Below are 109,780 nucleotides of genomic sequence, written 5' to 3'. Positions count from 1 at the left end.
TTGAGAGAGGGTTGCCAGCTGCCTGGGATAGTGATTGAAGGAGATTCGGAGTTAAGTTGAGGCAGCAATCGAGAATCCTAAGTTAGCTCGAGCCCAAGGAAAACTAAATGGGCCGCTTCAACCCAATGAGCTAGTAGCATTCCCAATTTCCCATCCATGTTTTTTTTTTTTGCCTCAACAAACTTGCCTTAAAAAAATGTCAAGCATCCGTCGGTCAGTTGGTCTGGTTTCAGAAACCCAAGTACAAGCCCAAATGGGTTGGAAACCTGCCTAATGGGCTGAATTCAGAAAGTTTAAGCCCAAAAAAGCATGTACCAAAATAATACCCAACCCAAGCCATGACATATGTTGGAATGTTGGATGGCATGGGGTATAAAAATCTTGAGACGGCAAGTCCATGTTATATGTGTGTAATGCGTGTTACGTACGTTCAACATGTATTGAATTAAAACTCTCTCTAAACTCTCTCTCTCTAAACTCTCTCAACTACTCCAGCAAAAGTGCAGCCGTGGAGGAGAGAGGCTCTCCTCCTCCTCCCCCACTCACCTCCACACCCACCCCCAACCACCCCCACTCCCTTTCTCTAACCACCTCCATACCCACCTTCACCTCCAAACCACTTTTCTCCGACCTCCAACTCTACTTTTTAAATTTTAGTCTGTTTTCCTTTGTTCTGTGTTTGTCTCTCTAGATCTGATGGATTTTCCTTCAGATCTAAGGGTTTCGTCCACCGATATGGTGGTTTGGCTCCTCTCTTGTCCAGATCTGATTTTCTTGGACAACGATGAGGCTTTATTTGGCGGCGACGACGACGTCCGTCTTTTGACTACTCTGCATCAGGCTGTAAAGAATTTGTCTCAAGACTACAGTACATGCTCCATTCTCTGGCGAGGTTTCAAGGCAATCCTTAATCGTGTTTTTGCTGCTTTCAGGCCCCTGCCTGCCTCTTCAAACGAGTTTGAACTCTATTTTAGCCTGTTTGTGGCATTTGTTGTTGTCCTGAGTCAATCCTTTACCCTTGATGTAGTAGGAGTGTTTTTATTTTTATCGTGTAATCGAGGAGTCTACTCCTCTATGTATGGTGCTACGATGTTTTAATAGAAGTTCGTATTTCTCTCAAAAAAAAAAAAAAACATGTATTGAATTGAAAAAATGATTGACCAAACCTACAGTAAACAATATACGCGTAAAAGCAAAAAGAAATTGAATGCTTTGGGATTATAAATCTATGCTAATAAAGTAATTAATCAGCGTAAAGAATATTGTAAAGGATATGCCTCTTTGTGGTGAGAAATAAAAAATTAAATTAAATTAAGAATTTTAGTTTTATCCATAAGTTCATAATAGTATAATAACACTTGATTATATGGGATTTTATTCCTTTTAAAGCTAATCTTCTTTATTCTATTCTCCACTGATGTAAAGAATATTAGAATCAATACTACAAATCAAGCCATTATAGTATTAATAATAGTAATGATACGGATCTCAATAGTAAATGTGATATCACAGTTATTCCAACATTCGGACCAAATCAATTGTCGAGATGACTGAGATACCGACTCTCAGGATATGTATTATTCTGAAAAAAAACAAAAATAAAACAAAAAGAGGTGAATCTTGTAACACTAATTATGACCAAATAAGACTTTAAGAAAAAGAATGTGTTGTAATTATTTGCTAAATATTTAATATGAGACCATTATTTCTATACCGTCAGATGTGTTGTGCGGCTAAGATTTCTTTCCAGGGCTTTTGGAGTTCTTTTTCAAAAAATAAGAAGAAAAAAAAAAGGTGTGGAGTTCAGGAGTTCCCAACACGGTTAAGGAAAAAAGTGGGTCAGCGTTGACAGGTCCCTCCTCCGTGTCCAATACCCCAACTTTCCAACGTCACGGAAAAATTTATTTTCTTTTTAATTGCTCGCCTTATATATGTTTTTCTAGTTTCGGGCGGGAGAGAGAGAAAAAAAACCCCCACTTCTCTCCTTCGCGAAAATTCTCTCTCGATCTCTGCAATTCAAACTGATCTCTGCCTGATTAGTAGATCCGTCTTATTGTGTATGCTCTTGAATGACTTCTTCATTTCTTGTCATTGTTGTTTCTATTTTCAATTCCAAATCGGGTGGATACGCAGATAAATCAATCAATCAATCTTAGTTTTGGATACTAATTTGTGTGGTCTTTGCTCAGTTGTAGATACTTGACAACTTGGAGAGAAGGATGGGGTATATTGGGTCGCATGGAATAGCTGCACTCCACAGGTACAAGTACAGTGGTGTGGATCACTCTTATGTTGCCAAGTATGTGTTGCAACCCTTTTGGCGTCGCTGTGTCAATTTCTTCCCACTATGGATGCCGTAAGTGTTCACATTTTTTTTTCAAGTAATAATTCCTACTTTTTTTACGGGTTTCATGGATCTAGTATTTCTCTGCTGATAAAGGATTTGTTGTTTGTATTTTCAGTCTTAGTTATTAGGCTAGACCGGTTTCTTTTTCTTTTTTTCTTTTGATAGATTTGGTTCTTGGATCTTTTGTTGATGAAGCTTATCGTTAAAACCAATGAATTGTCTCTATTCTGCAAATAAAAGAGAGGGAGCTTGTATATTAACTGTGGTAGTGGATTATTTAACTAAAAAATAAGAATTTATTTCCCCATGTTTGTTGAATGGGAGTACTGTTGGTTTTAGCTTTATTTCTGTGGTGTCACCATCTTCTTATTATGTTGAATTAGTCCAGGCTTCAATTGTACTATTGGAAACTAACAACTTTAAAGCTTTTCATTTTCTTTTTTTTTCCCCATAATTTTTTATATTTGATGTGTACCCGAAAATATGATTTGGTTTTCTATATACATATTATATTTCTGCGTATATTTCATATTTCAAATTTAGTTATCTTCTTATTGTTTACTGACCTTTTCCTGTGCATTTGCACGTGAATTATGTTTTTGCTTCTGGAACTTCTCCAGGCCAAATATGGTAAGACAATCCTTACTTTGCATTATTGAGCAGTAATTTTCAGGATGATGTATGCTTCCTTGTTAGAATACTGATCACCTTGGATTTTTAGATTACACTTACAGGATTCATGTTCTTACTCACATCGGCACTGCTTGGCTATGTAAGTAGGTTCTACAATTTTACATTCTTCTCTTTTTTAGCATTGGAAAAGTAGTCGTTGCATTTTTATTGTGAATTACTTGTTTGTTGTCAGTAGATGGAAACTTTTCATCTAGTTATTAACTATTATGTTTCCTCAGATATATTCACCTCGCCTGGATTCCCCTCCACCACGATGGGTTCATTTTGCACATGGTTTACTTCTATTTTTATATCAGGTTCGTTTATATACCTCACAGTCAAAGCAGCAAATTTATTTCCATGAATTCTGATGCAAAATAACACTTTCTTTTATGTCTTGCCAACTATGATACAGACCTTTGATGCTGTAGACGGGAAGCAAGCACGGCGAACAAATTCCTCAAGCCCATTGGGGGAGTTGTTTGATCATGGTGATTTCTTTGTTCTTTTTCTTCTTTCTAATTTACTACAAATCTTATTCTAAGATTGATTGAAATGGTGGTTTGCCAATATATTGCAGGATGTGATGCCCTTGCATGTGCGGTATGTGTTCTTTATCTCCTTTGCTTGCTGTTGACTATGGCTGGTAAGTGCATTTTCTTTGACATTTGTTTGTCATCCTTTCAGTTTGAAAGCTTGGCTTTTGCGAGCACCGCTCTATGCGGACAATATACTTTCTGGTTCTGGGTTATTTCAGCTGTTCCATTCTATGGTGCAACATGGGAACAGTAAGTGCATGGAAGACACTTGTTCTTTATTTAGTATGAACTGTAAAGATACAATAACATGGTTTATATGTTGTTATTCTCTTTAAAAAACAATAACATGCTTTATAATCCGTGACTGTTGACTTTACAAGCTAAACAATATGAGATTTTTGGCTTACTGTCTGCATCTGGCATCTGCATAGATGGTTCAAACTTCAAACTCCCAATTGGTTCTATTTATTTTATTCGCAATCAAAACTAATAAAATGGATTTCTTTTTCTCATTGAGTTATCGTGGCTCAGATTTTTTTCCTTCATTATCCTTGTTTGAATATCATAATGATTGTTGGATGTAATGCTTCTTGTGTTGATTTTGCTTTCTTTCATCCAGCTATTTTACCAATACACTTATTCTTCCTCCAATTAATGGACCTACAGAGGGTCTCATGCTGATTTATGTCGCCCATTTTTTCACAGCCATAGTTGGTATGTTCTTCATACTCCTGTTGGCCTATCATGTCCTGAAGAAAGTATTATAGTTTTTTTGTTCGTAAGCATATATTTTATCTTTCTAATTAACTTTTATTAATATTTAAGGTGCCGAGTGGTGGATCCATCGGTTTGGCGACTCTCTGCCATTGATGACTTGGGTTCCAATTATAAGTGGTAAGACCGTCATATGGTCAGTAGATGGCTAATTATTCAATATGTTCGTAGAAAACAAACAGTTATGTTCTTTCCCTAGCCTTTTTCAGTAGCCCTTCAAAGAAAAACTATCATTGTCCTGTTTTTGTCACCATCTGCTGTTTGTTATCTTTTCTGCATAAAGTTATCAATAAGTTAGTAGAATTCAATGTCTTATTTTGGACTCACAATTGGCTTTCCCAACTACTTATCAAATTGGAGCTTATATTCCCTTAATTAGTTTAGGTCTCCGTTTCCTCTTTTTTTGTATCTTTACCTTGTGGAGTGTCCTTGTTTTCAAGTTTATAGGAAAATCAACTCATTTTCTTGTTTCCCTCCCAAACTTCAGGAATCCCAACATACAAAGCTGTGTTATATTTGATGACAGCGTTTGCTGTCATACCAACTGTTGCATTCAAGTAAGTGACTATGCACTGGTTTAAAGATTATAATATGTTTTTCTTTTTCTTATTCTGTGTTAACCCAGTTAGGATAATCCAGTCTCTTATATTCCTGGACTAATTGATTGGATTCTACTAGGTCATATTTTCTCAGATACTTTGTATGAATGAATTTATGGTCATGTCTTGCTAAACAGAAATTCATATATGTCCTGCCCTTTGAAAGAGGTTGGTTTGACGTTCTTTCATAATCTTTTTGTGCAGTGTATTCAATGTCTATAAGATTGTTCAGGCAAGAAAGGGAAGCATGTTACTGGCCTTAGCAATGGTAACTTTGAAGCCCTTAAAAAATATGCATTTACTGATTCTACGTTCACCCATTAAATATTATGTTCTTATTTTTCAGCTTTACCCATTTGTTGTGCTCTTGGGAGGAGTACTCGTGTGGTAAGACTTCAACTGTGTTATTTGTTTCAAATCAATAGATTTGTTTCAAATCAATAGAGTTTTAATTATGTCTTAAATCTTAATGAGACCTTGTTCTTTATTCAGGGATTATCTTTCTCTATCTGATATAATGAGGAATTATCCACATTTAGTAGTAGCGGGCACAGGACTTGCATTTGGGTTCCTTGTGGTAAGAAACCAATTCTACTTGGATTTTCATTGAAACTCATTATGTCCTTAAGTTTCCACATTAGGCATTTAGGCTTGTTATGGGGATTGATTTACTCAAATGGACTAGTGTTCTATTGCATATTTTGTCATTTTGCTCCTTAGGACTCTATGGGTTACTGTGGTGTTTTGTGCTAATTTTGGATGAAGAGAAGTAATATAAGTTGGAATGAAATGACTGCTTTTCTTTTTTTTTTTTTTGGTTTCGCAACTGGCATATGTTATGATGATTTTGGTATGGTTTTTCCTTTTTTCCAGGTGTTGTCTTTGACTTGTTGCTTGCTGTGGGAACTCTCTCTCTCGCTCACTCTTGCTATTTTTACTTTATCATTGCGTAACTTATTTTTTCGTGATTTAGTTTTAATTTTTGGTGGTCATATTTTATTGTAGTCATGTTGGCTGGTGTCTATACTGGATCATTGATAGCTCTTATGGAGAATTTCACGCTTGTAGTTACTGTTGCAGTGCAAAATTTTTAAGTGTTTCCAACTTTCCATCGAGTAATACTGCTATTGGCCTTTTCTCTCTTTTTATTTTTTTGACAGGGAAGGATGATTCTAGCTCATTTGTGTGATGAACCCAAGGGATTGAAAACTAACATGTGCATGGTATGTAGCATTATATTGTTTCATGCTGTTTTCAAATTGTTAAGTTGGTGTTTTGGCTATGACCGTAGTAATATGATAAGCCATGCATTTTAGACTAGACATTGGATAAAGCGGGTTCCTTGTCCAGCCCATGTTCTTGATTCTTTTCTTTTGTCCTTTTCTGGGTTCTGTGCTTGGGTTGGGACTGGGGCAAGAGAGAATGATTTTTCCTCACTTAATGGCATGACGTCAAATGATTTAACTATTAGTTTTGTTGTTCATGGCTAAAGCAAGATTTAAATGCTAAATTCTGTATGTATGTTTTTTTTGTGCAGTCGCTTCTATATCTACCATTTGCCATTGCGAATGTGCTTACAGCCAAACTGAATGATGGGTATGTGGTTGAATGTTCATCATTTCTGTGTTGTTGGCAATCGTGTAGAAATGTCTTAGGCTTTGAAATTTGTTGCAGAGTACCAGTGGTTGATGAAGTCTGGGTACTTGTTGGTTATTGTGCATTCACAGGTTTGTACCTTTTGCCTCAGCTTTGATTATATATAATATATTGTGAATATGCAATGAATCTGCTTTCCATGTGAGGCTCTTTGTAACCAATACTTATGTTTACTTCTAGTTACCATTCTAATTGAACTTCTATGAAAGAGTTATCTGATTCACAATTACCCTTCGCTCTTCATACGACCAGTTGGCAACACTGAAGTTGAACTTCATTGTCTTCTTTTTTTTTTCCCTGGGTTTAGTGCCTATAATTCTTTTTGTTTAGACATGCATTGATTTTGTTTTTCTCAAAAAAAAAAAATCTGTCATAGACTTACATCTCCGGCTTTTCTTTTTGGCAGCGGCACTCTACTTGCACTTTGCCACATCGGTAATACATGAAATCACAGCTGCCTTGGGAATTTATTGTTTCAGGTGAGATTCCAGTTTCACCTTTCATAGTATGACAGCATTGGACTTGAATCTAAATCATGATTCAATGAATATTTTTTTTATCTGGAATATGGCTAGAGATTAACGACTGGCGCAGAATATGTGAAATCTGGTTAAATTGATTTTTTTTAATAATAGGAAAACTTTATATGTTGAGTTAGATAGTTTTGGATAAGATTAGCTGGGGTTAGGATTTCCAAATTTATAATCGTTTGTTTACATCTATTCGTGAATTATTTTTTGGTTGGTCCTGACTCACTCAGATGTCATAAGTATCTCCTTCCTTCAACTTTGTTTTTAATTTCTTGTCATTTCATAAGTTCTTTGTTTTGTTGATGTTGGAGATACAGTGAAGTAGTACTTTTATGGAAATAGATAAGATATACATTTGAGACTGGTGGCTTGATCACTTTCGGAACTGAGACTGTTTATTGTATGAGTTTAAATATTAGAAGAGAACTAAAGGTTCGGATTATGTTATGCAATAGTTTCTTTCACAACATAGAATATTGATCTCTTAACTCCAATTCTCGTACTGAATGGCAGGATAACTCGAAAAGAAGCTTGAATCAGCGAATGGGTATGTCGTTCATTGTTCATAACTCATGACTCGTGCTTGTTGATATTTTACATGCTCCTATACTTCAGACTTCAGAGTCGTTCGCCATGTTGTAGTTCTGACATGTGTTCTAATTTCACTAGCTTGCAGTGCTTTCGACGCATGGTTACTTCTGCACTCCCTTTGGATATTTCTTCTTCAGCTGGCAAGACAGGAATGATGCAGCAATACTGCAATACCAGGATTTGGGTCATCAGGTTTCATTTAGTAGTTGAGTATTTGAGCTGTAAGTGGATCCAGTAGACATGGTCCAGTTCTACTGCACCATTGCAGATTACTCATTGATTTGCACAAGAGATTAGGCGTTAGACATGTATAACCTTTTCCATGTTTTTTGTTTAATGTATTGAGTATTTATTACCTGCTGAATGGATAGGTTTTGTAGGGCGAGAGTTATGTTGAACCGTTGGTTAAAGATAGTTAGGCGGTGTGATAAAGATAGTTAGCCGACCCTAAACTTTTGGGATAAATACTCGGTTGATGATGATGGTCAGTTAGGCGGTGTGAACTGATCATGTATTCTTATTTTATTTCACACTACCATAAGAGAAAATTATATGAAAGTCGAACGAATATAACGAAGCATTTGGTTGGTGTTTTAGGGGGAATAAGGGTGAGATTAGTATATTCTCTTATTTGGTTAAGTTTTGAAATGTGGAATCTCAAACTCATTCCACCTCCTATTCTCCCTTTGTGGAGAATAGTCAAGCTCACCAAAATGATGGGATTGATTATTCTCTACAAGGGAAAGAGTTTTGATGTGTGAAAGACTCTTTTACACTTGTTATAAAATATTATTTTTTTTTTTAAAAAAAAAGGTAATATGGAAATTGTACTATTAATATTTTCATACTCATGTTCACTCAGTCACTCTTTATTTTATATCAAACATGACTATGCTCATCCCATACTCATCTTACACTTACCTTACACTCATCTCGTCATTATCTCGTTCTCTTCTTACACAATTATGAACCAAATGTCCCGTAAGGTTTTCTCGAACCAATTTGGCAAACTCAATAAACTCCTCATCCCAAGTCTTGTCAGGAACATTGAATACAAAAGTTGAAGTATGATTATTCTTGAAAAATACTTTGGAATTACCACTGTTTGATCTTTTTAAGTTTTAAGATGAAGAACATGCGTGATGAAATAAGTAGCGAATGAATTATATTCGCTTAGATTCAAAGAAATTAACAGTCATCTGATCATCTCAAATTCTAATAAATCAAGTAATCTAAACACTCATTTGATCATTGTTATGGTACTATGGTACTTTTTTAATAACCGATAACGGTCACTTTGTGAACTTTGGGTTTTAAACCCGAGCTTAATTACCACAGCTCGCACCACAACGATAGGCACTTTGAACTAGGTTGAAGCTCGTGTGGGTAAGGGGGCCAAAATCCCCGTAAGTGGGCTGCAAGGCCCACAGAACCAGGGAACTCTTGGAAAATATCTCAAACTAGTTTCAAACTCCTAACTTCATACACTTTTAATCTTTAAGTCCAGAAAGGTAATCAACCAAACTATTGCTCAGTTATTACAGTACTATGATACCTTGTTGGATTTCTAATAAAGCCACCTACTCCAACTCGAGTAACCAAACGATTAATCATTTCACAAAACCCTCTTGTGTTCATATATGGAAACTCCAAAACCCATCAAATGTCTTTAATCAAAAACTCTCTTACAGAGTCTGACTGTCATTTTGCATCTCCATTTTCTTTCTTTTTTAGGTTCACATTTTGCATCAAAAGAAAGGGAAATTATTATTTTATGTTACCCTATTTGTTACTGCATGAAGATTGATTTTGTGATTTGGAGAAGAAAATGCTCTAATAATTGAGTTAGTACACTAGCTATAGTAGTCTTGGCATTTGACCTAATTTGATGGCTCCCTTAGCTAGAAATTCAAGTTGGGGGCCAGCAAATTATGTTGACATATTTGCACAACTCAAATGATGAGAACCTCCAAAAGAGAACACACACCAAACAATATCCCTATTAATTGTTGCATATATTCAATTGTCCAACCAACAAACCCTTTAGAGAGACGTTTCTTTCTTTCTTTACTCATCAACCACAAAAAACAAGAAAATAATTAGTAGAAGAAACATCATGATTATCATAATTTTAAACTTGAACGAGACAATTAATACTATTCTTTTGGGAACAATTGGTTTGTGTGTGTGTGTGTGCTGTGCATGCCTCTCAATCATGCATTGGGATCCTGCATGCTTTGGGCGTGCCAGCCTAAACCCCATTATTGGACAAAACATGCATTGCTCCCAAGTCTCACCCAATTTAGAATGAGTACATTAAGTATTTATACAAAGTTTATTTTGCACTCTACGTTGAAAGAGTTTTGTAATGACACCTAAGTCACTAGTTAAAGTCGTAAGGATGATGTGTATAATTTTGGTGATCATGGTTCGAATTTCTCCTCTTCATTTTCTAAAAAAAAAGAATTCTATAATGTACGTAACAACCTCACCTTATTATATTTCTATAATTAATTAGATTTACTAGCTTTCTTCATTCGATCAAGGTCATTCAAGGCTTGGTTTGTCACGACTTAGATTTTATATCGGTTTGAATAATCCAATTGAGTGGTTTATAAGTAAAATTCAACTCTTTACACATCAACAAGTCTTCATAATAGGGGGCAAAGCTGTGAAGATAATCCGATGTATCCGTCGTAAACTAAAACAGAACCCCACAGTGAACAATATTGTTGTTTGAGAATGCCAAATTCTTTAATCTCCAAAAAAGATTTTTCTAGATTTAAGTTATGTTTAAGTGAAACAGGCCCGATGTATTCAATTTGAATTGATAAATCAAAAACGAATAATATTGTTAGTGGATTTGGGTCTAGCATTCCAACACGGTTAACAAAAAGATTAGTTGGGAAGAATTGAAGAAATTCATTACTATTATCGTAGAATTTTATTGATATGACTAATGATAATACAAGGTGTAAAATCAAGGATGTTGTAAAGTGGGCCCTACAATTCATGTACATACCACCAATAGGGTAAAGACGAGAGAATTTCTAGTTCTGCACGACACGTAAACACATACACATCAACCTATATTAGAGCACTTGTAATGTTGTCATTTTTACTAGGCCAAAAAAAAAAAAGATTTTATATTTTATTGATGTGATTGTATTAGAATATGTGTTTCGTTGATGTAGTTGTATTGAGATTTTATATTTTGGTATAGTTTTTGTTGTGGATAATATAGAGGTATGAGATATTATTGGTCGTTATGTTAGGTGGAAAGAAATAATATACTATATAAATTTGTGTTTTGTTAATGTGATTATATTGAAAGACATATTTGACATGAATTTTTATGTAATAAATATGTGATTCAATATTAATTTTTGTTCGGCCATTAAAAATACAACCATTCAAAGTGGTCTTAGCTTTGAAATCCCCGACTGACTGCTCTTCAATTTTTCACAATCATCTCTCATTCTCTCCCCCTGCAATGTTTGCCAATTACAGATCGACACCGTCAGTTTCCACAAAAAGTCAAAGAGCAAGAGTCAACTGATCCACGTGGGTTCATCCAATAGATTTGTCGGTTGTGACAAAGTGACCATGATCTGCAAGAAAACGACACAGCATGATCTGTGTGTCCCATGAACACATCATAATAAGAGCATGTGAAGGAAGGAAAGTGGACTAGTAAATGTGTTTTATGCTTATGGTAAATTAGTAACCTCTCTCGTTCAAGACAATCCACTAGTAGACGAAAACTTTATGTCATATTCATATACATTAAAAAATTTACCGACAAAATCGAATCACGGTTGATTTCGGTTAATTTTTTTTTTATATATTTTTAAAATATTGATTGAAAAAATCGATAATAACCGATCGGTTAAATTTATGTCAAAAATCGATCGAAACCGACGGTTGTCACCCCTAAGAATGAGAGATTGAGAGTTTTGGATGAAAATAGAACAGGGGGTGTGGGGGGGGGGGCGTGTTTGTGCACTGCTTTACTATACACACAATAATACCAGGAAGGCACTCGTGCTCTCTCTTGGTTGGCTTTTCTACTTATCACTGTTTAGAGAAAGAAACGTAAAGGTAAAGCTTTACTTTTCTTTCTTTCCATCAGTGTTGATGGTATCTGCCTATCACTAGTTCCTACTTGAAATCCTAAAGTCTGATCTTTTCACTGTCTTTTCTTTTGCTTCTTTATTATTCTTCAGAAACAAATCTTCCCTTTCATTGATACTCTCAGTCTCAGAGTCCTTTTGTCAAACACGTAGAGAGCAATTTAAGCTATTAGCCAAATTTCAAGTGGAGGAGCAATGAAAGAGAGAGGCAAAGCAGTGGAGATGCACAGCGGCGATTTGTTCTCGGAGTATAGTTCGTCGTCAGATCTTCAATGCAAGAAACACCCGCAATTGTCTTCAGCGGGTGTTTGCGCTTACTGTCTCGAGGATCGGTTGATGAAGTTGCTCTGCTCAAGTTGTGGGGAGCAGCGTCGGTCGTGCTGCTCTTGCTCTTCTGAGGTCTCGTCCAATCGCAATTCAAACGCTGTTGAGGTAGGCAGTGTTGGTCGCATGTCGTTTCTCATTGAAAATGAACAAAAAGATCAATTAATCTCGAAACCCAAAACTGGTACTGATAACAAAACAAATGAGGTTATCTTGCTCAAGAGGAGTAGTAGTAGCTGTGTTGAGATCAAGAGGAAAAGGGGGTTTTGGAGAATTGGGAGGCTGTTTGGGAAGAAAAGAGAGAAGAATTGTGAGAGGAATAGCGTAGGAGGAGGGATTGATGAGAAAAGTGACTTGTGGGTTGTCGATTACATGGGTGTTTCGAGGTCCAGGTCTCTGTGCAGTTTCAGGGGAGGTGGGTTTTTCGGATCAGAAGATGGAGGTGACATGATGTCAATCTCTGGTGCTCGAAGCTCCATTTCGGCTGCTCGGAGCTCCATTTCAGCAGCTAGAAGAAGCGGCTTCAGTGAAGGAGAACCAAGAAAGAGTGGATTCAGTGAAGTAGAGCCAAGAAGAAGTGGATATGATAGTGAAAGGAGAGACAGTACTTACATGGAGCATGAAAGTACTGGTCTTAATGGCGCAACCAGACGCATATTTTCACTCAAAGAAGGGAATTTCACTAGCATAGATGGTTCAGGCTTCATTGACTTGAAATTTGATTTCCCATCAGAAGGAAAAACAGAGTTCCCTGCTTTGAAACAGAGTGTTCAATTGGATCCAGACTCTGCTTTTGGTAGTAGCATGAGAGAAGATATCATCGGTAGGGAAGGTGATTTCGTAAGAGGAGGTTCATGTAGAATCACAGTGAGTGATAGAGGGATCAAGAAGAGCAGGAAAAATTTCAAGAGTTGGAGATGGATTTTCAGGCAACATCCAAGTGCAAGGAAGAAAGATGAAGATTTTGTGGTCAAACCAAGTAAAAACCCACAGAAATGCTAGCTTAGAGCTATGTTCATTAGTGATTGTCTATCTTCCTTTATGCATTTGTTCACATTTTACCTCAGTCTGGTGTCTATTTTTATCATAAGTTAATACTGGAAGGGAAGTATGAATTAGGGCAAAGATTTCAAAGACAAAAGGAAGATGGGCATGTTTGTATTTATCCTTATTTTGTAGTAAATAAACCCAAAAAAAAAAATGTATTATCAGGTAAGTGTCTTAAATCCAACGAACCAGATACACTTCCTTCTTCAGATTGAAGTGAGGCCTTCAAAGTTCGCTATTAAGAAAGGGAAAGATTAATTATTTTGGGAGTGAGTTTTGATCATTGACGTACTTGGAGCTCCTTTTTTTTTAAGTTTGAATTAGAATTACCGTTTTTGTATGATTGTATCACACATTGATTAGGTGCAAGTCATCGTCCATCGAGATCGTTTATACGTAAAATATAATCTCTCCCAACAAAGAATGTCATTTTAAGGATAAAATCGTAAGGGTCTTCAGGCTTAGAGCATATGCGGTGCTCTATTTATAAGCAACTCCGTGAACTATAACAAACTCCCTGAACTATAACAGGGGTGGTGGTAGTAAACTTGTAATGATATAAATGAATAGAACCGATCGTGGGCGGCATTATGAGGGCTAGGAACGAGCCGAACTCTGTTTACACTTTACACCCTAGGTGGTCGAGCACTTTGTGATAATGTGGGAGGTACTGTGGTAGAAGTGATGAATGCGCAGCGCAGCTGCCGTGCTCTGCCCCCTAGACATTGGTAGATGGGTTAGGCCTTGGTCCACTGTGGTAATCTGACCGTTTCTTTTGCTTCTAACCCAAGCAAATGTAGCAATTGAGCACAATCAAAATTTGGTCATTCTTCAAACTTAAGCCATAGTAGCAGAAAGAATGTACGTGACAAGGCCCCTGTCTATGTACAAAAAGCTTCCTGAGGCTCTGTCAGAACCTCCTCCTGAGGGTCCAATTTCTGGTATTCTAGTAATCCTAGATGAAGAAGCTCAGCCTAGCTGGTTTTTTGGATTGTTCAAGAGTGGACGAATCCGATACCTGCCTTTCCCACAAAACAAAAACCTTAAAATCCAATATACTCAAGGCAGTGGAAAGCAACAGCATGTTGATACTACCCGGGTCATCCTAATTCCTGCTCTAAATCAGCCATTATCTTCCAATCGCTACTACGCAATACAACCAAAGGGAAGCCATCAAGGGTATGTATAAACATTAAACTCGCTAATGAGTCCTTTCAGTTTTTGCTCAAGTCAAAATTGTTTGAAATTTTTAACTTTTGGAATCGAATTGGGTTTCAGGGAAGCATTCACAAACTCAAGAGAGGAGGACATGACTACCTGCTGTTTCAGCAAATGTATTCAAGATTTAAAACCACAGCCTTTCGACCATCACAATATGTATCAGCAAGTTGAGATTCGGCTTCGAGACTGGGGTTGTTATACGGCCAAATCTGTAGCTCCCGATGGTTTTCCTCCATTATTCTTGAGGAGAAAGGGTTGGAGAGTGCATTCCTCCACTCCAAAAGACTTCAATTTAGGAGAAGCTAGAGGCCTTGACACCACCCTCCATGCTTGCCTTCCCGATTTCAACAACTTCCCTTTATCAGATAGAAGTTCTCCATCTATAGTTGTGGGGAAGTGGTACTGTCCTTTTATGTTTGTCAAAGAAGGAACACTCAAGGATCAGATTAGCAGATCAAGGTACTATGAGATGACACTTGAACAGAGATGGGAGCAGATTTTCGCTTGCGGAAATAGTCCTAAACAAGGCAATGAAGTGCTTGTTGATGTTTTTGTGCAAAAAGAAGTAGTTGAATTTGGTGGTGGGAGGGAGGCTGTACAAGACGAGCATTGATGGGGTGATGTGGTTCCGCAGCAAGGTAGGGGACGCAAGTGTGGGGTTGAGTATGACAATTGTGGAGAGAATGAAGTGGGAACAAGAGAGATTTGGCTGGGGAAGTGATGGGAATCAAAGCGAAGCGAGTGTGAAGAGAGTTGAGGAGTTCAGAGGGATAGGAGAAAGGACCAAGTTTGGTTGCTATGTGTTGGTGGAGAGGTTTGTGTTGAAGAGAATGGATGGAAGTTTAGTGCTCACCTATGATTTTAATCACACTCACCAAATTACAGCCAAATGGGAATGAAAACTCTCACAAATATAGTTGTCCAAAGGGCATACAATATTGTATGGTGTCATTCCCGATCACCAGAAAAAAGAAGAAGATCAAAGCTCATAGAAGTTTTAATCCTTATATTTATAATTTGTGTTGTTTTCAATCAGTAGTTTCATGTCCTACTACTGGTTAATTGTATAAATGACTCTCTTTTTCACACTTTCCATGATCTTTCTATGCTGATTTTGTCGTATACCTCTTTAAGTCTTCCACTATGCCCATTTAGATTTTCAAGCAACAATCACATCTAGTGGAAATCAAGGCACTTGAATTAATTGACTTCTTTGACCAGCAAACTTATAAAAGACAAAATAGTACATTATTTTTCAAAGTCTTCATACTACTATATAAAGCAAACTATATTAAGTGGCATGGTGAAAGGATCAAAGCTCAAAGAAGAAGACATTTATAAAAGCAAATATGTTAAGAAAACCAATAAATCTACCATAAAATGATTGTGCTTGCATCAAGAGGAGATAATTTGAACCCTTAAAAGTTGCAACTTCAATATTTGCTAGAAAGATATTAAGAAGCTAACTTCGATGCGCTATATGTGTTGCTTGACGTTACACCATGCATACATTACGCAAAAGATTTTAAAGACCAATATAAAAGGGCATGTTTCTATATATGTATCCTTGGTATGCATTATATATCTGATCTAGCTGAAAAAATGAAACAGTCAAGCACAATCATACCAAAATTTCGTCATTCTTCAAACTTGAGCCATAGAAGCAGAAATTGATGCCACAGTTGAAAAAAGGCTAGTTCTGCGAAGTTTCCAGCAACTGTCCGCTTCATTTTTTAAATAATCACAACTGTTTTTAATGCTAATAGACAAACACAAACTAGTCAAGCCCTCTATACCTTATCAACACGAATCCATTTAAACGTAAGTAGGGATAAAAGACAAACTATACGTGTCCAGTTAGACTTGGTCTCGTTTCTTCACATTGTTAATGATAAGATAATCAATTCGAGGCTAGTACTTACAAGGAAACCCATGTCTAGCTTGTCCATGTTGCCAACGCATATCACTGGCTTCGATTATGCAAGTTTGAAAACAGATTAAGATATAAGAGTCTCAAGAAACCAGAAAGCAGCAGATATATTCTGAGAGGAGAAAGAATGTACGTGACAAGGCCTCTGTCTATGTACAAAAGGCTTCCTCATGCTCTGTCAGAAGGTCCTCCTGAGGGTCCAAATTCTGGTATTCTAGTGATCCTAGATGAAGAAGCTCAGCCTACCTGTTGTTTTGGATTGTGCGAGAGCGGACGACTCCGAGACCTGCCTTTCCCTCAAAACAAAAACCTTAAAATCAATTATACCCAAAACAGTGGAGAGCACCAGCACACTCATGTTAACCGTGTTATCTTAATTCCTGCTCTTAATCAACCATTATCATCTAATAGGTACTATGCAATACAACCGAAGGGAAGTCATCAAGGGTATGTATAAAATCAAAATTGTCTGCAACTGATTTCATTTTTTTTTTTGTTCAAGTCTTGAAATTAACTTTGTAATTGAATTGGGTTTCAGGGAAGCATTCACAAACTCAAGAGAGGAGGACATGAGTACCTGCTGTTTCTGCAACTGTATTCGAGATTTAAAACCACAACCTTTCGACCATCACGACATCTATCAGCAAGTTGAGATTCGACGTCGAAACTGGGGGGGTTATACTGCCAAATCTGTAGCTCCCGACGGTTTTCCTCCATTATTCTTGAGGAGAAAAGGTTGGAGACTGCATGCCTCCACTCCACATGACTTCAATTTAGGTGAAGCTAGAGGCCTTGACACAACTCTCCGTGCTCACCTTCCCGATTTCAACAACTTCCCTTTATCACATAAAAGTTCTCCATCTGTAGTTGTGGGGAAGTGGTACTGTCCTTTTATGTTTATCAAAGAAGGAACACTCAAGGATCAGATTAGCAGATCAAGGTACTATGAGATGACACTTGAACAAAGATGGGAGCAGATTTTCGCTTGCAGAAATAGTCCTGAACAGAGGAATAATGTGTTTGTTGATGTAACTGTGCAAAAACAAGTGGTTCAATTTGGTAGTGGGAGGGGAGGCTGTGCAAAACCAGTGCACTGATGGGGTAATGTGGTTCAGCAGCATGGCAGGAGATGCAAGTGTGGGGTTGAGTTTGGCAATTGTGGAGAGAATGAAATGGGAGCAAGAGAGATTTGGTTGGAGCAGTGATGGGAATCAAAGGGAAGTGAGTGTGACGAGAGTTGAGGAGTTCAGAGGGATGGGAGAGTGGACCAAGTTTGGTTGCTATGTGTTGGTGGAGAGGTTTGTGTTGAAGAGAATGGATGGAAGTTTAGTGCTCACCTATGACTTTAAGCATACTCACCTAATTAGACCCAAATGGGAATGAAAACTAGCAATTCTTGCATAATATACAAGTGTAGTTTGTCCTGACATCTCGAAGCACTTGCCTGGTAAAGAGAGAATGAAGAATGTTCACTGTAAATTTTCATGTTAGCCATATTGCCATGCAGAGGGTGTTCTTCCATGTATATATAGGATTACTTGGTGTTTCCTATCATTTGTTACATTACATACTATTGTTCATTGTATAAATTACGTATGTATAATACTTTCCATGATTGTTCCATGTTGATTTTATTTGCTTAACTCATGAAGTCCCTATTACTCATCTTCAAAAGCAAAGTCAAAACAGTTTTATGCTAAGCACAGAAAATTTGTTGCCCATTTAGCCACAATTGTCCATAGTTAGCATAACTTTTACCATTCTTAGCACAGAGTCAATTCAATGCAATGTATCTACCTCCGCTGAAGCATCTAACACATACAGAACAACTTTAAAACACCCATTGCCGTTCAAGAAACTTTCCCTCGGGACCATTATCAGGCGTCAAAAGCAATTCAGGGCAGGCAGCAATTCAATATTCATAATCAAAGCCAAAGTAGAAACAGATTATGTGTCAGGACAAAGAGTACATGAAGGTTCTAAATTGAATGTAAACTAGAAGTACTCCATGCAAAACTACCTAGCAAGGCTGTGATAGAACATAAAGTTTACCGTTCGGTAATAGCACCAACCAAATCTGGTTTCAAGCGGCGATCAACAAACTCCTCGAACTTCTGTACTTTCTCCTGACTGTTGCCCATTTCAACTCTTATCACAATATTGAGAAAATTCTTATTACTCGTTAGATACATCAGCAATGGTGAAATGAGAAGACGCGCATGCACCAGGAGGTATTGTCGACTCATAGAAACAATTGATCGAGCACCTTATGTGCTCCACGACCACAGTCAGTTCAACACATTAGCCTTTACGTAATCACTGATAAACAATTTGTTGCACAATACCCAACTGCGTTACCACAAAATATACAGATTAATTCCGAAATCAATATTAGTTTTAGGTAGGAGCAACTAAAAATTATTGTATGTGTGCAATTGTTTTGAATGCCATCAATTTTCAATGAGCACACCTTGTATTCTTTTACTATTGATATCTTAAATATTGCAATATTTTCGCAAACGGAATTTGATTGCGCGTGTATTACCCTAGATGATTGTTATAACTACGCGGTCTGCGTGGTGGTTTGTGTATTCGACAGCATCCTTAACAAATTCAAACATAATGAATCATAACATATAATTAGATAACGTAATAACGAAAGTAAATGTAATTGAATAACGTAATAACGAAGTCAATGTAATTAGACAATGTAATAACTTAATTTAATATAATTAGATAACATAATACTGTTACGGTTGGTTATAGAAGAAATTATTAGGGATACAAAGAGTTTTCCTTGTGTATTATTACGTAAATCCGATGGTTTACCTACTCACAACTACAAGGATAGTGACTATGGATTCCATTCTTAAATACAAATAAATTGTTATAACTACTTGGCATGGTATGGTTTACATCAAAATTTAATTGAATCATGAAGTGCAATATATAAGAGTTGGAGTAGTACCATATTTGGTACCACTTACGTCCGACTTGATTTTGACCAAGTAAGTTTTTTCTTAACTATATATACCATGCTTTCTTTTTTATACACACAAACTAATGGGTGGGTGGTGTAAAGCAGAGAGAGTATAAATATTCAGGTTCATACTGAAGATGGTATGTGTATATATCCATGTATGTATTTTGAGGGTAATATATATATCCCCAAAAGTTTTGCTGGATGCTGTGTCGTATACAAAGATATGTATTTGATGAGTTTGGCTATATTTGGTAGAAACTTATCTACAATCAAATTGAGTTAGTTTATGATAATGTGAAATAAATTGTCGAGTTTTTGGTGATACATATCGCCGTTGACGCTAATTTAAAAGCTGTGAAAAAAATATTTAAGTTTAATTTAAAATATAAAAAATGAGAACTCTATAATTCATTTTATAATTTTATCATGATATTTTATTTTTTTTTGTAAATTTTTTTTATCTTTATCATAAATATTTTTCACTAACTTAATTTTAAGTTAAAACTTATAAATTAAAATATATTATATATAATTAATATTTAAAATTCTTATAATAAAAGAAGAAAAAAACAGAAAAAAGAAAAGAAAAATATAAAATAAGTTTTAATTTGAAACTTATTTTTATAGAGTTTATACTAACTTATAAGTTAATTTATATGGGTTGTTTAATAGAGCGTCTCTAAACTGTAACGGACACATGATCTTGCATCTTCCTTTATTAATTACTCCAATGCTTAATTGTTGAATATTAATTTGTTTTGCAGAAAAAAACAATCAGACTTACAAGTTACAACAACTCAATGCCACCGCACTGAATCAATTTTTTTATGGATGTTATACTCCTCATCATCATTTGTATCACTGTTTTGCTTGTAGGTTCGATTCTTGCTTATTTCATGCACAAAATGTATGTAAACAGCATCAAAGTAACTCCAGTTCCATGAATAACAGCTTGGGAAATTGAATAAGATTATGTTTTAATGAATTAAAGCAATTATAAATTGAGACAACTCTTGTATGTTGTAGTAAGTGATATATATTGCACATGTTTGCTGGTATTTATATGATAAATTTATTAAATTAGCTTATGCAAAAAAAAGAAAGAAAGAATATATATAGTTCAGAGTGCAAAATAACAATAAAATTTTGTTTTGAAAGGGCATCATGACCCTGAAAAATGAAAACCTTCATTGAAAGGAATCGGGGTAATAGCATTTTTCGTCATTGAAAGTATTTGCCCCACTTCAACTCGGTCATCCATTTTCTAAACGTTTCAACTTGAGTATCACACTGCCCATGTGATGATTTTGAAACAAATGCAAAAATACGATAAGTTGAAACGTTTAGAAAATGAGTGACGGAGGTGGAGTGAGACAAATGATTTAGTGACAAAAAGTGTTACTACCGCGAAAGGAATCACCCATTTACTTTTAGCATAAATAACAGATGTCAAATAAAATATAATTAGTCTTTTATAATTTTCCTGTTCATGCAAACTAATTAAGAATTATAAAGCAGGTATCAATTTCCAGACAATATTGGACGTAATCTAAATTAAGAAAAATATTTTTAATTACAGCTTATCAATATGACTAATTGAATTTAAATCCATTATTACAAATAATTCCTAGTTAGAAATAAAATTCATTATTATCCAACTGGAATCCCTTACCACGTCAGCTATTCAAGGACACCGCCTCAACCTGGTTTTCCTAATTAACTGGTCTGGGGCTCGAGCACAGCTTGGCTGGCTTGTACCTAAACACGGTCCGGTCCCGTCTGATCGAAGTCGTGAAAATATCATTTTTGCCACTCTTCACTGTCTTCGGTTCAGAAACCGCAACCTGGGAAGAGAAACTAGAGTCTCTCTCCAGAGCGGGAAAAGTTAATCTCAATTATTTTTTTAAGATTTAGGGTTTTTTTCTTTTTGCGATTGAGATGGAGACGACGAACGTGGTGGTTGATCAAGATCAGCAATGGCTACTCAATTGCTTGTCTGCTACTCTTGACGCTAACCAAGAAGTGCGCTCCTTCGCCGAAGCATCCCTCCATCAAGCTTCTCTTCAACCAGGTTCCTTACTCAGGCGGACTCTCTCACTTTTCTTCTATTTATTTTCAATTTTTTTGTCACTATTGTTCAGTGTGTTGTTTGTTCAAGAATCTAGGTGTAGAAACTTGTTTTTACGTATTTGTGTTCTGTAATGTTTGTCTGCTTGGTGGTATTTGGGATGGATGTTGATATGCGCAAGTGTTGTTTGGACGGATTTGAGGGATGTATTGAATTTATGGCGAAATAATGTTGGAAAGAGCTTTTACCCAGTAGAATTCTTCGCAAAGTAAAATATAAGTGGGGAATCTTTCAGTTACTGTCGGTGTTAATTGTGTGGATGATTTGGAAGGGAGGAATGACAGGACTATCAATTTTAAGGAGTCTAGTTTGGATGGTTTTGTTGATAGCTGGTTTACTTCCTAATTTCCTATAACCTTTGGTGTAGCTTTCTCTCTAACAATTTTATTTCCGCTCTAAACTTAGCCTCTTTGCAGCTTCTGGTTTGTAACCTTATTTGGTGATGCAGAAAAAAGTCGTTTCTGTTAAAACTTCTAAGAAAAAAAGAGGAAGCAGAAAAATAGTGCCCCCCCCCCCCCCCAAGTTTAGTAGTTGAACTACTATGAAATTTATCTGGTGTTATCTTTCTGAGGCCACCGGAAATCACATTTACAAATCATGCTTGTGCTTGTAGGTTTTTGTTTTAATTTTTCTATAGATAACCATTCAAAAAAGAAGAAGAAAGATTTACCTATAAAATACTCTTCAAGCCAATGCTCTGGTGTGTAGAAAACTCTGTGCTGTCGGTGCTAATTGTTGTGGTTTATATCCTGACATGTTGTTTACTTTCCAGTTTTGACAAGTTAATGCATCTATATTAATTTTTAGACTCTTTTCTGCTTACCATCAACATGGATGCCTTTTTTTTCTATGCCAAATTTTCTGCACGTTAAGCGGGCTATGCATTCATATTACTTATCATGCTCCATATGCTACGCAAAACAAATAATCAAACATAATCGTTTTATTTATTTTATGTTTCTGGCCTTTTCATTTCTTGAAATTGGAATTGTAGTACATAAACCTGAGAGTGCATTATGGTAATTTTCTGTCTTGTAGGTTTTGGTGGGGCACTTTCCAAGGTTGCCGCAAACAGGGAGATTTCACTAGGATTGCGCCAGATATCCTTTGTTCTACTGATATCACTTTGATATTGGTTGCTTATTTTCTATTCAAAAAAAAGACATTGGTTGCTTATTTATTATGATAATATGATTATGTTGTCCTTTTATTTCATTTGAGAGAAAGAATCATGTCCAATTGGTCATTGCAGCTTTCATGACTTGGCATATGTAATGAAATTATAGCTGCCATTCATGATAGGAAGGGAAATTAAGGCACGCGTACTTTTTTAATCATTCTCGTATTTGATTTTATGTGATTTCACTTTAGTATTGAAACAATTGCTGGAGCTGATATGCTTCTTTTTTTTTTTTTTTGATAAATCATGGGGTTATTTTAATAATTTTTTGAGGGAGGGGGAATTGAAACTTGCACCTTGTGCAAGTGATGGTAGCAATATTTGTTAGTGGAAATTGTGAGTGATTTTGTTGGCTTTGTTAAATTTAACATTCTATTACCTAGCTGCTGTCCTTCTAAAGCATTTTATTAAGAAACATTGGCAGGAGGGCAGTGAGTCCTTTGAACATCCACCGGTTTCAAGTGAAGAAAAGGTATGAAATATCGCATTGTGGATTTCAAATCTGTATTACACTCAGCTATTTCCTCAACTTTTTTTCGTACCTTAGCACATTCCCCTGACCGTAAAATTGCTTATCTTGTAGAATGATGAATATGCCATTTTTCTTGCTGCCGGTTTGTCTAATCGCAGCTTTTATTGGATTTAACTTTACTACATGATTACATGATTAAACTACTGACGTGGTTTCATGGATATGCTTTTATCAGTGAAAAACCATCTTTAAGCTTAATGTGCAAACTGCAAAGTCATTCTGGAAGAAGGGATTTTATTGTGATTGCTTTTCTAAATGCTTGTGAGCACGCATTCCCTACTCACGTACTTTATTTTTTACTTCCTCTAGACTAAGATTAGGTCCATGCTATAGGTAATGGTTTGTTTTTGCTTGTTACTGTACAACAGACAATCTCATTTAGTCTAAGTTATATATGTTTCTACATCCAATATGCCAACTAGCACCGTTCAAACGGGTGAAATATCTAGTACATCAATTAGAATGCCAGAGTCTGTACTTTGAATTCTTTGAGTTAAGCATTTATTTGAGAGGAGATGGTTTATTCTCAGATTTATGGTCACTAGATTAAGCGATCACATTTTAGATAAGGAACAAATTTTATTTTCTGTGCGAATCAGACAAATCAGTTATCAGTTATACTTTAATCCATCCAGGATCTATCATTCCGAACAAAGGTTATTTCCTTTTGAAGTTCCTGATAGTAGGCATGTAATATGATGTTCATAGAGAACAATCTATCAATAAGTGTAACCACAGGCACTTTTTGATTAAGTCTATGAATCGAGAGATGTGTGAGTTCTCAATTCTTATGGCAGCTGAGTTGCTGATACTTGGTGTAAGTTGTTTCTTGAAGTTGGTGAATATTGGATTTTTTTCCTAATGGAACTCAATAGTAAACTGGGAAACATTGAAGCAAAGTAAAATAATTACTGAGAAGGCAAATGCTTGTTGAGTTTCTTATTTTATTGCTGCAATATCATTTTAAGTATGTACAAATGTGTTTGTGACTGTTATTAAATTATCAGCAAAGTACATCTGATCATTTGATAGGTATGCTTGTAACCCATCAATTTATGTGGGCTTCATATATAGTGCCATTGTTAAGTGCAGTTTGTATCATTAATAACTGTACGCCTCCCTTCTTAAGGCATTTTGGGAACTTCTCAATTCATTTGGGCTTTTTTGTACTATCAGGCAGTTATACGCAGAATTCTTCTATTATCGTTGGATGACTGTCACAGAAAAATCAGTACAGCAATTAGTATTGCTGTTGCATCCATAGCAGTCTATGAGTGGCGGGAGGAGTGGCCTGATTTGTTGCCTTTTCTATTGAAGTTGATAAATGATCAAACCAACTTAAATGGAGGTATGTTAGTGGTGGTGATATCTCTTCTTGCTTAATGCTTGTACTTTAGTTACATACTAACACTATAAGTGGCCAAATTAGTGCATCAAAATGTGTATGTGGCTGTTACATGTAGTAACACAGTAGGTTTTAGTATTCATTAGGCCCACTTTTTCCATTAGCAGGTTGAGGTGTTAGTGGTTTACGAGTTTTGCTTACTTGAGTTTAAAATTGGATATTGTTGCAGTGCATGGTGCATTAAGGTGCTTGGCTCTTCTCTCTGGGGAGTTGGATGATACAGTGGTGCCAAAACTAGTTCCTGTTTTGTTCCCATGCTTACATAATATCATATCTTCTTCTCAGGTTAGTTTTTAGCTTCATTCTTTAATTTTTTTTTTGTCATTTAAGAAAAAAATTTATAGTTAATGTTATCTTGTGGTTGTGGATATGAACATCTTTATGGGATAATTTTGTATTTCCATTCATTTGTGAATTGTGATCATGTGTCTCTGCGCATCCATATATATTTATGTGCAATATGCTACCTGATATACATCATAAAGCGAGACAACAGAAGCTTTTCAGTAGTAGCTTAGGTTGGAGCTTGTGCACCTATGAACATTATAAGTATACAAACATCATATATGTATATAAAAATATATATATGTGTGTGTGTGTGTGTGTGTGTGTGTGTATATATATATATATATATATATATTTATGTATAGTGACGCCTGCGTAAATCCATTTGTGCATGTGAGTAGTCCATTTGGCCCGGTGGCTAAGGTATCTCATCGCTATCACATAGGTAATGGGTTCAAGTCCTCCCTCCCACAAAGCTTCCCTATAAAAAAATCCATTAGTGTATTTATGCATCTTTTGTTTATTTCTCTATTCCTTTAAAGACCTTGATTCCTTCTTTTAATTACAGTAAATTAGTGAAGTCTTTTCTAGATTTCTGATACTGTCAAATTTTTCCTTTCTACTCGTGTAATGTTCTTCGAGGAATTTCTGTTCATTGCTGGATAAGTTGCGTGCATCCTTCAGCTTATACCTTGATCTTATTTTTATCTGGTACTTCATTTGAGCAGGCTTATGACAAATATTTGCGTGCAAAAGCCCTATCAATAGTTTATTCTTGCATTTCCATGCTTGGAACAATGAGTGGTGTATACAAGGTATCATCTTCTCACTTGTTTTAAATTGTGCATGGCTTTTGTGTGTGATTGATGCATTTCGTTTTCTATGATATTTGTGTTCAGGAAGAAACAATTGCATTGATCACACCAATTATTAAACCATGGATGGACCAGTTTTCTAATGTCCTAATAACTCCAGTGCAACCTGAAGATCCTGATGATTGGACCATGAGGATGGAGGTCTCTTTGATTGAATTTCTCAGAAAACTTCTTTCATCAATTTTATTTTTCTTATTCATGAAGTAAAGTAAATTTTGTCTCCCCATAACATCAGGTTTTAAAGTGCTTAAATCAGACTGTTCAAAATTTCCCTTCTGTTGCTGAAACCGAGGTTATGGGTAAGTAGGTCTGTCAATATGTCATCGTGTGGATTACATTTGACTCTCAACCTTCTGTTTTCTGTGTATTAATTCTCCGTCATTTGTCCCTTCAAAACCCAATTCATTTGCAGTTATTGTGGGACCATTGTGGCAAACGTTTGTGTCATCTCTAGGAGTTTATGTCCGATCATCAATTGAAGGTACTGAGGATTCATATGGGGGTACATATGATTCAGATGGTGCAGAGATAAGCCTTGATGCCTTTGTGATACAGGTAATATTCTCAGTGGCACTTAGATCACATTTTATTTCTTCTTAGGAAAAGACATTACCAAAATCATTATGAATTATATACGCAGAGATCAAGCTTTAAAAATTTTGTCAGATGAGTGACTTTCAAATTTCAAAGACTCATTCTCTTGAATTTGCATTTCTACTGTAATCTAACATCACATCTGTATTTATCAAGTTCTAGTATTGCTGTGATTTTAACCAATGCAATCATATCAATTCAGTTTTGGCTTTTAGTTAACTGGTTCTTACAATAAAAGATTTGGACATGCAGTTGTTTGAGTTTCTGTTGACTGTTCTGGGTACTCCAAAGCTAATCAAGGTGTGTTTTGAATCTTTTAAATCTATTTCTTTTCCTCTTAGCTTTCTGTGTGGAAAATAGATTTTTAATGAAATCTTATCGCTGTAGATTATTGGGAATAGTTTTAAGGAGTTGGTGTACTACACTATAGCCTTTATGCAAGTGACAGAACAACAGGTAATTTCATATCTTGTCTTACAAACTGGTTGTCTGATGGTAGATCGGTATCCCCTTCACTTCCATCATAATCATTTTATCAATGTTCTTAGCAATTCATAGTTGATTGCTGTAGGTCCATACTTGGTCAATGGATGCCAATCAGTTTGTTGCTGATGAGGATGATGTAACATATAGCTGTCGTGTTTCTGGTAAGCAGATTGAATCAACTCACTTTTAAATTAATCTGAAATTAGATTTTGGATAAGTAGTTACTTTTGCCATTTAGCTGGTCATTTTGGAAATGGATGAATGGTGAACAGGGAGTTTCTTTTGCAGCTGTTAAGATATATGAGTTATCACTATTAATGTTTCTAAAACTATTATGAACTGTTATGCATGGTTAAATTAATAAACAAGCTAGTCAGCAGATACATGCAGGCAACCATGTGATGGATTTTAGTTGTCAGATTGTAGGAAGACCATGAGGAGGTTTTTCTACTAGGTAATGTTGTAGAAAAGAGTAATTCTTACGTTGTCCTGGGAATTCATCTTGAAGGTAGTATTTGGACAATGGATTTTGTATGATTAATGGGAAGCAGAAAGCACAGGAAACTTCTTGGCAATTTTTAAACCGAAGTGTCTTAAAAAACCTAATAACTGAGAAGCTTGAACTGGAATCTCATCTTTTGTAAAGCACCCTTGAGCATTTGGTGAGTGGGGGATTTGAATCCTGCGCCTTCGGCATGAATGGTGAGGTCCCTACCACTCAATTCAGTGGATAGTCCTGATGTTCCTTGATCTTCTTATAAGAATCATTTTAACCTATGCCTACAACATTCCTAATGATACATATACTATCATATTTCCTTGTTACAAGACAACTCCAACTCCAGGTCCATGATTTGAGGTTGAATAGTTAGCACTCTATACTCTACTCTCATTTTTTTATTTTGAAACTCTTCCTGCATGGTCTGCGAAAAATGACGGCATCAGAGGGATATCAGTGTGAGTTCCTTTGGAAAAAAAGTTTGAGATCCTGTGATTGGATATGAAGATAATTATTAGCCTCCACTACCACTAGTAATTGTATGAGTCAATTTCACATATATTTAGCCTAGGTTTTTGTTGCAGCCTTCTACGCTCCATGTCAGCTGTACTGATGTGTGTTGGGCCATGGGTAGGATTAGGTTCCCCTTCCCCACTTATGCATAAAAAGTTTCACTTATCTTTCTATTCTCCCAAATCAAATGTGCAACTTTGGTGCAGCTAGTGGAATTACGAGCTGAAGAATCTCATCCATCAGAATCTCATAGGGATGAATATTTGTTTAATTAAAAATTTGACAATTGTTAAATCATTGAACTATAATCATTAATCACTGTTGTCTTGTTTACAAGGCAATTTTATTATATTACAGAATTAATTTTTTCATACAAAGTAGCATGGCAGTCTGGATGGCAGCTTGGAAAACCTCAAGCTTGGTTTTTCTGTTATCCTTTCCTGCAGTCCAAATTTCACCATCATAATGACTTGTGCAAATATCTGTGACGTTTATATATATATATATATATAAGTGCATATTGTAGCATCTTTGCATAAAGGCACCAGTTCCTTTTGATTCAATAGCAAGAAAGGAACCTATTTTAAAAGTTTTTAATGAACTCTAAGCCAAACAGTCTGTTTATACAGATTTCTGTAAATAAAAAATAAAAACTATCATAATTAAGATATGACAGAAACATCACTCTGCCTGTTGGATGCCCTTCATCTCAAAATCCGAATGATATCCATTACTTAAAGCAGCTCGTTGGGGTATTCATCGAAAAGAGGTAATTGCTTCGAATTTGAGCAATTGAGCTATCTGGAAAGAATATTTTGTTTCGTCATTCGAATTTTAAGTGTACTTTAATTAAATTTCTGTATGCTTTCTAAATTCTAAATTCTAAATTCTAAATTCATTGGCATCACCAAAAGATTTATACTTGTTTAAAGATGATAAACATTTGGAATCATTTGGATACTATTAGAAGCAAAATGATCTGAATTTTTCTTGTAATTCTTTTGTGTATTTATGCTATAAGTATCAATGCTTGCGTTAGAGAATTGTGCTAGAGTTTAAAATAACATATAACCATAAGATTTTATTACTTCATAGACAAAAATTGTGGAGTTACTAATTGAAAATTTCATTTCTTTGTTTCTGGCTGAATGAGCTTTAATAATAGTTTTTTGTTTGTTAAAATTGCTTCTGGCAGGTGCGCTTTTGCTAGAGGAGGTTGTGAGTTCTTCTGGTCATGAAGGAGTCATCGCTATTGTGGATGCTGCAAGAGAACGATTTGTTGAGTCTCAACAACAGAAAACTGCCGGTTCTACTGTTTGGTGGAGAGTAAGTGAACTTTATTTCTGCTCTTATTATTCGTTGAAGGTTTCATGTAGTACAAGGGAGTGGTGGGAACTCTCAATGAGTTTCTCAAAGCTTTTATCTGTATTATGAATCTTTCCTGGGAGATACCTGTGGAAATAATATTGGGTCTTTAGTTGTTTGTGCGTGCTGCAGTTTAGTTCTCATCAAATGCTTTTTTTTTTTATCCATCATAAATGCCCTAATTGTCTGTACTCAATAATCAAAGAATTACTGCTCTTGTTATATAACCTTTGATGAGATTCATTGGTATAGAATTCTGATCGTCTCCTATTCTGACCCTTTTACTCAGAAGATAAATATGTTGTCGAATCTATCCTCCATGAATACCCAGGCAGCTTATAATCATTAATGTAGTAGAAGTATTGTCACCAGAAATAGGAAAATATGGAAGAGAGCGAGTTAAGTTGAAGAAGACATGAGACTAATAGCCTCTAGGGCTGAGTCACTTCTTCATTTCTAGACTATCAAGTTTTTGCTCTCTAGGATCTGTGACAACTTTCTAGACACTAGCCTGGTGGGTACTTCATTTTTTTTTTCCCTTTTACCAGGCTTTGTAATTCTTATTTTATCTTTCTCCTTTGGGTTTCACCTCCTTAGTGGCCCTGAATACAAATTCTTTTGCATTCAAAAAAAAAAAAAAAAAGACTATTTAAACTAGCAACATAGTAGCTTTCTATTCTCAAACATTAAGATGTCACATGACCTCTTTAATAACTGTTAATCAAAGACTAAAACAAAGAAAGAAAAATAAAAAGAAAATATTAAAAGTAAGGTAACGGTAAACAACACCCATGCACAAGGCTCCTTCAGTGGGTGGGGTCGGGGGCAGGCAAGATAACATGTCGTCATGTCGAGAGATTATAATGATGTTGGACTATGGTGATGTGAGCAAATATGTTCCTGCCTTAATCTCCCCGACATCGAAAAGGACTAGGCTCAGATAAAAAGTTGACCTTTTTGGTATGTCTATGTCATTAGATGATTTGCCTCTCCTTGAGTTCGCTTCGGACATTATGACACATTATAGCATCTTGTTACTTCATTGGTAATTGTTGAATTTACTCTGAGACTATAGTCACTCCCCATCAAATTCATCATTTGAGTATAAGTCTGAAATGATGATGATGAACACTCTCGATATAGTGATTAGAACTTAAAGTCTGTATACTAATATTCTCATTTCTAATATAATTTGTGAAATCTCCACATCCATGACAAGAGTGTTTAGCATCAGTTATTTATCGATAATGCTTTGATTATGATTATATGAGACTTCGTTTATCATAACTCAACCTCAACAATGTATGATAAAATTGGCAGATGAGGGAGGCTACTTTGTTCGCTTTGGCTTCTGTGTCGGACCAGTTGCTTGAAGCAGAGGTTTTGTGCTGTTATCGTTAACTATCTTTTTGTTGGTTACTCGTGCTGGCCACTCTTTTCTTTGTTTACCTTTTTGAGATTTTTTATTGAGATTCGGCACCTTATCCTTTTGTCATAATAGGCTTCAGGTCAGACCAGAATTAACTTGGAAAAACTCATAGCACAAATGATTATAGAAGACATTGATACAGGTACTTTTCCACTTCCTTTTGGTGATACTGCTGGCGCATTCTTAAAAACAGTAACTGTTATGATTTTGTTCTTTGTTGTGCAGGGATGCAAGAATATTCCTTACTTTATGCTCGCATTTTCACAACTGTTGCTAAGTTCTCTGCTGTGGTAATTACTGCACTAGTGTCATATTTTCTTCGAGGTCATTTCATTTCTGAGAATTTTCTTATTGAACATGAAATAATCCACAGATCGGTGATCGAGTCATTGAGCACTTCCTCCATGTTGGTATCAAGGCAATTGGCATGGATGTGTAAGCGTCTTATTCGTTTGATTTATGTGCATGTCTTATAGGAGTGGCTTAAGTCTTATTGTTGGGTTTCTTAATAGGCTCCCGGCAGTAAAAGTAGGGGCTTGCAGGGCGCTTTCCCAGCTTCTACCTGAGGCAAAAAAATATAATATTCAGCCTGAATTGATGGGTTTATTTTCATCACTTATAGATCTCCTTCATCAGGTAATGGTGGCAAACATGTTCTTTATACTTTACTTCTGATGACTGGAAGTTATATGGACTGATTGATATTGGATTCTACTGCGTAGGCATCTGATGAAACGTTGCAGTTGGTACTTGAAACACTGCAAGCAGCAATTAAGGGAGGTGAGTATATTACTTCTCTTCAAGTGTGAGTAATTTAAGTAATTTGTGCAAGCTCGTGGTCTGTACTTGTAAAATGTAATTATTTATGGCTACTCATCTCCATGGTCTTTGTTGTCTACAGTAGATTTTGGAGCATCAGCTATGATAGAACCTATTATCTCCTCTGTAATTCTTCAAGTGTGGGCATCGCATGTTTCTGATCCTTTTATCAGTATTGATGCAATCGAGGTTCTCGAGGTAATGACTTCTAAGTATTGTTTATTGGTTATGCATGCTGAACTAGCTTCTTAACATATTGTTTACTCATCCAAGGCATTATGTATGAGTTATCCAAGCTTACGATTAAGTGATATGTGTGTTTATGTATCATCTGATATGGCTTTAATTGCTTTCGAGTACCCAATAGCTTGTTCCCTGGAGTTGATCTTTATTTTTATTGAATGCCATTGATTATAATTAAGACTCAGAAGCAAATGTGTACCGAGTGTGTGTGTATATAATAATGCGTATATGTTTCCATAGACGGGCTAAGATCATTTTTTCACGTAATTCATTGTAACTTGGATGTGATTTAGTATGTCATATGATCAGATCTGTGATCAACATAATTTTTCAAGGTGTGAGGCTTAAGTGTGTTTGTGATAGGTTTAATTAATGATTATGACAAAATAAAAAAGAATTTGTGGGAGGAATTTGAACTCCAATTTTATGTTTTTTTTTGTATCGTAATAATGTGTATACAGGCGAACATGTGACCCAATGGTAGAGTTGCAGGGGTGCAACCTAGATGTCACAAGTTCAATTCCTGGAAACAGCCTCTCCGTATATTATGTAGGGGTAAGGTTTGCGTACATCCTGCTTGTCCCCGACCCGCCTATTGTTGGAGCCTTGTGCAAGTGAGGAGTTTACTTTTTTTTTTTTAATTTTAATTATGTGTATGCAATATTTGTGCTTACAAGTGTTTAGTCGGCCTTTTCTTCTGACTGCATTTGAAAGTTTATTAATAATGTGAGTATTAACGTTCTATTCTCCATGTTTATTGATGCCATTTGACTTATGCTTTTCTTTTATATTTTGCCAGGCACTTAGAAATACTCCTGGTTGTATCCAGCCATTAATTTCTCGAACATTACCATTTGTTGGACCAATCTTGAACAAAGTATGGCTTTAGATATATTTTAAGAAAGTGCTTTTCAGCTGTATGAAAGTGGTTTAACGATTATGTTTCTGATGCTTCTTGATGGTGATTATCATCAGCCATATCAACAGCCTGATGGATTGGTAGCGGGGTCGTTGGATCTCGTGACAATGCTATTGAAGGCAAGCTATACTTTTCAAGAACTTGTCACAATTTTATCTCACCTGTGATTTTCATTCCAACCTTTAACATCATCATTGTATGTGATACATGGGTTGCTATTTGCTAACACAATTTATGATATCTCTTACAGAATGCTCCAAGTGATATTGTAAAAGCAGTGTATGATGTTTGTTTTGATGCTATTATCCGGATAGTCCTTCAAAGTGACGATCATAGTGAAATGCAGGTTTTGTTTAGATTCATATTCCCTTGTTTTTATTTTTTTAGTTGCATATATATAAAAGTGACTCATGTGTTGTGACAACATTGACCAGAACGCAACAGAATGTTTGGCTGCTATTGTGTCTGGAGGAAGGCAAGAGTTACTTGCTTGGGGAGCTGATTCTGGATTTACTATGAGAAGTTTGCTTGATGCAGCTTCGAGGTTGGTTCATTATTCATGCTGTCTCTCAAATGAGACTATGAAACTTTGATTTTCAAATTGTACAGTGTATTCATTAACTTAACTGACATCAACTATTGTAATGATCGGCTCTACTCACATCCCGTCATTGTGGTTTCTTATTTAGTAAGCAAATGTTGTGTATGCTTGTCATTCGGCTCATTCGCATCAATGACGACTTATCCAACAAGCAAACGAAATTTCGTCGGGATCATTCTTGTGTTTCTCGATTGTCCTTTCCTAATTTAAAGTGCAATCTTAGACAATCTCTGTTTCATAGGATGGTTTCTAGCGCTATTGGGCTATTGTTGATGTAAATTTGGCAGGATCAAGCGACTCATTGTTTTGTTGACAGCTTATAATATCTTATTCTACAATGGAGATTCTTTTGTGGGTCGCGGCACTGATGTGAATTTTTTTCTAATATACATCACCACAACCAGCTGTGCTAATCGTTATGACCTTTAGTTTCTGGGTTCTAAATTCAGTGATCTTATTGCAGGCTTCTTGACCCTGATCTGGATAGCTCTGGATCTCTTTTTGTTGGGAGTTACATTTTGCAACTTATTTTGCATCTGCCATCACAGATGGGGCAGCATATACGAGATCTTGCTGCTGCTCTTATTAGACGTATGCAGTCTGCTCAAATTGCTGGGCTGAGGAGCTCATTGCTACTTATTTTTGCTAGACTGGTATTACTCTTGCTTGTCAACTATTATCGACAAACTTTTATTGCATGGTATGTTTGTTGGATCAACATTCCACGAGGATGCCTCAACTTCGAGGATGCTTTTTGGCTGCATCTAACTTACTAATACATGTAAAATATCTTTTTTAAAATGAAACTCGTTTTGAAATAGATGACGTTTTTTAATAGACTACCTGTGTAATTGAGAATCTTATCATTTTCGTGCACCTGCCAGTTGCTTGTCCATTTGCTTGGTTTGTTGCACTTTTACTTTTTCCTTATTTATCACATTTTTTACAAATTTTGTCCGGAATTCTCTCCATTATTGGAAATGCAGGTCCATATGAGCATCCCTAATGTTGAGCAGTTTGTTGACCTGCTGATTAGTATCCCAGCTGAAGGCCATGCAAATTCTTTTGTTTTTGTAATGTCAGAATGGACTAAGCAACAAGGTAAATATTTTTCATGCATAGGCTTATTTTATTGGCAAACAATTGGCTCAGTGTTTAAGTTGGAGAGGTGCAAACTTGGAGGTCATAGGTTCAAATCCAGAAACAACCTTTCCGCATATTATGCTGGCGGAAGGTTGCTACATCTTGCTCGTCCTCGACCCTGCTCACTACGGGAGTCTTGTGCCCGGGAATTGTTTACCTTTAGGCTTTAGGCTTATTTTGAGTTGACAGTATGGTTGGCCTTAATTGTGTATATCTTCATCTGAAAACCCTGTGGAGCTTAGTATATTTTCCTTGGATGGTGTTCGGTTTTGTTCCTCCTATATAAACTGTTTTGCAACCGTCAATGGCCTTTGTCTGATCGCATTGAATTCTTTGCGATACAGCTATAAAACGGTGTTGTTTTGTGTGGATGGTGTTCTTGTGGTGCTCAATGTCATCTGTATTACCAATCCAATTTCAGTTGCATCAATTCTCTATAATGCTAACAACATTTGATCATGGTTGTTAGGCCTAATAATAGGCAAGTCTCTTGGTATTTGCATTTGTAAGTCCCATTTTCTACATTATAGCCTTACAAGTTGCTTGTTACGGGCAGTTCCATTGAGCATTTTCATGGTACATGGACAAAACATATTATATAGTACTCTGTTCAATGTTACTATGCTATGATTTGAAGAAGAGGTAAATATGTGAGGTGAAAATTAATATGTGTACCTTATCGGGTTCAATTGGTGATTGTTGGATGGATTAGCAATCACTGTAATGGCTTAAGTAAAGGAATCTGAATTTACGGAAAATATAAAACAAAGGGAAGCTGAGGCATATTTTAAAGGATAATTGGCATTTTTCACTCTGAATGCCTTTTGTTGACTGTCCTAGGACTTGTATGGACTTTCTTTCTCATGTATGGACTATATAAAGGCATTGACCAGTGACCACAACTATAAATTAGTGTCTATGCTTGCATGAGTGCTTGCTCATGCCCATGAGATGTTCTTTGTGCATAATTAGGCCGTAAATTTTAATGGTTCTGGTTGCCGTCTTTGGGCTTGTTTGTCATGTAGCTGTATTTACACATGCTTGAGCTCATGTGAGCATTATGTTGGTATGAACTTAGGGTATTTATGTGTTCTTATTCATTGACAGTAGTAATAAATTTGTAAAAAATATTGTTGGCACGTTACTTTTGGGGGTTTATTCACTGAAATTGTCATGCTATGTAATTAAATTGATAATTTTCCACCACACTATGATTGAGTGCAGGTGAAATTCAGGGAGCTTATCAAATTAAGGTCACAACTAGTGCTTTGGCCTTATTGCTGTCCAGTAGGCATGCAGAATTGGGAAAAATAAGTGTACACGGGCAGCTGATTAAGGTTTCCTAGCAACCTTACTTCTACAATTTCTTTTTCTATTGCTTTGATGGATTGATTTTTCTAGGACTTACTTTTTCCCCTCCTCTCTTCCCTCCACCTGTCTGACAAAAAAATGTGTAGTCTGCTGCAGGGATAACCACTCGCTCAAAAGCAAAATTAGCCCCAGATCAGTGGACTTTGGTGCCGCTTCCTGTAAAGGTACTTGATAGTTGTCAACATTAGATTTTGTATGAACAATATTGTGAGCATGAGATATATCCCATTGAATCAACTAATGAGCTAAGAAACTGACAAACGTGCTATGTTTCCCAGCTTGATAATTTTTCACGACGTATGTGCTAGCTGTTAACTGTAGCTAGTGCTTTGTTGCAACTATTATATCTTGCGAGAATCTGTGCTGTCATGCCCCTTAATATTCATTTCGGCATATATATTATCCAGATTTCATGGACTGACAAATTACAAATAACTTATAAGTTTCTGCCTGGGGCTGCAGATATTCTCTTTGCTGGCAGATGCTTTGATTGAAATCCAAGAACAAGTTGGGGTTGGTGCTGATGATGTGGTAATCCTTGTTGGTTTTTGACTGCCTTTTATTTTAAGCCTCTGGACTTCAATCTTTGAACAAAATTTTACCACAGGATAGTGACTGGGAAGAAGTTCAAGAAGGGGATGTGGATTCAGATAATGATTTGATGTATTCAGCCAATGGTGTGTCATTTGGCAAATCCTCATATGACCATCTTGAAGCAATGGCAAAGGCATTTAATGAGGTTTGGCTTATACAAACTAGAATTTCCTTCTTTCATCTTTTACACTCAGTTCTTTCGCTATCTTGAATTCCGATGACTCAGGAGGATGGTGATGACGATGATGACACATTCACTGCTACTGATTCACTAAATGAGGTGGTCATCTTTATCTGAAATTTTTTTACTGTCTTGACATGTTTAATCATAACAGGCTAACATAAGAAACAACCTCTCCACATATTATGCGTGGAGTAAGGTCTTTGTACATCTTGCATGTCCCCAACCCCGTCCCAATCCACTGTGGGAGCCTTGTGCACGGATGTTATTTACTTTTTTTTAAAAAATAGCTAATCATTATATGCGTCCTTGATTTCAATGAGCGTGGCAGATTAATTTGGGAAATTATCTCACGGAGTTCTTTGTGAAATTCTCATCTAGTGACAGACAACTGTTTGATCATCTTTGTCAGGTCTATTTCTGATCTCAGCCCAACATTTGAAAACTATCATCTAAGAAAATCTCATTTTAATTCTAACATACTTTAGGCTTATGCAAATGTGACTTACAACGCAAGCATTTTCCCCCCCCCTTAAAATTGCAGTCTCTGACGGAGGCTCAACAGAATGCTTTAAGAAAATCACTAAGTTGCTGAGGTCTTGATTTTGTATATGAAGTCTGAACTGCCGAGTTCTATGTGATCAATCAAAGAGGGAATTCCAATTTCTTAGCCAATGCCCGAGTTGTAATCTGTGTTCCTATTTTTTCTTCGCATCCAAAAATATGTTTTCTATTGTTGGTATATGTAGAAAGATCATCCTTTGTACATAAACTAAGTTGTTTTATTCTTTTGTATTCCTTTCGGTTGTCTTTTGCCCTTTTTTCTGGTTGGGGCATTGTGTCTGGAAAATGTTTGGTTAGTGCATACTGCATAGTGAATTATGTAATTTTGAGCCTTGTTTTTTCTTTCTTCTTCTTCTAGGTCATTTTCTTCTTGTTATTTTCTTCGTCTATGTTTAAACTACATTGATACAAATGCGTAAATGCCTGATTGGTTTATGTATATTATGTTGAGTTGGTTCAGCATCTCGGTGCCGGAAACATGGCAGAAGAGTTAATTGATTATAGTCTACTTTGTAAGGGCAGGATGAAAGGATTTTACTTAGTATAATCACTTTTTTAGTCATGGTAGAAAGGAAAAAAGAGAGGTTATTTTGTCAGAAAGGATGAGGTAGACAAGTTTTTAGACAATTTGTGACACACCACTCAATAGAAATACTTCCAAGAACATGGTTGTTAAATTGTGAATGGTTACGTAGTCAATTAGGTTACTACTAATGTTGTTGTTGTCTGTCTTCCGCATACCAACTCCATGAAAGAAGTCGGTCTCACGAGTCACGACTCTAGTTTGTACTAGCCACACAGTTGGGCGGTCGGTTGGTTGGTTCAGCATTGTTTGAGTAGTTGCAACAGTATTTGTAGCTCCTTAATAAACTTAAATGACAACCAATGAATGATTTTAGGAGTAGTAAAATTTTGTCTAGTCCGGATGATGAATTTGTCTGACTCGGATTAAATCAAGTTTGTATATAAGTTATATGTTTAAAATCTGGGTTCAAACAAAAATTATTTTTTTTTTTCAGTTTAAAATCGGGTTAGGATCCAAAAACAAAATTTTTGTCTAATTTATTTGTTCGGAAACTTAACCTGTATTAGGTTATTGTTAGGATTTATACCAATTCGAGTTTAGTCAATTAAGGACATCTGAAATTCAATCCGAGTTAAGGTCTAAACATGTAAATATTTCATAAACATGTGCACTTGTTCAACCTGGAATGGATTTTTTTGTCACCCCTAAGCGATTTGGTTGGTTGAATACTTGAATCCATGTGTGCCATATATTTTGTCATCCACGGCTTTAGATAGAGTACTAACAATTGTTGGGGAGAACAAAGCGATTTGGTTGGTTGAATACTTGAATCCATGTGTGCCATATATTTTGTCATCCACGGCTTTAGATAGAGTACTTACAATTGTTGGGGAGAACAAAATGTATTGTTAGATGTGGTTGGGTCAAAAAAAATATATTTGTACAATGATATAAATTTGTTAGATTTATTTTTGGTATAATAGAGGTGAGACTCAATATTAATTTCAATGTAGATGTGGGTATGTTTGATGTGGGGCCCGATAAGAAAGCCAACATGTCTTGGCCCAACAAAAAGAAACTAGCAAAATGGTATTGTTGTACCATCATTTTCTTTCATGACCCATTAAAATTCACATTTTTCTCATCCATGCCCCTAAATTAACACCGTTGCAGTTGCTCTAACCAGACAAAGGGAATCATATGTTGCTGTGCTAGAGAGACATTTGATTTGATCCTGAAATAACAATTTTTAACCTGTTGTGGCATTTTCATTTCAGTAGCTTTCATGACTTCACTAAAAACACCAACTAGCATTTGGTAAGATACTCTCCAGCAGCCCATGAAATAACTATTTTTAAACATTTTATGGTGTATATACTCATTATTTCAGTAGCTTTCATGACTTCAAGTCTTCAATAAAAACACCCCAATTAGATTTTGGTTCATTGAACCTCTCTTCTTTTTTATTTTTATTTTCCATAGAATTGTTATTTCTGAGCCTGTTCAAGAGACAGGCCCCACTGTAGAACCCCTCCTAGTTCTACTTGTTATGAGTGCAGTGATGTACACATGCTCCAAGTTATTTACAAGTCTCTCGGGTGAGTGAGATTCGAACTTGAGACCTTGCATTTTGTTAGTTAAAATTGTCTCATCATTTACTGCATTAGTATTTCATGCTGGCAATGTAAAGTAAATGTATACAAAGATGAGGTCATGATCAGTATCAGAAGCAAATAATCAATCTTTGGAACCAGTATAAACTGGAAAGTTCAGATTCAGAGGAATTATAGAACTTGCAAGAGCCTCCCAATGAAAATAAAAGCATTAATCTAAACACAAACACATACACACATCTATTACTTATACATTGTTGTTTCTGATAAGGTGTGTGTATACATTCACACCCCCATATAAACGTAGCATAAAAGAAAAAGGAAAAGGAAAAAAAAAAACTTCTACTGCTGGAAACTTGAAAAGTACTGATATATATATATATATATATATATACACGTATGTATATTGCTTGGCTTAGAACACAACACAGATCACCGCAGCCACCATGTGTCACGGTCATTACTGGTACTAATCGAGCAAAACTTGAACTCAAGAACCTCTGCTCCAAGCTCAGTAATTGTTCTAAGAGGAGCTAGAAAATCGCGACAAAGTGGACAACTGAATCGCTTGCAAGCAACCCATCTATCCAAACAAACTCCATGGAACACATGCTCACATCTCAATTTTCCTATCTCATCTCCTTCTTTAATATCACACAAACAAACAGCACACTCCATAGCCTCCCCCGACCCCTCCATATAGTGTTCCATTCTTAGCTCTCCGCGGCCAAACTCTGCACCCACAACATCTAACGATTCAGAAGACCAGAAGAAGGTACGAAAGAGTAGGAAATCCAAAGCCAATTTGAGTTGAGCAATGAAGGAAATCAAGTATCTCAACATGATTGATTGATCAAGTGGGAGAGGTTTTAGTGTTTTCTTTTTTATGGTTATGGAGCAGCTAAAGTAATGCAGGTATTGTATTTATAGGCAAGGTTATGTGGGAGATCGAGGTTTTTGAGTATGGTGTGGTAGTTCTTGTGTCACTTTCTGTTTGTGAGTCACACAATAATAGTGGCTCTCTCTAGTCTCCGCACATGAACGTGACCCTCCTGTACAAGAAAAATGAGTGCAGACGACCTTTCAATGTACTTCATGGCATGTTTCACGATTTCTATAAATGAGGAACAAGTTGTAACAATTTTGAATTTCACGATAATTTAAAACTTAAGTTAGATTCATGACATTGATGTCCAGCCACTTATAATCAAGATATTTGGAGATAAACCGGCCACTTGGGTCATAGTCTAGTGGTGAATCTCTGAGGGGTCAAACTATATAGACTTGGAAGGTTCTAAGTTTCGTTCTTACAGAGAGTAATACTTTTGTGGTCACGTGTTGGGATTTGTCCCGATTTACCCTGTCGTCAGGTGAGAAATTACTGTGTGCGCGGACGAGACGGCTCGAGTTTATATTCATATCGGATGTACAAAGAGCAAATTGTAGCTGATGTATCAGAAAAACAGAAATGGTAATTTTATTTTCATCTTAATAAAAAAATAAACGACATAAAATTTTTAGTCGATCTTCCACGTAATGATTTACTCTATAGAATTGGAATCAAAACACCGTTGGACTCGTCTGTCACGCGAATAAAAATAATTTTTTAAAGCACAAACTGTTTGTCTTTTTTTTTGGCCCCGTAAACCTCCAAGGATTTCTGACCTAATTTCTGACTTAATTTCTATCTTGTTAGATAGAAATTACGTTGTGATTTAGGTAGATGCAATTGTATGTATGGAAAGAAATTAAGTTGTGATTAAGGTAGATGTCACAACATGCCATCTCACTAATCGGTGGTGGTGTCACAGCTCATCCATATTTCTCTTTATTAATCATACCTTGCCAGAAAGAGAAATTTTTTTTTGTTGATTTTCTTGTAAAGTTGGAAATGTAGTATGGTGATTCATTAACCGTTGGGGTTTCTCCTCCTAATAACATTATAGCCGTATTTATTTGTTGATGCGGTAGGTGTTTGTCATGTAAGATCCTAAAGGTCTGTTTATAGGGTAGAGCAACTCGGTCACTGAATGTTGAAAATGTTTCAACCTGAAAACCCCAAGTGAAATGTTCTAACTTGAGAACCCAGAGATGGAAATTATTTCAATATGCATAATCGGATAGATTTTTGACTATTAGGGCAGTCAAATTGCTAATGTGGCATAAAAAAATCTATATAACGAATATGCATGAACAGTGAGAAATTTGTTCGTGTGTACATATTGGAACAATTTTCAACTTTGAGTTCGCAAGTTAAAACGTATGAACATTCGGTGATTGAGTTGGAAATTAAAAACTCTTTCCATGACCAAAAGTTGTATTACCCGGTCTTTTTATACTCCAATGTACCAAAAAAACCTGTACATCTATACATTACTCCTCAATTTGGGAAATATTAAAAAAAAAACCCTAAATCCCTAAAAACCTAAAAATATGTCATTCTATCTACCTTTGTTCTTAACTACAAATGTTCTTAACTACAAATAATACTTATCCATTTGAGAGAAGAGAGAGTAGAATACGCCTGTTGAATAACAGAAATGTTCTTAACTACAAATAATACTTATCCATTTGAGAATTGAATCATAATTATTGTTAATCTTAATAAAGACGGCTCACGACCATTATTTATAACTATTCAATCATATGCGAATGTTCAATGAAAATAGCAACTACCAAACAAACACAACCTTAAATCGTTTGGGCCCGATTCTTTGGAGTGTATGCTAACAATTATTATGTGTGTGTTTGGCAGAGCAGTTGTGTTGATTTTCAACGCTAGTTCTTAAGCTGTGAAAAAAAAACTGAGCTTAAAGCTCTGAAATAAACTGTGAGGTGTTTAGTAAAACTGTTAACTGTTGTTAACGATTACGTTGTGTAAAATATATTTTGTTTGTATTATTATTAATTTATAAATATAATTTACCATGTAAAAATTATAATTAATTTGATTTAATATTTAAATAGCCATTTAATAAGCATAATTATTAATTTATAAGTATAGTTACTAATTTATTATTAATGTATAAATGTAATTATTAATACCAAGTTTGGGACCCACAGAACATAAAAATTTTTAAAAAAAACTTTTAGGTGTGGGACCATGCCAAAATGGCATGGGTCCCAAGCCTACCGCCCTCAATTTTATGGTGTTTGGTGAGTTTGCGGGATCGTCAGCGGTATCACTCTGCGAACCGCCTCACCAAACACAGCCTATTTCAAACTATTTCAGCGTAACGTGTGCGAATACACCCTACATTATCTTTCCGTACTAGTTCTCATCTTAGGTCTTAACTAGTAGTCTAGTACATAAGAGTTGCGGGATATTCCATGTGACCCGATATTATTAGCTTGTTGTCTGGTGAACAGCCGGGCGAGTTTCACGTTACAAAAAATATAATAATAAAATAAGAAGAAATTAATATTTTAATATTATATAAATATTGTTAATTTTTATTTTTATATAAAAGTTAGGTAAAATTATTTGGGTTGTCTTGGATTTAGATTTGTTATCTAAAACTTGTTTTTGCTGGGCGGTACCGCCCAGATTTATTGGGCTGTTTGGTGGGGCGGGCCCGCCCCAACGGCCCCAACCAACGCCCCCACCAAACAGAGCCTAGGAATGTTGGCATGTTGGGTTATTAGTTTGTTTATATTATCTTTTATGGGTTGTTATTTGGCAATGTTGTCGTTTTCTTTTGCTTTGTGTGCTCGTCTACCTTTGAGTAGGGAATATATCCGTATATCGCGTCTTCTCAGTTTAATGCAATCAAGGTCTGACCTCGTTACACATTCGAGTCATTAGTTGATATGATAAAAATGGTGTGTATCACTTTTATAATTAGAATTCAAATTCTCCCTCTCTCTTTTTAAAAAAAAATCTAAGATCTCTGTTCTTAAAAAAAAATAATTCAAAGGCTTTGGCTAGAACGTCAAGATAACCCATTAAAATATAATGGCAAAATCTATTGTTATTTAATTTTTATTTATAATTAATATTAATGATTTTTTTCCTTAAAATAGTATATAAACCATACTATTTCATAAACAGTTTAATTTTTTACTTTGTAATAAAATAATATAAACAAATAATAATAAAATAAGAAGAAATTAATATTTTAATGCTATAGATATTTAGATTAGAGATTATGTTGTATTTGTTTTTGAATTGATAAAATTTTATCATTAGAGATTCTGTTGGAGTTGTTTATAATAGATAATTTGTAAAAAATATTATTTGAGTACGTAAATTGTTAGAAAGTGCTCTTATTACTTTTCTAATCTCCTCTCCTTCTCCTTCTCCTTCTCCAATCCTACACAAAAATACCCTAACCCTAACCCTAAATTAAAGTTAAAAAGGGTACGGAACCTCTGCACTGCTCTCCTTCTCACTTCAAAATTCACCAATCTCAAATTAGTAATCCCAGAAAACCGCGGCCTCTCGCTTAAAGCCTTGAAGTTGCGCGCCAATTGTTTGATAATTTGTCGCAGAGAGGGGTAAGAGGGAAACAGTCGATATCGAATTGTTTAGATGGCGAACAGCAAATATGAGTACGTCAAGTCATACGAGCTTGTCGACGAGGTTAGGCCGCCAGATATCATCGTTGTTCGCATTGACGGCTGCGATTTTCACAGGTAAGATTATTGAAGTTTGGGGATTTTCTATACTTCCTTGCTACTTCTACTACATTGTGGTATAAGGCACCGTTTGGGTGACTTACGTTTCACTTGCACAGATTTGATTTTTATTTTTAATTCGTCAATGTTTTTTGTATTGTAGATTTTCTGAGGTACACGAATTTGATAGACCAAATGATGAGAGAGCTTTGAACTTGATGAATGCTTGTGCAACTTCAGTGTTAGATGAGTACCCGGATGTGGTATTTGCTTATGGATTCAGTGATGAGTACAGGTGCTTCAATGTTTCAACTTGTTTTGAATTACAGACAAAATTTTCTTCGTACTTGTAAGTTTGTTAGCTTATTAATATGAAGCTCTCGTTTATTGCTTGCTGGTGCGGCTTGCAGTTTTGTTTTCAAGAAGACAACCAAGTTCTACCAACGACGAGCCAGGTTCTGTTATGAGTTTTTGGTGTTTATCATTGCTTTAGTCACATCAATCATTCATACATATTGATGTGTTGATATATGCCATTGCTAATTTGCTATAGTATCCACTATCTACATGAGATTCCAATTCTAAGCAGCTATAAAGAAATTTTTTCCCTCCACTTATTTCAATGCTTTTGTTGTATATATCATATTTAAAAAAGAATGCATTCATTTCATTCCTCTTTTTCGTCTTCCAAGTCTAAGCAAATTTTATTTATAGGACCACAAATTTCTAAATTTTGCATGTCTTAGTTTTGACTGTATCATAATTTATCATAGTTGATAGTTAGTCTACGTGACATTAGGTGGGCACCTAAAGTATAGTGAACATATAGTCTGATGGTCCATTATTCCTGTGATTAGCTTATTTGAAATTACTTTCAAGTATATAGGCATGCTTGGGAACCTTAAAAACATAATTTGGATTGTAAGTTTGGCATAGCTAGTAGCCTAGTACTACTAAATGGGTGCATATAGCTATATTTTTTCATCCCCATTATATGATGAAGTTCACCTTGATGAACTCTCTCTCTCTCTCTCTCAATATTTTTGGATGAAAGATATATTTTTAACTTGCCACTCAAACCGATAATTGCAGCAAAGTACTTTCCCTTGTTGTATCTTTCTTTGCCTCTGTGTATGCCACAAAATGGAAAGAATTCTTCCCGAAGGTGGAGTTGAGAAATCCTCCTTCATTTCATGCTCGAACCATATGCTTTGCAACAATAGAGTTTCTTCAAGCATATCTTGCATGGAGGCAAAGTGAATGTGAGTAGTAACTTCGTAGACTAAGCAAACATTTCTCTTGAAAAAAAATAATAATGAATTTGTGCTTGTAAGTTATCTAATTTTTTTTTCCTCATAAATGGAGTAGATTTTTACGCACATTACTAGCTTTGCAGGTCATATTAACAATCAGCACAACACTTGTCTTTGGATGCTGGTCAGATGTGGAAAGAGTGAAAAGGAAGCACAAGAATTCTTAAAGGTGCTACAGTTTATTGTTTAAGTGCTCTTCATATGCATGCTTATGTTTATTCCTTTCAGTAGCCTTGTTATATCATGGATATTTATCGATTCAATACCACTACTTTATCCTCTGTCTAGTTCTCGTGTTTGATCCTCAAATTAATTGTATTTTCTTGACTGCAGGGTACTCAAAAGCAAGAAAAAAATGAGCTTTTGTTTCAACAGTTTGGTATAAACTATAAAAACCTTCCCAAGATTTTTCGTCAGGGATCTTGTATTTTCAAGACAGAGGTTTACTTCGATTCTAAATAAATTATGTTTATCTTTTCAATTCTTGCTTTGAAGATTTAATTTTGGTTTCTAGTAAAGCAAACTTTTGTATTTCCATCTCACATTGTGTTAGGCAAAAGAGACAACTTTGAAGCTTTCTACATACATGTGATATGCATTTAAAATTATGTTATTGTTATAAAGAACAAAGGAAATGGCCACTGTTACCTCATATTTACTTCAGTGGTTCATGGCACAAACCTCCTGTAACATTTTGAAATCAAAATACAGAATCTTGCTAATGGCTTGGAGCCTTGGAACAGCTTTGTCACAAATTTTTTCTTCTCCTGCACTGGTTTGATTAAAGCTTCTGCCGGCATAAATCGACCATAGTATACCTGTTTTGGAAGTTAATATACCAGAGTAAACTATTGCAGTGGGGAGACCGAACTTGACTTTTGTAGCCATTACATATAAAGCTGCATTCTTCTCGTGCAGTATGCTTTGTTTTTGTGTCAAGTAAAGAAACATAGTTTCAATGCGTGATGCAATTGTGAAGACTTGACTTTGCTCTTTTTTTTATTGCATTTTAAAATTTGCATTTGAACAAGAAACTTTAGATTTTTCACTATCACACTGCTAAGGACTCCAAAAAGTCATGTGCCGGAGGAATGCTTCATTAGATATGGAAATTTTATGCTGATTGTCACACCACTGACTTACCAAATTCCTTGGTTGGCTGCAAAAGCATTAATCATGCTAGTATCTCCTGAAGTTGCATCAAAAACATCAAATTTCTTGAGAACATCGATTGAAAATTTTCTCTTCCTGCAGTAGGAAGAATGCGGTTCGTTTCTTTTAGATTTGTACATACGTCAAGCAAATGCATTTGTTTTGTCTATGATGATGCTCTCTTTTATAGCGGTCCGCATATACTTTCAACTTGTCAATATGAATGCTTCATGTGAACATTTCGAAGGTAGAAGATATTGTGAAATTCAAAGAAGATGGCACTCCTGTGAAAAGATTGAGGAGAAAGGCAAGAGTAGTCCATTCAGAGAATATAGCTGGTAAAAGCTTTTGGAATGAGCAACCGGGTCTCCTTAAAGAGCTGGGTGCTTTTGTGGGGAACATTGACAAAATTGAACCAGATTATTTCAGGCCCTTCCTATTTGAAAACGGATTGATGCCATCCACTTGGATCGTTATCCGACTAGATGGCTGCCACTTTCACAGGTAATGTTTTTAAATTTGTACTAGTAATGCATTATTTTTTATTGTTGTTATTGAGCTGAGATCCTTTCCTCTTTTCTCCCCTTGCTATCTATTTAACCAGTAAGATGACCTTTACTGCTAAGTTCAATTCTCTCCAAAAGTCAGAGAAATTTCGTGGCATGCTGATGGCAGTGTATGCAATTCGTGGCTTGGAAGATCAAAGCAATTTCTTGGTAATTGTGGGAGTGAATTGGGATTGGAAATGAGTGATTAAACAGTTGATAGATTTTTTCTGTTTATTTTTCTGTAGACATCCACATGTTGTATAAAATGGGAGATTAAAAACTCAAATAAGTCTTTGTGAACTTAATGCAGATTCAGTTCAACTATCCGTCCTGTGTTCTTTTTTACTTGGGCTTGGGGGTATCATTACCAGTTGCTATCGAGTCTGTGATGCTTGGTATTTTATTCTTTTATCATGGACTTGAAATTTGAAAGTTATACAATTCTATTTGCACAACAGATTTTGCAAAATTCATGAATTTGAGAAGCCCAATGATGAGAAAGCTTTGAACCTTATGAATTCATGTGCCGCGGCTTTGATGGAAGAGTTTCATGATATTATTTTCTCCTATGGTGTCAGTGATGAATTCAGGTATCAAATTTTCTTGTTGTCTTGATTTCATGCTTCTACCTTACATGTTAACTCTTTTTTCTTTTTGTGTCTAATTTCCAGCTTTGTCTTGAAAAAGGATTCCCAATTCTACCAGAGGCAAGCAAGGTATATCCGTTGTTTCTCTTAAGAGTTTCTATTGGCTATAACAGCGTTGGGAAAATTACACCAAGATATTAATCACACCACGATCTATTTTTTCTGCAAAATAAACAGCATAATGGATACTAGAATTTTTAACATGAAAAAACCTCAATTATCAAACTAATGGGTACAACAATACTTCAATGGCTATTAACATGGGATTACGAACATCAACAATTCAATTGTTGGATACCAGAGAATTGAACTTGTTTGATAACACTATCCAAACCTCAATGTACCCAGTGTTTATCTCTCTTTGTATATTTGCACACTCTTTGTGCTGTCTCTCTCCACAAACTGCCCTCTCAGTTCTTTGCTAACCACTCTGTGTATTGTCAATTGACCCGTTCCCCTTAATTTATAATAGTCTGAGTGCTGTAATGTTAATTGGGACGTTAGCTCCTTTCTGTGAACTTTCGTTTTTTTAGCCTAAGGCCAAAATCTCAGAATTTTGTCCATTAACGAATTTCACATTGCAATATGCCATAATTGCACATGCATTCCCAAGGAAAGTGTTTAACCATTATTAATTGGTTGCATGAAAGACCCCACCAACCTCCACCAAGCAAATTGTCTTTGGCTTCCACCAATGCTATCGTGTGGTCATGGTTACTTCAAAAGCCAATCACCTCATTTAGGTAGCGACTAATGCTATGCATTAATTTTTATTTATTATTATTTTTCTTTCCTTTCTGTTATTTCAGACTTTCACAACTTGATTCCCAACCAAGTCAAGTTTTCTAAACATGCACTTTTGTCAGTGATGTTGTAGAGCAAGATTTGTCCAACTCTGCATTATTTGAGAGTTGAGGCACCTTGATTTGCTGTTGGTTGATCTCTACTTCGGACTCATTCTTGTTGTCACCTGTGCAGCAAAATATTGTCCGTCGTTGTGTCTTTCTTCTCTTCAGTGTACGTAATGAAATGGAAAGATTTCTTACCCCATCGAGAGTTGAAATATCCACCTTGTTTTGATGGAAGGGCTGTTTGCTATCCATCTTCTGAAATTCTTAGAGATTACTTGGCTTGGAGACAAGTTGATTGTGAGTATTCTGGATCTTAATATTCAGAATTGGTTCTGAAACACTTGTTTTGAAGATGCAAGTAATGTTTTATCCCCTGTTCCCAAAAACAAGTGGTTTAAAGTTTGAGTTCCATCCTGGCAAGTGCAGGAAATTGGGACTTGATCATACTCAATGCCAGTGGTCATAATGACTGCACCACTTCTTGGACTTGCAGGCCACATTAATAATCAATACAATACATGTTTTTGGATGCTTGTCAAATCCGGAAAAAGCAAAAGGGAAGCTCAAGATTACCTGAAGGTGCTACATTCCTCTACATTTGAAATAATTATTCTTTATGAAATTTTCCTGTTTAGCTTCTTAACTTGTTTACTTCTTCTGACAAAGTAGTTATGTGCTAATTTGCTGTTAGGCTTTCAAACTTTACATCTGCATCGCCTATTTTCTTGTGACTTATTTTTTGGTTTCTAAGGACTTTGTTAGCGAAAACGTTAATTAAAGTGTCTTTTATTCTGAAGAGTATTTACATCTGGGCTTGTGGACCAGCTAACCCTGTTCAACACTCCGGCATTGGTCTTCACGCTCATAATTGTGATGGGGAGTTTGATGCCGGTGCAAGTGTGCATAGATATTTCTTTAGCTATACAGTTTTGGTTCGATGTCACATAATGTAGTGATATTTAATGAAATACCTTGGGGTTTTGGGTAATAAGCAGATGACCTATATTTTATCTAGACATCTCTGTGATTCTGTGGAAAACTCTTGGTCTTATGAAGCCTAAGTGTCAGTGCTACGCACGTTGGAGTAGAATAGAAAAGTACGCATACAAGGATGCAAGTGTGCTGGTCATTAGGATGTGTGTATCAGGGCCTTGAAACACATTGTTCTGATGCATCTTAGAGTTTGAGAAAAAAGAAAACACAAATGACTAGGTTAACAGCTTAATGGTGGGGTAATAAAGTTATGTCCCTCTTAGGAGTTGGCATGCTGCTATGCCTTTTAGATGGGCATTCTTGACTTATTTTGTGTGACTCAGACTTTTAGAAACTCTGTTAATATGCCTGCAATTACTTGATTAGCCAAGGTAAAGCAATTAAAATAGCGGGGCAAAATAGGGCGTTTCCTCTTCCTCTTCAAGGTTAATTTTTCAGTGGTCTGACTTTTACACTATCTATACTGGCAGCATCCTTGCTTGTCTTGCAGAAAAGCATGTCTAAATGGGAACTGCAAACTAGTATTAGTTCTTTTTGTTTCTCCAGCTTTTGCTCCTTTTTGATTTTGCTCAAGTAGCTTTTATGCTTCAGCTGGAGAACTTATGCAAAGCGAAAAATTAAGCAGGCTACCTACATGGTCTTGTGGGAGATCAATGATGATGCCAGTAACTCTAAGCCTAACCCCTTCGGGTTTAAATTAAATTACTTACGGACTCCATCAAAATGGAGCTACTTTATATTCATGATGTTAAAGGACAAAGTTACTCGTTATAAGCCTCTCTCTTTCTCCCTCGATTTATTTCATGTTGAGAACTACTTATGGAAGTTAAATTTTTAGCTAGCTATGGGTTGACTTTTGGAGATTAATTGCAAGGATGATAGTGCAAGTGACGGTAGCACCTTCAATTCTGAAGCGAATTCTTAAGATGTATTGAAAAATGTTATATTAATCTCTTTTTTGATATGGACATTCTACTCATACCATCCCAATATTCATGCTATCTAGTGTCATTCACTCGGTAACATATACCTTGCGTTACATTTCTCTAGTTAACCTTAATAATTCCATGCTACTTGCCATGCACTTTGTTCCATTCATCTTATTCCTCCGATAATCATATGCCAATAAAAAGCATTGGCACAGTAAGACAAGGTCTCCTTGTGACATGTCTGCCCTCAGTTTTTCTGTTTTGTGCTTCTCATTACAGGGTACTCAAGCCCGAGAAAAAAATGAGTTGCTTGCACAACAATTTGGTATTGACTACAATGCATTACCCATCATCTTTCGGCAGGGTTCCTCAGTGTTTCGTGTTCAGGTATTATTTCTGCTGCTTAAAATTCCAGTATTCTACATCGTAAATCAAAGGTCAATGGAATTTGGTAAACTATTTGATAAGATGAGAAATCAGTTGAGATGGTTTGGTAATGCACAATGTCGAGATATCGGGGCTCTGGTGAAAAAGATAAAAGAGATCTAGCTGGAGATACTAAATAGAAAAAAAGGAACTACAAATAAAAAGCAAATTGAAGTGATAAAAGAAAACAATATATACACTATCATTAGTAGAAAACCTAATAGCCGAAGATATGGCAAATATGGCATGCTTGGGACCTCGCAAATGCTGCTGTTAGCAGATCTTAAAAAAACTTGAAGCTTGGTTATGTTGGCTTCGACAGAATTCCCAGAATACCAGAATAGCAAGTTGGAAGCCCATAACTTGTCTGTTTCGGTGAAAGAGAGCTCCTTCCCAATGAAAACCCTATTGTTCCTCTCATTCCCCACTGTCCAACAAGTTGCAAGGGGAAGTAGGTTAGTCAACTTTTTATTCGTTGATCCTGCAAAGTGGGAGAAGGCTAACAACTTCTCCTTCACAGTCTCACTATCCAATTGGTTTTCAACAGACTTCTAAGACAGCCTGACAACTGAAAGGTCCAGTTGCAGTGCAGCAAGATGTGCTCAACACTTTCAAATAAAAGCAAGATGTGGTTAACGCTTCCTTCGTCTTGCTTGCTTTTATAGACTGCATCTATTGACTAGAACAGGCCCCTCGTTTCTGAAGATTATCAACAGTGAGAATCCGCTGCCAAGCAGCTTCACACATGAAAACGCAACCTTCAGAGGTGCCCTTGTCTTCCAAATTGCTTTCCAAGGAAATGAATTTGTTTCACTAGGCTCATCTTATTGTTACCCAAAACGTTACATCTAATGGCTCCTTTGCTCTGTATTTTGAGTCATGTTAACAACATCAACTTGCTCATTCATTTTTAAAATATTAGTTTAAGGATGCCATAACATAATATGTATTTGATGAAGCTCCCCCCTGATGACCTTACATTTTTGTTATGGATGTTGAGATAGTTTGATTAATGTTTGAAGGTTAACAATTGGGAACATTGTGTGTTTAAAATTGTTTTCTGACAGAGTTATTGCGTATGCAGGAAGAGAAAGCAAATGGTTATGGGAATGGTGCATCTGTTGAAAAACTTAACACCAGGGTAGTTGTAGAACATTGCAATATAATTGAGAAGCACTTTTGGAAAGAACATCCAGGCATCCTTGATGAGAGCCTCGCATGTGCATGTAAGTGCATCAAAAGCTTCAGAAACTGGAAACCATGAGCTGGTATCGTCTATTTCATGCTCTCTTTTTTTCTGCAATAATGCTAGACCTAAGTTTCCCATTATAGTAGAAGTCATAAATTTTTTGGGTTGTGTGGGTCTCAAAGTCCAAAACCAACTTATTTTAACCGGAAGGTCAAATCTGATAACCTTATTAATTAATTGAACTGATTCTGTATGCACATACTTTTCACAATGATTATTGAAATAGTTCAGTGTGCTGAGATTGCTTACGTAAATACTTGCATATAAACATATTTTTCCCCATTTCCAACATCTTTTTTTTTTTTTTTTTTGCGGTGAGTACATTCTTCTTGCTCTAAGAGAGGAAGACATGATATGATAAGCCTTCTCCTTTACATGGCTTCTCTGTTATTAGGTAATGAAACCCCATTGAAGTAGAAATGGATAATCTCGAAAACGTGAATCAATGGCCTAATTTGTTTGCTGCTGGAGGCGGATCACACCTACTGCAGATGCATTTGCCCCCTATCTGCTGCTGCTGCTGCTGCTGTTGCGCCAGATGACATACCTGTTGATTTATGGGTTATTGGTTAACGTTGTGCAACAAATCATGTTAGTGTATCTTTGAAAGAATGATGGAGAAAAACCATGGCAAACAAAAAAGCCTCTGTGAATGCTGTTTTCTCCATTAAGTTGCTGGTTCTTCCAGTGTGAATGGTGTTTGATTTGCTGCAAGCAAAAGAGGTGTCCTTGCTAATATATGTTTTTTATTTTTTGTCACAAGATATTACATATCATAGCAGTAAATTTCTAATTTCTAACTTATACCTGACATCTAATTAATATGGAAATAATACAACATTTTGAATGAGAAACTTGTGTGTTGAAATCGCGGTATCTACTTTTTTTTTCAACCAAGAAACCATTAGAACTCGCATATGCATGGAAATAGGGATGTGAGACAAGTCTAGGAAGCAAGATCTCACAAGGTAATTTATTGGTTTGAACTCTCGATCTTGGTGGTCTTGGTTATGTGCACCTTTTTTCAAAATGAATGTTTAAATAGTAAATAAAACGACACTTTTTTTTTTTCCTGTTTTTCATTTTTTTTTTCCAATCATACGCTCCGTTTTGATTAGAATATCAATAGTCAATGGACGGAGCATGGACAAAATCAGGAATTTCGCCATTTGGGGACCGAGACGAGAACAATGTTTGTTAACCCTTCGACTCGCTGTATACCTCCATTGAGTCGGTCTCTTCCTCATCGCTCACGTCTCGCTTTCTATCGAGCCTCTTCACGGCCCTTTTTCGCCAAAGAAACTATTGCTCCCAGGAGAGCTTCCAGGATCGTCTTCGTTCGCTCTCAGAATCCCGGTTCCGGTGGATCAGTGTCCAAGAGATCCGTGAACATGACTGATTCAGAGCCCCCGATCGGGTCTTCGAGTTCGTCCACGTCTTCGGCGATCGATTTTCTTACTTTGTGTCATCGTCTCAAGGTATGCGTTCCCTGTCTAGTTTGAAGCATTCTCTATTCATTTGTTTGGTTGTACAAACCATTATTTATTTGCTCTTGTTACCCTATATTCTCATGATAGCGAACAATTTTTTGCTGTATTCCTCCTTTATTTTAAGCAAATAAATTAATAATGGTGTCGCAAAAACTCGGCAGTCTATGGGCACAGTGGCTTTATTAGGGCAAAATAGGTGTTATTTTGTTCCTTAAGTTTATACTTGTTGGGGTGGGGTGGGGGGGTGCGGGCCTGTTTATGCCGTTTATATCATTTTTGTTGCAGCTTTGTTAGGCTATCTCATGCTAATTGACGTTTCTAGCAGTTATTTCTCTTTGTACTTCTTGATAGATATGAACATTTACAACCAGACTAAGAGTATTGTCATTTTATTGTATATATGATGCGCCTAAGTTTTCTGGTCAAGTAATGAGCAGGACCTGTATTTGAAATTCAGAGCTTGTAACATTATCTTCTATATTGGGGGCTATTGGTGTGTGTTAGTTTTTGTATTAGTGGAGTTACTGAATCTACCTTCACTTGGCCTTTGAGCTTCTTTATGTGTTCTTTGCTTAGATATAAAGTCTAGGATTTTCCAAGTTCTCCCCATGTGAAAATTATTTTCTATAAATATAGTCTTTACTCTTACATTATGCTGTTGTGGTTATACTGTTCAGAAAATGATCTGTAATGTTTGTCTTCATCTTTTATAGACCACAAAGCGGAAGGGATGGATCAATCAGGGCATAAAAGGCCCTGAATCAATTGCTGACCATATGTATCGTATGGCTTTGATGGCTTTAATTTCCGGCGATTGTCCCGGTGTAAATCGAGAAAGGTTCGCGTGTCATGTCATGTGAAGGCTGGTGCTTTTTTTTTCTCTGCATAAACTTTTTTGGAGCTTCTGCAAGTTACTGATTGAACCTTTTTTTTTTTTTTCTGATGATTCTGCTTATTGAAACAGATGTATTAAAATAGCGATTGTACATGACATTGCAGAGGGTATTACTTCTATTCCCTTTAAATTTGCTTATTATAGTGTTTTTTTAAGACTGATGCAACAGGCCTTTACGCCTTGTGTTTGAGTTTTCTTGTCATGAATGAATACGAATTGGCTTTTGAATCTTGATCAGCTATTTCTGGCAATTTACAGAATACGGTTCAGGTTCTTTGCATGTGTTAACCTTTAATGTCAGATACAATTATAAATTAAGTTTATTGGTTTCAGCAGCAGCAGCAGCTGCTTAAAATTTTCATTTGCACTTATTAAAAAAATCATTGAGCATGCATATTTAATGTCTCTCATTTCTGAAATTTAAAGCTGGATCTGATATCTAACAGCTATCGTTGGGGATATAACACCATCCGATGGTATCCCCAAAGCAGAAAAGAGCAGAAGGGAGCAAGAAGCGTTAGATGAAATGTGCAAAGTTCTTGGTGGAGGGATGAGAGGTACTCTCCAATTCTGTTGTCCTTGACGCCTGGCTCTTTGAATATTTAACTTCAACCCTGATTTGTCTTTACCGAACCTTTATTATCTGCAGCTGAAGAGATTAAAGAACTTTGGGCAGAGTATGAAAATAATGCTTCCTTGGAGGCTAATCTTGTGAAAGATTTTGACAAAGTATGTATATGTTGGCATTCACACAAAATTTCAATTCTGTAAGAGAATAAGGTTGTTCAATTCAAAGAGCATTTACTAGCTGGTATTCTCTGCCTGATTTTAGGTTTTGTTAAAACTTGTCATTTAATTATTCTTCCCTACTTTTTATTTTTAATCCATTAAGATCTTCCTCTGTTGCTGATTTCTTGGCGTTTAAATATGTGTTTTAAGATGGATAACGTACTTAGTTTCACTGGTGAGAAGGGGGTTTGATCCAGCTCCCTATCATGGTACCTAGAAACTTCGGTGTTTTGGCACGCTAGTAGGCAACATCAGTGACGAGACTTTGAAAAAGATGAATATTCTATGAAAACTTCTAGTACTTTCTATATCTGGCCTGAGTTATTTTTCCATTTATCAAGACTATGATCTTCCTCGTTTTTCTATGCCGTCTTTCATTGCAAAATAAATCACTAAAAAGCTACCTCCCCCTCCCTTCCTCCCTCCCTTCCTCCCTCTCTTCCTCTGCACGTCTCTCTATAGCATGGAATTTGCGCACATTGAGATTCTCTTTTACTTTTTGGCCATCAAGGTATTCCTTTTCTTTTTTTTTAAATTTGAGCTTTGCATATCCTTGCTCAGGTTGAGATGATTTTGCAAGCATTGGAATATGAAATGGGTAAGGTTATATTTTATTTAGATTCCCTCCCTCTTAAGCATGTTAGCTATCTGATCTCTCTAATTTGTTATTATTATAATTTGGCAGAACATGGGAAGGTGTTGGATGAATTCTTCCTTTCAACAGCAGGTATATTCTACTTCTCTCTCGCAAGATTATATTACAAGAAGTGATATTCTTCTATAATCTTTCGACAATTAGACATGTCCATGTGTTTTATGCACCTTTCTTGGTTCTAGGAAAATTTCAAACTGAAATAGGAAAGAGTTGGGCAGCTGAGATTAATTCGAGGCGAAACTCAAGGTTGCCAGTCAGGCCTAATTGACCCACTACTCTACTAGTTCGGCCACAATTTTCTGTGCCGATATCTGCTATGGCTTTCTAATCCAAAATCATCTAGGGAAGGCCATTTTCTCCTAGACGGGCATTGCACACAGCGTTTGTGATCTTTGACTCCGGAAGAATTTTTTTGGGAGAGAATATAAGGTGATTCATCATTGCTACTGGATGACCAAAGCTCGCGATTTTCATAAATTCATGATAATTGATTTTGTATCCTCAGGTGCTGGCTGATTATCATGTAATAGCTGTCTTGATCTTGTATTAAACGGAATTTTTATTTGGCTAATAGGTTAAACTAGTAACTCACTTAACGAAGGTGGACAATCATTTGAAGCAAACTTAGAGAAGCAGGTTGGCTTCTACATAGTTTATAGCATGTTTCAATCTTCTGCAAGAATTGTTTTCTCCGGTCAGTCATAATTTCTGAGGAGTGAAGAGGACCTAAACAGAGGTTTTAAAATGTCGAACCCTGCATGAGTTGATAAGCTTGTCTCAGCTCATGTAGACGCATATTTATGGGAAAAATAAATAAATTAGGTTATGTCTATGGATTTTTCAGATCTATGGTCGATGCTAAGTAGCCGTCAAAAATTTATATTTATATCCATTTTTTGGAATATTATGTATGGATTAGATATATCATGGCGAATTTTTCAGAAAAAATGAGGTCTTTCACAATGGAATCTAGGAACTGATATTTTGGGTAAGTGTACATAATTTTCTTTTGTCCAAAGAAATGGTTCATTGAAATAATGAATCACCATCGATATCGACATATCTGAGATCGCCGTCTACCAATCAATAGCACATACCAATAAGAATGAAAGAAGATAAATGAACGAAAGAGGGATAAATGATGGTGTTGGCATGGTGGTAAGATACATGTTAGTCATGCTCATTCTCTCTAGAGGGATAAGCGTCATTGGTTTAGGGCGGGCGTGATAATGTCAGGGGCTTCAAAAAATATTTTTGATTTTTAACACCAAAAGTAGAATCCAAGAAAACTGATACAGACTGCCTATGTATGATTCCTTGACGTCCAGTATTCAATCACACCTGATAACCCAATTTGCAAGATTTATAGCAGCAATTCCAGTAATGCAAATATGCAATCTTAAGTCATGAGCAGTTGATTCACTTTTGCCGCATCACCATTTTCTTTGCTTTACCTTTTCTTATACCTTCCAAGAGAGAAAGCACTTATTCCCTCAAACAAGGCATGACTTGTTGTATTGTATCAACCATCTTCTTCTGCTCCTTTCCTCTTCCATTCTTTCACAACCATGGAGGATTGGAATACGCTCGCCGGGGACTGCGTCGCGATATCTTGTTGCTGCCAATGCTTGATCTTGCAAATGGTCATCTTCTTCTTGCTCAAGCTTCCTTACAAGCTCATTCGAAAGACCAAAGATTACGCCAAGAAGAGGCTATGGCATAGAGACAATGAAAACAAGAATATAGAGTTGACAAGGGTTAGTCAATTTCAGGATGAGTTTCTGGAAATCCATGGAGGGTCTATGAGGATTCAAGCAGATGAAATTGGAAGCCATTGTTGTGGGTGTTGTATAGAGGAAGTAGAGAGGGTGTTGTATGAGCTTTCTCAAAAGGGAGAGTTTTCATTTGGAAGCTTTTGGGGCAGAGAGGGGTCAGGGAGCTGCTCCTCATCAAATGTTGTATCCACAAAGCAGTTTGATATTAGTTCTGCACAGTTTGAATTGGTTGAAATTGTTAGCTCTTTAGAATAAGCTTAATATAGCCAAATCCCCATATCATTAACTAATCACCAAAGTTTTGCTAATCAATTTTGGTAGGTTTTTTTTTAAAAAAAATATCGTGGAACCTCTCCAAGGTAGGCCCTTTGGATCCATCTCGATCACCGCACTCTCAGAAATTCCCTATAAAGGATCAATATGAGTCGCTAGCATTTTATCAGGGGATGTCACCCCAAAGTGTTGGTGAGAGGTTTCAAACTTAGGATATATAGATTTATATAGAATATTAGGAATCAACTCAACCAATCAAAAGTTTCCTATAAGGGGTCAGGATAAATCGCTCACATTTTATCATAGGGTGCCACGCCAAAGTGTTAGCGAGATATTTCGAATACGCGCTTTGACTCTTTTGTATGCAAGGACAACCAAATAACCACTATAGACAGTTCTTAATAGATTAGATAGTTACAATGCAACTATTCTGTTGGACCACAATGCGCCAACTAAGCTTTGTTAAGAATAATCAGTTTTAAGAATATTCAGTGTAGTAATGAACACGCGCTTTCTGTTTTGAAGTTTGAACCATTCCATCTCTTTACTTGAGCATTTTAACAAACACATACCCTGCATCGTCCCAAATCCACCAAAATCTATCCAAATTTACACACAAACTCAAACCCACCGTCTCTTTCTTCTTCTCTGTTTTTTACGTTTATGTCCTCCTCCTTCTCTCCCAATAATGGCCACGGCGCAATCGGATCAGCTTAAGCAACTAAAAGACATTTTCATGCGCTTCGACATGGATTCCGATGGCAGTCTGACCCACCTAGAACTCGCCGCCCTGTTGCGGTCTCTAGGGATCAAGCCTTCCGGCGACCATCTCCATGTATTGCTGGCTAACATGGACGCAAACGGCAATGGGTCAATCGAATTCGACGAATTGGTGGACGCAATCATGCCTGTCATGAGTGAACAGATCTTGGTCAACCAGGAACAGCTGATTGAGGTTTTTCGATCCTTCGACAGGGATGGGAATGGGTTCATTACCGCGGCGGAGCTGGCGGGTTCAATGGCTAAAATGGGTCACCCCTTAACGTATCGTGAATTGTCGGAGATGATGAGCGAGGCTGACACAAATGGAGATGGTGTTATTAGTTTTAACGAGTTTTCAACCATCATGGCTAAATCCGCTGCTGATTTTCTTGGCCTCACAGTTTCATAGCCTTCACGGGTATGTCACATATATATATATATATATATGAATGGGAGACTCATGGTCTTATCTTTCATTGTATCATTTGTTTGAGGATCTGAATTTCAATGAACGGTGATTGTGGATGGTTGTTCCTCTCTCAACTAGTAAATTCTATGTTCTGTCATGTAAGACCAAGTGAATTGTGTATGTTCTTATTCCATCAGATGTAGTTGCTAACATCATCAATAAATGTATGTTTCTTCTTTGCATTCAACTTTCTTCAAGTTTTATGAAACAATATTTTTAACTTTCTTCAGTTATTCCATCTATTCTACCATTGTTCATTTGTTTGTGGATGAAGATAAAATAATAGAATGATTACTTTGGATGCTTTGAAGACTGTATTTGGGAGGTGATTCTTAATTGTTTTATCTGTATTGCTCAGAGTTTATAAATTAAGATATGGTAGTAATTGCTTGTATTTCTAGTTTTGCTGTTATTTGCTGTCAAACATGTTAGGGAGCCCTGATTCCAGGAAATCCATGAAACAGAGCTGTAGTATAGAATATTGTTAGTCTACCTAATCTATAAAGTATCCAAAACCCTAAATTGGTAAACAGCCCAAATTGAAAAAGAATCAAACAATGAGTGGATCAGATAAATCAAAATCAGTCAACAATATATTGAATCTGATGAAGTTACATATACATACAACAGAGAAGGCTCATCCCTTCTCTTGTAAAGAACCTAAATTAACCATAACCTTCAAAAAAAAAACAAAAACTATTCATCTGAACTAGATACAACATTGCAATTGTAACACAATAAGTTTGAAAAACAAAAACAAGGAAGAAAGCAAAATTCACTTATGTGGGGCACATACTGGAGAAGCGTTCTTCATATTTCTATACCAGTAAACACTTGTATTTTGGCAGATCAAGACAACATGCATAAATGGAACTACTATGTTCCACTTCCAATCCAAGAACTACTTCTGGGGATATCGCTTCCTGTCCTTTATGCAAACAATTAATTTGCCAGAGGAGCCCTAATACCATCAACAGCTGTTGGCTGTGGTGATAACTCCATATCATTTGATTGCCCCTCACTGCTTATGTTCTGTACTATCTGATAGTACATAGGAAAGAAGCGTGTTTGAATTGCTGCGTATGTGAAGTATGGGATGAGGGTTGAGATTACCACAAAAAGTGTGACAAACCAATAAGAAGGGGCTGGTGCAAGGGCTTCCACAAAAACCATGTAAGCATCTTTAGAGGAGCTGGGGGAAACGGCTCCATATATCATGACAAATAGGTACCATACGGCAATTGAACCCCAAACAAGATAATGTTGTATCTTGGTGAAGTAACTAATGTAGAGTGCCATCTGCAAGTTCACAACCCAGACGACGCATGTATACATAGTTGCCCCAAAAAAATCCCTCCCAACAGTGTTCCCATCACTGTCGAACGCCTGGTGCTCCAGTGCTTTTGCACAGAAAAAGAAAATGATGACAGCACTGTAAAACGCATTAAAGAACCAGCTCAGAATTCGGTGCCAGCTGAAGAGGATATCTTGAACTCCATCTTGATATAACCGAGGAAACTGATACATTAAACAGTCAACATTTAATAATCATCAGTTAAGTATTGACTATAAAAACCTGAGCAAGCAAAAAAGAAGGGGTGGGGGGGAACTTTTTAAGGGAAAAAAACCACCTTGATGAAAGTAACACACCAAGGTTCAGTTCAGGTTGCTGATTTTTACTTGTTTTTTAGTATTGTCTTAATGAAGATAAAGAAAATACATATAAGGTAAAAATAACACGTATACTACTGAGAGAGCATAAACCATTTTCATTTTTACCATACAAGTGCCAATATTCACCATGCAACAAAGCATTAATGAGTTATTTTTTGTTGCAATAATTTAAGTATGCGTGTTATGCTAGAGAGGGTACCTTCAGACAAAGTTTTGCAGATACATCCTGGTCAAGAACTCCCAAAGCAGTCACTGGCAATGACGTAAACAAGATAATATAGAAAGACAAGTACCAATCATTGTATGCAGTTTGTCCCGAGAATGATGTATATGCCTCGTATAAGAAGAGAGTGAAGCCAAATAAGATGTTCTTGTAAAAAAAGTAGCAGATCTGCCAACAAAAGATAAAGAAACCAGTCAATTACCTTAAAGAGGTTCAAACTCATGTATAAAATGAAAGTAGAGCTATTTCTTTAACCCTAAACTCTCAAATTTGAGCCAAAAATATAATCTATTGGAAACTGTTAAGGAAAAACATATGCCATCTCAAACATATATAAGGCATTACCATTGACGAAATTCTCCTGTAACACCAATGCCCATGCACAAGTAGTAAACGCTCCAAATACTGAAATTGAGCTATTGCAACATCACTTGACATGACCGCCTGCATTGATCACAAAAATGGAGCTTATAGCATAGTGAAACATAGGGTAATAACAATGATTTAAAAATAAATGTAAATTGTCTAGTGTAGCAAAAAGGACCTGCATTCCTTCAACACCGCTGATTCCAACCCCAATGTCTGCTTCTTGTAGCATTCCCACATCATTGGCACCATCACCAATTGCCAGTGTTGTTTTCCCTGTTTTTGTTTTGACTAGCTTTGTAACCTATGTTTCAGTTTGATCATTTCAAAATTATTTTTCAGGACAAAGAAAAACTCTGAAAAACAAAGGTAAGAATAACATTTTGGGCTTAATTGGGAGGAAAAAAATTCCAGAATGATGGAGCTCACCAGTGCCTTCTGCTTCGGTGATGACCGACAGCAAATAACAGATGCACAACCAATAGCAAGTTCAAAGAACATTTTCTCCATATCTTCTCCTAGGGCATAAGCAAGTGATTTCCCATCAATGATCAAGGCAAATTCTTCAGAATTTCCGGTTGATGCATTCAGCATAGCCTTTCCTTTGGTAAGCTGATGAAGGACACTTTCCTTCGATGCCTGAAGGATAAATTAGTATATTACATCAATATTTTAAAACAAAAGGTAGAACACTTTAATCTAACCCCACCATGAAAAAAAGAAAAACTTGTCATAACATCATTTACTTAAATAATTTGATCCCATCATTGGCACAGAGAAAATAAAGCTAAATTCACAAAGGTAAATAAGCAAGCTTGCTTTTAAGTAAGAAAGATAGCCCATCGTGGTCTATGGGTGAATATCTGAATCTGGGTAGAGATTTACATGTCAAGAATACTTTGCTGGGTCCCAAAATATTGAAGCCATGGCTTGACTTTCGAAGGGCATGTTATTTTCAGAGTTTGCACATTGGAAAGTACAATTTTAGCAACTTTTATTGGAAGCTAACTTCTTTTATTTTATCTGGAGAAAAATTGATGTATGTGTTACAGAAAGCAGTTGTCCATGCTCTTTTTTATTTCAACTTTACTCTTCCTAACGAATTTGGAGTTGAGAAGTCTGAGGAAAAAAAACCAAATTTTAAAATATAAAAATATCATTACCTTGTCGATGGCATCATTGTCTCTGGCTTTTTCCAATACCTGAATTTCGGGACTCTCCAGATTTATTATGATCTGCTTCATTCCTTGCCTAAGCAAACTACAAGCGAAACTGCAAATTTATATGTCGAGTTAGATTCCTAAGATGAATAACTGGCCTCACTGTAAAACATTGACACTCTCAGGGGGTCTCAGGTTTTATTTCACTGTGGTTTGCCAAAAAGCTCTCTCCCTGAACTTAAATTGTGAAACTAGATATCAGTTTTGTTACGAGAAAACGACATTTTCAAACCTTCAAGCAATTTCTTCTGGTTTTTTTTTTTTTTTTTTTTGTTGCAGCTACTATAGAAGAGAATAAGTGTTAAATGGGTTTGGAATTCAAACAATATCAAAATGTTTAATGTAAAACTAAACTGGAAGATAAAATTATTTATTCATTTGAGAATCATTATTAGTGGAGTTATTAATAGAGCTAGTTACCACCATACTCACAATCATTTGAGGCTTAGCATTGAGAATTTTAGTTCAACAAAGTGAACGTGTAAGGACCATTTATAGACAGGTAAAGTATTCCTAAAGACATAAACATAAATCGTACCCAATATTGATAGCAGTCTCCATCTTGTCTCCAGTTAAAACCCAGAGTTTAATTCCTGCTTGAGCAAGTTTATCTATGCAGTCAGGAACCTAACGTCCAAAGAAGGAGAAACATCATTTCCAAGTCCTATGCCCAATCTCAAAAAAAATAATTATATAGCTAATAATTATTACTGCGTTCCAACTAACCCCATTTTGAAGTTTGTCCTCTACAGCAGTAGCCCCAAGAAGAATCAGATTCCTCTCAGTCTGATCTGCTACTTCATCAATCAACATTTCCCGATCTGCACTAACAGAATTCTTGGCCTCATTAAATTTCTTATTAAAATCTCTGTACTCCTTCTCATCAAGTTCACGATAGGCAATTATCAAGGTCCTCAGCCCTGCGTCAGCGTACTCATTCACATGGTCTCTGGTTTCCTTTTCAAAGTCCCTACCCTCCTTAGCAAGCCTTTCAAACATCACACTGTATAGGAGAATGGGTTACATTGACTCTACAATAAGTGAGAAAATTGAATGTAACAAGGCACCAGAGTTGTTGATCACAAACCTATCGGCACCTTTGCAAAGTAGTAGTAGTTTCCCCTCCTCTGTTCTTATTATAACAGACATCCGCTTCCTAGAGCTGCTAAACTCCAAAACGTCCAAAAGTTGATATTTCCTGCAAGAAGAAATTGTGTACTAAAAACGCCTTGACTAGGATAACAATAGTGTTTCATATAATGCATGCATTGCGTACACATATATATGAATGTAAAGCATCTGGATTTCAGACAAACAACAAAAATGAAGAATGAAGAATTTAAAAAAAAAAAACAAAAAAAAAAAAGAAAGCTCAATGCAATAGGCCCCTGCCCCTGCATCGTTGAATTAAGCATACAAAGGGCATTGGTGGGTATAGCGTGAATGCTTTGATTATGAAAACATTACTAACCTGTTAACTGTGTTGCCTGTCTGGACATCCAATTCGCACAATGATACACTTGTCTGCGTCCTCTCGTAGAATTCAAAACCAATTTCTCGTGCAGCAATCACAAATGCTGCTTCATCAGGTGATTCAGCTTCATATTGAACCTTACCTGTATTTTCATCCACTTCAGGTATTGCAGTATGGCAAAGGGCCAACAGACGGAAAAACTTCTGCATGACATCTGCATGAGGCTCATTTATCCAATTCCCGTTCATAATCCTTTCATCTTCAAAATTAAAGCCTTTAATGTGTGGTTTCCTATTAGTAGAATTCATGATCTGCTGATCCTGCCCATTTTCATTAGAACCTTTTCTTCTATTTATAGCTCTCTCAACTTCTGTTATGCCACGTCCATAAGCTTTTCCAGCCACAGAACATTTGAAGAACTCCATCGAATTGCAGGTCAGTGTTCCAGTTTTATCAGAAAGAATTGTGTCAACTTGACCAAGTTCCTCATTCAAATTTGAGGTACGAGCAAATGCTGGTTTGTCAGTCTCCTCATAGTACATATGAATATCTTGATTGATGAAACGGCTCTGGAGAACTTTGACAACCTCTACGGATATATACAAAGAGATAGGGATGAAGCTGACATATAACATTAGGGCCGTCAAAAAGTGATAAATTGCAGCTACCTCTGAATTATTGGGGTCAAAGTAAATTGTAGAATCATCCGGTCTCAGATACCACCTTTTCATCCTCCCATCTTCTAAATCATCTTTAGTTGTTATGCCAAAGACAATCGATCCCACAAATCCCATCAAAAACAAAGTAAAAAACAAAAGGTACACAATTTTGTCCATCTTCCTCTCAATTCTGCTTCTCTTTGAAGGTGGCTTAGTAGAGTTTTGCATGATCTTTGTGTCATGTCCAGTAAACACAACCGTGCCATATATGTAGTCTGTATTTCTGAGTTTTGAATCTCTTAGGAGAAGCTGTGGCGAAGTGAGAGGATACTGTTGCCCTTCAAAATCCAAACTTCCAACAAAAGAGTACAAATTTACATTTGGGTCTTCACATTTGATGACAGCCTTGAAATCTTTATACGTCGAGTCCTCATTCAAAAATGAAGTGGCTTCCACGCCCTGTTTCAATTTCAAATTTGTCTCCCCATCAAGGTTCATGGTCTCAACATAGCAGGTTGCATTCTCATAACTAGAGGAGAGTAAAAGGAGGTCTGCAGGAAAGAATTCGTCCTTCCGCACCTTCACTATATCTCCAACTCTTAGACTCGCCCATTCTGTAAGATTGAAAATACCATCACGTTGATGCACATAAACCTTTCTATTGTTTACTTCAGTATCCTGAAAAATTATCACACATGTAAAAGTAAGGATCAGGTGTGGCTGCTTGCTGAGAGAGCTAACAATAAACAGATAATAAGCACTAATATATCCTAACAGACAAAAGAACATTGTTCAGAAATATGTTTGTTGAGATGTTAATAACAACTATCATAATGATGATGATGACATGAAGAAAAAAATGACAATGATGATGATTAATGATCATGGATAATAATAGGACCTCATCACCAGTATTTAAAAAAAGAAACACCTTTTACTCATTGGTAAATTCCTCTGAACCTCAAGATGCCGTCCTGTTTCAAAGATTCTGCATGTGTGTGATTGGAAGATAAAATTTCCGTTTAAACTAATATCAGCAAAGAAAACTTATTTATCTGGTACAAGACATTATTACAGAGTTCATAATGCAATCTGAAACTGACTAAAAGCAAGGTATTAACCAAACATGCCATATTGGAATGAAGATACAAAGGCAAAACAAATCAAGGAAATTAGTAATACCTGCTGCTTTCTCCGCAAATCTTCTAAACCCTCTTTCAACATAGTTACCACGATAACAATAATTAAAGGGACGATAGCACTGACCGCTGTGTAGGGTGCCAGAGGAGTGAAGGAGAGAATACCAACAACCAAGAAGAAAAAGTTGGCCACCCGTCTAAACTGCTCAAACAACGACTTAGGCACGAAGGTAATGAGGTTATACTTTGTTGTGCTAATATGATTGTTTCCATAATTTCGAATTCCGGCCTCTGGAGTGTCCGGTTCATTGCAGAAAACCATCCTGGAAAATCCTGGTCCCCCAATTTGTGAATACTCCTCATTCGAGGATGCCTTGAAACAAGTGAAAGGGTGCATATTTCTGAAATGCACCCTCCTTCGGCCTCGCCCCATCTGTGGTCTCTCAAAGTTATACTACCTCAACTGCAAAAACCAATCAACAAAAGGAAGAACAGAATTCACTTCTTGGGAAACTTTTGCAGCTTTCAAACATTCGACTCTACAGCAATCCAACAAATACATACTAGACATTACTAGAGTCATCCTTGAAAAAACAGATTTTCAGAAAGTAAAAGACAACCCTTTCACGATTCACCAAATGCAAACTAAAAGGTATTAATCCAGTTCTTAACTTGCAAATTGTGGATGATAAATCACATTAATGATCATCTGAGAAAACCCAACTCAAATAAGTACCATATTCATACACAACCAACATAAAAAGAAAAATTAGAGAAACATCGCATGAGATCAAACAGCAGAATTCATACCTGCGACCCGCAAATTTCGCATGTAATGGATTAAGAATTACAGTTGCACAAATGATTCAGCAACTCAACTTCATAACCCAAGCGAAAGTACCCCCATTGAGGCCCAGTAGAATACCATATATAGAGGTTAGTTTCGAAGTTTAGTCCATTTGGTGGAGCTGATGAGCTAGCTTATACGTCAGCTTATATGCTCCATGCACCCCATACTTTAGCTTAAAATATTCTATTCTTTGGGAATTGCATTGAGACGCCCTAGTGGACTGGATTTCAGTCTCCCCACTTGCCGGCTTCTGTACGTGTAAATGAACGTCACAAAAAAGAACCACCGCACGGCGTTGAAAATAATTTTTTATTAAAAAAAGGAAAGGAAAGACATTCTAGAAGAAGCAGAGTCTGCAAGTGAAATGGTCTTTCCTGGCGAGCGATAACGAAAATGACATGTAGCTCATGGGAATCCAACAGAAAGGGTCGAGCAAGGACATACTAGGAAGGGGGTCATTGGGGTGGACACTAGATTTTATGTCTATGCGACAAAGCTAAACGAGGATCCGGGGATAGCGTCCTCGGAATTTTTTTGAGATTATCTATTAATTATATCATTGAAAATACGAAAAATAACACTAAAAATCCAAAGTTTATAAAATAGAATAAGTAATAATTGTTACATATGTTGTTATTTCAACCATTTGAGCATAATTTTTTGTAAGAGGGGATCTAAATTGAAAATTCAGGGGGGTCATTTTTAAAATTACTATGTACTTAGAATTAACTAAAATTTTTTGAGGGGTTCAGCTGATCCCCTCACTTGCATGTAGCTTCGCCCCTGCCAACAGGGTTATTCCATTGATTAAATGGAATAATTTTATTTCCACTCTTTTATCTCAGAATTCATTGTCCAAAATATATTGTTTTAATATAGATTCCATTGTTTTTTAAAACACAGTCTAAAATTCATTATTTTAATTCTGAATTCATTTATTTTTAAAATTCTATTGAAAAAAATAATGGAATTAAGATTTATCCGATAAAGCTCATCAACAATGGATACGATGATTTTGAATATGTAATTTTTTTAAAAATTTAACATGTATTTTGAAAATTAAAATATTTTAAAATTTCGTTTAAAAAATTTAGGCTCTCACATACACCACCACTATACGAGCGGCTACCTAGCAATACTGTTACGAAAAAGACAGTTAAATCTTCGTTGACCATGGCCGATCATTATTGAGTATTCGCCATCCCATCCAAGGGGCACGTTTGATTGGCTGGGGCTGGGGCAGCTCCGAAGATATTCTTGTGGCCGCCACAAGAGAAAGCTTTTTTTTTATTATTATTTTTTCTAGACGACGACTTTGACGCCCCCGCCGCCAGCCTTATCCTATTAAGGAAAGTTGTAAGTTTTATATTATAATAAATCCATAGTCCGTGTTGGGTGTTTCGTTTCGTGTTTGTAAATTGAGTTGCCACCTTTTCCTAATAAACTCGTGACTGTGTAGGTTAAACAAAAACCTACTTAATCCATTTCTAGGGCTTTTCCTGCTAGAGATACATGCTCCAGATCAGTTAGGTGCAGGGGCGGTCCGGGCAGAGTCAGGAAATTATATTGGGTGGACTACTGCATTTTGTAACAATACAATTTAAAGAGTTCGAACGCAGCGTCATCGAAATTTTTTTAAAGCTATTTTATAACAATAAAATTTATTGAAATGATATTATCGATGAATATTCATCTTGACGTTTGGTCTCATAAAGTAATGAAATAGGTTAACATAAATACATACATATAATAATAAATAAGATGAAACTTTTCAAATATCATGATCTAAATATACAAACATAAAAATATATTAAATTAAGCATATATACACTTACTAAGAAAATATATACCCATCAAAAAAAAATGTATTGCATGTATACATGTAGGTGAGTGGTACTTATCCACCAAACTATTCGTCATCCTTTAAGTACGTCGTAGTATATTAATATATTTTAGGTCTATTTGTCTATTTATATATATATCTATATAAATATATATTCCATAATTATGTAGTAGTATTATGTAGTGTAGCCCCTCCCCCCATCCTTGGTTAGGTGAAAGCCAACTATTTGGTTTATAACTTTCAATTCAATTCCTCTCAATTGTACGTAGATAACTCTTTTAAGGACAAAATCATGTAGATTTTAAGACGCAAAGCGGACAATATATCTACAAATGGATTGGGTTAAAACCTTCTATCATCTCCCTATTTGCTTCTTCTTATCCCTTTCAATTTCTTCAAATTATAACATAAATTCGATTCTTGAAAGATCTCCACCGGTTTGGGGTCACTTGTTGTTGGGCTTTTCAGATGTCCTCATGGATAAACCACCCACAAGGTGAGGGGTACCACATAGACCCTACCCCACTTAGTCTACTTGTTTGGCCTCGCATAATTGAGCGCACAAATGTAGGAGAGCATTAGAAATACAAAATGTCCCACAATGTTTAGGTGAGAGCCAACCATGTGATTTATAAGCTTGAACCCAACTTCTCTCAATTGTAAGAGTCCTTCTTAAGACAAAATCATGCGGGTTTTAAGGCCCAAAGTAGACAATATCTCTACAAATTAATTGGGTTAAACATCTCTCATCTCCCTATTTGCCTCTACGAATTTTAGCATCCAGATATTGGCAATTCTTCTCAATGGCAGGCGAGGTGGAACACATTGACTTCGGATGAACTAAAATTATATGCATAATTGGCACATATTTTAGCATCTAGGTATTGTTCGTTCCAGTGGCATACTTGAATCTTCGGGTGCCCTGGGCAAACTTTTTGCTTCTACGAATTTTAGGATCCAGGTATTGTGCATTCTTCTCAATGGCAGGCGAGGTGGAAACATCGACTTCAGATGAACTAAAATTATACGCATAATTGGCATGTATTTTAGCATTCAGGTATTGTCCGCTCCAATGGTGTACCTGAGTCTTCGGGGTCCCCGGGCAAACTTTAAAAAATGAGGCTCTTGAGAAAAAAAATTTATGTTATATATTAATTAAAATTATGAATCTTGTAACATTTTAAAATGCAAAATCAAAATATTCTAATTTCCTCGCCTCTCTCAAAGTTAGAATCAAAGTTAAAATCTATAACCTCTTTAGTTATAGAAAGAAGTCAAAATATATCGTACCCTAGAGCGGGCGATACCAATACGCATCCACAGGTACATATACATAATAACATGTGTAATCACTTATCAAACAGCACAGAAAGTATATCATAACAGAATAAAGCTTTTAAGCAAAATGGATAACCCAAAAAATAATGAACAGTTGAAGATAGCATGTAAATTATTTTCTGTACTAGATAACCCACAAATCAAATACAAGATGCTTGATGAATGAGCATCCATATGGCAAAAAGAAAAACAAAAAGAAAGAAAAAAAGTGAACCCTAATGAAAAAAAAATCAAGATTTACAGGTGTGGGATTGTATGATACAGGCATACTACTCAATGCTGCTTCTTTACATGGTCATCTAGCAATCCTGAAGTATACAAGCACACACTCTCAGTACAGTAATTTACAGCGTGCCTTGATTTCAGCACAGATCAACAGCCAGCCACCGTGCGAGAACAAATTAACGTCACTTGTGATTTTGAATTCTGTTCCTTAGACGACTGGTTCTTGCTGCTCTGCGTGCCGTGAAACCCACGGTTGTTGGTCGTAGGGATCTCTGCCTAACCATATCACAATATTCAGGATCTTTCGAGTTTCCTTCGTATCTTATCCACTGTATCATGTTATGGTACATGGGGAAGAACTGCATTTGGACTGCCGAGTATACGAAGTATGGGATTAGTGCAGAGATTGCCACAAAAATGGTGACGAACCAGTACGAGGGGGCGGAGCCTAGAGCTTCAACGAAGACTCGGTAAGCAGTGGTTGAATAACTGGCAGGCAAGGCACCATATACCATCATGAAAATGTACCACAGAGCAATTGAACCCCAAATGACACAATGTGCTATTACGGTGAAGTAGTTAATCGAGAGCGCCAGCTGCAAGTTCACAATCCAGACGATGCACGTATACATGGTTGTTCCCAGAATCTCCATGCCTACAGTTTTGCCATCATTGTTGAAAGCTTGGTGCTCCAGTGCTTTTGTGCAGAAGAAGAAAACAATAATTGCACTGTAGATCCCATTAAACATCCAGCCAAGGATGCGCCGCCAGCTGAACAAGACATTTTGCACTCCTTCTTGGTATAGTAGAGGAAACTGACACATGAAACAAAACCCAGGTTTTTAACACGAGTTCGGACTAATAAAAATAGCAACAATAATAACTCAAAATGCACTATAACAACCATAAACATTGAGAATTTGGCTATGGTTGAGTCTGCATACTAAGGTGGCGAGTGTACCTTCAGACAGAGACGTGCAGATACATCCTGGTCGAAAACACCCAAAGCTCCCACTGGTAGTGAAGTGAATATGACATTATACAATGACAAGAACCAATCATTATATGCCGGAGTTGCCGAGAATGATGCATATGCCTCATATAAGAAAAGAGTGAAGGCGAATGTGATATTCTTGTAGAAGAAGTAGCAGATCTGTCAACAGTAGAAAATGCAAATCAGTTAACAATTTTAAGAGGATCTATCATATCAAAAGAAATTTAACATATACATTTATGTACTATATGGTATGCATGTATGTATGTACTTTTTTCTTCAATCTTTGAAGAGTACACTTATAAACATATAGCTTGAAAGTGCTACTGAGAACATTCTGCCATGTTGAAATTCGGACACAAATAAAATTACCATTGATGAAAGCCTCCTGTAGCACCAATGTCCATGCACAAGTAGCAATCTCTCCAAATATCGAAACTGAGCAATTGCAATATCACTTGACATAACAGCCTGTTTTCAAATCAAGCATAAAAAAAGAGTTTATAAGCAAGCAACAGGTACCATTAAGATATCCAGATGTATAATCATTTGGTAAGCACCTGCATCCCTTCCACGCCACTGATGCCAACCCCAATATCTGCCTCTTGAAGCATTCCCACATCATTGGCACCATCACCAATTGCTAGTGTTATTTTCCCAGTTCCTTCTTTGACTAGTCTCGTAACCTGGTTTAGGATTACACCATTTAAACGAATTAATCCATCAAGCAGTATATGTATGCGAATGCAATACAACAACAAAAATTTACTTAAAAAGTACTCTTGTATAGGGAAAAAAAAATATATCCATGAGTAATTTTGAACGCACCAGTGCCTTCTGTTTTGGGGATGAACGACAGCATATAACAGATGCACATCCAACAGCAAGATCTAAAAACATTTGCTTCATATTATCCTCTAGAGCATAAGCAAGCGATTTCCCATCAATGATCAAAGAAAATGCGTCATTACTTCCACCAGCTGCAGTAAGCTGAGCCTTCCCTTCAGTAATCTGGCGGAGAACACTTGCCCTTGATGCCTAAAGGAAAGTGCATTATGTCGTGTTAGGATGTTTCTCAAAGCTAGACAGCTCAGAACATGTACCTTTAGGAGCAAATTCTATTTTCCTATCCCTTTCCTTCTTAGTTACCACCTTTATTACCTACTTACTGTTTTAGCTGAAAGAAGTTTCACAGAATCACAAGATATATAATTCTTATTTTGCTTTAACATTTTCCCGTAACTAATAAAGAGTTAAGATATCTATGCTTTTATCACTCAAACCAATCGTTCTCGTATCTATTAGGGAAAGGTTTGAAAGCAATAGTCTTATGAAATGCAAGCTCATAACCTTCTTATTTGCCATTTATGACGAAAAATCTCATCGTTTCCATGTATATCATCAGAATAGTAAAACAATTGAAAAATCTACAAGTAACTTTACCTTGGTGATCGCAGCCTTGTCTCCTGCCTTTTCCAATGCTTGAATATCTGGACTATCCAAATTTACCATAATCTGCTTCATGCCTTGCCTTAGCAAACTACAAGCATAACTGCAGCATTGTGTAATAAAGTCAGTTACCTCCAGAAGTAATATGTACAGCAGGCCTCTGCATAATAAATTCATAACCGGAAGTCATACCCAATATTAATGGCAGTTTCCATCTTGTCTCCCGTTAAAACCCAAATTTTAATGCCTGCTTGGGCAAGCTTGTCTATGCAGTCAGGGACCTAATGGCACAACAGAAGGGAATTCCTCATTTAGAAATTAGACCAATTCTGCAAATGGAAGTGATTTTTGTTTCTTTCTCTTTAACAATAATCAGTATATTTTTCTTACCCCATTTTGAAGTTTATCCTCAACAGCAGTCGCACCTAGAAGAACTAGATCCTTCTCAATCATCTCTGTTGCTTCATCAATCAGCATTTCCCTGTCAGCACTAATTGAGTTCTTAGCCTCAGTGAACTTCTCATTGAACTCTTTGTATTCTTCCTCATCAAGTTCACGATAGGCAACAATAAGGGTCCTCAGACCTGCATCAGCGTACTCATCCACATGCTGCCTGGTCTGCTCTTCAAACTTGCCACTATTCTTGGCAAGCCTTTCAAACATGACACTGTTTGTCAAAAATTCATGGTGAAAATGCCGTTAGTGGTAGAAGTAAGTAATTTCAAAGCATTCAGGACTTCAGGATAGCTTATCACAAACCTGTCAGCACCTTTACTTAGTAATAATAGTTTTCCTTCCTCATCTCTCAATATCACAGACATCCGCTTTCTTGTGCTGTTAAACTCTAACACATTCAAAAGTTCAAACAGCCTGCAAAGATAAAAATAACTTACTGAGAATACTTTTTAAGAGGTTGCGAACAAGCTAGATGTAAAGATGAAATCATTATGAGAGAATAGTATACTGCAATCTGTATTTTATCCTAAATTTAACTTGAAATTCACATCATGATTTCAGATGCACTAAAACATAAGGTCAGATACTATAAACTAGAATTATCCATGCTAATTTATAGCTTGAAAAACAAAATAAGGCAATAATGACCAATTATTTCAAGTTTCAACCCAGATATTGGTTTAGGCACCTGGTCCAGTAAAGGCTCAATAGAAAGGTATCTAATAATCCCTTCAGACAGCATTATAATACCAGTAAAGAAAAATCTTTCAAAACCAACACAGATTAGTAGGCAATTCATTTCTAATCTATCATTTATCAAGTGCATGGTTGTCAATAGAATGTGTAGTTGATCACCTTCACACAGGCTTGCCAAAGCCAGTGCAAGAGAGCATGCATGATTTGTATATAAAATTGTAAATTAAAATGTGAACTTTATTGTCCAAAATGCAACAAAAGATACTGACCTTTCAACTCTTTTGCCAGTTAGAGGATCAAATTCACGTAATGAGATGCGTGTTTGTGTTCTATTGTAGAATTCAAAACCAAGTTCTCTAGCAGCAATAACAAAAGCTGCTTCATCAGGAGATTCTGCTTCATATGAAACCTTTCCTGTATCCTCATCCACTTCAGGGATGGCTGTATGACAAAGTGCCAACAGGCGGAAGAACTTCTGGATGAGATCTGCTTGAGGCTCATTAACCCAATTTGCAGACATTATCCTTTCATCTTCAAAATTAAATCCCTTAATGTGTGGTTTTCTATCAGGAGAATCATTGATGTGATCATCCCAGCCATTCATATTTTCATCGACCAAAGGTGAACCCTTCCTTCTGTTCATTGCCCTCTCAACCTCTGTAACACCACTGCCATAAGCTGTCCCTCCAACAGAACACTTGATGAACTCCATTGAATTGCAGGTCAATGTACCGGTCTTATCAGAAAGTATAGTGTCAACTTGGCCAAGTTCCTCATTCAAATTTGATGTCCGCGCTTTTGCCGGTTTGTCAGTCTCCTCATAATACATGTGGATATCTTGATTGATGAATATACTCTGGAGAACTTTCACAACTTCAATTGACACATACAAGGAGATTGGGATGAAGTAGCTATATAACATTAAGGCCGTTAGAAAGTGATAAATTGCAGCCGCTGGAGCCTTTTCAGGATCGAAGAAAATTGTCGAATCATCTGGTCGAAGATACCACCTTTTCATCCTCCCATTTTCCAAGTCCTCTTTAGTTTCAATGCCAAAAATAATTGATCCCACAAAAGATATTAAAAATAATATACCGAACAAGAGGTAAACAATGCGATCCATCTTCTTCTCAATTTTGCTTCTCTTCGAAGGGGGGTCTGTGGAATTTTGGAGAACCTTGCTGTCACGGCCAGTGAAGATAACTGCCCCATATATGTAGTCTGTATTTCTGAGTTTTGAGTCTCTGAGGAGAATTTGTTGTGGAGTGAGGGGATACCGTTGCTCTTCAAGCTCCAAACTTCCAACAAAAGAGTACAAGTTGGGATTTGGGTCCTCACATTTTATAATAGCCTTGAAATCCTGGAAGTTTGAGTCATCATTTAGATATGAAGTTGCCCCTATTGCCTGTTTTAGTTTCAAATTTGTCTCCCCATCAAGGTTCATGGTCTCAACATAGCAGATTGCATCCTCATAACTGGAAGAAAGCAAAAGGAGGTCTGCTGGAAAGAATTCATCCTTCTGCACCTTCACAATATCTCCCACTCTCAGGTTCTTCCACTCAGTGTCTTTAAAAACACCATCACTTTGGCGAACCTTAACTTTTCTGTTGTTCACCTCAATATCCTGAAAATTTATGGTGCAGAATTGTAAACTTGGTATGACAGCTTAGCAACAGCCGTATATAACTAAAAAAAAATATTTCCACTAAAATGCCTCCTATTTAGATTGAGCAGACTCTAAAAGAGCAACAATGAACAAAGCAATCGACAATCACTCCCTAACAAAATTCAATTTGTATTTCCATTTGTGAAACAGAACAGAATAATTTAAAGCAGATTATAGTAGCAATATCATAAAGCTCCAATACCATTAGCATTTCCTTCTTGCAGACAATGTGTCATTTAGCAAAACACAATCATTTATGCCTAGAATACAATAGAGAAGTTAAAAAAGTGCCTTATCATAATTTCTGATGTATGGTAATTGAAGTGGAAGTTTTTGCATTTAAAATGACAACCAGTACTTTAGACTTCCGTATTACCCAATACAGCCTCATATGGTCATCAGTAACATCACAAAAGTTCAATTAGATTACAGCTCCTTGGTTTCCACCTCCATGGCTCAGAATCTTAATGCCAATTGAATAAAACAACTCTGAGACCAGGATACTTCTTTATCCAGTCCAGCAAACATTCAGTACTAAGGAATCATCATGTAATTAAAGAAACCAAACCAGAATACTAGGCATACCTGCAATTTCCGCTGCCAATCCTCTATGCCCTCTTTCACCATGGTTGCCCCAATTACAATGATTAGAGGGAGAATAGCACTGACAGCTGAGTAAGGTGCGAGAGGAGTGAACGACAAGATGCCGATAACCAAGAAGTAGAAGTTCGCTACCCTTCTAAACTGCTCAAACAATGATTTAGGCAAGAAAGTAGCAATAGTATACTTAGTTGAACTCACATAGTTTTCCGCATAATTATGCATTCCCGCCTCAACTGAATCAGGTTCATTGCAATAAACCACCCTAGAAAATCCAGGCCCCCCAATCTGTGAATGGTCATCCTCGAATGATGCCTTTCCACAAGCAAAAGAGTAGATCTTGCTGAAATGCAGTTTCCTTCTTCTACCTCCTGCCATTTATTGGTTCTCTCGAAGCAGAGAAAATCAAACAAAGCTTTTTCTCCAAGGAGATCGAAACACCAGAAAAGGACAACTCTGCAATAATTGAACAAGGAATTACCCTCGTTCAAAGAACTAATGTGGGGCTCAAATTTCCAATCTTTTGCAGAGACAAATGCAGCTTCTTCGAGTACCAAAATACCCTAAAGAGCACAACACTCCAATACTTCAAAACAAAATTTCCACCACCAAAAACTGTACTAGTTTTCCTTAAAAGGAAACTTTTTTTCTTTTTCTCTGCTACAGAACAGCTACTACTTCAAGGGCTATAACCCCACCACATGTACCGAGAACCACAAAGCCTCAAATACCCAACAATTGTTTCTTTTCCGCTCTAGTGCCCGCCCAAAAGATTGAAACAAAAAGGAAGGAAAAGAAGAAAGAAGAAGAAGGGACACAGTAAACTCTTGAGAGGATAGAAAAAACTTGCAAAGGAAATAAAACAGTGTGTGTACTACTCACAAATCCAGCTCGTAATCTACCCAAACTGGCTTAAATGTAATATGTTCGTCCCTGAAAATGAAATGGTAGAAAAGTCCTTAAGAAAAAATAAAAAGAAACCCAAAAATTCTTCCAAATCCTGATTGGAGTACGCTGACGTTTAAGGCTATAAATACTACCCCCACAAATAAAAGAAAAACAAAAAACCCAAATAGGAAAATAAATCCATTAATTTGACTTGTGTACATTTTCTATACAAGATTGGCGTAATCTAGAAGAAAGACTTTTGAACGAAGACTTGGATTGGATCTCACATCCATGTCTGCGTTGGAACCCACGCGCATTTTGCCGAAGAAAATGTTGAAATCTGAAAAAACAAAAAACTAGTACTGACTTTGCCACCCAAAAAAGAAAAGAAAAAACTTCGAGAACGGAGGAATTGTATCTCCAAGACCAAGAATTTCCAGAAGATCAACGTGTTTTGTGTGAACAATTATTTAGCGAAGAAACTAATAAATCACGAAATGGAGACATCTTGGGTGGGGGGTTGGGTTCGGGGATTGCCTGGTCTTCTACTCTTCTCTTCTCTCTTGAGACAGAGGAAGCTTCAGAGAAGAAATATTAGGCAATAAAAGATTTCTTTGACTGTGTGTATTATTATTATTATTATTACAATAAAATATAGTAAATGACAGCGAATAAATAAATTAGCGAAAAATAAGATGACGTGTTGGTTTGTCTTGTCTGTAGTGATAAATTAACAGCAGTTTGTCTTTTACTCTTTTTTAGTTGTTGAACTCTGACAGAATAAACATTTAACTAGAAAAAACACAAACCATTTATTTATTCATTCAAAATTATTTAATTAACAAGATACCATATCTATTATTCATTTCCTTTATTTTTCAAGTAACTTTGGATTATATTATTTGAGTCTCAATACCCTAGTCTTTTTCTGACCTTTCATTTCATGTAAGGTGGCAATACTCTGTCCGACTTGAATAATCGAATTTGTCTAACCTAGATTAAATCAAGTTTGGACACTAGTGATATGTCCAAACACAAATTTTGTTCCGATTTAAAACTGGATCCGAGTCTAAGCATATAAATATTGTCCGCTTTACTTGTTCGAACTCTAATCCGAATTAGATTATTGTCCGAGTTTAAACCAATCGTGGTTTGGTCAATTAAGTATGTCCAAAATATAATCAGGTTAGGGTATGGACATATAAATATTTCGTGAACACATGATATTGTCCTACCCGGAATTGACATGTAACCGATTTTTTGCCACCTCTAATCTCATGTAGTCTTTTGTTTTCCCTTTAATCAACATATACATACAATTTAATTTAATTATTCATGAGTGGTTAAATTGACAAGAGATGAAGATGAATTCAAATTCGTCTCACAAAATTAATATTTTATAAAAAAAATGTGATTATCTCTTTATTGGTAGAAAAATAAATAAGCAAAAAAATCAATTTTTCCAAATGGCATTCCATGTGTCAAACTGTGCGAGAGAGAGAGTGGCAGTCCGTGAAGGAAACAATAAGAAAATCATTACGTGGCGGAGGTCAAACAACGGGGGCTAAGACTAAACACCGCCGCCGTATTACGACTTTACGTAGTTACGCGTACGAAAATTTTTATTACTAATTTTTATTTAAAAGAAGCTTCTTTTAATTATTTCCCTGTAAATGCTGTTTTTTTTTATTTATTTATCACAAAAACATGAATCTGCGACGAAAACAATGTGTCCGTTTGGGCGAACTGTGAACTGTTGTGTAATGTGTGAGTTCTAAAACTATGACGCTGTGAGGTTAATTCAAATGCGAAACTGTTTGGCGCATCACTTTTAAAACTGTGATACGGTGTTGTGAGCTGCGTTTGACGTATCTAAATTACGGTTATATTAGATTACTAGTAATATTAATATAAAATCACTTAACGTTTACATTGTACATTAATATAAAATAAAATAATTGACCTAATTTGATTATGTGGGATAATTCAACATAAATTGTATCCGTTTGGGAGTGTTGTGAGGTGAGTTCTGCTGATAAAAAACGTTTGACGTGTTACAAAAAATTGTGATGCTGTGAGGTGAGGTGCACCTAAACGCAATACAAACGCATTGTCAAACCGCACCAATGGGAGCACGTGCATGCTCACGTGTGTTTGGCTTAATTTTCCAAATCTTGACCGTATGTATGTATCTTCTTCACGAGCAGTCGTATAAATATATAATAGCAATTAGCAATTTAGCAGCCGAGACATGGGGACATAATTGTAATAAATGGTTCTTTTTTTTTTTGGGTAGACCACCCTCTTTTTTTTTTTGAAATACTCTCAAGCATTATATAAGTAAACCTACAACACACTACCCGTGAGTATTACATCACAGGCAAAAAAAGTGTGTGGTAGAGGGAACTTATATACTACTTAAGCGGACTGAGAACAACCGATGTGGGATAAACACCCACACCAAGTTGCAATGACACATACGTATTAATCAAGTTTTTTTGAAATACTCTCAAGCATTATATAAGTAAACCTACAACACACTACCCGTGAGTATTACATCACAGGCAAAAAAAGTGTGTGGTAGAGGGAACTTATATACTACTTAAGCGGACTGAGAACAACCGATGTGGGATAAACACCCACACCAAGTTGCAATGACACATACGTATTAATCAAGTTTTTTTGAAATACTCACCGAACTACTTTTCCTAATTATTTAAATAATGATAATAATTGTAATAAATGGTTCTAGAAACTTCTAATTATTCATTCAACATTTTTGAATGAGTAATTATGCAAAAATGTCGTTTTTTTTTTAACTAATAACAACATCATACAAACTTACACATTAGATATAAGGTTAAATTCAAGTAATCAGACATGTACACACAGAAGGCCATCTGTATTTGGTCATCATTGTATGCATCCTTTGCGTTATAACATAATTAATTACTTGAGTCAAATAAATTGCCTCGTCTCTAGAATTTAAATCATAGGGAACAAAATTTATGACACTTATGGTCTGCTTCGATTGATATTTTAGAGAACAAAATTAGTAACCCTTAATTTGGAGAGTTTGTGAGATAAGAAAAAAAATTTGTTTATTATTTCGTAAATTATTAAAAGTTTTTCACTCATTTCCATCTTAATAAGGATATTTTTATAACTCACATCACTCGACTCTCCTAAACTCTTATTAACTCTACTTTTTATCCGCAAAAAGGGTGAGTAAAGATAATCTTTGATAACTACTCATCAATTAACTCTCATTCACGTAACTCTTCAATCTTTAGGTGGGGTTTTATTATGTATTTTGGAAAATAAAATTGAAAGGTTGAATATGTGGAAATCATGTGATTATTCATCTCTAACCTAAAATAGATTAAGATGATCTCGACAATCTGAATATCTGATATACTGATTGATAAAATTACAATTCTAACTCAACACATAACAATTATAACTTCAATATTTACAATAAGTAAGTCAGCTCATGCAAACAAAAATAGAATGTTTATTCACCAAACACATAATCCAAACCTCTTGTCAAAAATTATTGGTCACAGTAAACAAAATCTGTCTCTTTAGAAGCATAATTAAAGCTTATTGTTGTATATATTAAACCAAATACACCCCAAAGCCACCAACTTTTGTGGTTCTATTTTGTACAACTCTTCAATTTAATTATTATTCTATATGTACTTGTTCGTACCCTCCCACTTCAATTTTATTAACAATTTAAAATTAAGGATAAAGAAATGGTGATGATTAGTGATTAAACAACTGTTAATCGGTGGCCAAAGATGGTGTGGAGTCGTCTTGTACTCCCTCCCACCAAGAAGGCATGAGCCCACATGTAAATTTTTAATGTTTGTATGGTCTACGACTCTACATGATTTGTGGGGGAATTGCGTATAGTCTGAGCGAAAAATAATAAACAAAGAAAAAAAAATCTATTATATTCCTATTTTTCAAAATGTCTCATATATATAAGGAATTGATATTTGAAAAGAAAACCAAAAACGTATTATCCTTCTATTGAGAGGTGAGAAAGGTATCAACTATCAACTTATAGACTTATTAATGGTCAAACATATGTTTAATAGCTGAATTGGGTTAGGCTTGCGGGTCAAACCACACACGAGTTATTTGATATTTTCTTGACTAAGTAGATTTATATATTTTCTATATTCAGTAATTATATCTTATGTTCAATAACTAATAAAATTAAGCACCTAAATACCCATTAATTTCATGCTTCAATTTATATTTCTTTGACACGTGCAATGTGATCTCCATGTGAAAAACATGATTAAATTCTTTGATTAGTGTTGCCCTAACGCCCACCAATGATTCTTTTTTTTTTCCTTCTTTTTTTACATAATTTATTGTCTGTATCATGTCATGTGGTTTATATTATGTTTATATGGAGGACTAATAACTACTGTGTAAAATTAAAGATCATTTACTGATTTTTTTTAAGACAAAAAATAATATATTACTCAATATTAGATAAGAAATCACAAAAAAAGAAGAAGAAGAAGAAGAAGGAAGTTGTAAATTTAATTACATTGATTGATGATAAAAGGGGGGGGGAAAACTGCACAAATTAACATATTGATATTTAAGAAATCATAAAATGATATTCAAATAATTAAAACAAGAAAAAATCATAGATTTTGAAAATCAGAATCTTGTGAAGTATTTTTGTTTTGTTTTTTTTCTTTAATTGTAATTTTATAATATTGAAAAAGACTAATCATTAGTGTATGGATATGGTCCATGCGAAAAGAGGGCGTTACAGAGACAATAAATAATGCCAAAAACAAAATGAAGTATAGTAGTTTTGACAAATCTTTGAAATAGACTTTCCATTACAATTTGACACGTACGTATGAAAATGATGCATGCTTGATGTCTTGAAAAACCCAAAAAGACACATTCTAGCTACACATCGGATTGACATAACCCAATTGAGTGATACATAATGAAGATTCAGTTCCTCTTTTGCAAATGATGCGTTTTCTGAATCTAAATACTTTAGAGACAGCCTGGCATAAAACATATGAGCGAGTATTTGGTCTATAGCAAATAATATTATAACTTTAATGTATTTTGATTGGATTTTCTAATGCGATATCATAGTAAAGACTTGGTCCATCTGGACATGAATTCTACAAGTGTCTACTTGTTGGGTCTCGAATAACCAAGTTCATGAGTGTAGGAGAGAGTGTCAAAACTGGTAGTCTCACATCGGATTGATCATACCAATCGGCCTCTCGTTGAGGCGTTCTCTAAGCCGATTGACGACATTTTTTGTGAAGTTACATTGGATGATGCCCTTGGGGTTATGACCTTATATTAGATCTTGATTTGTGAAAGTTGGGGTCTCATTCTCGCCGATATTTGTTTCAATAATGGAGTAGTGACAACCTAGTGCTCATATGTTTGTCTGTCTCATCTACAAACTTGATTCGATTTCTCTTCTCCGATTGATTTGTCATCATGTGAACCCACTTTTCATGTCAAAAAAGGGTTGCATCCTTTTGGAGTTGCATTCCATACTTTTTTCCCCCCTTGTATCAAGCTTGATGAATGTATGATGTATCATTTGTTTATGGGTGGAGACTATTTGCACTCTCCATTTTCCCATTTACGTCCCCTTTCTCCCAACCACCAAACACGCCCTTACCCCAATATCGACTGTTCATTTGTTCCCGTCCTGTTTCCATCTTCCTCTCTTTGCTTCCTCTTCGGCATCTTCAGTGCCTCCTTCTGGATTAACAACTTCCAGACCTTCTTAACCTACCAAACTGTCAAATGAAATACTCCAAATAAGTCATTGAATTATATTGTTTTGTTCAAGATCATCCTGCATAAGTTTCAACATATGATAATTACGCAAATTGGAACCGCGAATTTTAAGAAGAACATGGAGCAGATCTGAATTACCCGTTCACAGATTTGGTAAAACTCGAAAAGGTAGAAGCGAGAGATGAACAATCGATGTTGGGGTAAGAGCGTGTTTGGTAGTTGGGGGAAGGGGGTGTGAATGGAAAAATAGTGAGTGCAAATAGTCCCCACCTTGGTTATGAGAGTTGCTTTTATTTGTGTGGCTCTATACCTATTGTACTATTTGCTGTTGGGAATGGATATTTCAGTTTTCAGGAAAAAATAAAAACTAACAATTATTAGAGTTCATGTTATTGACATGTTGTTTATCATGAAGTGATTATATGAAAAATGCCTTTGAATTAATCAATTGATTTTATTTTTTATTTTTATGAAATCAGAAGTACAAGCTACAACTGTACAAAAGAGAAGCCTTTTTTGAATGGTATTTTTGATTTTATATTGTTGTACAGTGATTGAACAATAACTAATTATAGATTAAAATTGATATTTCCAAATATTAAATTAAGGAGTAGTACTAGATAGATGCATCTTATTGAAAACTAAGCATTGGTGATTGTGCCAAAACCATGAAACCTCACCAGGTTAGGTTAGGTTAGGTGAAGTCTTAGGTGGGATTTACATGTGTTCCAAATTGATTTCGGGTCTGACAACAACATTTGTTTACGATTCGGACCCTAATCCGATGGATTTTGGATGTACTTAATTAACCAAACTCATATTGGTTTAAATCCGGACAAAAAAAAAACAAACGATAACCTAATCCAAGTTAGGGTCAGAACAAGTAAATCAGAAAAAATTTCTATATTTAGACGACCTAGACCCGGTTTTAAACAAGACAAAGTGTTTGGACTTGGATTTCGGATATATAACTTATGTCCAAACTTGGTTTAATCCTGATAGGACAAAATTTTGTCACCCCTACCTGTAGGGCCCATATAATCATCTCATGCCGTGTCTTCATCCGGAGGCCCAAGTGATCTGTTAAAGGCCTGTAATCGTCTAAAAGAATACCAGCCCATGATTAGTCGATCAAACTCCCAGTGGGCCAGAAGAATCATTTCAACATTAGCCCCTTCCTTAATCACCGAGTTAACTCAGCCAGTCAACCCAGACGATTCTCTTTGCCTCCTTCCATTTCATCTGCAGGGGTCCAATCTGTTTCAACGGGAAAACAATACTCTAATGTTGTAATTTGAGGGAATCTGATCTACACACTTGGTTTCGCTTCCAGCTTCAGCTCCAAAACCGCTACCAAGCCTACCTCTCACATCAAGGTAAGCGCCGGGAAAAAAACTACATTCATGTATAACACATATACTAGCTCAACTTTACTTTCTGGTAGGAGAAAAGGGTCTGTTTCTTTTTCCTTCAATGACTATTCAAACTTGTTGAATGAAAGATTTTACCAAATCCCACTATCACCATCACCTTGTTGTTGTTCGTGTTCTTGCCATTGTTTTTCGTCATCATTTGACTCCAATAGGGTGCCCTTAAATCCTTCATTGTTGTATGGTTTAAGGCAATCCACCATTATTCAGTGTTCTCCTTCGAGAAGGCTGATCTTGGGTGGAAGGGGCCGTTATCATTATAGGGTCCCTGTTTATGGCCTTGATAGTGAATGTTATGAGGTTTCTTGCTCTTTGAAGCAAAGGGGTTGTAATGAATGGATTGGCAGGAGAAGAAAGAAAAGTGTTGGGTATGCAAATTCGAGTGAAAGGCAATGCTTAGGCGACGCAGAGGCTGTGATTAGCTTGTTGAGTGAGGAATTCAGTGAGGAGTTTTTAGGCGATACAAAAAGAAATAGGAGAATTTTAAAGAGTGGGGAAGTGGGCAAGAGAGGGGATTATGTTGTCGGTTCTTATAGGAGGAAGAAGAAAGATGTTGGGTTGGGTTTGTCCGACTGCAATTCAAGGCAGGGAGCTTCTAAATCGGCTGCTGTTGACTTGAGAGAAGTAGGGTATGGAAGTAAGGAAAAGAGGGAAGAAAAGGAAGCCTCAGCTAGAGGAGAGAATCTTAGAGGAAGGAGAGAAGATTCTAGTTGTTCATCTTATTATTCTTTGTCATCTTCTGGGGTTGTGGAGAGTGATTTAGAAGTTCTGGATAACCATGAGCAACTAGAGGAAGAATCGCCATTTGGGATTCCGGAATCAAGAAATAAAAGCAAGGGTAGATTTGAGAAGCAAATGGTGGGAGAGTTCAAGAGGCATGCTGATTATGTAAAGGATCATGCAGAAGTCTTGGAAAAAAGAAATTCTTTGGCAGCGAGTTGCTCTGAGCAGGATTGGAGAAAGAAGTCTGAGAAGAAGCTGACTGACGTATCAATTGAAGGAACACATTCTATAGGGCAATCCTCTAAATTGCATGGTGAAAGTGATCAAGCTGAGGCTTCCAGCTTTCATAATCGTATTAATCAAGATGAGTCCTCTTTGTCCATGAATTTTGACAAGAGAACAAGAAACCAGTTTGGTCAAAAGGATGAGGAAATTAGACAAAAGTCTTTTTCGGAAAGGAAATGCCAGGAACTTGATAAAGTTTCAAGGCTCAAAGACAGTGGTGTTGGAACAACTTCTCAATTGCAACAACAGTTCAGTGGTAGAGAAGGAAACCAGAGAATTGCTACAGAATCTACTTTTGAAACTGGAGATAATTATCATAATATAGTCAGCAATAGGGCTGATAAAGAGATGTGTTCTAACTTGAGAATGGAGTCTGAATATAAAATGATGATCAAAGAAGAAGATACAGCCTTGTCCCAAAGTTCGGTTGAGGATATAAAAGAGAAACGACACCCAACGGGTGGGAGAATCACTGGAGCAATTGATTCTGGAAGAGAATCTCAAAGGCTTTCTGTAATGTCAGAAGTTCACGAGAGTAATTGTGGAACAACATCCAACTTTCAAATTGAAACTGGAACAAAAAACAAAGATGAGAGTTTGAGCCTGATATCTAGTTCCCATCAAGAATCTGCAAAGCTTATCTCCCAAGTAGATCGAAAAGATCTTGAGAGAATTCAGTTTAGAAGAGGGTCTCAAGATATAACCAGTATGTCAGTTCAAACCAGTGATAGAGAAACAGACAGTACTACTCGACGAAATTCTGAAAAGAGAATGATTGATCAAGGAAGAAATTCGACTTCGGTTGTGAAAACTTTGAGGGAAACAAAAGAAAAGCATACTCAAACTGATGAAACAGAGATTCAATTTAAATCAAAAGAGGAGAATCAAAGAGCTACTAAAGTATCAATTCATCTTGAAAAAGCCTCAGAAGAGGCCTCTGGTGTCGAATCATCTCTAAATTTGGTTTCACAAGCTGGTGTGCAACAGGTTCATGTAAAGGAGGGTGGTCAGCAAAACATAAGGGCAATGTTGATGCCTCCACCATCTCAGTTGGTGGCTAGAGATTCACAACATGTTGATCCAGTTGGTGGGACTGCAGTAGAGCTTTCCTATGAAAGTGACTCCAGTGCCTTAATCACTAATTCAGCAGGGAGCACTCCAGCTATGCAACATGAAACATATGGCAGAGATGCTCAGAGTGAGAATTATGGGAAGCCTTTAAACGACAGTACCCATGAAGTTACTCTGAGTTCAGTTCGCCGTTTTGATGAATCATCAACGCATTTTGTTGGAGAGTTTTTTGACAAGGCAAGGGATGCAGTCTCAACCTCTGATGTCCAAAGAGAGAATGTATCCTTGAACGAAGAATTTATGCATGAAGGTCAAGGCCATATGCAAAAGAGGTCGGGTCAATATGGTTCTGTAGAATTTCAGTCGAAGGAACACGACTCAAGGTACTCATCTGCAAGTTCTGCGGGAAAGGGCCCTTCTGCTGCTATATGGGATGTAAGAGATACATCTGTTCAGCATCCTCCAGAGGTAGAAGAAGCACCAGAGTCTGATGGGAGTGCCATTGTCAGAAGAACGGGCAGGTCTTTATGGAGCATTATTACAGATGTTGTTCGACTGCGGTGGCATTCACGTGTCAAAACACCTAATTCAGATGCAAGATCAGGTCAAAAGAACTCGTCAAATGAGTCTGTCAGCAGTGAGGCATGGTTCTCTGGCCATGAAGCTGATGAAACCAGCGATGGAATTGTAAAGGGGGAAAGAAGAAGAATGCTGCGCAAAGCCTCTCATCTTCATCGGCTACAACTGGAGAAAAGTTCAATTCAAAGTGAAGATGAAGATCCCGAAGGGATGAGATTAAAGGATAAAGTAAGACAGCCTGGAGGAAAAAAATTGTCTCCATCTACTATGTTTAAAAGTGAATCGCCATCCAGAGGTGTTTCCTCGAATTCTGAGGAGGAAACTAGTAGAAATGAAGATGGACAGAGTTCTCAAGGTGCCTCTATTGGTGTAAGAACAGAGGAAAAATTGCAACCATTGCCTTCTAGAAGCACTAGTAAATCACCTATCATGGAAAAAGATTCCGGCGCTGCTAGAACGAATGTACCTACGAATGTACCTGGCGGTGGCTCAATGGAGCTGATGGTGCAACCCATTAGTTCAAAATTAAGTGAAGTGTCAGGGTCTGGGAAGAAGGAGGGGGAACTAAAACAAAGGAAGCTTCAGCGTAATACACAAGTTCCACGTGATAAATTTGATGATTGGCAAGAAGCATATAGACTAGAATGTGAGCAGCGAAAAATTGATGAAATGTTTATGAGGGAAGCACTAATAGAAGCTCAGAAGGCTGCCGATACTTGGGAGGTGCCTGTTGGGGCACTTTTAGTGCGAGACGGAAAGATTATTGCTCGTGGATACAACCTGTAAGTTTTATAGGCTTATGTGATGCCATCTTATTGGATGCTTACTGTTCTGGTGTTATTTATAGTGTGATATATATATTTTTAGAGTGGAGGAGCTACGGGACTCCACAGCTCATGCTGAAATGATCTGTATACGGGAGGCTTCCAACCTGCTCAGGTCATGGAGGCTCACGGTAATTTCTTTTTCTTTGTCTATGTAAATATTTCGACTTTAGATTTCTAGCTGATTTTGTTATATCTGGAGTTCCAGTATCAATAATGAATTACGAATTTACCTTAGGATTAATCTCTTGCGGTTTGCGCTAGTGGTGCTCTTACACTATGATCTCAGTTAAGTGAGTGTTGAAAGTATTAAATAACTGATCTCCTATGATCCTTTGAACCAATATTCTATGCAGTGGAACCATGGCTCTGAGAATCAATTGTTATCTTGTTAAATTCATCACACTGATGTTAACCGAGCAACTGCTTCAAACTATTTGTTTAATAGATTGTAACTTGTGCTGATGAGAGCAAATATTGATTCCTTAATTGGTTAACTAGGCAAGGCTATGAAACATTTAAATATGCTTGCACCTAAGACGCTTCATGTCTAGAATGTAATTGCATAGAGTTTCAATTAGTTAAACTGGAACATGTTTTATTAAGCGGTGGTATTGTGGCTGCTAAACGATGGACCCAGCAGGTCATCAATGCCATTCACTTTCTCATAGATTAGTGTGTTGAATTCTATTGTTTCTTTCAGATGACTGATTCCGTGTTTAATGTCTTTTGCCACTTTCAAAATGCTGAAATTAATGCACAAGCTTTTGCTTCACATTTATTTGCTCTTGGGAGGCGAATTTTTTTTTTTCTTTTGACCTTTCTTCAGATGCATGAAGGAATTAATTTCATCAAAAAAAAGAAAAGAAAGAAGAAATTGATGAATTCCTGGCACCCTTTAAAGTTTGATTTCTCCCTTTTGTTTTCAAGATTCTATTCCACAGATTTTGGCCATTTACGGCTTATAGACACAAAAATGGCCCTAGTATCACATGATTAAGCAAGGTTGTTCATGATGTCGAAGATCATAACTTTCATTGATTTGCAGTGGCCATTCTAACCTCTATGATGCTAACTAGTTCTAATAATCAGGCTTTGTGCTTACTGAAATCCCTTATATTATTTTTTCCCTTATATTATTTTTTCTTTTAAAGAAGTTGCTGATGTTGATTTTGTGTAACACTTTTTTTTATTTGATCAGTCTCTTATACAAGGCCGCCCCCTCATTGTTACTTGTTTTCCTCTTACAGGAGACAACATTATATGTAACCCTTGAACCATGTCCCATGTGTGCTGGGGCAATACTTCAAGCAAGAATCAACACTCTCGTATGGGGAGCTCCCAACAAACTTCTTGGAGCTGATGGCAGCTGGATCAGGTATGAAACATTATATCATCTTCTCAGCTTATTATTTGGTCTCAGTGAATAGAAATTGATCACGTCTTATTCATCTTCAAATTCCTTTTTTCTTTCCTTATCTTTCTGTTTTTGGTTTTCCATTTTCTTCCCTATTGAAAAAGATAGGCCATGGTCCCAGATTTTTTTGGTTAATAGCTGTTATGGAAATCATAATCATTTCAAATCAAAAGGTTCATTTTCCGGTCTCCTTTCTGTTGGAATGGCGGTTGAGCCATCAGGTTGTGGATTATTGTAGCAAATAGAACCTCTGTGTCCTATTTTCAGGCACTCAAACACAATAGCAGATCAAGACCAAACAGAGAAGGCAATACAAGTACATACAAACTAGGGCTTGTAGTCTCTTAGTACACAAAAGAAGAAGTCACTACAGCCACACAAACATAGACATTACATAAATAACCTTGGTCAAAGTCAGACACTACTTTAACCAAGTCTTGTACATGCACATAACACAAATAAGACAAAATAACCATCAGTAAAAATAAACCACCATTTTACCAGAATTGCATTACAATATTCAACACTCCTCCTTAATGCATTTTCTGGTAACACCCATTCTGGTTCTGAGAATTTGAAATCTAGCCTTAGGCAAGGCCTTGGTCAATAAATCTGCAAGTTGATCCTCTGACTTGCAGTAAACCATCTTCACTTCACCATTTTGTTCAGCTTCTCTGATTGCATGATATCTTACATTCATGTGCTTGGTTTTACCATGCTTCACAGGATTTTCACCAATAGCAATAGCAGATGTATTATCACAAAAAATAACTGTAGCTTCACTTTGCTGCTGCCCCACATCCACTAGCAGTTTTCTCAGCCAAAGTGCTTGATTTGAAGCTGAAGCTGCTGCAACATACTCAGCTTCAGATGTTGATTGTGCAGTAATATCTTGCTTCTTTGAACTCCAAGAAAAAACTCCTGAGCCAAACGAAAACAAGTACCCTGAAGTGCTCTTAAAGTCATCTACATTACCAGCAAAATCACTGTCAGTGTATCCTTCAAGTGCACTCCCTTCATTTTTGTCAAACCACACTCCATAGTCTGCTGTTCCTGCCAGGTACCTAAGTACTCTCTTGGCTGCCCCTTGATGAATCTTGCTAGGAGCCTTCATAAACCTAGACAGCAGGCTTGCACAATAAATCAAATCAGGTCTTGATGCTGTTAAGTACAATAAACTCCCAATTAAGCTTCTGTACAAGGCAGCATCTGTAAGTTCTTCACCATCCTCCAAAGACAATTTAACATTTAATGACAATGGTGTAGCAGAACTCTTACATTTCTCCATATTAAATTTCTTTAATATATCCAGAGCATATTTTCTTTGAGAAAGAAAAATGCCTGAATTAGACTGACAAATCTCCATTCCCAAAAAATATGACATCTCCCCCAAATCAGACATTTCAAATTCATTCTTCATCTCAGCCTTGAACACTTCCACTGCTTCTGGACAACTTCCAGTGATGAAGAAATCATCAACATAAAGAGAGACAATCATCTTCTGATCTTCATCTTTGGTATACAAGGTAGGTTCATTAATACTCCTCCTAAAGCCATGCATTAGGAGGTAACTATCAATCCTACTGTACCAGGCTCTAGGAGCCTGTTTCAGCCCATAAAGTGCCTTACTCAACTTGTACACCATCTCCTCCTTACTAGGTATCACAAAACCCTTGGGTTGCTCAACATATATCTCCTCTTCAAGAAGACCATTCAAAAATGCTGACTTGACATCCAAGTGATAAATTTTCCACCCTTCTTTAGCTGCCAAGGCAATCAACATTCTCACTGTGTCATGTCTTGCCACAGGTGAGAATGTTTCTCCATAATCTGTTCCAGGTAACTGTGCATACCCTTTAACCACCAACCTGGCTTTAAACTTGTTCACAGAACCATTTGGATTCAATTTGGTTCTATAAACCCATTTCACCCCAATCACATTCTGCTTCTTAGGTTTAGAAGTCAGCTGCCATGTTTTATTCTTGTTAATCATTTCAATCTCTTCTTTCATAGCTTGCTTCCATTCATCAAACTTGCAAGCTTCCTCATAATTTGTAGGTTCCACCATAGCCATATTACAACTTTCATAAACTTCAGTCAAGGATTTTGTTTTCCTAACAGAAGTTTCATCAGTTGTAGAACCAACTCCCTTGTCTTCATCCTTCACAAAATTGTTAGAACTAGAGGACTGCGCTGACTGAGACTTGGTAGACCACACTGCATCATTAACATCCCAATCCCAGTGAGCTTCCTCATCAACCACCATATCCCTACTAATCAGAAGTTTTTTTTTCTTCAAATTGTAAACTCTGTACCCTTTGGCTTGTGCAGAGTAACCTAAAAAAATCCCAACATCAGCTTTCTCATCTAATTTTGTTCTTTTCACATCTGGAACATGTGTATAACACAATGAACCAAACACCTTGAGGTGTCTAGCAGATGGCTTGGAACCAAACCATGCCTCAGTAGGTGTCACTCCTTCAACAGACCTAGTAGGAAGCCTGTTAAGAAGATAAACAGCAGTGTAAACTGCCTCAGCCCAAAAATTCTTTGGTAACTTCTTTTCAGCTATCATGCATCTTGCCATCTCCATAACTGTCCTGTTCTTCCTTTCAGAAACCCCGTTCTGCTCAGGTGAGTAGCCTACTGTCAACTGATGTGCAACTCCAGTCTCTTCACAGAATTGATTAAAATTTGAGGAGGTATACTCCTTGCCATTGTCAGACCTTATAGCCTTGATCTGCTTCCCACTCTGAGCCTCCACCATTGCTTTAAACTTCTTGTACACAGTGAACACCTGAGACTTGTTACTCAAGAAGTACACCCATGTCATTCTTGTACAATCATCAATAAATAGTATAAAGTACCTATTCTTGCTTAGGGACTCTACACTCATTGGTCCACACACATCAGTGTGAATCAATTCAAGTTTCTCACTTGCTCTCCATGATGAACTTGCAGGGAAAGACTTTCTATGCAATTTACCTAGCTGACATGCTTGGCAAACAGCTTGATGCTCCTCTACTTCTGTCATATCCCTCACAAACTCCTTATCCCTTGCTAACTTCAGACCCTTCAAGTTAAAATGTCCATACCTTTTGTGCCACAGCCAAGTATCATCTGTCTTAGCTATGTAGGAGGACTGTACTCTAGCTTCATAATATAACGGAAAACTATTGCCAGACATTTGTACTCTAGCAATTTCACCACCATTAGCATTTAAGATTGTGCAAGAATAATCTTTAAATACTAATGAGTAACCTTTCTTTAACATTTGTGACACACTCAGTAAATTCTTACTTAACTTGGGAATGTACAAAACATCATGAATGTACCTCATACCTTTTTTTGTGTTTACAGCAACCACTCCCTTTCCCTTAGCTTCAACTATTTCACCATTGCCAAGTTTCACCTTTGTCTTCACTGATCTATCCAGAAAAGTGAACAAATCAATGTCCTTTGCCATGTGACTTGTACAACCACTATCAATCAACCAAACATTTGAATTTGAGGTCTGAGAAGTGTGCAAAGCCATAAAGAGATGGTCCTCATGGTGCTGTTGTTGCTCATTAGTAAAGTGGGCTTGCTGAACAGTCTGCTTTCCAGAAGAGTTTTGCTTTTGTTTACAAAACTTTTCTATGTGCCCCACCTTTTTACAATACCAACACTGTACTTGCTGCTTTCCCTTGTATCTACAATCTTTTTCTAGATGGTTGGTCCTACTACAGGTGCCACACGGAGGATATGTTGTCTTTTTCCAACCCTGATCAGAACCACCAACTTCCTTCCCTTTTCCTGTCTTGTTCTGTACATTCTTTTTGCCATCTTTTGAGGAAGATCCCTGCTTCCAACTCTTGTGCTTAGCCTGAAAAGCCCCCTCTGTCACATCATCATTTCTCATAGAAGCCCTTTGCTCTTGTGCCTGTAACTTACTACAAAGTTCAGAGACACTAAGTTGTTTAAGGTCACAAGATTCTTCTATTGCAGAAACCTTGGCCTCAAACCTTTCTGGTAAGCTAACCAACATTTTCTCTACAACTCTACAATCTGTAATTTTCTCACCATATAACCTCATCTGATTCACTAACCCAACAAGCTTGTCAGAGTAGTCCTTCACTGTATCACCCTCCTTCATCCTCTGCAACTCAAACTCTCTCTTAAGAGTTAACAATTTTACAGATCTCACCCTCTCACTACCTTGGAACTCTTCTTTAAGAGTTTCCCAAGCTTCCTTAGCAGTTTTTAAGCCTACCATGCGTGAGAAGATTACCTCAGTTACAGCTCCATGGATGAATGAAAGAGCTTTGAAATTCTTTGTGCTGTTCTCCTTCTGTTGCTTGATCTGATTCACAGTTGAAGTTTCTGTGATCTCTGCAGGTCTGTACCCTTGCTCTACAGTACTCCATAAGTCATGAGCATTCAGAAGAGCCTCCATTTTTACGGACCAGAAATCATAACCTTCACCTGAGAAAATGGGAGGAGTAGGTAGACCACTGCTTCCCGTTGCCATCTTCAACTTCTACTTCACAGACCCTGTAAGACCAGTAAAGCTCCGATACCACTGTAGCAAATAGAACCTCTGTGTCCTATTTTCAGGCACTCAAACACAATAGCAGATCAAGACCAAACAGAGAAGGCAATACAAGTACATACAAACTAGGGCTTGTAGTCTCTTAGTACACAAAAGAAGAAGTCACTACAGCCACACAAACATAGACATTACATAAATAACCTTGGTCAAAGTCAGACACTACTTTAACCAAGTCTTGTACATGCACATAACACAAATAAGACAAAATAACCATCAGTAAAAATAAACCACCATTTTACCAGAATTGCATTACAATATTCAACAATTATACGTAAACTCTGAAGAGAATGACTAGACTTGGGAAGTCTCAAGTTGCTAAAATATTCACAGGAACACTATACCTGCAATTTGTTTTTTCTTGGATGGTTCAGATCCAGGCAAAATGGACTTAAAACTTGTAGATTGTACAAGTAACATAATAATTGAAAAAATAGTTTATATGGCCATTTTGTTAGCTCATGCAGAGGTATTGTGAGATGTTATATCAGCATAGGATTTCAGAACTATGGTTGGATTTATAGTTTTCTTTTCTAATTTCTTGGGATTATCCGATCAAGGTTGGGGTAGAGCATCTTAAGCTAATTTTTATACACTAATTCTATTTAGCTGTCTGCCTGTCCCCAAATTGATGACGATGAAGGCTATGTTGCTTCTAAATTGAACTTCTTCAAACTTTTCTCTCTTTTTGCATGTTTCCTTTCGGTCAACCCATTGTTTTGATCGTTCCTTTCGTTTATGAAGTAAAAAATGGTTAATATTTTGGAAAGGAAAAGTGAACTGGGTCTCAGCCAGCCACTTGAATATTTTTTATGTTGAAGAGAATTTGTTGTTTTAAAATATGACTGGACTATCTTTTCTCAGACTTTTTCCTAGTGGAGGAGAAGGAAATGGTTCTGAAACGTCAGATAAGCCAGCTGCTCCAGTTCATCCGTTTCACTCAAATATGACAATCCGGCGACAGGTTTTGGAGACGGAGTGTGCAGATGCTATGCAGCAATTCTTCCAGCTTAGGAGACGGAAGAAGGAGAATAAATCAGAACCATCTTCCTCGCCTTCAGATATTCCCATGTCAAACCATCCATCAAAACTTCTCAATAAAATGCAAGAGATCTTCCACATTATGTTCTGTTTGTGAAGAATTGCGATGTGTTTTTTTCTGGAAGTGTAGTTACTCTTGAATCATATCTGGTTACACTGATTCATGTCTTTTAACAGAATTTGTGGACTGCGGATTATCATATCAGAGAGTGAACCTATGATTGTGAATGTGATGGTAATAGATGACGATCCTCTCATTAACATGGCTTTCTTAGTTTCCTTCTTCAAGCAACCACCCTGCATTACATTAAATCGGTGATAAACCATAGTTGCCTTTGTTTTCATGTGGGAAACTTTTCTGCATGGGATCGCTAGAGATCCAGTATGCACTTTTGTAGTTACAGTCTTACAGACATATTTCTAAGATATGGAATGGCTTTGAATATGGTGATGACATTCATCAAGTATTATGACTCACTTCTAAGTCACAGGGGCCATCCGAATTTCGGCAAATTAGGTGGTACGTATGGCAGAAAATGTTCAAAAAACATAAGCTTTCTTGGTTAAGTAGGACAAGGATGACAAAGTGAATCTGAAAAGAAACTAGAAAGAATTGCTGACTGCTCACCAATATTCAGCCTTGTTAGGATGTATGTCAAAGTTCATCGGAGTAGGTAAAATGTTGTGGTAATGTCACAATCTGTCTTCAATTTCTTCCATTTAATCCCTTTCCCCCCATATCCACCGTGACAAATTGTGTCTTGATCAAAGAGAAACATATCCCCACCCAGTTTGTGATTGAAGCAATGATTCAATCACAGGGTCTAACCAATTTTTGCCAAATGATTTAAGGATTAGACGTGATGTCCCATTCACATGAAGCTTACATCTCCCCCTCCAACAAATCACCAAACATTTTTGAACTCCTGAAGTTACTCTTTACAAGTTATATATATATATAACAACCAATCCATACCCTAACTTACAAAAAAACATGGCTTCAATGCTTTGGGTGGTCTTTTTTGCTGCTTGCATGAGCTTCCCACCAGAAATTATCAATGCACAAGCACCAGCTGCCTCACCTTCTACTTTGCCTGCAGCCACGCCTCCACCTTCCACAGCCACGCCTCCTCCTTCAACCGCCACGCCTCCACCTTCCACGGCCACACCTCCACCTTCAACTGCACCAACTGTAGCAACACCAGCAGCAAGCACTCCTATATCTTCTCCATCTCCCAAGGTTGCACCAGCTACGGCGCCTGTAGTACCACCCCCTCAAATTCCCCCACCAAGTCCTCCAGTTGCAGCACCATCACAACCACCAGCATTGCCGCCACCAGCTGCTGCACCTTCACCTGCTTCACCACCACCACAGGTACCCCCAGCTCCGGCCCAAGCACCACCAGTACCAGCCCCTTCACCAGCTAAGGAAGTACCAGCACCAGCACCAATTACACTGCCACCTATATCTGTGCCCTCACCTGCACCTGCTCCTACCAAGCACAAGAAGAAAAGACGACACAAGCACAAGAGGCATCATGCACCAGCTCCAGCACCAACTGTCAAAAGTCCCCCAGCACCACCTGCACTGACAGATACCGAGGAAACCACACCGGCACCATCGCCAACTTTGAATCTGGTAATTTGTTCTATAAAATTAATCTCCTAGATTGCGGAAATAACTATAGAATAAAACTCTTCAATTTATGCTTTCCATGACCTGTATCTGCTTTTGGCTTACAGAATCGAGGAAGTGCATTGTATCACCAAGGAGGATCTGGAAATTGGGTGAAGATTGGACTGACTATCTCCATTCTACTGGCTTTTACTGGCTACAGGTTCTAGCAATCATATGATGAACCATAGATTTGCATTCACAGACGAGAATTGTTGCATATAAAAAGGATTCAACATTCAAGGATTTCTTATGAAAAACGTGAGGGCTATACAGAGACAAAATTTCCAGACGTTTTTGTATTCCATTAATTAATTTTTATACTATTCAATAAAGATGAATTTCATTATATTCAGATCACAGTAATATAATAACTATCCAAGAATTTACAACAAAAAAGGTACTGAATCCATTGTCGCTCATGAAATTTCATCTACATCCAATTCTGCACTTGTTTCCTCACGCAAGTCATGCTCAACCACAAGGCCAAGATTGTCAACTAGTTTATGATGCCGTTCGCACCCTGCACACTGATGATAAAGATTTCAGCTTGGTCAGAGGAACAAGAACACTATGTTGCCTAAATTAACAAATTAGCAATCTAGATGGAGTTCAAACTGACAAACTTCAAAGAAAAACGTGAATCTGCATTGATGCTCAGCCAACATTCTGATTGCTTATTTATGAAATACTAAATGCAGCTAAAAGGCCTAGTTGCATATGTTGTAGTTATTTTATGATCTTCGGTATATCAAACGTAGATGGGCACAACATCTGTAGCTAAAGCTAAAATTTTCAAGTTTGTTTGAATCAAACATCTTTATGCTACTCTCATATCATGCGCAAAAATAAGCTCGATTCATTTCTTATCATCTCCAGTTCAATTTTTGTTTACAATGGGTACAAGAGGAAATACATGATTAAACACCATAATCCCAGCATCACCACTTGCTCATTGACAAACAATTTCCTAATCTCCAGGGAGTACTCTGATCCCTTAAACTAATGCATATCAATTCCAGCAGCGGCCAAACGGAGGATAATCAAGATGGCAGATGGCTTATATACAGGTAACCGGAGATAAAACTTTAACTATCAATCCTTTATTAGACCTATATGCACAGAACTCTGCAATTCTCCGTGGCTTGTTTTACATTAGCATTTTAAGAAAATGGTTTCCAATATGATTGAACCTTGATGAGCACTATTCGACAAAATGAAAAGATTAATCGTCATCAAGAAGTGCATCATTCAAGTTCTTATCATTGAAGCAAGGAAAATTAATAACAATATACCTGCACGTAAACAAGTCCCCGTTCATAGGCTAATCGATTTATTAACCTCTGTTCTTTCACCACACTTATCACAAGTGAATTGCACAAGCAAACTCCTCCTTGGAAGTTTTATATCAAAAGTTGGACCCTGCATAAGGAAAAACAAAGAGAAAGAAAGGAAAAGAAATCATGTCAGTGGAAAGTTCGAATAAAGAGACCCAACCTCCATGAAAGAGCACTAATCAGCATTTCTGTATCTAACAACATAGACGCTATAAATCAAACAAATATGCACATCATTCGCTCAAAAAATGGAAACACAAGTCTTGAAACAAAGAAAATAACATATTCTCCCAAAGAGAGTCACATTATTCATCTAAAAATTGTCTCCGCAATGGTGTGGCAGGAAGGAATCAGATTATCGAAGGCAAAAATCAATACTTTAATTGGAAAAAAAAAAAGAATGAATGAAAACCTCATTTGCCGCATTTGAATCACTTGGTTCTGCCTCTGGGAACGTGTTGAAAACCGCCCATACCCGAAACACGGGTTTCGGTGGCACCGGCGCCGCTAGAGAAAATCTAAGCCTGAGGCCACATAAAGTAATTGAGGGAGACTCAGAGTAGAAAAAGGGAAGCTAGTGAAACCCTAAAAGGGGTTTATCAAGGTCTTGGATCCTTCACCTGGAAATTGCAACTGTTGGGGTTTTCTTAAAGGCAGAGACGGGTTTGACGAAATTGGGCCACAACTGGGTATTGATAGTCCGCTGGGACCTGAAATAGGGAATTGAGAGACAGTCCCCGAAAGCAGCAGTCGCAGCCATGGATGTAACTTGTAAGTGGATTTTCGAACTTCTGCTTAATTAAACCGTCAAAGGCATAACCTTCGGAGCCATGAGTGTAGCCGTGTAAGTTGCAGCACTTCTTGTAGATTTGCTTATTTAGGTTTTTGGGGATTTTTCTATTTATTTTAAGCATATGACTTTTTTAAAGCAACTTTACTCCTGTTCTTTAACTTCAGATTTAACTAGCTTTGCAGCATCATCTGGATTTTGTTGAATATAGCATGAAATCAACAATATCTGCAACTGGGTAATGCATCAATTTCCATTTCATTGAAGAAAAATTCTTGTATACAATTGTGTAAACCCTTTTTTCCGCCAATATTCTTGGAACAATAAGAATCAAGTTAACATGCTTGTTACATCAACTTGTACTAGGAGGACAAAAGGGTTCAATCCTCTCTGAAAAATTTGGTCGAAAAATCGTCAATTCCCCGAATGGAATAGGATTTTCTCTAAGCAACTGTTGCCAATGGGGCATCAGTCTTCCTCATCCACTTCATTAAAAGGAAGTGGCACTGTCTTCACTGCTCTAAACTTGCCTGCGTTATTTAGATGCTCATTCTCCAACCTGGACAATCCAAAGAATTATTCAATCAGTGCTATTGAGAAGGATATTGTAAATTTTAGTGTACAAAAAGCAGGACATAGAGCTTTGCCTGTAAAAGTTCCACTGCCCTCTCCTAATGACTTCAAGGGCAGCTAAGAACAACCCAGTTACTCTGTAATCAACATGTTCAAAATTTGAATGGAGAACAGTTTGAAGCCAAGCCAGTCTGAGAACAAGGTTCAATCCCTGCAACAGAGCAGATTACATCTTATTATATCTGAAACCGAATACGAAGGAATAGGAATCACATCTAATTCTAAGGCATTATTAGTGCTTTATTTTTAGAATAAATTCATTCTGAAATCTCCACTTCTTATCTTGATTCTAGAACAAGTGCCTAATCCGAATACTTTGGTAGAAACTAGGAACTGATACTGTGGAGTTGGGAATTAGTTCTGAGATATAGTCTTGGTGCCATTTCAGTGCCTGTGACTTGTAAAACTCTAATTTTCTGGAGTGTAATGGAGTAAGAAGTGTTTTTATACCATGGAGAAATAGTAAATGATCTTTCGTTGAAGCATTAACTCGTTCCTTAGCCACGGATTCTTGGAATTCATTTGAAGCAAACCCCAATCCTTTACAAAGTCCCAATATAATTGGTACACTGTTGCGGCACTTGACACGGCCACAACTAGACAGAGATATCCAGCTCCTCTTTCCCTCTCATAGGCTACTTTTGCTCCTGCTGCTAACATTGCTGATACATACTTGCCTAGATTGACCAGATGGCTTGTCTGTCCTTCATCAAACCATCGTCGAGCACACTGCATATCCCAATTAAGAGAAAATATGAACATCAGATTCATAAGCCAATTTTAAGTACATGAATTGAACTAAAATCACATTTGAAACATTAAAATACAGTACCTGCATTGCTCTCCAGTAGTACGGTAGGAACGACACTGCATAGGCAAGATCACGGTAGTGCTTGGCCCTCATGCAATAACCATAGTCCTGGGTTTTGTAGCTTCCAGTTATGTAATAGCATGCCACATACTCAAGGTTTCTGAGCATTGGTACCTGTTAAAATTTAAGATATCGATAAGTAAATCTCCTTATATATCCTTCAGTAACTAGAAGTACTCGTTTAGCAGTTAGCAGTAATACCAACCTGACTGCATAGCTGATCAGCCATAAAGAAATCTAGCATGACAACCTGCAGAAACAATTGAAGTTTTTTTTGTCATTAGTCAGGATGATTATCTTATATCAACAGTAAACATTGTTAAATCTTGCCTAAGTCATGTGACAATGTAATGCTACAGACTGTACCTTGTAGAGAGGTGATAAGATGATATTCCTTATCACGGAAATGAAGCGGTAACGGCTTGATTTATAGAAAATATTGAAGGGGCACACAAGGACTAATAGGACGGCCTGACATATGAAAGGAAGTTAAAAGATATATTCTCTAGAAAATGAAAAAAAAAATTAATATCAGGAAGAGTAAGGAATTACCATTAGCATAAGTCCAGGAATGGCTTGAACTTGCGAATATGAATACCCTTTTGTCAGAAGAGACAAATGAATAAACATAACTCCCACTACAGCAGTCATTGATGTGGTACAAATCAAGAAAACATCTCTGTACCCAAGTTCCTTGGTCGGGGAGAGTTCAAAGATGAAGCTATAATTTATACGAGTCTTCCTCCACATGAAAATGTTGCAACCATACAAGAAGAAGTGTAGAAACAATAGGCTAAACATGCTGCAAAAATAGCAAATGTTCTGTATCAGCTGCTGCTGCTGCCTTCCATTGACACAATTCCAACAACAAAGCTATAATTAAGATTTTGATTAATTAGGAGACCTAGAGTGATTGCAACTTGCCTAAGTACTGGGTACACAGTCTCCATGTATACTGTATTGGCCGGCTGACGTCTGTACATTCCAGTAACATGAGCCATAATGGCATAACCAGCCAGTAGTGCAAAGAAGCACCCGGTAAACAGCCCTAATTACCACAAATGAAATCAGTTAGTTCATTTCCAAATTTCTTTGTAGGACATGAAATATTAGCTATTTAAGTAATCTTCTATAGATTAAAACATACATTCTGTACAGTAGACGTGAAAAATACTAAGTGAGCCATAATTCTTAAAATTTTACTACTGTAAGTAGTTTTGGGTTTCTGTAACAAATGTTCTTTTGGAAGTATTTGTTCATGCAACATTGCTCAATATCGCACTAGAGAGAATGACTGGTGGGTTTTCAATAAGTTATCAACTTTTTCAGGATTCAATCCCTGTACGGTCAAAAAATCTGCGGCAAATGGGATTGTGTAAGAGATGGGACTTCGCTGTTGTATTTCCACTCAATAAAGTGAGCCAACCAGACATGCCTTTTGATTTCAATGACTAGTGACTAAATGGGTCCATACTTTTGTTTCTTTTAAACCTATACACTCAAGCTCTTAGCTCTCCTAGCATGATTGATAAACATAAAGTTCATCTAAAGATAATATTCTAGCAAAATTTTTTTCTTACCAATGAAGAAAGTCGCGGCATGAGATTCTTTATGTTGATGAGGTTTAAGATATTTCATGGCCTTTTTTCGATCTTCTTCTGCAAAGTGCTTGATAAATAGCTCCTCAACTTCATCTGCTAAATGTATTACCTGACATTGTTATGCAGATAAGCATTTTTTAGATGAATTACACAAAAGCCCAGTACAGTACTTTTCAAGTGTGAGACAAGCATATCAAAGGTTCGATTACTGATGGAACTTGGGACATCATTGGTGCAAGACATGAAGTATAGGATCAATGGCCACTCGACATTGTCGGACAAAAATAAGATGGAGAGTTTCAGTAGTGGAAAACATCAAAGAATCCTCTTACCACCAAAAAATTCATGCAAGTTTTTGTAGTCTAACACATGAAAGCACTAGATACATATTACTTGGGCCCTTCAAGGATTCAAATATTTACCTTGTCTGAGCTGTTGAAATATGAACTTTCAACTACTTTTAGATAAATGGGTAGCACTTGTTTTCCTGTTACCTACAATAACCAAACCAGTTCTTTTTACATTTCATTGGGTGAAACAAAGTTGAAATCAGAAAAAAAAGGCACTTTGAATGTCACTTATTCACTTACTTTGTCGAATTTCTTCAAAATCTTTATGAAAGCAAGCATGTTCAGGTGCCTGAAAATATTTAACATGGACTGGTAAGAATGTAAGATTCTCATTATCAATTTTAACACCCACTAATGTAATAGAAGATCGATAAAACTTAATTACCTGTAAGTTTTAAGATAGCCTAATCCTTTGTAGAGCTCAATAAATGCCCTTTTAATCATCTTCTCTGCATGATGCAACTTGGCTTTGTTGATGTGCAACTTGCTTCCTTCGGGGCCACACTTTCTCGAGGACTGATTGACTAGATCTTCCCACACCAAGTAACTAATTGCGGAGAATGTTCGAGATGGCGTTGTTAGAGGAATGTTTAACTTAATGTTCTTCCCTTGGCAACTGAAAACACGACCCGAAAGCGTCCTCAGCTTTCCATCTTCTGTTTTCATTCTTATTGATTTTCCCAGGTCATCTGATCTTGGGGTATTTGGAAATGGCTCATCAATATCTTTCTCCGAGTCATCTGAGTTGCTTTCTTGCACCTGCTTCTCTTGTTCTGTTCTGTCCTTAACAGAGTTAACAGAGTCCTCCACTATATTCAAGAAGAAAAATATAACATTTTAATGTAACAGATTATCCATATTAAACAATCAGTATGACATATATATATATATAGTGTACATGATTTGTGCATAAATCTAAGAAAATGTGATGTCCTAATGTGCAATTTTTGTGATTATTACAGGTTTTTCAGATTGTAATAGAAGTGAAAAATTCAAATGTTTTTGTACCACAAGAAATGGTGCATGACACAGAAGGATCATCCTCATCAAGAGTAGAAGCAGCTCCTTTATCATGCTGTCGGTTAAGCGCGGGTTTCAGCTCAATGAGAATCTCCATTTGCTTCTTCAAACACTCCCCTCTATCCAAGAACTCCTTCTCCTTTGTTTTGTAGAATTGATTAACCTTGTTAAGTTGTAAATCCAAGCAAGCGAAGAACTCTTTAGTCGCATCACTATCCGCGAATTGTTCAAGTAGTTCCGTCTCATACATGTCTCCCTTACTAGCAGAAGATGCAAGTTTCCTGTGCACCTATCAACACAAAAGCGCAACATTATTAATTCATGCACAAACATAATATATGTATCAACATTAGTCATTAGATTTGTCTAAACATACCTGAATTGTACCATGCTCTCTCTGTTGAATTCCAAACAAGAATTTCTTTACAGAGGTGAAGACAGTGTTGGACAGAGAATTGGGTTTGTGATTACTGGTGGGTTTAGTGTTGTGAGTGTTGAGTAGGTGGATTTTCTTGAGGTCTTTCTTGAGTTGCCAATAATCAACAAAGGCTTCTTTCCATTCAGGCACAAGCTGACCCTCAAACTGCTTAGAGAACTTCACCATCTTTAGCTCAATTCTTTTTCTTTTGATTGAGAAGAGGGAAAAAGAAAAACACAAGTGAGAGATGATGTGTAGTTTTTCTGTGAGTGTGTGTGTTTGAATGGGAGCCCACGCTTGGATTTATATATGTTTAGGGGATTGAAGGAGAGGAATATTGATAAATGTACAAGTAGAGGAGGCTAGACAGCACATTCTGAAATATCCTGCGCACTTGTACTATCCTAATTCCTACATATGCTGCCTCCACTAGAGTGGTGGTGGGAAAGGTTTCGCCGGAAAACGACCAAAACCGGCACCGGATTTGATTCCTTTCTAGGCCAAGATGTGTTTATGAAGATTTTGAATGGGGAGGGAATTTGTAGTGGACGGGAGTGGGACCAAAATATTGGGAAAAAAAGTTATTCAAGGGTAGATTTGTCAATTTATCTTAGTTTTTTACTTATAAAATATTCAATGATTCTGGAACACCATCACTCGTATGATGTTTCATAACTACGAGGAAGTTGTCAATTTAAAAATGATTTTTAAATTATACTAATAGTAACTTATTGGTTCTAGAGCACCACACCAAAGAATGACATGGTGTTTCAAGATCACTAATGACGTGTAAAATCGGACCGATTTCTCGATTGCTCAGTAATGGACTGCTCGGTTATGTAGATGTCTCAATTGATCAGGTGAGGGATCATAAAGTTTTTATTCTGCCTCTGAACAAGTAGTAAACGTGAGCTTTGGGGTCTTCGAGGTGTACCTTAGGGGGTGCTATGACGCTCAAGTTAGATCGAGGATAGCGAGACAACTTGGTAGTGACTAGTGAATAGTGAAAAAGTGAGAGATTGCCTAAATGGAGGTCCTTTTTTTGTATGAATTTTGAATTATGGATCTCTCCTGATTACAGGTGAGATTTTCTGGGGATGAATCCTCTAAAGATTTCCTTGGAGTTCTTTATCCTGATCTGGGTGTACGAAGATACTCCATAGACCGATCTCCTCTTCTTCAATTTGTATGATAACACGTGTCAGTGTCTTATCCGAGGAGTGTAAGTTTTGGTACAATCAATCACCAAATATTTTCTCATTTTGTATTTTGTTTTCAAAATATTAAATTGGGCAATTTGGGATCTTAAGAATGCAAATAATTGGCCAAATTCCGCACACACAAATCTCACTTCTAATTAGACCAGCTTTGATTTCCAATATTTGAAGATATCTAAGAGTTTCAATTATTTCTCACCACCACTTCCATTAAGAAATCTTTTCTCCCCCCTTTTTCCTATTGGTTTGAAATATAAAACAAAAGATACGATTTTTTTTTCTTTTTGTTTAGTATTCTAGAAATAAAACATATGATTCTTATTTATATTATAAATCTAATAACTTTTTCCTCAAAAGATAAGATCTATATTATATCTAATGATGCACAATATAAGAGGGTAAATTAGACTTTTTGCTCAAAGTAGTTAATATTTATGTTTATCTCTAAATTTGAAATTGAAAAAGATCATAGAACTTAAAATAATTGTGAGTCATTAGATAATTAGATTTGTAAAATACGATCTCAATCTTCTTAACCCACGAAAGAGCCATCATATCAGGGTCAATGGCCCTAGGACGAACGACACCTCACATCTATAAAAAGAAGATCGAAACATGGCTAAGAGGAGGTAATTGATTCATTCTTTGCAACCCTATTCTATCATGAACACTAATTTAAGCGTCAGTGTGTCATCGGCCAGATTCCATCCATCGGTCCCTGACGTTTGTTGTTTCGCGGCCCGCTTCACCAAACAAAGCCAAAGTGTCAAAGAATGTGTGATTTTTTTTTTACCCGCTAGTTTTTTTACCCGCTAGAGATATTAAGCCAAAATTGTGTATTTGACTATTATTAGAAATTCAAATAGGGTTGCAGGCAATGTTACGACCACCGGAATCACTATACGATCCGATTCCCGGCCAGACTATAAATTATTCTCCATTGCTGGAATATATATATATATATATTTCCACCAACTTTTCAACATTAATTTTGACGTCCTCTCTCTCTTAGTTAAACAGCCAATCCAATTCATAAATCCGTCGCCGTTTCATCTGCGTCTGCTTTTCTTCATAGGCATGGATCGCTGTGTCAAGTCAACGGCATTATTTATTGTGTGGAAAATTGACAGCGTGCACCTATGTTTGCTGACTCAAAGATACGCCACATCAGACTACTTTTTTCTCCGGTAAACACGTCTTTATTTTAGTTAAAAAATAAATATATTTACTTTTAAGTTGTTGGATGTAACCAAATGACTGAGATTAATTAATTTAGAGTTTAGGGTTTTAATATATTATTTGTTTAAAAAAATTTTAAATTTTAAATTTAATGTTTAAAATTTACAGCTCAAGATTTATAATTTATACTGGGGTATCATATGATCCAACGATAGACATTGATACTGCATGTCCTGTAGTAGTAAGGTCGCTGCAAGTGAGTTGTTGGTTGAACGACAATCAAATTGCATGTAAGGAACCGACACATCCATTAAGGCGTGGGTTCGAGTCCTGTCCCCAAATCCTTGATTTCCCCCAAGGGCCGAGGCTTTAGAGATATTAACAATTGCAAAGAATAAAAATGATGGTCTGATTCAGACAGCATTTTGGGGTACTGGGTGCGTCCTTGCAGCAAACCACCTCTTCTTCCTTTCTTTCTTCCACCTCTCATTAATAACATTATCACCTCAAACGCTCCATATATATGTTTCTATATACACAACATTACTTTACCCCACACGCCAGATCCATTCATTCCCCAATCAATCATGTCACATGTTGTAAGTCAATGAAATTAACAGTTTTGTTTTTTTGGTGTACTTTGTTTTTTATCTTGATATATTAACAATATTATTCTTTCTTCAAATCCTTACTACAAATGCTGCATAGATATTTGTTTTACACATTTCAATACGTGCTCAAGATCTCTTAAGTTTTGTCACTGATTTTGACAATGTTACCAATTGGGGATGTGAAGACTTAAATCCTACATCGGTCTGACATAACTCTGTCGAGTGATTTATAAGGAAAAAAACCCAACTCCTCAAACATCAATAAGGTCGTCTTTTCTGGGCTCAAGTACTGTTAAGTCAGATAGTCCAGAGAAACAAAGTTATACAGACATGATGTATCCAAAGTGAATCAGTAAACTCAAAACGGACAAGATTATTGATGTGTTTGTACTGAGAATTTCGATAGAGGATACCATTCAAGCTCCATTAATAATACTTCACCCCTTTTTGTATATGTATGTGCCACCATTACAGCCCATCCCAGAGAGTACTTGCTTACGCACCCAGCCACAAACATGCATGTGTGGGTTAAGATTATATCATAATATCATGTCTATCCAAATCCAAAACCTTAAAAGGTATTATCAGGTGATGTGAGACTTTATCCAACATGCATATATGCACTCGATGAGATTAATATAATTTTATAAAATGGACCTACTATATATGTTTGAGATATCAAATAAAACTTCTATATATGCCCCTTATTCAATGAAAAATGGGATTGATTGTGTAGCAGCTTTATCGTTCAAATTGGAGAAAAGTATATGCCAACATTTTATTTAATTAGTCGAAAAAAAAGGCATGAAATTTGTAAGATTCATTAGTTAAAATAGAGCAAACCAATCAATTCTTGACAATTTATAAATCATGCTTTAATGAGCTTAATTATAAGCTAGCTAGATCATCATATTACGAGGTATAGAATAAATTCTTGCATGATTTAGAATATGATACCATTCTTCAATCGTACCACCACCCCTTGTAGATTTAGCATTGATTTATTCCAAATATTTAAATTTAATCCCTAGAGCATACGATTCTAGCTAGGTCATGGTTCCACAAAATTTAAATTATTGCCACGAAAACAAACTATTAGGGCATCTTTAATTAGTTGAAAAAAAAATTCCCATTTGGTCTCTTCCTTATCCTCAATAATTCCACAGGTTGAGGATTCATATTAGGGCATATACTCTGTTAATTAGTACCATAAAAGGTTTAATGCTTTCACATATCCTTCCTATACGGTTCATATTTGTACTACATTATTAGAACATTTTACGTATACATGTACATGTTTCTCTACTTTGCATCTCTTGATCTTCTATATTCTTCGATCCCTCATATGATATCGATCGATCGACCTATCTGATTCGGATGCTCTGAAGATGTGTTGGGAACCAAATTTTCTGGAGAGAACTTGCATGGATGCAGGAAACGTTTGATCAACAAGATGTGTAACTAAACGAATTAGTTCCATATGTCGGATTCATTGTAACTATAATTCATGTTAATTATCTATGACTGGTGTTTTATGTCAAATTTTTTTTTTTAAATAATAGGCATTAATGTTATTTGATTGGACCAAAATGAAATGGTACCATATCATTCCTTCATATGTAAGAGAGATGATATGGTGAGCTGCTATCAACCTTGGAAACTATTTTTTTCTAAGGGTAAGGGGAGGAGGACGGCGATGAGCTTCCTACCTTTTCTCCTCCTCCCCGGGCATAGATCTACCATTCCCTTGTATAGATTTGTTGTTTTCTTTCTATTTTGTGTTGAATAGCGAATGTTTTAAGATTTCTTCACCATATCGTCTCTCATGAAGGTGAAATATGGATCTTCTCATCCATCTGTTATGGATTCTTCACCAAATCAAATCTTTTGGTCTATTTCAGCGATACATATCGCATGCACAGTGATGAGACTCCTACATCAGGTGGAGGTTGATCATTTTTTATGAAGACGAAGTCAAAAACCTATATTCAGTTCATATGTATTATGTCTATTTTATGTTTATAGTTTAGTCTATCCGGATTCATCCCGGGACGATGTTGTCATCCCGGTGTTATTCAGAGTTCCTTTTTTTTGTTGTTCTTGAGTCCTAGTGTCTACTTTCCTTAACTTTGATTTGTAATTTCCTAGGTTGCTCTTGTGGTGTTAGGTGTAACTTTCCTTTCATGGAATGAATTGTTGGGGGTTCTACCTTTTTCATAAAAAAAAATATATATAAGAGAAATGAAATTAAAACATTAATATATTTTTTTTATGGTTGAGTCAAATAAGGCCATGAAGAGTAAGTATCTTATCAGGAATTAATACAAAGACAGTGGCAAATAGTAATATTTATGCGATATTCCACATCAAGAATAATACGTGTGAGTTTGTGATTGTGAATTATGAAGGACAAAAGACAAAATATGTATAGGACGAATCTATCACGTGTATTTAATTTGTGGATTGGAGAATCAGATTAGAAATAATGGGAAATAAATAAATAAGGATATAATTCCTCCTATTTTTCAAAGTTATATAGTAAGCCAGTGAAATTTATAATAGGAAATAAATAAAGCATAGAAATACCGTCCTAAAAAGAATAAATTAGAAAAGAAATAAATTTCGAAAAGAATACTGATTTTTCTCATGAACCCATGTAACTTGAGATAAAGCTGGACGACACTAGTCAAGAGAAGGGGCATTTCAAGAGGAATCAGGACCGATATGTGCGTGTCTATATATATATATATAAATATAAGTGAAATAGAAAAATGTAGTATAGTTTGTTAATGTTGCCCAACAATTTGTGTACGTGCTCATTAATAATGATAATAATAAATAACTTAATTATTCTTCACACTCGTCTTACAATATCAAGACATGGAAATGGAAGCAAGTAGAATGTAAAAGTGGTTTCCACTCTCCACGCATAATCACATTTCGAATCCTCTCTTTCTTAACATTTTCAAGTAAATAATAAATAAATAAATAAAAACAGATAGAGTTTGGCCAATTCGCATTTACTTGAATTAAAATGATTAAAATTAAATGGTCTTATTATTTAAATCAAATTGACTCTTAATATATATATATATATATATAATAATGACAATTCACACACAAACGTATCCATCCTGGTTTGATAGGATTCAGGGTTATTTGCATGCGTATATACTCTTTCGTGTACGTAATTACGTATCATAGAATTGATGTGCATGATACAGCACATATATATTGCACTAATTAACACACGTCATCTTTAGACAAAATTTCAATTCAGTAACTTTTTATTTTTATTTTTTATTAATGTCTTCTCATTGAAAATTAGTCTTTTACCATGATTTGTAATTTGAGGTAGGAATAAACCCACTATCTTAGTTCACTTATCGATGCCAAACATTTATCAACTTAATGGGGTATAACATAAGAATCCATTATAATTGTAATCATCATCTATGTATCTTGATATATATATATATATATATATATGATCCATTAATTA

The 109,780-nt window shown here is 36.4% G+C and overlaps 12 protein-coding genes and 2 pseudogenes across 15 annotated transcripts; 11 read left to right on the top strand and 3 right to left on the bottom strand.

Moving 5' to 3' along the window:
- Window positions 1-1,902: 1,902 nt before the first annotated feature.
- LOC120002429 (choline/ethanolaminephosphotransferase 1-like) lies at window positions 1,903-8,311 on the top strand. The gene is made up of 20 exons (XM_038851207.1): window positions 1,903-2,057; window positions 2,190-2,356; window positions 2,968-2,977; window positions 3,069-3,119; window positions 3,259-3,336; window positions 3,435-3,510; window positions 3,600-3,622; window positions 3,707-3,807; window positions 4,178-4,272; window positions 4,384-4,452; window positions 4,820-4,889; window positions 5,136-5,199; window positions 5,278-5,318; window positions 5,424-5,508; window positions 6,092-6,154; window positions 6,469-6,527; window positions 6,606-6,658; window positions 6,994-7,066; window positions 7,631-7,664; window positions 7,787-8,311. Exons 2-19 carry the CDS (start codon window positions 2,220-2,222, stop codon window positions 7,650-7,652), a joined length of 1,170 nt encoding a protein of 389 aa, XP_038707135.1. The 5' UTR covers window positions 1,903-2,057; window positions 2,190-2,219; the 3' UTR covers window positions 7,653-7,664; window positions 7,787-8,311.
- Window positions 8,312-11,697: 3,386 nt separating this feature from the next.
- LOC120001950 lies at window positions 11,698-13,495 on the top strand. The gene is made up of 2 exons (XM_038850479.1): window positions 11,698-11,809; window positions 11,935-13,495. Exon 2 carries the CDS (start codon window positions 12,037-12,039, stop codon window positions 13,165-13,167), a length of 1,131 nt encoding a protein of 376 aa, XP_038706407.1. The 5' UTR covers window positions 11,698-11,809; window positions 11,935-12,036; the 3' UTR covers window positions 13,168-13,495.
- A 128-nt stretch (window positions 13,496-13,623) lies between these two features.
- Window positions 13,624-17,986, top strand: LOC120001949 (annotated as a pseudogene).
- LOC120001952 lies at window positions 14,247-15,556 on the top strand (annotated as a pseudogene).
- A 3,087-nt stretch (window positions 17,987-21,073) lies between the features above and the next one.
- Window positions 21,074-37,434, top strand: LOC120002765 (importin-9). Its single transcript, XM_038851570.1, has 33 exons — window positions 21,074-21,417; window positions 22,513-22,574; window positions 23,034-23,126; window positions 24,363-24,534; window positions 24,761-24,876; window positions 25,605-25,691; window positions 25,776-25,892; window positions 25,987-26,050; window positions 26,164-26,306; window positions 26,598-26,645; window positions 26,733-26,801; window positions 26,917-26,992; window positions 29,039-29,169; window positions 30,529-30,588; window positions 30,710-30,779; window positions 30,863-30,927; window positions 31,011-31,072; window positions 31,150-31,273; window positions 31,360-31,417; window positions 31,542-31,654; window positions 32,499-32,576; window positions 32,675-32,737; window positions 32,869-32,964; window positions 33,053-33,162; window positions 33,683-33,872; window positions 34,206-34,320; window positions 35,587-35,699; window positions 35,820-35,897; window positions 36,196-36,264; window positions 36,341-36,472; window positions 36,554-36,607; window positions 36,840-36,920; window positions 37,053-37,434. Exons 1-33 carry the CDS (start codon window positions 21,285-21,287, stop codon window positions 37,101-37,103), a joined length of 3,093 nt encoding a protein of 1,030 aa, XP_038707498.1. The 5' UTR covers window positions 21,074-21,284; the 3' UTR covers window positions 37,104-37,434.
- Window positions 37,435-43,509: 6,075 nt separating this feature from the next.
- Window positions 43,510-52,736, top strand: LOC120002675 (tRNA(His) guanylyltransferase 1-like). Of its 3 annotated transcripts, none has more exons than XM_038851437.1 (14): window positions 43,510-43,846; window positions 43,992-44,123; window positions 44,239-44,283; window positions 44,921-45,090; window positions 45,225-45,310; window positions 45,475-45,582; window positions 46,541-46,797; window positions 47,300-47,431; window positions 47,513-47,557; window positions 48,467-48,636; window positions 48,833-48,918; window positions 50,541-50,648; window positions 51,772-51,955; window positions 52,331-52,736. In XM_038851437.1, exons 1-13 carry the CDS (start codon window positions 43,743-43,745, stop codon window positions 51,949-51,951), a joined length of 1,623 nt encoding a protein of 540 aa, XP_038707365.1. In that variant the 5' UTR covers window positions 43,510-43,742; the 3' UTR covers window positions 51,952-51,955; window positions 52,331-52,736. The 3 variants fall into 3 exon arrangements, 2 of the variants coding, with proteins under 2 accessions (XP_038707365.1, XP_038707366.1); XR_005469176.1 differs by having other exon boundaries at window positions 43,743-43,846; window positions 48,766-48,918; window positions 51,772-51,913; XM_038851438.1 differs by having other exon boundaries at window positions 43,743-43,846; window positions 51,772-51,913.
- A 390-nt stretch (window positions 52,737-53,126) lies between these two features.
- Window positions 53,127-56,444, top strand: LOC120001425 (5'-deoxynucleotidase HDDC2). The gene is made up of 8 exons (XM_038849747.1): window positions 53,127-53,414; window positions 54,140-54,264; window positions 54,391-54,428; window positions 54,768-54,878; window positions 54,971-55,050; window positions 55,672-55,708; window positions 55,796-55,837; window positions 55,948-56,444. Exons 1-8 carry the CDS (start codon window positions 53,127-53,129, stop codon window positions 56,031-56,033), a joined length of 807 nt encoding a protein of 268 aa, XP_038705675.1. The 3' UTR covers window positions 56,034-56,444.
- A 561-nt stretch (window positions 56,445-57,005) lies between these two features.
- LOC120001260 lies at window positions 57,006-57,801 on the top strand. Its single transcript, XM_038849497.1, has one exon. It carries the CDS (start codon window positions 57,334-57,336, stop codon window positions 57,793-57,795), a length of 462 nt encoding a protein of 153 aa, XP_038705425.1. The 5' UTR covers window positions 57,006-57,333; the 3' UTR covers window positions 57,796-57,801.
- Window positions 57,802-58,279: 478 nt separating this feature from the next.
- LOC120002066 (probable calcium-binding protein CML16) lies at window positions 58,280-59,273 on the top strand. Its single transcript, XM_038850638.1, has one exon. It carries the CDS (start codon window positions 58,502-58,504, stop codon window positions 58,982-58,984), a length of 483 nt encoding a protein of 160 aa, XP_038706566.1. The 5' UTR covers window positions 58,280-58,501; the 3' UTR covers window positions 58,985-59,273.
- A 335-nt stretch (window positions 59,274-59,608) lies between these two features.
- On the bottom strand, window positions 59,609-66,770 carry LOC120002065 (putative phospholipid-transporting ATPase 9). 2 transcript variants are annotated; one of them, XM_038850637.1, is made up of 13 exons: window positions 66,610-66,729; window positions 66,426-66,508; window positions 65,843-66,262; window positions 63,999-65,338; window positions 63,615-63,725; window positions 63,254-63,530; window positions 63,066-63,154; window positions 62,471-62,579; window positions 61,737-61,946; window positions 61,486-61,611; window positions 61,287-61,385; window positions 60,918-61,109; window positions 59,609-60,562 (listed from the first exon to the last, which is right to left on the bottom strand). In XM_038850637.1, exons 3-13 carry the CDS (start codon window positions 66,230-66,232, stop codon window positions 59,987-59,989), a joined length of 3,519 nt encoding a protein of 1,172 aa, XP_038706565.1. In that variant the 5' UTR covers window positions 66,233-66,262; window positions 66,426-66,508; window positions 66,610-66,729; the 3' UTR covers window positions 59,609-59,986. The 2 variants fall into 2 exon arrangements, with proteins under 2 accessions (XP_038706565.1, XP_038706564.1); XM_038850636.1 differs by lacking the exon at window positions 66,426-66,508 and having other exon boundaries at window positions 66,610-66,770.
- Window positions 66,771-69,877: 3,107 nt separating this feature from the next.
- On the bottom strand, window positions 69,878-76,952 carry LOC120001934 (putative phospholipid-transporting ATPase 9). Its single transcript, XM_038850457.1, has 11 exons — window positions 75,902-76,952; window positions 73,920-75,274; window positions 73,258-73,368; window positions 72,889-73,165; window positions 72,691-72,779; window positions 72,493-72,601; window positions 71,878-72,087; window positions 71,610-71,735; window positions 71,422-71,520; window positions 71,017-71,208; window positions 69,878-70,870 (listed from the first exon to the last, which is right to left on the bottom strand). Exons 1-11 carry the CDS (start codon window positions 76,292-76,294, stop codon window positions 70,238-70,240), a joined length of 3,594 nt encoding a protein of 1,197 aa, XP_038706385.1. The 5' UTR covers window positions 76,295-76,952; the 3' UTR covers window positions 69,878-70,237.
- A 6,850-nt stretch (window positions 76,953-83,802) lies between these two features.
- Window positions 83,803-94,833, top strand: LOC120002032 (tRNA(adenine(34)) deaminase, chloroplastic-like). The gene is made up of 5 exons (XM_038850581.1): window positions 83,803-84,834; window positions 84,904-87,488; window positions 87,574-87,661; window positions 88,781-88,908; window positions 94,400-94,833. The coding sequence occupies exons 1-5, from the start codon at window positions 84,022-84,024 to the stop codon at window positions 94,671-94,673; spliced, it is 3,888 nt and encodes a 1,295-aa protein (XP_038706509.1). The 5' UTR covers window positions 83,803-84,021; the 3' UTR covers window positions 94,674-94,833.
- A 700-nt stretch (window positions 94,834-95,533) lies between these two features.
- On the top strand, window positions 95,534-96,600 carry LOC120001388 (lysine-rich arabinogalactan protein 19). The gene is made up of 2 exons (XM_038849698.1): window positions 95,534-96,215; window positions 96,320-96,600. The coding sequence occupies exons 1-2, from the start codon at window positions 95,571-95,573 to the stop codon at window positions 96,419-96,421; spliced, it is 747 nt and encodes a 248-aa protein (XP_038705626.1). The 5' UTR covers window positions 95,534-95,570; the 3' UTR covers window positions 96,422-96,600.
- Window positions 96,527-103,702, bottom strand: LOC120001387 (phosphate transporter PHO1 homolog 1-like). The gene is made up of 17 exons (XM_038849697.1): window positions 103,230-103,702; window positions 102,842-103,142; window positions 102,219-102,642; window positions 102,074-102,122; window positions 101,906-101,977; window positions 101,463-101,592; window positions 100,807-100,930; window positions 100,435-100,684; window positions 100,249-100,353; window positions 100,088-100,132; window positions 99,844-99,996; window positions 99,462-99,740; window positions 99,026-99,162; window positions 98,209-98,937; window positions 98,001-98,112; window positions 97,547-97,673; window positions 96,527-96,781 (listed from the first exon to the last, which is right to left on the bottom strand). The coding sequence occupies exons 1-14, from the start codon at window positions 103,455-103,457 to the stop codon at window positions 98,847-98,849; spliced, it is 2,388 nt and encodes a 795-aa protein (XP_038705625.1). The 5' UTR covers window positions 103,458-103,702; the 3' UTR covers window positions 96,527-96,781; window positions 97,547-97,673; window positions 98,001-98,112; window positions 98,209-98,846.
- Window positions 103,703-109,780: the final 6,078 nt, after the last annotated feature.

This window comes from Tripterygium wilfordii, chromosome 7 (assembly GCF_013401445.1).
Source record: "Tripterygium wilfordii isolate XIE 37 chromosome 7, ASM1340144v1, whole genome shotgun sequence".
NCBI classification, from domain to species: Eukaryota; Viridiplantae; Streptophyta; class Magnoliopsida; order Celastrales; family Celastraceae; genus Tripterygium; species Tripterygium wilfordii.
This window is presented reverse-complemented; position numbering and strand designations above follow the sequence as displayed.

What these genes read in the sequence shown, in the direction of transcription:
- LOC120002032 (XM_038850581.1), top strand. Translation starts at nt 84,022, where the DNA reads ATGTATAACACATATACTAGCTCAACTTTACTTTCTGGTAGGAGAAAA. An exon ending in TCAGGTCATGGAGGCTCACG is followed by an intron (nt 87,662 to 88,780) that starts GTAATTTCTTTT and finishes TTCCTCTTACAG; the next exon opens with GAGACAACATTATATGTAAC. An exon ending in GCTGATGGCAGCTGGATCAG is followed by an intron (nt 88,909 to 94,399) that starts GTATGAAACATT and finishes ATCTTTTCTCAG; the next exon opens with ACTTTTTCCTAGTGGAGGAG.
- LOC120002066 (XM_038850638.1), top strand. Translation starts at nt 58,502, where the DNA reads ATGGCCACGGCGCAATCGGATCAGCTTAAGCAACTAAAAGACATTTTC.
- LOC120002765 (XM_038851570.1), top strand. Translation starts at nt 21,285, where the DNA reads ATGGAGACGACGAACGTGGTGGTTGATCAAGATCAGCAATGGCTACTC. An exon ending in TTTCACTAGGATTGCGCCAG is followed by an intron (nt 22,575 to 23,033) that starts ATATCCTTTGTT and finishes ACATTCTATTAC; the next exon opens with CTAGCTGCTGTCCTTCTAAA. An exon ending in TACTTATTTTTGCTAGACTG is followed by an intron (nt 33,873 to 34,205) that starts GTATTACTCTTG and finishes TTGGAAATGCAG; the next exon opens with GTCCATATGAGCATCCCTAA.
- LOC120002429 (XM_038851207.1), top strand. Translation starts at nt 2,220, where the DNA reads ATGGGGTATATTGGGTCGCATGGAATAGCTGCACTCCACAGGTACAAG. An exon ending in CATCGGCACTGCTTGGCTAT is followed by an intron (nt 3,120 to 3,258) that starts GTAAGTAGGTTC and finishes ATGTTTCCTCAG; the next exon opens with ATATATTCACCTCGCCTGGA. An exon ending in TGTTACTGGCCTTAGCAATG is followed by an intron (nt 5,200 to 5,277) that starts GTAACTTTGAAG and finishes CTTATTTTTCAG; the next exon opens with CTTTACCCATTTGTTGTGCT.
- LOC120001950 (XM_038850479.1), top strand. Translation starts at nt 12,037, where the DNA reads ATGAAAGAGAGAGGCAAAGCAGTGGAGATGCACAGCGGCGATTTGTTC.
- LOC120001387 (XM_038849697.1), bottom strand. Translation starts at nt 103,457, where the DNA reads ATGGTGAAGTTCTCTAAGCAGTTTGAGGGTCAGCTTGTGCCTGAATGG. An exon ending in TTTTGAAGAAATTCGACAAA is followed by an intron (nt 101,978 to 102,073) that starts GTAAGTGAATAA and finishes TGGTTATTGTAG; the next exon opens with GTAACAGGAAAACAAGTGCT. An exon ending in TGCCGCGACTTTCTTCATTG is followed by an intron (nt 100,931 to 101,462) that starts GTAAGAAAAAAA and finishes TGTGGTAATTAG; the next exon opens with GGCTGTTTACCGGGTGCTTC.
- LOC120001425 (XM_038849747.1), top strand. Translation starts at nt 53,127, where the DNA reads ATGTTTGTTAACCCTTCGACTCGCTGTATACCTCCATTGAGTCGGTCT. An exon ending in CCCGGTGTAAATCGAGAAAG is followed by an intron (nt 54,265 to 54,390) that starts GTTCGCGTGTCA and finishes TTATTGAAACAG; the next exon opens with ATGTATTAAAATAGCGATTG. An exon ending in TTGTGAAAGATTTTGACAAA is followed by an intron (nt 55,051 to 55,671) that starts GTATGTATATGT and finishes ATCCTTGCTCAG; the next exon opens with GTTGAGATGATTTTGCAAGC.
- LOC120002065 (XM_038850636.1), bottom strand. Translation starts at nt 66,232, where the DNA reads ATGGGGCGAGGCCGAAGGAGGGTGCATTTCAGAAATATGCACCCTTTC. An exon ending in ACAATGATGCCATCGACAAG is followed by an intron (nt 61,947 to 62,470) that starts GTAATGATATTT and finishes TTTATCCTTCAG; the next exon opens with GCATCGAAGGAAAGTGTCCT. An exon ending in CACCGAAGCAGAAGGCACTG is followed by an intron (nt 61,612 to 61,736) that starts GTGAGCTCCATC and finishes ACTGAAACATAG; the next exon opens with GTTACAAAGCTAGTCAAAAC.
- LOC120001934 (XM_038850457.1), bottom strand. Translation starts at nt 76,294, where the DNA reads ATGGCAGGAGGTAGAAGAAGGAAACTGCATTTCAGCAAGATCTACTCT. An exon ending in AGGATAAACTTCAAAATGGG is followed by an intron (nt 72,780 to 72,888) that starts GTAAGAAAAATA and finishes TTGTGCCATTAG; the next exon opens with GTCCCTGACTGCATAGACAA. An exon ending in ACAAGGCTGCGATCACCAAG is followed by an intron (nt 72,088 to 72,492) that starts GTAAAGTTACTT and finishes ACTTTCCTTTAG; the next exon opens with GCATCAAGGGCAAGTGTTCT.
- LOC120001260 (XM_038849497.1), top strand. Translation starts at nt 57,334, where the DNA reads ATGGAGGATTGGAATACGCTCGCCGGGGACTGCGTCGCGATATCTTGT.
- LOC120001388 (XM_038849698.1), top strand. Translation starts at nt 95,571, where the DNA reads ATGGCTTCAATGCTTTGGGTGGTCTTTTTTGCTGCTTGCATGAGCTTC. An exon ending in CATCGCCAACTTTGAATCTG is followed by an intron (nt 96,216 to 96,319) that starts GTAATTTGTTCT and finishes TTTGGCTTACAG; the next exon opens with AATCGAGGAAGTGCATTGTA.
- LOC120002675 (XM_038851437.1), top strand. Translation starts at nt 43,743, where the DNA reads ATGGCGAACAGCAAATATGAGTACGTCAAGTCATACGAGCTTGTCGAC. An exon ending in GGATTCAGTGATGAGTACAG is followed by an intron (nt 44,124 to 44,238) that starts GTGCTTCAATGT and finishes TGCGGCTTGCAG; the next exon opens with TTTTGTTTTCAAGAAGACAA. An exon ending in AAGCACAAGAATTCTTAAAG is followed by an intron (nt 45,311 to 45,474) that starts GTGCTACAGTTT and finishes TCTTGACTGCAG; the next exon opens with GGTACTCAAAAGCAAGAAAA.